Source organism: Cervus canadensis, chromosome 7 (assembly GCF_019320065.1).
Source record: "Cervus canadensis isolate Bull #8, Minnesota chromosome 7, ASM1932006v1, whole genome shotgun sequence".
Taxonomy (NCBI): domain Eukaryota; kingdom Metazoa; phylum Chordata; class Mammalia; order Artiodactyla; family Cervidae; genus Cervus; species Cervus canadensis.
The window spans coordinates 87598352-87740518 of NC_057392.1; the positions used below are offsets into that span (position 1 = coordinate 87598352).

The 142167-nt window shown below is 38.9% G+C and overlaps 1 protein-coding gene, 1 long non-coding RNA gene and 1 other non-coding gene across 3 annotated transcripts; 2 read left to right on the forward strand and 1 right to left on the reverse strand.

Moving 5' to 3' along the window:
• The first annotated feature begins 17483 nt into the window (after positions 1-17483).
• On the forward strand, positions 17484-39380 carry LOC122444779. Its single transcript, XM_043473397.1, has 4 exons — positions 17484-17632; positions 28749-29040; positions 38668-39072; positions 39145-39380. The coding sequence occupies exons 1-4, from the start codon at positions 17484-17486 to the stop codon at positions 39319-39321; spliced, it is 1023 nt and encodes a 340-aa protein (XP_043329332.1). The 3' UTR covers positions 39322-39380.
• Positions 39381-42747: 3367 nt separating this feature from the next.
• LOC122444811 lies at positions 42748-65306 on the forward strand. The gene is made up of 3 exons (XR_006270354.1): positions 42748-42766; positions 55244-55251; positions 65190-65306. It is a non-coding gene; the product is annotated as an uncharacterized LOC122444811 (long non-coding RNA).
• Positions 65307-65905: 599 nt separating this feature from the next.
• On the reverse strand, positions 65906-66010 carry LOC122445649. Its single transcript, XR_006270610.1, has one exon. It is a non-coding gene; the product is annotated as a U6 spliceosomal RNA (small nuclear RNA).
• Between the last annotated feature and the right edge of the window lie 76157 nt (positions 66011-142167).

Consider the following 142167-nt stretch of genomic DNA (forward strand, 5'->3'; position numbering starts at 1 on the left):
CCTATTAATTAGCAACTGACCTGCTCAGCTATGTTCAGAGATTACCAGCACCTAGCACATTAACTGAAAACAGGTTCTCAAAAATATTATAACATTAAAATTATAATTTAAAAAATTAGGGGGAGCCTTCTGTTAGATCTCTGTTCTCTAGATCTCTATAAATCTCTGTTTTATAGATTACATTCTTATTTTTTTTTTTTAAACTTCTGTCTTATTCTTGCTGTCTACTTGGGAAGAAAGAGAAGCATTTTGTTCTGAATGACACATAAAAAGTGTCCCCTGACCTAAAAATTTAAGAATAAGGTCAAAGAAATATAGGCTTTTATTACAGATTTTAGAGCCTATGAAAAGATGCATATTGATAAATTCTCTCTAGGGAAAAAAAAAACACAAACCCAAAACATTATCCAACCCTCTCCAGGCCAGAGGAGAACAGTTTAGTTTCTTCTTTAAAAATTTAAAATCCAATACAGGTACGGATTCTGATTAAATATACATTTCATAAAATAAACAGTGTTGTGCCTTGATGCTGTCTTTTGAATGGCAGTGGAATGGCTAAAAATATGGTCTCTGGAGCCAGGATACCAGAATTTGACTTCTGACTCTTCTATTTAATAGCTATATAATTTTAGGGAAGTTAAACAACCTCTTTATGCTTAAATTTCCTCATCTGTAAAGTGGAGATTATAATGGAAGGTTCTTTTTAGGTTGTAAAGAATTAATGATTGTATAGCAAAGGGAATTTTACCCAATATCTTATATTAACCTATATTGGGATATACCCTGAAAAAAAAAAAAAAGAATCACTGCTATATACTAACTAACACAATTTTGTAAATCAACTATACTTCATTAAAAAAAATAAAAAAGAACAACCAAGTCAATATATCTGAAGTCCTTGGAAAAGTATGTGACTTTTAGAGGGTACTCAAAAACATTCTCTGTTATTATCCATTCTAAAAAAGATGTCCAAAGTGATATTGTTAGTACAAAATCACTTACCATAACAAATATCAAGTTATCTCCATACAGAAACTTCAGACCAAGTGTACTTGGAAGATATACTTTTAACACACATTGCAGGTTCATAAGTTACAGCCCCATAGAACCAAGTTTCACAGACTTAAACCTGTTCATTCTTTCAGTCACTTAACTAATATTTATTGGAGGATAAACTACAGTATTTCCAGCTACTTTTAGATGCCAGGAAGAAGACTTAGAAAGATAATTTTAAAAGATGAAGAGCTTGAATACCAAACTGAGATTTGTTTAATCACCCTTTCTGGCTACTATCTTTTAAGAGAGATCTGAGCAAACAGGAAAGTTCTCATGCGTACCATCGAGGTTCCCTGTTGAGGTATCATACACCCTTCCAAGTGTGGAACCAGTAAATTTGGGTGTAATCTGCATATACTAATATGCAGATCCTGAATTTTTTCTTATTCATCAAATACTTACAAGTGGCTACTTAATGTGCTAGATTTAGTACTAGGCTCTAGTTCTAGAATTGGAAAAGAATAAAACAGACCCCAAACACCAAACTTAGAAACTGCTTACAATATAATCAGAGATGCGCTGTGGAGGGCTCCAGGTTCGGGAATTTTGATTTCAGAAGTGAGGAAGGGTAGGGTTAGCTTAGTAAGGAAACAAAAAGAGAAAACTGTGGTAAGCAGAAGGAAGAACATGTAGAAGACCTAGAGGGTGGGTCCTAGACTGGGATCAGTTCAGCCCTGACTCACCTGTATGACCAAATCTCCTTAGGAGGTGTTTTCCTCCTCTCCCCTTACCTTCTCTTTTTTAATGCTAGACTCTGCCCCTTCCTATAAGTCACTCCTTTTTGCCCTCAAGAGATTTTAAGGTAACTGGTCAAGGGTGGTACCCATGCATTGGTATTTTAAAAAGCATCTAGTGATGCTGAAAGTTAAAGCTGCTCAGTTGTGTTTGACTCTTTGTGGCCCTCTCCAGGCCAGAATACTGGAGTGGGTAGCCTTTCCTTTCTCCAGGGCATCTTCCCAACCCAGGGATCAAACCCAGGTCTCCAGCATTGCAGGCAGAGTCTTTACCAACTGAGCCATCAGGGAAACCCCAGCGATGCTGAAGGGCAAGGCAATGGAAACAACTGAAGATGGTACTTCACCCTTCACTAACAGCAGCCTGGAACCCGGGCGGCTGCGTGGTTTAGTCGCTCAGTCCTGTCCGACCCTTGAGACCCCATGGGCTGTAGCCCGCCAGGCTCCTCTGTCCATGGGACTCTCCAGGCAAGGATACTGGAGTGGGCTGCCGTTTCCTTCTCCAGGCGATCTTCCCAACCCAGGGATGGAACCTGGGTCTCCAGCCTTTCAGGCAGATACTTTACCCACTGAACTATGAGGGGAGATAACCTAGACCTAGCCCTCAAGCAAAATGATAATCTTGAAGTATTTTATGCATGAGCAGTTTATAGTCAGACTCACTTTGTAATTTTTCCTCTGGCGGACTAGTGGAGAATGGATTGAGGGGAGAAGACTGGAGACAGAGGGACCATGGAAGAGATTGTTGTAGAATCTGCATTATTGCCTCTGGCTTTCCTGTTTCTTAAACCTGATCTCTTAAATGTAGCAACTTTCAAGTTTCAGGCTATCTTCAAATGCTAAAACTTGAGGGGGCCTTACTGAACTATTAACACTCACAAACCCAAAGGGCACGCATTCAAACAGACTTCTTCTCCCCAGATGGGTGAAGATGGATTTCAGCAATCTATAGACACCCTAAAATTGTATGTAAATTTTTTAGCTTTCTAGAGATGTGTACATTTCTGCATTTTTCATCAGCTCAACAAAATGCTGTATGACCTCTAAAGGTCACTGGCCCATAAGACCTTGCCATGAATGAACTTTAGTGGTATATTTGGAAATTAAGTCATTTTTAATACAGCTCTAAAAAATATGAGGATATTTTTAAAAACTGTCTCATAACTCAAATTCTCCGGTGGCTTCTAAGCCTGACAAAGCATCGGAATGATCTAGGGAGACTGTGAGAAGTAGAGTTCCAGACCTCAACCTAAAACTGTTAAATCAGAATGTATAGGGGAGGATCAAACTGTAGTTGTCAGTAGGGCTTGGGGACCACGGAGAAACTTCCTTACTTGCAGTGAAAGCATTTACTTCTACTTTCCATCATCTTGCTTTTATGCGATCCCTGGATCAGGAAGATCCCCTGGAGAAGGAAATGGCAACCCACTCCAGTATTCTTGCCTGGAGAAGCCCTAGGATAGAGGAGCCTGGTGGGCTACAGTCCATGGAGTTGCTAAGAGTTGGACATGACTGAAGTTGCTTAGGGCACTCAGGTCGATGAGTTGTGCAGAAAAACCGAGGCAGGAACTTTCTCTTAAAATAACATGACATCACTAATGCTGTATCTTCCCAGCATATGTGGGAGCATATTCATAACTCGATTTATAATTCTGGAGAATTTTTTGAGTTAGAAGGGTTTTCTTTTTTTTGTCAGTACCTCTTTTTCTGTCTCTCCTTAACAAGAATTGTCATTCAGTCCTCTCCTAAGAGTGCTGTTTCTACTGAAGATTTTTGTGCCAAGGTGAAAATCACTCTAAATTGTCTTATCTTAGCATTTGAAATGAATGGATACACTGCCCCCCCCCGCCCCCTTTTTGACGAGGCTTGCCAGTGTGAGGAAATCATTTTTATTCTCGGATAAATCTGGCTTCCCGGTTACTTTCCCCTCCTTATGCTATCAGCTGCACATCTGGTACCTAGTACAAGGCAGAAACTGCATGTTATCAACCATGAGAAGAAAGAAACATAAGGCTCTTAGAAGTCTTGGGTCTCTCTTATTGTCCTATTGAAAGCACACTCTGGTATATCTGAAAAGGTTTAGATGATTAAAAATGAAATATAAGAATGTGTTGTCCTAGGCAGTTGTGAAGGCCGAAGGGAAGCCTTTTGTATTGCTAGGCTGCGGCTATCTCCAGGGACAGCTTGGAATAGCAGCAGAGCATGATATTCAGAAGGACCGATTATGCAGGATTGATACAGTATTTGGTATTATTTCTTGTTCTATCAGGGTTAATAATGTGAATTTGACAAAGTTAAGTATTCTAAACGACAGCAACACAATTGCTGTTTTAATGCAAGACTTTCTGAATGAGAAATATTTCACCTTCGTTCCCCCTGAAAGAATCCATGATGAGAAAATCTAATTTTTAAAAAAATATTTTCTTTAGGGCTGGGGCTAGAATTCTCTGGCAAGTTTTATTTTATACCTACTCCCTTTTCATTTTTCCTTTTTTCTCCTGCTTCCTCTCCTGTTTCCTTTTTTCTGTATTTCTACATCTCATTGTTATCCTTCTTCTCTTCTGTTGTCTAGCCCAGCTTGTGCCCTAGGGTTCCACATCCATGGCCCTGAGGAGCTTGGCAGAGGTTCTTAGGAGTGACACCACTGTGTGCTCCTTCTGTGAGGACCTCCAAGAAACAGGAAGGCCTGGGAATTTGATGGGACCCAGTATGCATGCGTATTCAGCCCCTTATTTTCCAAAGACTCTGGATAGTCATCCCCTTGCATTATAGAAGTTACTATCCCATTTATTAAATTTTCTTTTTTAATGTATAGTTTCTTATTGTTGTTATAGTAATAAGATATCAAACCCTTTTAGATTTGGTCTTTGCTCTCCATCTAGAATACCCATCAGGTAAAGAAATAGGGTCTGTTCTGTAGAAGTCTGACAGTTTTTTAACTTGCCTGAAAAGAAATACTCCACATCCCAAGTTAACATCACATCTTTCATCCAGTCTTTCCCCTCCCTGCATGGAGGACTGCGCTTGCAAGAGAATATGGTTTCAGGACCACCCAGCCCACAGAGGCCCCTGTCTGCAGAGGTGGTCCTCAGTGGGTTGACTTTGCACCCCTTCCCCAGGACATGTGACAGAATCTGGGGACGTTTTTAGCTTTTGAAACTGAGCGGGTGCTTCTGGCTTCTAATGGATAGAGGGATCATGCTAAACATCCCGCAGCACACCCCCGAGTCCCCCCATTTTGTCCTCTGCACTAGACAAAGATTATTCAGCCAAAATTGAGTGGTACTGAGGTTGTGAAACCAGCCCTGTCTGAGACATCAGACGTGGCTGTTATGTGAGTTGCTTGGTGAGCGCGCAGCAGCAGGGAGACGTATCCGTGAGACTCAGTGCTGACTCACAGAGGACAATTGTGCTACCCTTGTGAAAACTCACTATGCTTGTTAGACCTGATGGGTGTTTATGTGTCTGCCAGACACTTGGTTTGTAAGAGAAAGTGAGGTCTGCTAGGCAGGGGCCAGGGTGGAGAGCAGTCTATTTAAAGAGGACTAAAGCTCAACATTCAGAAAACTAAGATCATGTCAACTGGTCCCATCACTTCATGGGAAATAGATGGGGAAACCGTGGAAACAGTGTCAGACTTTATTTTTTTGGGCTCCAAAATCACTGCAGATGGTGACTGCAGCCATGAACTTAAAAGACGGTTACTCCTTGGAAGGAAAGTTATGATCAACCTAGATAGCATATTAAAAAGCAGAGACATTACTTTGCCAACAAAGGTCCATCTAGTCAAGGCTATGGTTTTTCCAGTGGTCATGTATGGATGTGAGAGTTGGACTGTGAAGAAAGCTGAGTGCCGAAGAATTGATGCTTTTGAGCTGTGGTGTTGGAGAAGACTCTTGAGAGTCCCTTAGACTCCAAGGAGATCCAACCAGTCCATCCTAGAGGAGATCAGTCCTGGATGTTCATAAGAAGGACTGATGTTGAAGCAGAAACTCCAGTACTTTGGCCACCTCATGCGAAGAACTGACTCATTGGAAAAGACCCTGATGCTGGGAGGGATTGAGGGCAGGAGGAGAAGGGGACGACAGGATGAGATGGCTGGATGGCATCACCGACTCGATGGACATGAGTTTGAGTAATCTCCGAGAGTTGGTGATGCACAGGGAGGCCTGGCGTGCTGCAGTTAATGGGGTCGCAAAGAGTCAGACACGACTGAGCGACTGAACTGAACTGAACCTGGGCATTGGCAACCCTGACTCTGCCCTCAGCTGACTGTGGGGCTTGGGCAAGTTCCCTCACCACTCTGGGCCTCCTTCTCTCCTCTATCAAATGAGAATTTGAATGAACTCATCCCTTCCTGTTCCAGAGTTGTGTAATGGATGAAAAAAGTTACCTCACTGTTAAGTGTAACTCTTTGACATAGGTTAAATGGGGCATCTTTTTCATCGGTAGGTCCCTAAGATTTTTCTCATCAAAAGCAAGAGCCATTTTAAACATCTGTATTTGAAGTGTATTGTCGTGAGGAAGCTTGAGATCCCAGGAAAACAGAGTATCCGTTGGTGTTACATGTTGCCCCTCCAGGATGTTCTTCTTAGAAAATTCCAGTTTGTCTTGCTACTTGTCTTACCACTTACCTTGAGGAGCTGTCAGTGATTTTCTCCCAGACATACATCAACCTGGCTGACCACTGATGCTCCCTAGGAAAGGCACTAGTGTAGGGTCAGGTCTAAGGAGAGCCACTGGGAATTTTGTGACCTTGGTAATGACTTCACTCCTGTTCCTACACCACCCCTTCTCTGAAAACATCCTTAATCAATGGAGTGTTCATTGGTCTGATACATCAGTTTCCAGAAGTCTGTGAGGAGAGAAGAAAAGCAAACAGGATTAAATAGTTAAATTAATAGTTCAAGAACTATGTAATGCTGATACTCAGCACATAACACATGCTTTACAGATGTTATCTGATTTAACCATCACAAATACCTGATGAGATGGGTAATACTAACATTGCTTTACTGATTAAAAAAAAAATACTGAGGCTCAGAAAAGTTATCTCCATTTCCATTATCTATGGAAAATGTGATGAAAAGAGATTTAAATAGTAAAATAAATTTAATGGGTCACACAACTGAGAAGTCTGGAAATAGATGTAGAAGTCAAGCTTGGTCTAAAACCTTAACACATAACATTTTCCCAATTTCTATTTCTTTGTTCTGTTTTGCTGCAGTGTTGGTTTTGGCTTTAGGCCACACTGTGCCTCCCAGAAACTCTTGGCTCTTCCTTAGGACCTCATCTCTCTTTGCTTTAGAGTAGTCTGTGTTCCCCACCCAAGCCATGGGATTCATTCTCTCACCAGCTCTTGTTGAGTCACATATTTTTCCCTGAACTGTCCATGTGTGATGATGGGGATGAGTTGGTGCTGGGAAGTGTTGATCAGTTGGCCCATTCCTGGTGCTGCTGGCTCAAAGGTAAAAGTCAGAAATTGGCTGAATTCCTGAAAGGAATATTTGGGTACTATTGGTGAGAAAATTTGAAGGACTAGATATTGAGATGGTAACTCAAAATTCACCAGTAGGTTAGGAAATGATCAAAGTGCCTGGAATTTCTACTACAAAAGTAATTTTAAAATAAATCTAAAACAAACTTTAAAGGGCAAAGAAACAAAAAAGATTAATGTCAGAGTCTGGGCTACTGATTCTTAATTCCCAAGCAAGTTCTAGAAATTGAGGAGATTTTATATGAGTAATTTAGAATTTATTATACAATGATATTTTGAAGCTGGTCAAGAACAGTCATGGAGATGAAACAGTCCCACTAACTATGTTGGTTTTCAATGCTCATATTACTGGACACATTATTCTCGCTGATCAGTTTGAATTCTCATGAAAAAGTAACCAGAAGAGATTGGTTCTCCGCATCCAACGCTTCTGATCATTTTGGAATAGGACCATTGGGAAGATCTCTGGATCCATACAAGTGTCTTTTTTTTTCCTTCAAATACCTCACCGATTTCTAAAGAAAGGCAGCATTTGTTTTCAGTTATGAAGTATTTCTTCATCGTTAATAATATGATAGTTTCTAGAAACTTGAGCCAACTTCAGATGATTTAAAAATAATGAAGCTAAAACTTTAAAAAGGAAGACTACATTATTATACCTATTAATGAGGCTTTTCTTTCCATGGAATTCTCCAGGCAAGAATACTGGAGTGGGTTGCTGTGCCCTCCTCCAGGGGATCTTCCTGACCCAGGGATTGAACCCTCATCTCTTCCTTCTACTTGCATTGTCAGGCAGGTTCTTTACCACTAGCGTCACCTGGGAAGCCCAATCTAAAACACAAACATCTTTAATGAAGTACATTTACACAGGTTGAGGGAAACTGGGCAGCAACCGCTTATCCCATAGAAACAAAGATCATGAAATGTGGACATTAAACTTATTTGTCCTCAAGAAATAAAGGAAACTTAATAATAATTTAACCTGAAATAGTAGTATTCATGTTTGGATATTGTATCATGTCTCTGTACTGGTGGATATCAGGTAAGATTGCAAACAGGTTTCTGACCCATCACCTAGTTACCGATATACCAAAGTAGCCTTTGATTAACAACATTCCATCTGGATGGAAAATGTATCCCCTCTTTAAAAAAAAATTACACATTTTTCTAGTTCGGAAACCTGGATTTGAACAAAATATTGCATGTGAAGAAATTAGCAGAAAAATTTCAAATATTAATTGTTTTCATCCACCTCAGGCTACCATGAAAGGGGCTTCCCTGATAGCTCAGTTGGTGAAAAATTCACCTGCAATGCAGGAGACCCTGGTTCAATTCCTGGGTTGGGAAGATCCCCTGGAAAAGGGATAGGCTACCCACTCCAGTATTCTTGGGCTTTTTTGTGGCTCAGCTGGTAAAGAATCCACCTACAATGCGGGAGACATGGGTTCGATCCCTGGGTTGGGAAGATGCCCTGGAGAAGGGAAAGGCTACCCACTCCAGTATTCTGGCCTGGAGAATGCATGGACTGTGTGGTCCATGAGGTTGCAGAGAGTCGGACACAACTGAGCGACTTTCACACTTCACAGGCTACCATGAAACCACAAAGGCAGAAATAACTGAAAAACAAACCAAAACCTCCTCTATACTGTTACCTTTTTTTTTTTTAATTTTTAAAAGATTTATCCTTTTTTTTTTGACTGTGCTGGGTGGTTCCTGCACAGGCTTTTCTCGAATCGCCCCGAGCAGGGGCCCCTCCCTAGCTGCAGCGCGTGGGCCTCACGTTTCTGTGGCTTCTCCTTGATGTGGCTTCTCTCGTTGGAGAGCACAGGCTCTCGGGGGTGTGGGCTTCGGCAGCTGTGGCACGTGGGCTCAGGAGATGCAGCTCCCGGACCCCAGATCACAGGCTCAGTAGTTGTACATGGGTTTAGCTCCTCCGCGGCGTGTGGACCCTTCCAGACCAGGATCGAACCGGTGTTCCTTGCATTGCAAGGTTGATTCTTAACCACTGGACCACCAGGGAAGTCCCTATAATGTTAGCTCTTAAAACAGAAGACAGACTACAACACTAAAATGACAGTCATCCGTGTGGACCTAATTAGAAGCTCTTATTACCTGTGGGTGGAAGTCAAAGAAGGCCTCCTGCTGTAGGATGTCCTCTCTCTCTCTCTCTCTGTCTTTTTTTTTTTTTTTTTTGTCTGTCTGTCTCTCTTTAATACAGTTCAGCACATCACACTTCGAGTAACCAAGATGTCAATGGTGTATTCAGAGAAGAGTGACGTTGTTGCTGAAAGGCCTCAAGATGAGATCATGTCCACTGTCTGAGGTCATGGCCACTCTCTGGGCTTGTTGAAGGAATTTGGATGTTTAACCTAGGAAATAGCAACTTCATTTCTTTTTCCAAATAACTCAAAAATTAACTTGACCTAGAAAATTAAATGTTTGATTTATTAGCATCTTGAGGAAAACCAAAGCCGTGAACAGAAGCTCAAGAAAGTGGTTAAGCACACAAATGATGCAGCTGGAAAGTCAGGGGTTCAAATACCTGTCCCAGCACATACTAATTGTCTAAGTTTGGCAACATATTTAACCACTCTGAGCCTCAATTTCCTTGTCTGATAAATAGGGGAAACTAACAACTAACTTGCAGAGTTATCATAATGATCAAATGAGTCAACAGTGTATTCAAAGTGTTACAGGTAGCAACTGGCATTAGTAAGGATTCAACAAATGGTCTTTCAACAGTTGCTTTATAAATCATCATCACACTTTACTATTATTTGTCAGAAGTATGCAGTGATAAAAATTCTTGCCTTTGTAAGTAGTCATTCCAGGCATTAGTTGAGGTGTTCAAGCAGCCTCTTAAGGTGTAAGGAATATGAGCTTGCAGTCATCAGGTCTGGATTTGAATTTCGGTTCTAACACTCACCAGCCCCGTTCAACTTGGACATGATATTTAGTTTGCATGAGTCTCAGTTTTCTTTTCTTAAATTAGGATAATATATTGTTCATGAGTTTGTTTTTTTTCTGAATAATAAATAATATAATGAGAACAAAGTTATCATTACAGATGTTCCTGAACTTATGATGTGATTAGGAGCCAAGAAACCCACCATAAATTGAAAATACCATTAAGTCAAAAATACATTTAATACATCTAACCTACTAAACAATCTAGCAGTCTAGACAGTTTAATACAGTCTAGCCTATTCTAAGTGTGTTCAGAACACTTATATCGGGCACATATAAGTGCCCATATATTGGGCACAAAGTCAGGCAACATCGTCTAACCCAAAATCTATACTATAATAAAGTGTTGAATGTCTTATGTAATTTATTGAATACTATACGGAAAGTGAAAAATGAAATGGCTGTATGAATGCAGAATGGTTGTAAGCGTTTCAATTATTTACCCTCCTGACTGTGTGGCTCACTGGGAGCTACAGCTCACTGCCACTGCCCAACATCGTGAGTATCTTACTGCATTATCACTAGCCTAGGAAAAGGCCAGAACTCAGAGAACAGCTTCTACTGAATGCATATCACTTTCACACTGTCTGAGTCAAAAAACTGCAAGCTGAACCATCTTTCAGTCAGGAACGGTCTGTATTCAGTGCCAGGGGCTATTCTAAATGCTTTCCGCCCATTGACTTACTCAATCCTTGCAACAAAGCTAGGAGGAGGTTATTACTGTTACCCCCGTTTTACAGATAATGAAACTGAGACAGACAAAAGGAAGTCCTTTGTCCAAGGTCTTGTAATTAATGAGGGACAGAAGAATTGTGAGTACAAGGTGTCTGGCTCCTGGGACCATGCTGAGCATTTCGAACACAGCGTTTCACATTGAACATTTTCTTATTCCTTCCTGCTCGTGCGAGGACCACTTAGCCACCACAGCCACACACTGATAGCAAAACCAAGATTCAGGCTTGCCAGAGGGAGTAATTCAGGAGTCCAGACTTAGCCTTCTTGAATGCCAATTCACAAACTAGGGTCGGTTTGTATGACTCCATGCATCTTCCAAGTAGGAGTTTCTACAGCCCTCCAAGTTTTCTGAGTAGAAACAAGCCTTTGATTGTTTGATCTTAAACTTTCCAGTTTGTAGTCAGGGGCATTTCTTCTAATTGATTATGGAAAAAGACATAAAGTCACAGAATTCATTGTATTCTCTCCAAAGAAAAGTTTCACACCTCTGTGTCTAAAGGGTGAGTCTTTTTCCGAGGGGAGAGGAGATTGGGAGGTTAGGACTGACATGTACAAGCTGCTCTATTTAAGACAAGGACCTGCTTACAGAACAGGGGATTTTGTTCAATACTCTGTAATAACCTAAGTGAGCAAGGGCGTGTCTTAATAACGCTGCAGTCACCTCCCTGGTCTCTTAATACCTTTTTCAATAAATGCAGATGAAGAAACCAAATGAACAAGTTCAAAACCTGAGTGCAAGCCAATCCCTCAGTATCCAGGAGATGTTATGGATGACGTCAATAAATAAAAAGCAAAACTGTAGGACACATAGACTTTGTAAAATAAATGGGTGCGGAAACCCTACCTTCACCTCAGGCATGCAAGGATGTGTAATTTGTAAGGAGCCAAAGGATCAACATCTGGGTTCAAGGAAGATTTTGTCTGTGAAAAACATCCTTAATTATGGTCCACATACAATGGGGAAAATGGTGAACTTTCAGTTGCAGGCATAATCCACAGGAAAGAAAAACAGACAGTTAGGAAAATAGATCCAAGATCCCAATTCAAGTCTGTAAAGTGAAGTCCCATGAAGAGCTCTGTTCCTGCAGTTGAGTGGCTGTGATACTGGGTGTGGAAGTGACAGAGAAAGATTTTATATTTGCGGGTGTGTGTGTGTGTGTGTAAATATACATGCATTCATACACACATAAATAAATGCACATATATTTCAAATTTTACCCACAAAAATAATTTCAATGAATCAGGCAGTTACTCCTTGACTAATTATTTGACAGCATAATTTCCCCAAGTTTTAGTACAGTGTACAGAGGAGGGAAAAAAGGTTTCATAATTCTTTAGTTGGAATTTGATCCACTGCCAAACTAATTTCTCTTTCCAGTGTGTGTGTATGTATGTTTTTTCCTTTCCTCGACAGGGCTTGGGAAATGATAATCTCTTTTTTATTAGAGCAAGCATACATATATGAGTTCCCTAGACTTTATCATGGTATAAACACCTAAGGAAGATATCAATGTTGTGAAAACTCCAAAATAACGGGAAGGTAGAAGATGTGCAGTGGGGGAATTTTCTAGGATACACTTTGAAGAAAGTTGTAGCAGAATATTAAGCAGTGAATGCAGGGATGATATTCGGTAACTCTAATTCTCGAGAGAATGACCCTAACTCTAATTCTCGAGAGAATAACCCAAGTGTTTCTAAAGAAGTGGAGCAGTGTATATATAAGAGTAAGAAAAGGGCAAAATAAATAATTGCTGTTTATAAAATAGAGGAATAGAAATGACTTACTGTCAAGTAAAGAGCTTTACGAAATTGTAGTGGACTTGAAAAGACTATTTTTAAAATTTACTGTGAGTGCCAAGTGATAATGAAAAACATCTGTGCATCTTTGGCGAAATAACAGATAAATAAAATAGAAACTGAAGCGACAGCAGAGACCTTGTCCCTTTTACTCTGTGAAGAGGTCCTCTTTGAGCTGTACTTTTTCTCCAGTCCATTGTAGGGAAATAGATTCTTTGGTTGCCATCTAGTGATGTAATGGAGAAAAGCATCTAAAAGGTGGTGCTAAGTAGCTCAGTCATGTCCCACTCTTTACGAGTCCATGGACTGTGGTCTGCCCGGCTCCTCTGTCCATGGAATTCTCCAGGCAAGATTACTGAAGTGGGTTGCCATTTCCTGCTCCAAAAGGGTTGATTTTTTTTTTTTTTTGTATTTCATACATGGGAAAAATTAGTATAATGAAATAGTTGAGTTTCAGGGATAAGGCATTAGTTTGAAACTTAATAGCCAAATCAATATTCATTGGTAAAAGCAAGAATTTAGAGGTGATTTGGAAAAAGCAAGGACCTTTACTTCTCAGGTTTTGCTCAACTCATCACAGAGTCGGACATTACGAGCACACGCCAGCATCTAGAATGGTATGTGGCATACTGTATAAACCTTATGTGAATGTGTTAGAAACAAATGAATAAATGGTGACAAAAATTATAGGGTTTCAGAGACTATACTTCTCTTGTTCTCCATATATATAATATTGCATCTACCTACATTTTTAGAACAGATTGTTCTACTTTTATAAGTGATTTTAAATAACAAAATTAGAATTCTCTAAAGCCTTGTTATTGCTGTAGATTCCTCAAAATCATGTTAGGGATTCTTTGCCGAGTTTGAAATGGAATACCAGAAAATCTAGGTTATTCAAAAAATTTTTAAATTTCTACTATTTAGCCTTAACTGTTCATTAATTTATTATTATTTTGCACATTTGCAGGGTAACAAGATTAACATATTTTGTATCTCTCTGATGAGTTAGGTGTTTTATTTCCATTTTAATTTATGTAATACAAAGAAAGCAATTGGATGAGTTGAAAAAAAAAAAAAACTGAAACTCAGAGATTTAGTTTATATGGTCACAAGCTCACCCGTTTTTTGGCTTTCAAGCTGATAATATGTTAGGCAGAAGTGGTTTTTATTTGTTTCTTTTTAGGGGCTTTTTGGTGGCTTTTCTCTAACCTGATGTTCTCTGTCACTCTTTCATAATTACCTAAGCTTGTAATTTTGATACCTTGCCTGGGACCAAGTAATTGGTTTAGGGTTGGATATGGTAACCCATTTATGGCCAATGAGACAGCGAAGTCTTCTAGAAAAGTTTCTCATTCTGGATAAAAAAAGAAACACAAGAGAGAAATGTTCCTTTTCTGGCTTTTGACTGTGGCTTCTGAAAATGTTATGCCTGGCCCTGTTGCAGTCATCTTGTGACCATGAGCGGAATGAGTTCACACCTCAAAACTGACAACGTGAACAAATGGGAGGACAGGCATTGAGGACACTTCGGAGTCACTAAGATAACCAACCAGGGGCTGCCTTGCCTTGGACTTTGTGTTACATGAATAATAAAGAGTTTCCTTTTGAAAGTGATGTAGAAACGAATTTTCTGTTACTTACAGTTGAAAACATCTTAATTAAAACATAAGTGAAATATAAGAAAGAAATAATCAGAAATAGTTTGTTTAAACCCTATTGAGAAAGAGAATTAATATGAAAATGAGTCTTATTTTAATAAAACAGAGAAGCGATTCTGCATTTAGAAAAATCAACAAATGGCATATTGAAAAAAAAACTGCTAACAAAATGTGTTGGTGAACTTAAATTGAGACAAGGAAGAGCTAAATTCCGTAAAATAAGTGATAAAAAAGACAAGAAAACTGGAAGTCTGCTTACCACTTTATGGGTGCCACAACTTAACTTTCTCAAATGCTCTAGCTTGCCAGTGGGAAACTAGGTAAACCAAACTTCAGAACACACAATCCATGTTGTATTGAGCTTTGCTGTCCTCTTAAAGTGGTACTCTCATACTTTTAATATGAGAGATAGCGTCTTAACTTTCTTGGAAGCCAAACCAAAAATAAGGAAAACATAAAACAACAGAAATAACAAAATGCCCCCAAACAAAGAACCCTTCAAATTGAAGTGGAAATTCAAAATGAAAGCAATGTATTTTAAAAAATTCAAACAAAAAGATGAAAATAGAAACATTTTCAAAGTTAATTGGGGAGTAGTGATTTTCATAAATATAAAATTATTTGTATTACATTTATATAGCAAGATGTAAAACTTAGCTATTTGCATTGCACTCTGTTTTGGCAACCATCCACACCCACACGGAGACACAAACAAAAACAAACAGACTGAAATGCCAGCTTGTTTAGAGTAAGATTCTGATCAGGATCATTTCCTTTGAAAGGTTTTTTGATAGAAGATTTACAAAGTCCACACTTCATTCTTTTTGCCTCTCTCTAGAAGTAGTCATTGGTGGCAGGAGGTGCCATCTTTTATAGCTTCCATTTGCTCCTGAGAGCCATCTTATTTCCCACCCGATCAACTTTCAGTAAAATCGGACTTCTCCTTACCACAGGTTTATGAAAGCACTCTTTGGAGAAATAGCTCTGTTCCTTACCTACATTTCAAAACGTAGTTATTTTGCCACTGTTCCACTGTGGATCAACAATGTAATAAATTTTAAGTCTGAAAGTATTTCTGTGTAAATTCATTGTCATATCACTTGAGACATTTTCAGAATATTTTCATTATATAGGTATTGTCAAACTTCCATAATAAAATAGGTGGTGTTCTCTATTAACTTTATGTATGCCTTTTTTTAAAAACAATTTTTTGCAGGTCTATGCCTTTTTTTTTTTTCTTTTTTTTTTGTTTTGCAGGCTTCTCTGGTAGTTCAGTGGTAAAGAATCTGCCTGCAAATACAGGAGACACAAGAGACACGGGTTCAATCCCTGGATCAGGAAGATCCCCTAGAGAAGGAAATGGCAACCTGCTCCAGTATCCTTGCCTGGAAAATTCCATGGACATAGGAATCTGGCGAGCTACAGTCTATAGGGTTGCAAAAGAGCCAAACAATGATTGAGCATGACCTCTTTACAATTATATCAATTATAAATAATAAATCAAACAATAATAATTATTGTTATACCTTCATAACATGCCTGTGTGATTGGTGTATTGTTATTCCCATTCTCCAGATGGAGAAACTGAGGCTGAGCAGAAGAATAACTTATCTGATCTCAAGCAGCAGGGCCAGGGTTTGAACGCAGGCCGACTGAGTGTAAAAACCCTGGCAACAGGAAACACTCAATTCCATTGCTCTGATGAGACAGTAGTTATTTTAATTAGCTTGTTAAAATTATGTCAGAAAGGATTATGGGTACCTTGCTGTCGGGAATGTAGAATGGCAAACACTCTTGCAAGTGTTTTGGCAATTACTTATAAAATTAAACATGCAATAACTATGTGGCCAGACTACCACAGTGTAGGACATTTAGCCCAGAGAAATGAAAACTTGGTGCTCTTGCAAAAAGCCTGTATATATCTGGAAACAACCCAGATGTCCTTCAGAAGGTAGATGGTGAAACAAACTGTGGTACATCCATACTGTGGAATACTATTCAGCAATAAAAAGGAATGAACTGTTCATACATGTAACAATTTGGATAGATCTCAAATGAATTATATTGAGTGGAGAAAAGGTTACCATTTCTCAAAGGTTAAGCACAGATTTTCATTACATAACATTTTTGAAACGGCAAAATTATGGAGAGCAGCTTGGTGTGTGTATTGAGCAATAGGACCACTGGGTGGGAAGGCAATAGAAGTGGTTATAAAAGGGCAGTGCCAGGGATCCTTGTGATGATAGGGTTGTTTTGTCTGGCTGCTGTGATGGCGGATACACTGTCTACACCTAGTAATGAAATTACATAGAGCCGAGTACATATCTGCACACACGTGTAAAACCAGGGAAACCTGAGCACGATCTGTGGGTTGCATCAGGGTCAGTGTCTGCTTGTGAAATGCTTTATATTTTTGCAAGATGTTATCACTAGAGGAAACAGTGATGGGTACATGGGATCACTATTATTTTTTACATCTATTGCCAATCTATTTAAAATTATTGTAGATAATCCTATTATCTTAGAGTTATTTTTCCACATGTCTAAAAAAAGTGAGCTAAATTTTTATACATATTTTTAGCCACAAAGTAGATATTAAAAAAATTCAGCGAATAAAGCACCTGCCCTCCATTGGTGCCCTGCTTTTATTGTTAGACTACACTAGCAAGTAATTCTGTGATACCTCATTTCTTTGCTATATAGACCTGCATTGTACGGTATTCTTTTTTTTTCTTTTTTGAAATGTGAAAAGAAATCCCATAACGACATATCTTTCCTCTTGCATTAATTCATTATCTGGGGCTGGGTATGTCTGTTTTCATTTTCTCTGTGTGGCTCTTGTCAAAGACATCAATTTTTAACATATATTTTTATTTGTCAACACCTGCTGATTTTAAAACATACACAGTTCAAGTCATTTATTTTTCTTTAACAAATGGCATAATAGTTTGTCTCACCTTTGATTTGAACAGGATGAGGGAAGGTGTTTTTGGAAACAATAGATTTTAAAGTCTGGTTTCTTCAAACGCAACGCTAATGAACCACGGCAGTTGGAAGTCACACAGCTTCCTGCTGGGCTATTGTTTCCTTCACTCACCTTCCTGCCGAATCCCCCAGCTTCTGCTCCCTGCCATTTTTGTTCGACCTGCTCCAGCTGTTACTGGTGTTGCTATCATACCCACAAGGCGAGATTTGCCTTTATGGTTGCCATGGAGATACTGCTTATTAAAGAGAAGTCTTTTCTGAAAGAGAGTACCTGTGATGTTATGTGTTCACCCAGGTCTAAGCCAGTTTTCTACATTCTGAAATTACCTAAGTAGCTCTGCATAATTAATCTCTGGCATTTACTGTTTACAAAAGTTACCTTGTACTGTTTCACAAAATATCCACTAATTTTCCCTAAGTTGTGACCATATCCTACCGGTCACATGGAGCTAAATGTAAGAAACAAAACAGGTTATAATTCTCCCCTTTCCTTTACTACGCCCCTTTCAATTTTAAAATCTGTGACAATTAGTTACATCTCTCACAGCCTTATCCTCCATTCAGACTTATGGTTGGATATACTTTGTAAATTTATCAAATACCATGACTTGTAGTTGGCACTGTCCAGTTGAGAAACATATACTGTCTTTTGAAATTAAAAAAAAAATAATTTCTTATACAATTTTAAAAAGTTACCATTAACAGTTATTACAAAATATGAGCTGTATTGTCCATGTTATACATCCTTGAGCCAAACTTACACCCAGAAGTTTGTGCTTCCCACTCCCACACCTGTATTGCCCCTCCCTCCCCTCACTGGCAACCACACGTTCATTCTATCTGTGAATCTGCTTCTTTTTGTTATATTCACTAGTTTGTTGTATTTTCTAGATTCCACATATAAGCGCTATCATACAGTATTTGTCTTTCTCTATCTGATTCATTTCTCTTAATGCCCTCCAAGTTCATCCATATTGCTGCAAATGGGAAAATTTTATTCTTTTTTACGGCTGAGTGGTGTTCCATTGTGAATATGCACCATGTCTCCTTTATCCATTCACGGGTTGATGGTCACTGAGGTTGCTTCCATATCTTGGCAATTATAATTAATGCTGCTATGAACACTGGGGTGTGTATACCCAGAAGTGAAATAGTTGGGTGGGTCATATGATAGCTCTACTTTTAGTTTTTTGAGAAACCTCCATACTATTGTCCACAGTGGCTGCACCAACTTACATTCCCACCAACAGTGTGTGGGAGTTCCCTTGTATACTGTCTTATACTGTGTCTTGTGTCATGTATATTCATCCTGACACTTCCACTAGACTGTCCTTTGCTAACCTGACATTCTTCTCTTCTTTCCCTCAGTAACTTAGGGATGGACAGCAAATCATTCCATTGACACATGTTCACTAAACTCTTAACTGTGTGCATAGTACATTCTAGGAGCTGGAGATACAGTAGTCAATAAGACAAGTCCCTGGATTTTAATTACACTTGGAGAAAAGTTGATCTACTTCAGGTATAAATAATCTTTTACTTTTGCCCTTTCTAATTAAACACCACAAAAACTCTGGTTGATACTGCTCATCATTGAGACCTTTTGTTCCTTATACACTGAATCATAAAAATGACAATGATAATAAAAAGAAAAGTTAAAAGATACAGCTCAGCAACAATATCAGTGAATTTGGTGGTAAGGTAGTGGGGTGGGAGTTGGCTCACTGATCTCTGGGAGTAAGCTGGAAAGATGACTATAATTTTAGCTCCTGCAGTCTAAACAGAGAACAGAGAACAGAACCTGGACCATTGCTTGAAATAAAGGGCAGGGATTGTGAGCTCCAACCTGTGAAACGAAGTTTAAAAAAAAAGTTTTTGACCAACAACTAGGGTTCTAGCTTATATAACATTGCTAAACAAGAATGTAGGGAGGGAATAAAAACTGCCTTGTATCCAGGACTTGTGCCAAAGTGCTCACTAGCACGGTGCCTGGATCTGCATTTGCCTCTGTTCACCCCCGAGTAAGCTCAGTCACCTATGCAAGACCTTGTTCTGGACTGTGGTCCCTAGTGGTCCAGCTGATGCATCTCTTGGAGAAATGATTATAAAGCAAGAGCATAAAAAACAAACAAACAATATGAGAGGATCCCTCCCCAATGCCGCCATCCCATAAAAATGAGCTTGAAAACCGGATTCCAAAGTACATCAGAATTATTATAATTGAAAAGATAACCAAGAAAATTTAAGATTGGTGTATGATCACTCTGGATGAAATGAAAATAAGAGCAGTCTGAAAAATTAAACAAGTATGTTTGAGATTCTTCAATAAGATGAAAGAATAACAATCTTGAGAATATAAAAAGTATGAAAAACCAAATCAGTAGCTTATGAAAAAATATTAAGTAAAAACCTTGGAAGCAAAAGGTACTAGTATAGAAAAAAGTAAACAGGATTAACTCAAGACTAATGCAGTTAAAGAGGAAATTTTAAAATAATAGGAAGAAGGTACTGAGAAATATACAAAGTCCTGGGAGGTAAAACATTGAAAAGTATCTATGAGATAGCAGTCAGACATGATGTGCTATAGAAAGACTCCAAAACTGTTTACTAGGAATTTTAGAAAAAGACAATGGAAGACATAGGTGAGAAGCAATGGTTAAAAATAGTGTAGTATTTTATAGAACTAAAAGAAATAAAATTTCTTATGGAAATAGCACACAGTATATAACAGAGTGTGTTTTATTTTAATTTTTTATGGAAATGTAGTCGATTTGTAATGTTGTATTAATTACTGCAGTTCAGCAGAGTTGGCTTTGTCCTCTTTTGTCTACTTTTCTGCTGTGGTTTATCAGGATATTGAATCCAGTTCCCTGTACAATGCAGCAGGATTTTGCTGTTTATCCATCCTGTATATACCAGTTTGCATCTGCTAATCCCAGTTAGTCCCTCCCCCACCCTCCTCCCCTGGCCACCAGCAGTCTATTATCTATATCCAACAGGATGTATTTTAAAATAGACTTGTTATTTACTCTAGTGAGAAGATTCCCTGGAATAAGTCTGTTGTCCTCTGGGAAAAGGTACATTGTAAAGGATGCTGATGAAAAAGTAACTTGTCTACTTACAGAATTAAATTTATTACTTTAGCCACACATACATTTAAATTACATTTTATCCAAATAGAGTAATTTAGAAATATTATTTTTCCCTTAGTTACACTTAAAAAATATCTAACCTCTTCAGATGCATCTTTGACATTAGTGTCTTTGTCATCACTAGAGTATTTTTAAATCATCATAGCGGCATCACTTATCAGTTCTTTTGAGATATAGCACAAAGTAATTGTGTGTGTGATGTGGACACTGAAGGTTCCCATTCACAAACATTAGGACAGTTTCATTTTCATTTTTATTCTTCCTCTAGGTTCATATTCCTAATCTTTGTAATGTAATGAATTTTACTGCTTCTTAAAGTTTAAAATATTGTTTATAATGGTCTCCAACCGTTGTAAACATAATGTTAAAATGCAGGAGTAAACACTGAAATTGTTAACGTTCTTTGCCTTCTTTTATACTAATTTCAACAGATGATCTTTATAAACATGAAAAATAGCACTAGTTTCAGAAAACAAATTGTTGGCTCATTTTTGTCTAATGTTTTAAGCAGTATTTTATGGCTTATGAAAGTGTCCATAACATAGTACACTGTATAAGGACTCATATACATATACATATTTATATATATATGTATGTATGTATATATAGTTATTTTCTATTCTAGAATTTTGGGGGGGGGGAAACTTAGCTTATATTTGGGTTATATAAAGCTTTTATTGACCTCTTACTCTGTATCAGATATTGGTGTTCTATATGTAGCAGTGAACAAGATAGATAATTGTTGTAATCTCCTGGATACACATTCCAGTTTGGTGATATAAACAAACAAGAAAATGTCAGGAGAAATGAATGATATATAGAATTTTTTTTTTTAAATGTCAAGAAATTGTTTGAAGTTTGTAAGGGTTTAGAAGGCTTCGAAGAATTCTGAATACCTGACTGAAGGGTCTTTGAGACCATGTAGACCTTAAAATTCAGTAGACCAACCCAGGTCTAGAATTCCTATATCCAGAGACTAAATCCACTAATTTACCTTTAGACCATTCATCTTTTTGTTTAAAAAATTCTGACCTCACATGAAAAAATATATAGGAAGCTGTTATAAAGCTAGAAAAAGTAAGAAAGAGAAGAAAATTGTAGAAAATCAAAAGTAAACAAAACAAAAAACCTCTGATTTACTGGTAGGCAGAAAGGCATGATTATCTGTATATGTATGAGTTTTGGTCTTGTTTAGAATTTTTGGCCACTAGAAACCTGCCCTGTAGGAGGATATGTATACTTTTGCTTGCCTACTTTCCTTCCTTCTTTTCTTTCTTCCTAAATTTCTGTATTTTCTAAAATGAGATGTATTGCTTATTTAATCTGGGGGAAAACATGCTTTAAGTTGGAACCATTAGCTTTCAACTTATTTTAGATATCTCTTTCTTTTTCATTTGAAGTGATTGAATTAAGATTTTTAAACCTTAAATCTAAGACTTCTATAAATACATTCTAATGGGTATATTGCTGTGTTGAGTTTATCTCAATTAGTATATAGTTGAGGGGCTTCTCTGGTAGCTCAGCTGGTAGAGAATCCGCCTGCAATGCAGGAGACCTAGGTTTGATTTCTAGGTCAGGAAGAATGCCTGGAAAAGGGATAGGCTACCCACTCCAGTATTCTTCGTCTTCCCTGGTGGCTCAGACAATAAAGAATCCACCTGCAATGCTGGAGACCTGGGTTTGATGCCTGGTTTGGGACGATCCCCTGGAGGAGGGCATGGCAACCCACTCCGGTATTCTTGCCTGGAGAATCTCCATGGACAGAGGAACCTGGTGGGCTACGGTCCATTGGGTCGCAAAGAGTTGGACGTGACTGAGTGACTAAGCACATATACTGAATATAACTCAGAACACTGATTTCACATGGCTTCTGAGAGACGAGTGTTTTGCCTATTTGCAAAAGTTTCCTAAGTAGGTAAAGTGTATTCTATTCATAATTTTCAATAGTTTCAACTGAGTGAAACCCAAGCCATTTAGCTTCCAGGTGGCTCAGTGGTAAAGAATGCACATACTAATGCAGGAGACTTAGGAAATGCAGGCTCAATCCCTGGGTCAGGAAGATTCCCTGGAGTAAGAAATGGCAAGCCACTCCAGTATTCTGGCCTGGACAGTCCCATGGACAGAGGAGCCTGGTGGGCTACAGTCCATGGGGTTGCAAAGAGTCAGACACAACTGAGTGAATGAACATGCAAGCCACTTACCCTGAGCTATTGCCTCATGGTATATTTTATATTATCAGGTTGATCATAGGATGTTGAATTACTAATGCTATGAGATAATATCTAGGTCTTGAAGAGACACTCACCCCTTCCTGAAACTCATTTAATGTAGAAAATATATATTACCCTTCTAACTTTATTGCTTTTGAGTACTTGAAAGAATCCTGTTGAAAATGCTACTAGGTAATAGATTCGTAATCATCCCAGATAAAAATCTTTGCTTTACTTCCCTGTGCTCACATTATCCTGTTTCAGATAATAGAGACACTCAGAGTAATTTTCATTCTTTATAAGGTCAAAGTGTCTTTTGCTTGTACAATTTTTCTGTTGTAACTGGTATTGACTCATTAATTTCTCAATATCTTCTGTACAATCAAATCACATTAGGTTTTAGGATTGTCATTTTTTTCAAACACTATCACCCTCAAAAGACACATATTATATCCCTAACTCTATATCCCTTAACTCTAATTTCATTTGTCTGGGTACATTGTAGACACCCATATATTTATGTTTAATTGAATTATTAAGAACATTTGAAAATTTCACATAATACTTCTATAAAAGAGTAAAATTTTATTCTGCAGTAGAACACACCTTTTTAAAGTATGTAACATTAAAGGTGAAAAGGAAGTTTGAAGTTTTCTTTTAACTCCAAAAGTATATAATTTAGTAAAATAATCTTTTTAGGTCTTAATTTTTTTTTTTTTCAAGAGTGGGATATCAGATTGCATCAGCGTCAAACAGCTGATAGACTTTTTAAATTGCTTTGAAAAGTATCTGTGTTACATCATCTAACTAGGATACGTTATAAAGAGATTTACAGAAAAATGTCTAAAGAACAGCTTAGGTCATGACACGTCTTGAAAGCATCTCTCTAATACACCACACACACACACACACACACACACACACACACACACACCTGTTGTGTGCTGCCTGGAGCAGGTCCAGGCAGCTGCTGGGGTGGGTGGAATTGAGACAGCTGACGTTGCCTGTCTGCCTCATAGAACAGCCGGTGGTAGAAGGAGACATGTTGGCAATGATGCAGGTAAAGAATCCAGTCCTTCCTGCCAGGCTTTCTCCTCAAAATAGTGGCAACATCTCCACATATGCCCCCCCTTTTTCATATGTATGAAAAAGATGAATATGAGGAGAGTAACTGAATGTTGAACTGGGGTGAAGGTGACACTGACAGGTACCGAGGATGCAAAAGTGAAGGTGGGCGATGACCCTGTATCTTACATTTCTCACCTTAAAAATTTGGTACCTTAACATTGGGAGAGTGAGTGTCACCTTAAGATTTGCGCCTGCTCTGTCTCACCCTCGTCTGCCAGCTTTGTTCCACAGTTAGTGTCTCCACGTTATAAGTCATCTATAACCAGGTACAAGTCAGGTGACAGGAAGAACCCAGAGCAGGTGTAGTTTCCTTCCATTGATGTAACTGGGAGATGTTTGATAAGGGACTTAAAATAAGAACCTAGTTGAGAGTTCTGAATGCCAGGGCTCTTTTAGGTTAATTAACTGAAGTGTGCTTTAAACATGTATTTTAACTACACACACACTCTCCCTTATGAACAGAAATGTCTAACTTTATCAACTATAAAGTCTACCCTCTTGTTTGTTCTTTGCTGTGGATTTATATCCTCAACTCATCCCCACTAGGCTGCTTTTTTATATCATTGACTTAATTACTAGTTATAGAGATTGCTCTCTCCGTCTGCAGTCACTCAGAGTGAGGCTGTAAGTAATTTCTGTCTGTGGTTACAACTACCTGTGCTCAGAATTATGCAAAGCTTAGTTCTTTCTCCCCGCAGCATTATTAATGAAACACTCGACCTAGCTACTTACTCTTCTGAATTGATGCTTCTGGGTTTGTGCAGTATTCCAGAACTTGGCTTGGCCCTCCGTTGAGAATGATCCACCCTGTTCTAGATTTCGGCTGAACAACTTCTGGATTTGCTGTGACTTGAGTAACTCCTCCACTGAAGAGACGATTGTCCTCCCTGGTGCTTCCTGGGTTGTAATACAGAGAAGCACATCGTTAGGGTCAAATATTTAACTATTTCATGTTCACTATCACACAGGCTTTCCATACTACATGTGCCCTTTTTCTATTCTAAGTTCTGTGAAAAATGAGTGAGGTTTGCATTTCCCTGATGATTAGCCATGCTGAGCATCTCTTCATGTGCCTATTGGGTGTCTGCGCTTCCTAGTTGGAAAAATGTCTATTTAGGTTTTCAGTCATTCTTTGCTTGATTTTTGATATTGAGTTGTATGAGTTGTTTATATATGTTGGATATTAATTCCTTCTTGGTCATATCATTTGCAACTATTTTCTTCTATGCAGTAGGTTTTTTCATTTGGTCAGTGGTTTCCTTCGCTGTGCAAAAGCTTTTAAGTTTAATTAGATCCCATTTGTTTATTTTCTATTTTATTTCCTTTGCTTTATGATATCATTTATATGTGGAATCTAAAAAATGCAACAAACTAGTGAATATAACAAAGAAAAAGTGAACTTACAGATGTAGAAAACGAACTAATGCCTACCAGTGGGGAGAAGGGAAAGGGAGGAACAGTATAGGGTTAGGAAATTAAGAGGTATAGACTATTAGGTATAAAATAAGCTACAAGGATATATTGTACAATACAGGGAATATAGCCAATAGTTTATAATAACATTATATTGGAGTATATTATAACAATATTATAATTGGAGTATAACCTTAAAAATGGTGAATCACTGTATTGTACACCTGTAACTTGCATAATACTGTAAAACAACTATACGTCAATCGAAAAAAATGAGTGAGTCATGGAAGTATACAGGAAGGAGAATCCTTTAGCTCATTTATGCTTCTGAACATGAGATTCTGAAGTCCTGTTTAATACTGTTACAGCCAAGTTAGCCCCCAATTTATAAATTAATTATCCAACTACAAGACGGCTTTCTTCCACCTCCCTCTGCCCCTAAATGTGTTTGTCTTTCCTGCCCTGATTCGGAACACTGAAGGCAGGGGTCACAAGCTCAAACCCGGTGAGTCCAGTTAGAGTGTGTGAATGAACAAAGCTGACCAGTAACAGAAGAGAAGGTAGGACTGTGGTAAACCGGTTTATGGGTTTTCCCCAGAGGTCCTGCATCAGTCCCGAGTTCAAATCCAGATGTAAATAAGATGATATATTCCATAGATATGAAGTACACTCTCCAAATACGTGGTGCTTACGCACGTGCATCTGAGTCTGTGCTATGTTCCAAAAGCTGTTAGTCGCTCAGTTGTGTCTGACGCTTTGCAACCCCATCCCATGGACTGTAGCCCGACAGGCTCCTTTCTCTATCGGATTCTCCAGGCAAGAATAATGGAGTGGATTGCCGCTCCCTTCGCTAGGGGATCTTCCCAACCCAGGGATCGAACCCAGGTCTCCTGCACTGTGGGCAGATTCTTTACCATCTTAGCCATCAGAGAAGCCCGACTTTCGAGAGTGGACCCTGCTGATGTAAAAAGCATTATATATTACAAAACTTGCACCTAAAACGTAGTCTCTTAAGAAATGAAAATCAGGGTCCTGAAAGGAACCTTTTAACCTTTTATCTAGAAGTCCATGCTGGAGGAAAGCTAAGGAAGTGTAAGCCAGCAGTTTTCCCAGGAAGAGAAAAACAGCACCACTCCCGATTTCGAGCAGAAACAAAATGCTAAAATTAAACTCCCAGCAGTCAGCTGGGAGAAAGATGTAACAACAGTGTCTGACTCTCTCTCACGCTTTCCAGGGAGATCAATGAGAAAGCAAGCATCTCATCTCACAATTAATAGTTTCAACATTTCAAACTGAAAAAGCTCCAGAGTAAACAAAGGCAGCACCAAGGCAGAACTAAGAGTGAATGCGTTAATGATTTGACTACACCTGTATCTTTCCACATTAATTCTTTTTTTTTGTTGTTAATAATTAGAGGAATATTTATTAAAAAAAAAAAAAAAGACCCTAAAAGTAGTCATCATGCGACATCCTGAAGCATCTTAGAGCTCCTTGCGTGCGTGCTCAGCCACTTCAGCTGTGTCTGACTCTGCCACCCCGTGGACTGTAGCCCATTAGGTTCCTCTGCCCATGGGATTCTCCAGGCAAAAATGCTGGAGTGGGTTGCCATTTCCTTCTCCTCCACATTAATTCTTAAATCAATTTGTTTGAAGCACTTGGAATCTTGAACTAAAGTGAATGCCACAAAAAACATCGTTAAAAGCCCCATAAATTTCATTTATTTTAAAAAGTTAAACTCAAAAGGTGAAGTGTCCCGAAATCAATCTTCTAAATAAAAAAAACCTGCAGGAAAAAAAAAGTCAGTTCTTTATTCTGATACTCCCTAATAACTAGATTTTTAGTATTATTTATAAAAATTCTCTAGTATGCAAACTTAAATGAACAAGAACAGAAATATAATTTCAGACAATAATAATAATATATAGAATGATACAAATGAGTGACTATCAACCATGATGAAATTATATGAATATATATTCTTATATGTTACATATATATTCCTCAATTAAAATTAGACCTAACTTTAACAAGGAAGACAAATAGAAAATGATGTTTGTTTTATATGCTCTATTTCTTTGTAAAACAAAAACACGGTTGTTTTCATGGTATTTCTTGAAAAACACCTTTCAGAAAGGAGATTTAATACTCGGTAAATAATAGAAATGGTCTGGAGCCATCTTGTGGCAGTCACCAGTAATTGGAAGTGGTTTTTAAAGTAATGGTTTATCTATGATCCACAATAAAGATGTTTTACAGCTGAAAAATCATCTGATTTCTTTTAAAACGCTAACCTGTAAAACATAAATAATGTAGTTATGTGGCAAAAGTGCCAGGTAAAATATATTTGTAACAGGAAGTAATAATGAGAATTACCATAACAATCATTTGTACAGAATTTCCTGTGTACATTTGTTCACTGTATGGGGGAGCCCCTGGGGGAAGCCAAGGTAGACTAAATCAGCTTGTTCCCCAAGGTTATACAGATTTAGTTATGGGGTGAATCTGGGATTTAAAAGTCACATTCTTATTATTAACTGTTACTCTTTTAAAAAAGCCTAGGCATCATACCAGGCATCATATTAGGTACTTTGTATTTGTCCTCTAACACGCACGTACGTTGCTTCAGTCCTGTCTGACTCTTTGCAACGCTATGGACTGTAGCCTCCCAGGCTCCTTTGTCCATGAAATTCTCCAGGCAAGAATACTGGAGTGGGTTGCCGTTTCCTCCTCCAGGGAGATCTTCCTGACCCAGGGATTGAACCTGTGTGTCTTATGTCTCCTGAATTGGCAGGCAGGTTCTTTACCACTAGCGCCACTTGGGAAGCTCATGGGTTATCTAGTTGTGATAATATTCTTATGAGATAAATACTACCATATCCATTATATAAACAAAGATATTCAGAAAGATAAATAGCCTGTCCTCAGTCACTTACCTGGAACTGACAAAGCTGGAATTTGAAACTAGGATTATTAAAGATCATGCTCTTCTGAAATACTATGCTTTTTCCTACTATATCAACTATATCATGATGTTCTAATTAATTATATAATGTATGTATCCATCATTCATTCATTCATGATAACACACATATATGAACACAGGGGTGGGAAGATGAGAAAGAGAGAGAGATTAAAGATATTATTGGATTTAAGGCTCAAGAGTCCATCTGACACGGTCTGGGAAGATCCGTTTTCTCCAAAACAGACAAATCTGTTGAATATGTCTTTAATCGTGAGGAGGAAAACTGAGGACAAAAGCCCAGGTAGAAACAGGCATCCGGTTATTATGGAGGATACCCTGACTATCTCTACCTCTCTCTCTCACACACAAATGCACCCTGGGCCTTGGGAGGTTTTTCCTTCAGCTGGCATACCCCCTCCTGCTCCCCTCGGGTGACTCACTCCTGTCACAGGTGTGCACGTAGGCCTCAGTTCCCTGAGAAGCTTCCTGGCCGCACGCCCTGTCTCAGCGCCCGGTGGCCCCACACAGCCCGCCCGCCTTTCAGAGCCCTTGGCTCACTCGCTTTTGATTGCGCTTCTCCGTACTCCATCAGACTCCAAGTTGCATGGTCCCCAGGCTGCCCCCTCCCTCAGCTGAACTCCAGAATTCAGTGCAAATGTGTTGGCAAACGGATTACGGTCCTGAAAGAAATCTCAGATCTAGTCACAGATCAGCCTAGATCACAGAAATCAGCGCCCCCATGGGTAAAGCACAGCTAGTGGGGAGCTACTATATAGCACAGGGACCTTGGCTCGGTGCTCTGAGATGGCCTGATGATATTTGAAATGTGGAGTGACAGATGGGAAGAGGAAATCATCATAAGGAATGAGATGTGGACCTCAAGTATTAATGTATGTGAAAAATAAACTGCATGCAGAATTTGTTAAAATACCATTTCCTCAGCCAAATACCAAGGCATTAGACTTCAGTAGAATCCTGGAGTCAAGGTTTCTAAAAAGGCCTTCAGTTGATTCTAGCCCTGATGGTCTTCTGACCTCATTTGGGGGAAATGGAAAAGCGTGGTGTGTTTGAGGCCAGGGCGAAAGTTTTCTGTGGGAAAAAAAAAAAAAAAAATTTCTGTGGCTAGAGATCTGTGATGCAGGGGAGCAACGTTGAAGGCCTCCCTTAATGGAGACTGGATTAGGGGGCACCTAGCAGTGAGTCACACCAAGGAATTTAAACTTTATTCTGTAGTAATTACGATGGAGTCACTGATGATTTATAAGGAGGGAAGTGGTTTGATCAGATATGATTTGACTTCACTGTAGGGTACGGAATTCGTGGGAGAGAGACAAAAGGCGGGCTGTCCACCAAATTTCTCCTCCATGCACTGCCTCCGTGAACCTGAGGAGTGTTTTTCAGACCCTTCCAAGTTCCCAGACATATTCTTGAGTTCCATAAATTTTTTTATGATGATCTCTTTAGTTTGCATTTTTCTAGCAATGACAGTTTTATGTTGATGTAATCTTTCCCTAAGTCATCTCATTGGTTGGTTTATAAGTAATACTACGACACACATCTACTGGCTATTTGTATTTGTGATTTCTCTGCATCATCCTGGTAGAGTAGCAAGGCAGTGTAGCGTAGTTCTAGCCTCTGTGGGTTTAAATTGTTTTTCACTAACTAGCTGCATGTCCTTGGGCAAGTCCTAAACTCCCCATGCCTCAGTTTCCTCATCTATAAAATGAGGGTGGTAGAAATGCCTACTATATAGGGGCATTGTGACGATTAAGCATATTAACACTGCACAACATAAGGACTATATGAGTTTTCATTGTTTTTTTTAAAAGTTATTGCTTTATGTTAGGTTTCTTGTATATGTTAGGCTTATGTTAACTTCTCTTTAGCTGTGGGGCTTTGTTTTACTGCTATAGTTTCAATGAATTCATGAGGTGCTTGACATGGCCACCTACCACTTTCAAAGCATGAGAAGTATTTCACAATGGCCTTCAGCCTTGGGCTTACTTGAATCTCCTTTACTGCTCACTGCTGGTGGAGAAGGACGCTCTCACAAGTTACACCAGATCTTCCAGCTCAGAGCTCTATGCAGAGGGCATATGTGTCTGTCTTGACCTCACTTGCATGTTTAACTTCCCAGGGTCACTTTGCCAGCTGGACATAGCAGGGAGCAGGCTTGGACATCAGTTTTTTTGGTCCTCTTTCCTGTATGTGAAGATACCAGCTGATTTCTATAAGTATCCCTCATGGCCTTTCCTCTTGTATCTGGGATGCTAGAAGTTTATAGGAAAAAGGCATTTGGAACACTGGGATTCTGTGTGGTTAGCATGTCAGAGTTTAAGAATTACAGACTTGAGAATCTCCTCCTAAAATCTCCCTTGCCCCTCACGCTCCCTCTGTTTAGCCAAGCACAGGCTCCAGGGCGGGGGCTTCAGTTGTCTTGCCGCATGGGCTTAGCTGTTCTTTGGCATGTGGGGTCTTCCTGGCCCACGGATTGAACCCATGCTGCCTATGTTAGCAGTTGGATTCTTATCCTCTGTGCCACCAGGGAAGTCCCAGATTCTGTTCCCTTATTACAAATCACTCCGTAGATTTCGCTGGCCTCTACAGTAGGTCCTTGTAGGTTACCTATTTTATGTATGTGTCACTGCTTTCTTTATTCTGTTCAATTTGTCCTGGGCTCAGGTGCCCGGTATTCTCTGCACATCTCTTATGGAGTGTTCTCCACCTTCAGGCCAGCAAGGAGCCTCCCTCCTGGACTCTCTCCCTCAAAACTTCTCTTTCTTTCTCCACTGTCCCCTTAGTTCTGTTAACCCCTTTCCCGTGTACCCAGAGCTGCAGCTCCTAATTCTGCCTGGGTTGGCGGAACTCCCCGGAGCCCTCCTTGAATAGCTGCTTGCTGTTCTTATCTCTGTGTCTTGGTGTCAGCATCTGGGGGTGGGGTGTACTGGCTTCACACAAGTAATGCTGACCTCAAGTCACTTCAGAACCCAATTCACTACCAATTCTGGGTCCTCCGTACAGGCCTCTCATGACTTTCTGTAACACCATTCTCCAGCGAGGCCTGATGACTGGTCCACAGATCCTGGTCCTACATACACAGTCTCTGTTTTTCTATCTCAAGGTATTACGGCAAAGTCATGCAGTAACCAGAAGGAAAACCCACTACTGAGTGGGTTTTTTTTTTTTTTCTTCTTCCAATTTAGTTTTACATGGAGGGAGGTGGCTATTTTTGCTCCCTTGTAACCAAAACAGAGAAAAGCGGCAGAGGCTCCCATCCGCATGCCAAAAGAGGGAGTGAGAGTAAGCTGTGATTGTAACGTCTGGAAATCTATCTATTCTCTTAGCTCCATTGTTTTCCAGTTCTGGGTTTGAAGTCCCTAGAAAGTTCTACTAAACCTCTTTGATAGGGAGTTCCCTCGGGAATAACAGGATCCTTTGTTCCCTAACTGAAACATACTTCAGAGAAAACAGGCAGGTCCCAAGATTCGGGAATGGGCTCAAGCTGGAAGCCCTGGGAATTCTGAAGGGAGCAGTCACCACAGACAGGTTGTTTAGATGGAGGCTTCTGGTTCTGTTCTGCTTCAGGATAGAATCTGATAAATTAGAATAGAGGCTTGCTGGCTTCTATCAACTTCTGCCAGGCCACCACTGCAGGCAAGTTTTGCCCCCAAGAACCCTCATCAGTGGGAGGTGATGTGGAAAGGGTGAGGGTGGGAGTTCTCACTCCTTAAATATGACCCTGCACCTGCTGGCTAAGTGAGGCATCCCGACTTCATGTTCCGTGTGTAACAGGGTATCCATCGTCTTCTTTTCTAGATCTCTACCAGCAGGACAAATTGTGCCCAATGCAAATATGTTGTCAGGGACAAAAATAAATGATTTATTGTGACCACTTGAATCAGCAAGTTCTCTTGAGAAAGCCATCCTTCTGGAGTGTTTCTGTAAAGGTCGCAGTTCTTGAACCCCACCCCTCACCACCGTTCAGTCCCATTCTATGCTGCTTTCTTCCGGCTGACCCTCCTCCTTGCTGATAACACTTGGTTTTATCTTTCCTCCTCCTCCATCTGATTGGCCAAGGTGAGTCAGTGACCACCTTGTCTTGCTTCCAGGTTCTCTCTGAGGGAGACCCCTCGCCATGGGAACTTTACGGGAGTTTGCTGTGGAGGATTTTAATGCTTAGAGGGAACTGAGGTAATACTGACTGATGAGGCCATTCCAGCTGGACATTTGGGGTTGAGCCGATTCTACAAACGGAGTCCATGACCTCTCTACCCACAGCCTCCTCCAGCCTTAACGCAGAACACTGTACCTGCTGGGCAGTCCCAGCACGAAAGATAAAGAGGCCCAAGCTCTTGGGCCTTGCAAGGGTGTATGGACAGTGTCTTTCATGGATTTGGAAAAAAGTGGCCTTCTGTCACGCCCGACATGGCTCTCCCTCTATCTGTACTCACATCTCTGCCTGTGGACTGGTGGCTTTGGAGGAAGTGGGCTGGCACTAATGAGTCACCATTCTCAAGGGAGAAGTCTGGAGAACTCATGCAGGCTGGAGCCCAATGATGCCCAAGCCTATGGCCCAGAGGACGTCCTTCTCTGGCATTTGACGTGCTATGTCCTATCAGAAGAATACTAATAACTAATACTTAGAGTTCTTACCTTGGGCTGGCTCTGTTCTAAATTTTTCATGTACATGAACTCAGTCCTTTTAACCCAACACCAGAGACAGACTGATGAAGGAGAGAAACTCCAACTCCATAATCGTACCCACACCCATCATTTGAAGAACAAGTCGACTTTTCTTTTTAATTAATTTATTATTATTTTTTTAGGCTATGATTTGCAGCACCTGGGATCTTAGTTCCTCCACCAGGGACTGAACCCACACCCCCTGCATTGGGAGCACAGAGTCATAACCAGTGGACTGCCAAGGATGTCCCAGAAAAGCAATTCAGCTTTTTTTTTTTTTTTAAACTCTTACATCAAAGTATATAGGCTAACATCTCTATTAGTTGTTTTCCTTGGCAGTCTCTTTAGGACAACTTGGGTCCAGACTGGTCCCACGATTAGCCTGGTCCTGGCTGCTGAATGTTGACTCAGCTGCAACCCTGGATGCCTCTGCCTCATTCTCCCAAGAGTGTCCAGTGCACCTTCCCCATCCACAGCTGTGTTTGATCATTACAGTAGAACATGTCTTACCTCTGATCTATGTGATGATGTAATTCAGATGGAGCAAGGCACTATGAGCATCAAAACAGTGATTTTTCAGTATGTAACTTCAGCATATTGCTCCTGTATGTCATTGCTTAGAAAATCAGTTTCCTCTCCTCTCCTTGACTGATATCACAAAACCCCTCTTCCAAGTCCTTTAGAACTCCTCCTGAAAGCCCTTCTTCATTCAGTCCAAATAGAGCCGTGACAGTGTGCACCATGAAGTCATCTGTCACATATAGCTGGCAGTCTGGATGTCATTTTAAGCTCAGCTCGGATTCTCCATCTACAGAAATAGTCAGCAATCGACTGAATGAAAATAGTGATGTGTTTCAGAAATGAATCCTCGTTTTCTTTCTCCGACTGGGCAGCCTATAGCTTAACTTATTTACAACAGAGCAGGTCCATTCAGCCCCGTCTTTGTCATTACCAGTGTGAGCTGCTTCTTCATGGATGCAATCCGGCATTTATGGATTTCTGCACACACAGATACATTTCCTCTTGGAGAACAATACCCTTTCTTTTGAAGAGGTAATACTAATCTATCATTGTATTAGTTAAGAGGCTTTGGGTGTCCACTAACAGGAAACCTAATTCAGACTTGGTTAAGAAATGAAAATGATTTACTGATTCATGTAAAATCAAATCAAGAATTAGTGTAAGCCTGAGATAAAGCTTGATCTAGCAGCTCAGCAAGGTAACTTGTGACTTGACTGCTTTGTTATCCTAAAGCATTACAGATGACTTTCAACTGCTTCTAGTGGCCATATACATACTGAGCAGTAAGGGAGAAATCCTCTATGGATTTCTGGTAAAAGCAGAAATAGTCTTTCCTCAAAGTTCCCAAGACACTTTTTCCTGTATCTCAGTGTCCAGCTGGGCCACACGTCCACCTGTAGGCATTCAGTTTTGACCAGTAGATGTTACATGCTGACTGGCTTAAACTAACCAGGGCTCCATGCCTAGAGGTGGGGGTGGGATTAGCTTTTGCCAAGTACAGGGGCCGTATTGAGGTAGATACTTTCCCCAGGAGGAGGTGGGGCTTGGATTCAGACACAGACCTATAAACACCACATTTCTATCACAAATATAATCCAAGTAATATTAAAGGAAACCCCTAAAATTTTACTTATCAATTTTGGTAGCTCCTGTTTCAGATGCACTTTGTGTATTTCCCATGCTCTGTGCTTGGCTGTACACAAATATCTGAGGCCATCAGCAGTCTTCCTGGGTCCTTTCTCAACTATTTTCTTGTGTGAATGACTGGATCCCGAGCCAAGCTCTCTCCATGTTTACATATTAGAATTTCACAGAAGTTCGGTGTAGCAGACACCATCAACTTCTTTTTGTGGGTGAGGAAACAAAGTGAACCAGTTTGCCCAGTGACTCACAATTGTAAATGATAGACTCAGGATTTAAATGGAGGCAGTCTATCTCTAAACCTAGGGCCTTATGTATTATGTCATGCCAGTTATAGTTTCCCTAATGAGCTCAGACTTAACAAGTGTCCTAGGACAGCAACATGCACTATTTTAGTTATAGTCAGGAAAATTAAGAGAATAAGGAAGTTATTATCTGTTTCCTGGCACTTTTCTCTACATCCTTGCTGACACTTGTTATTTCTTTTTTTTTTTTTTTTGATAATACCCATTTTAAGGGGCATGAGGTACTATCTCATTGTGATTTTGATTTGCATTTCTGTAATAATTAGTGATGAATATCTTTACATGTGCCTGTCAGCCATCTGTAGGTCTTCTTTGGAAAAATGTTTCTTAAAATGGTCTGCCCATTTTTTATCAGTTGGTTTGCTTTCTGTTGCTGCTGACCTGCATTATTTACAATACTTTACAGTTTTCAGTGCCCAGGTCTTTCACTCCCTTGGTTAAATTTACTCCTAGTTACTTTATCCCTTTTGTTGCAATTGCAAATGAGATTGTTTTCTTAATTTCACTTTCTGCTAGTTTGTTGTTTGTGTATAGAAATGCAACAGGTTTTTATATATTGATTTTGTACCCTGCAATTTTATGGGTTTTTAAAATTTTTTCTAGTAGTTTTTGGTGACGTCTTTAGGCTTTTCTATATAGGAAATCATGTCATCTGAAAATTATTATTATTTTCCTTCTTCCTTTTTGATCTGGATTACTTTTATTTTTTTTTTCTCTTGCCAATTTGCTCTTTCTAAGACTTCCAATACTTAAGTTGAATAAGAGTTGGTAAAAGTCTACATCCTTATATTATTCCTAATCTTAGAGGTATAGCTTTCAGTTTTTCACGCTTGACCATGACGTTATCTGTGGGTATGTCATATGTAACCATATTACGTTGGAGTACATTCCTTCTATATATATTTTATTATGAAGTAAAAGTCGCTCAGTCAGGTCTGACTCTTGTGACCCCGTGGACTATATAGTTCATGGAATTCTCCAGGCCAGAATCCTGGAGTGGGTAGCCTTTCCCTTCTCCAGGGCATCTTCCCAACTCAGGGATTGAACCTAGGTCTGCCACATTGCAGGCGGATTCTTTACCAGCTGAGCCACAAGTGAGGCCCAAGAATACTGGAGTGGGTAGTCTATCCCTTCTCCAGTGGATCTTCCCAAGCCAGGAATTGAACCAGGACACTTGTCAAGTCTGAGCTCATTAGGGAAACTATAACTGGCATGACATAATACATAAGGCCCTAGGTTTAAAGATAGACTGCCTCCATTTAAATCCTGAGTCTATCGTTTACAATTGTGAGTCACTGGGCAAACTGGTTCACTTTGTTTCCTCACCCACAAAAAGAAGTTGATGGTGTCTGCTACACTGAGCTTCTGTGAAATTCTAATATGTAAACATGGAGAGAGCTTGGCTCGGGATCCAGTCATTCACACAAGAAAATAGTTGAGAAAGGACCCAGGAAGACTGCTGATGGCCTCAGATATTTGTGTACAGCCAAGCACAGAGCATGGGAAATACACAAAGTGCATCTGAAACAGGAGCTCCTGCATTGCAGGCAGATTCTTTACCAACTGAGCTATCAGGGAAGCCCCATATATTTTATTATAATAAATTCTTATAAATGGGGATTGAATCTTGTCAAATGCTTTTTCTGCATGTAATGAGATGATCATACAATTTTTTATCCTTCATTTTGTTAATGTGTCTATGACATTGATTGCTTTGTGGGTATTGGACACCCTTGCATCCCTGGGATAAATCTCATTCGATTATAGTATATGATTCTTTTAATGTATTGCTGAATTTGGTTTGCTCCTCTTTTTATGAGGAATTTTGCATCTGTGTTCATTAGTGATAATAGCCCATATTTCTGTGTGTGTGTGTGTGTGTGTGTCTGTGTGTATATGTGTGTGTGTATGTATTGTCCTTGTCTGATTTGGTATTAGGGTCATGTTGGTCTCAAAAAAAAAAAAATGAGTTAGGAAGTATTCCTGCCTCTTTAGTTTTTTGGAAGGGTTTAGGAAGGATAGGTATTCAATCTTCTTTGAATGTTTGTGGAATTCATCTGTGAAGGCATCTGGTTCTAGACTTTTGCTTTTGGGGAGTGTTTTGATTACTGTTTAAATTTCCTTATTAGTCATCAGTCTATTAAGGCTTTCTTTCCCTTTATGATTCAATCTGGAAAGGTTGCATGAGTCTAAGAACTTACCCGTTTCTTTTAGGTTGTTTAATTTGTTGGCATGTAACTACTCATAGTATTCTCTTATAAGTCTTTGTAGTTTGGTGGTATCCATTGTAATCTCTCCTCTTTCATTTCTGATTTTATTTATCTGAGCCTTCCTTTTTTTCTTAGTGAGTCTAGTTTAAGGTTTGTCAGTTTTGTTTCTCATTTCAAAGAACTAGCACTTAGTTTCATTGATCTTTTCTGTTGCCTTTTAAGTCTCTGTTTGAATTTATTTCTGCTCTGATCTTTATTATTTCTTTTCTTCTACTTCCTCTGAGCTTTGTTTATTCTTCTTTCTCTAGTTTCTTTATGTGTAAGTTAGATTATTGCTTAAGGTTTTTCTTGTTTCTTGAGGTAAGCCTGTATTGCTATAAAATTCTCTCTTAGTAGTATTATTGCTGCATTCTGAATTTTGGTATGTTGCATCTTCATTTTCATTTGTCTTCATGTCTTTTAAATTTCTTCTTTGACACAATAGTTGTTCAGGAGCATGTTATTTGGTCACCACATATTTGTGATTTTTCCAGTTTTCTTCTTGTAGTTGATTTCTAGTTTGTACCATTGTAATCGGAAAAATGCTTGCTATGATTTCAATCTTCTTAAATTTGTTGAAACTTGTTTTGTGTCTCCACATATACTCCATCCTTGAGAATGTTCCATGTGCACTTGAGGAATGTGTATTTTGCATTTGGATGCAATACTCCGTACAAATCTAAGTTCATCTGGTATATGTTTCATTTAAGGCCACTGTTTCCTTGTTTACTTTCTGTCTGGATGATCTATCCACTGATGTAATTGAAGTATTAAAGTCCCCTACTATTACTCTGCTGCTTTCAATTTCTCACTTTAAATCTGTTAATAATTGTTTTATACATGTTAGTTCCTATGTTACATGCTCATATATTAATATGATAACCATGCCTTCTTGATGGATTGTCCCCTTTATCATGATATAAGTTCATCTTTGTCTCCTTACCTTTTTTGGCTTAAACTATGTTTTGTCTGATGTGGGTATGGCTGCACCCACTTTTTTTTTACTACCAATGCAGGGGATCTGGGTTTGATCCCTGGGTCAGGAAGATCCCCTGGAGAAGGAAATGGCAATCCACTCCAGGATTCTTGCCCCAATCCTATGGACAGAGGAGCCTGCAGGCTATAGTTCATGGGATCACAAAGAATTGGACAAAACTAAGTGACTAACACACAAACACAGCTATTAATTCTCTAAATAAACTCTCTGTTCCCATCTCCTGCTATTTTTCTCTGGAATACTCATTATACTTAAGTTGCCTTTCCTAATGAATTTTTGGTATAATTTCTTTATTTTTAAGCACCTTTCTTATTATGTAAAGATTTTTAAATTGTTTCTAACAATGTAGCTTGTTGATAACTAGAGGTATTCCTCCTGTTTTCCAGTAGGTGGTGCTATCGCACAAGTTTTGGGTTCTCTTACCTGCGCGGCCTCTGGCGGTATTTGAGAATCTGCAGTTCGCACCCTCCCCAGCTCTGCCCCTGGGGTGCGCGTCGCTGGCGCACTCACGGTAGCCGCACAGGCCTCTGGGTTGCTGGGGGCTTGTTGCGGCTGGTGTTGCCCCAGGGACACCGGGGTGGTGGGCGCCTCTGCGCCGAGGGGTTGTCGGGTTTGCGGGTTTGTTGCTGTGGGCGCAGGGGCCAGAGTCCAGGGTACTGCGATGGCCGGAGGGCCCCGAGTCACGGATTCCGCTGCGGCGGCCCAGGCCCTCGTGGCCACTGGAGCCGGGAGGCGGCGTTGTGTGCCACACTGTCTCCGCTGCAGCAGGCTCTCTGGAGCCGCAGGCCAAGCCACCAGGACCAGGGCCTCAGCTCAGGCGCTGCTTCCACCATCCCTACGTCCTCTCTCCGTTCCAGGTGCGCACCTTCAGCTGCAGAGGTGTGTGAATGTCTCTGGCATCTGGATGTGTTGGGCAGGGAAACCTTTGCTGAATTATGGATATTTTACTAGTTGCAGACTGAAGGGGAGAGACACAAAGACAGAATCTCAGGCTACCACAATGCCAATATCACCCACAGCCACGTCCTTCAGCCGAGACCGATGAAATGCCGGGCACCGAGAGGAGCAGTGACCGATCAGACTGCTGAAGCAATGGCAGTGAACCTTGACAATGAGAACTATTTCTGAAGCCTGGGGACTGGCAAATGGAGCTGGGGAAAAGTGCAGTTCCATAAATAAATAAATAAAATTTTACCCTGAAGTCTGAAGAGGCAACTTTTGATCGTGAGCAAGATCAAAAGTAGTTACCAAAAGCACAATTTATTAGCACTTAGAAATGGAACTAGGCCATCTAAATATAAATGGCAGACTGAAGGTAGATATTTATTTATTTCCATTTATTTCTTAAGACTCAAAAATCACAATAAAGAATTTTAAAATGCATAAATCTGTATGACAGTTGATGCAAGGGACCCACATTTTTTGAAGCTAAAAATGTAATACACACATAGTTACTGATCTAGAAGTCTACAGAAAGTGAAAGCTAAGTTTGTGATAGAATAAAGCAGAAAAGTCAAGGAGAAGTAAGCCTATTCACTATAAACCTGGAAAGGCTTAGAAAAGGGGGGCAGGGGTAAGGACAGGCAGAGTGCTTGAAAGGGAGAATAGTAAGTACAATTAATGAGGACTCCTTTCACCTCCCTGGATCATATAATTTGACATATGACAATATACCAACCTAAACTCTACTATACGTGAGACTGAAGTATTCCTACCTGGACAAAATTATGTATTCTTTAAAGAGAAGAACTTACTCATAGTGACAATTAGAGGTCTCAAAATAAGGCATATGGCTTGCTGGCCAATCACCTAGCAGAATAGCCTTCCAGCTAAGGTGCTTCATCTCCAATTCAAATAGACATTTCCCAAACAGCTTTTTCAGTCTGTCTCTTTTGCCAAACCAAGCTACCACATGCTGTCCTTTCTATAGTCACTTCCCCTACCTCCTTGTCTGTTTAATGGACCCATATTTATCCTTCAGGACTCAGCTCAAATGCCAGCTCTTTTGTGGTTCCTCAGAGGATGAGCACACCCTCCCCCTGTCTGTCATGCCACATTATGCATTAGGACACTTTATTGCCTTCAAAATTGGATCTAGGTATGTCTCCTCCTCATTTGGCTGTGGATCTTTCAAAGATAAGGCCTACATTCTTTTCAGGTCTGTCTTCTCAACCTCTATCCAGGCGCTTGAACAAAGAAGGATTGCATCTTAAACTATTTTTAATGTCAGTTAGATACAGTGAGAATTTATACTGGCTAACTTAAAAGAATTTCTTTGAAATCTGAGCTGCTATGACCATAAAACAAAAATTTAATTTCCTGAGAAGTTATCAAGACTGTATATAATGGAATATGACCATTATATAATTATATAATTGAAGAAGTAAGAATCCATTGGGAACAGAACTGGTATGTGCAATATAAAAAGTGTGTGTTAGCCGCTCAGTCATATCCGACTCTTTTGTGACCCCATGGACTATAGCTTGCCAGGCTCCTCTGTCCATGGAATTTTCCAGGCAAGAATACTGGAGTGGGTTGCCATTTCCTTCTCCAGGGCATCTTCCTGACACAGGGCTTGAACCCGGGTCTTCTGAATTGCTGGCTGATTTTTGACCGTCTGAGCCACCAGGCAAAGGTATAAGAAGTATTGAATAAAATTCAGTCATTTCCTGAGAATACTTATTTTTTATTCTCTGTTCATATATATTTTTTCACGAGTCCACATTTAGAGACCATGTAATTTTGTTCTGTATATATTATGAGCATTATATATATATATATATATATATATATATATGTATGTATGTATGTATGTATGTATGTATTTATATTATATATATACATAAAACTCTTGGTCTTCTATAACCAGGCAGTGACATGTATTCCCTGGCTAGCCATTTCTTGTTTTGGAGTTAGGACTTGGAAAATAGTCTTAGGAACCATTTTCTATTGGGAAACTTTTCTGATTAACTTTGGGGAACTCTTGGGATTTATTAGCTATGTTTCTAAAGCTTGATCTTTAACAGACAGAGGTTTCAAGGAATTATTGGAATGGAATTAATACTATTTTTTCTTATTATGATTGGTAAGGCTACACGACATCCCTTCCTAACTTACATAACCCCATTGATCTATCTCCATAATTATGCTTATTTGGGGAATAATTTAATTCCATAAAATTATACAGACATATTAGAAAAAAGTGAATATATATAAATATATAATACATATGAATGCACTTTATTTCATATAACTGAAAACTTCATGAGGCCAGGAATCATGAATGTTGTGTTACTCACTGTTTCTCTAACATTTAATATAATGCAGAGAAATACAGAATAGATGCTTAGTAAATATTTGCTAAATAAGTGAAACACAAAATCAGGTAAGCATTTCATTATCTCCTTAGAAATTTTATAATGCTCTTCTAAATTTTGAACCAGTTCAATAGTTTTGATTGTTGTATGAATTTAACACAACATTGTTAAGCAACTATATGCCAATTGAAAAATAAATAAAAAAATTTTAAAAAATTGCATAATCAGAACCATGTGGTATTGGTGAAAGAACAGACAAATCGATCAATGGAACATAAGAGAGAATCCAGAAATAGACTGACATATATAAAGTCAGCTGATCTCTGGCAAAGGAGCAAAGGCAGTAAATAAAAACAGTCTTTTCAACGAATGATGCTAGGACTGGACATGCACACACAAAAAAGAATCTGGACACAGACCTTATACCCTTCACAAAAATTAAACTCAAAATGGAGCACAGCCCTAAATGTAAAATGCGAAACTGTAAAACTTCTAGAACATAATCAGCCATGGGTGTACGTGTGTTCCCCATGCTGAACCCCCCTCCCACCTCCCTCCCCATCCCATCCCTCAGGGTCATCCCAGTGCACCAGCCCCAAGCATCCTGTATCATGCATCGAACCTGGACTGGCGATTCGTTTCACATATGATAACGTACATGTTTCAATGACATTCTCCCAAATCATCCCACCCTCACCCTCTCCCACAGAGTCCAAAAGACTGTTCTATACATCTGTGTCTCTCTTGCTGTCTCGCATACAGGGTTATCGTTACCATCTTAGGGTTATCAATACATACTGTATTGGTGTTTTTCTCTCTGGCTTACTTCACTCTGTATAATGTTAAAACATTCTTGCATTTCTGTGATAAGTTTCCTTTGAACATAATATTTATTGTTCTTGTTTTTTACTGAGCTGATAGATTCCAGTTTGTAAAATTTTATTTAGAATTTTTTTTGTTTTATTCATTAATGGACTGAATTTGTGATTCCATTCTTTTCTCCCTTTGTTCCTTTCTCTTCTCCTTCCTTCTTTCTTTTCTTTCCTTTTAAAATCTTTTCTAGTTTTGACTTCCACCTTGCTTTCTCAAAAATAATTGGGAATTTTTCCTCTTTTTCTATGCAACAGTGTGGATTTATCTGTTATTTGGAATTTTGGTGAAATTATTTGTGTCTTGTGTTTTTTCAGGGAGAGTCAGTTGTTTAACTTTATTTCTTTTATGGAAATTTTTTGGATTATATATGTGTGTGTGTGTGTGTCTATATATATGTATATATATATAAAATATGTATTCTGGAATCAGTTTTGGAATTTTTTTCTTAGCAAATTATCTATTTAACCCAAATTTGTGAACTTTATTTCCATGGATTGGACCAAATTTCTTTCTTATGGTTTTTAAATTTCCTCTGTTTAACTGGTTATTTACGGGCAGCATATTTTTTTTCTCATTTTTCCTATGTTAAGTTAGCTAATAACTTATAAGTCTTGTTATTTTTATCCTTTGTTCAGAGATACAATTTTGTGATTTATTAATTTTATAACTGTATTTATCTTTTGAAAAAATTGCTTCCTTTTATTTTATTCTTTTTTAAAATTCTTGAATTCCATGCTGTTTGTTTTATTCCTTTTTATTTATTGGGGTGTGTGTGTGTGTGTATGTACATGCACTCATATCTTTATACTAGTTTTTTATGTCAATGATATGCTTCTATAATTTTCTTCTCAACCCTGCTTCAGTATATCGTTAGTTTAGATATGCAGTGTTTTTTATTACAATTTCTTTTATTTAAAAAAATTTAATTAATTAAAAATTTTTTAAAAAATTTGAACCATTTTTAAAGTCTTTATTGAATTTGTTACAATATTGTTTCTGTTTTGTATTTCATTTTTTTTTTGCCATGAGGCATGTGTGGGATCTTAGCTCCCCAATCAGGGATCACACCTGCACTTCCTTCATTAGAAGGTGAATTATTAACCTTTGGACCACCAAGGAAGTTCCCTATAATTTATTTTAGATCATCTTTAGTTTTGTTTTTTAATTTCATTTTACCTAGAATTATTTTTAAAAGGCATTTTAATGTTACTATTTTAAAAAAATTTTTGTGTAGTGGGTTCAGAAAGTATTACCTGTATCCTGGATCATTTTTAATTTCTGAAATTTATAGATTTTTTTTGATGCAAGTTTGTAACCAGTGTCCCTGAAAGTTTCATGAGCACTTCAAAGGAAGATACATTTTCTATTTTTTGCAGAGTTCAAACATAATATTTATATCTGATTTATTGATTATGCTATTTAGATCATCTTGGTTTTGGTTGGCCTTGACCTGCAATGGCTTGAAGCTGGGCTTGGGATCGCAGTCAGAGGTTGGGCTGGGTCCTGGTGGTGAAAGCTCCAGGTCCTAGCCGTAAGACCAGTGGTCAGTGACTAGGCCCTGACCTTTGGCTTTACGGAAAAGACTTCCCACAAAGACGGAAAGTAGTGATGCAAGCTAAGTGTTTATTGGGAGGAAAAGGAGTACAGTGCGTGTGGATAGGTACACGGTCAGACTCAGGGTGAGGGTCCCTGAGTCTCACCCTTGTGGCAGTTTGAATTACTTTTATGGGATTTTTCTTCTGGGTTTCCGTTGGCCAATCATTTTGATTTGCCTGGCTCACAATCCGTATTTGATTTGTCTTAGAATCCTACCAGGTGTGTGCATGCATGTCTTAGACAAGATGGATTTTACTGAAAAGACGTATGGGTAGGACATACCTTAACAATCTGTGTACTAGTTTTTGTTTGTTCATTTGTTCTGTTCTGTTCTGAGTGAGTAAAACTGAATTCTCATAATAATATTTATTTCTGCTTCTCTTTGCATCCACTATTGTTTTTTCTATATATATTGATGCAATGTTATTTGGCTTATATTGATTTTTAACTATTTTAAAAATAACATATTTATAGGAAAGTGTTATTAATCACATGTGTATTGTTTGATGAATTATTTCAAAATAAACATTCTTGAGTCACTACCACCAAAATAAATATTTAGAATATTTCCAAACAAGATCATTTAGCCAATTTTTTAAAAAAGTTGAAGTTTAGTAACTTTACTGAGTAGGATGTGTTTCATTGGTGACCATGTAGGAGATCAGACTATGCCACCCCAAAAATATGACTCTAGGAAACCAGAATATGCCTCTTTGGCATAAGGATAATTTTGAGCTGATTATTTTGAAAAAGACCAGACACAAGAGAAGCTCTGAAAACATAGTAAGCTACCATTTTTGTAAAGGAAATTTACATTTATAAATTTATATTCCCCATTTGTAAGAGTGTCTTTCTCAGTACCAGGAAGAGAAGGATGACTTTAAATCACAAGAGATTCTTGTCAGTGGAGAAGGCAAGGACTTAAATCTGCATAGTAAACATTTTTCTTGTTTTCCATACTTTTCCTGGTCACCTTCCCTTAACTGGCCTCCCCCACACCCTTCTTTGTATGTGCTGAGATGGTATTTAAGCCCTCATTCTAAATTACATCTTTGAGTTACTCATTCTCTGGGTTTTCCTGTATGTATATAGATGCTAATACCCTTCTCTTTGATTTTTTCTTGTTAATTTGTCTTTTGTTACAGGGCCGGGCCTAGAACTTGGAAGGGTAGAGGAAAAAGGATTTCATCCTCCCCTTCAACCATTTTGGCTCAGCATTCTCTAGCATCTCACTCTTCCAATCTCACATTGGGAAACCTGGCCTAAAGTATATCTTTTAATTTGGCTCTGTTTTATTATTTTGCTCTTCTACTTTGAGAAATATGTTCACGTGAACATTGGATCTTTTGCTGTCTTCTATCTTCCATTATTTTCTTTCTAAGTCCTTTTAGTGCTCTATTTCCATTTTATTCTGGTCACTTTTTTCCATTTCTACCTTTTTATTCTTTGCTTTGTTTTCTGTATATTTTTCCATTTTTTGCTTTCCCTCTAATTTTGCCTTCATTTCAGTTAAAATTTTTTCTTCTGTTTCTTTTCTTAAATCTGTCAGATTATATTTATAATCTTCTTGTAGTTCTTTTATGTTTTTGCCTAAGGCTTTTTCCCATTAAGGAACTAATGTGTTAAGTCTCTAATACAATTATTGGTGAAATATATGATCATAATTTTCATCTGCTTTGTTGTTACTATTTTTGGTAAATGCTTTCTTTGTTACCAAATGTTGGTAACATTTCCATCCTCTCTGCCTTAGATTATTCTGTCAATTTTCGTCAATTTTTTGTTAGTTTCTTTTTAATTCACCCATCACTGCATTAATTGGGTTGTCTTGGTCTTTTCAGGCTGCTATAATGAAAATATGGCTTATAAACGAAAGATATTTATTTCTGGAGGCTGGCAAGGCTAAGATCAATGTGCTGGCAGATGAGATCTGGTGAAGACTGCTTCATAGACAGCTGTCTTTTTGCTATAACCTCCCATGGCAGGAAGTACGAGGGAGCGCTGTGGAGTTTCTTTCAAGTGAGGGTATTTGTTCCATTCATGAAGGCTCTGCTCTCGTGACCTAAGGTCCCAAAGGCTTCACCTCCTATTCCCGCCACTTTTGGGGGTAGGATTTCTACATATGTATTGTGGAGGTGAAACTGTGTGCCTCTGATTGAGACTTGAACCAACACAGACAAGGCTTGAACCCAGCCAAAACGGATTTTGGCGAGGCAGCAGTGAGTAGTGTCATGAAGCGAGACCTTAATTCCTTGCCCAGGAATTGAACCTGGGTAGTCTGGAAGAAAACCAAAAATCCTACCCACCAAACCAGCAAAGGCTAGAGGTTAGAAGCTGTTTTTCCCTGGATCTTTGCTCCCAGTGAAAAATACATTTATCCTGGAGGCAGAAATTGTAAATGCAGGTACAAAGTTTATTATTAGAGATAATAGCGCAACAACAAGACAGAGAGCACATAGAGAAATGGTTATTTTAAGGTCAGATGGAAGCAAGGCAGAGATGAATACCCAGAGAGGGGGTGTGGGCGTCCAGCCTAGCGAGGAGGAGCACAGTAAAAAGACTGTCACATCATTTATATGTCAGTTCTTCTGGGACTTTGTCTTCCTACAAGCCAATTATCTGGTTTCTTTCCCCACACCTGACCTTTCCTGGGAGCCTCCCCTGGGGTGCGCACACACCCCCTCACCCAAAATGGAACTTGGAAGCGAAGGCTTCTGGGAGGAGCAAAACTCATTATGGCCTGGCATTATCCCTTGACCCACAAAGAGCCTTTATGTGCATCTGTAGGGTCTCCCTTGTCCCAAAAGAGGGGGGAGCTGAGATCTCTTCATCCTTTACTCAAACAGGATTTTGCCCCTTTTTGTCCTTGCTGTGACTGTTACTTTAAGGTGTTTACAAGAGACGGGTACTGACTATTTACCCTGTTTCTGTTGTTACTTCCATTTCAGAGGGCAAACTGAAGGCTGATTGTAAATGCCTCAACAGGAGCCCACCTGTCTCTTGGCTCAGGAAATATAAACAGAAGGCTAGTTGTAAATGTCTAACGTGAAGCCCATCCATCTGCTGCAGTAAGACCCAGATTGGAACTTGTATTCATGGTCTTTTAAGCGAGATCACACACCTGGTTTCAGAACTTACTGAAGCTGAGGTTCTTAATGTCTTGTCATAGAAAGAATTCAGTGAGAGAAAAAGTGACAGGTAAGAAGTGGATTTATTTAGAGGAGAGAGACACTCCATAGATAGAGTGTGGGCCACCTCAGAAGGTCAGAGTGACCTTGAAGTATGGCGTGGTTAGTTTTTATTGACTGGGTAATTTCATAGGTTAATGATTAGAAAGATTATTCCAACTATTTTGGGGAAAGGGTAGGGATTTCCAGGATTTGGGCCATGGTCCATTTTTTGGCCTTTGATGGTTGGCCTCGGAACTGCCATGATGCTGGTGGGTGCATCATTTAGCTTGCTGATGCGTTACAATGAGCACATGCTGAGGCTCGGGGTCTAGTGGAAGTCGACTCATCTGCCATCTTGGACTTACTTGGTTCCAATCAGTTTCTGTCATGTCCTTTGGCTATGGAATTGTTCTAAAGTTTGTTCCCTGATTCCTTCCCTCCTGTTTCAAAGGGACACATTCAGTCAGTAGCTGGGGTTCTCCCTAGATCTGTTGAGTATAGTTTGGGGATGTAGAGAGGAGAATGCATAATGTTCCGTGTAAGGTGGTTATCAGAGCACAGAGGTTCTGTGATGCACTATTGCCATGATTTGTGTTAACAACTGAACTTCAGAACTCAGTGCTAGGGCAAGAAATTGTTACAGTTTGCTAAGGACAAAAATTTGAAAATTCATTTGTTAGTCCTTCCTCTGCTTTCTCAGTATGTCTTAAAGTGTGGAAAAACATGTTTGGTGTCTGTGTGATACACACAAAAATGTGTGTGGGTGTAAATGTGGGTATATTTGTATGTGTGTATGCACTCATGCATTTCAGCCTGTAGTAGCAGGACAATGCAAAGAACTGTGCCAATTTTGTTGATTAATCCTCTTTACCAATTAGAATGAAGCCAATAAATTACTGATTAGAATTGAAAGACCACAGATGCAAAGGCAATACCAGACAAACATTTATCCACCCTCATAGCCCATATGTCAGTGGTTGCAACACTTGAGATGGTCACACTGAGATTTGAAGTATTCAAATATAGAGTACTCACAAGACAATTATTACATGTGACTAGATGTGACTAAAGAGATATAGAGTAGATTTATTATTTCTGACCTAATCAGTGATGACTATATTATTTGATTTTAGGACTAGTTGTTCCAACTAAATTTTTTCTCATTAGAGAAACAAAACAAAGAAAATATTACTCAAAACAAAAGCTTTTAAAATATAATACAAATTTTTGACTAATGCATAACAGAGAATCCAATTTGAGTCAACTAATATTACTGAGATTATTTTAATTATAAAACATTGTATGGAGTGGCTTAGGATCACAAATATAAAAGTATAGTATCCTTTCTTATTGACCTCATAACTTGCTAAAACCCATGAAGCATAATCTACAAATTACTTGGATGAAAGGTGGATATGGGTGAAGGAGAAATTAATCCTGACAAGGGAATCAGAGAAGACTAGTGTTGTGAAATGTGGGAGGGGAAGGTGGGATTTGCAAAGTAGACTTTGAAAGATCTTAAGTGATCCTTGGTTTGGAGTCTGCTGGGGGTCCTGTGAGCACACAGTATGCTCAAAGAGCATGTCTTCAGATGATGACCTATAGTACAGGGTACACCTTGATAAGCAGACTAAGAATCTTTGAACTTTGAATGATCATAATGCTTATTAAGGTTATTTTGCAAATGAAGAAACTAAGGGCAAGAGAAATTAATGGATCCCCTTAATATCTCAGAATTATCAGAGACTGTGCTGGGATTGAAACCATAAACTTCTGTTCAGTGTTTTTCCCAAGACACACACACCCTCTAGTAGACAGTATCAAAATGAAGAAGTCTTTGAATGCTAGGGAAGGAATATGGAAAGGGTCTGGGATGATTAGATGTATAATTAGGATATATTGGACAGAAGAGGTGATAGATAAAGGAATCAGGTAAACTCTGAGTTATCATAAGGAAAGCATAACTCAATTCCATTTTCAGCTCTAACAATGCCCTGGGTAGATGGCACATTTGCTAGGATGCTTTCTATCCTGGTTTAAGAAACTGTATGGACATGCATGATCATAAAAGTAGTATGTCTGTATTTGCTGTGTGGGACATTGACATGAATAACAGAATCAAGACTGTCCATCTAATATGGTGATTCAGTTTTGCCCTCTTGAGTTACTCTGATCATGTCAAATAGATACAAGGGATTAGATCTGATAGAGTGACAAATAGATTCAAGGGATTAGATCTGATAGACAGAGTGCCTGAAGAACTATGGACAGAGGTTCATGACATTGAACAGGAGGCAGTGATCAAGACCATCCCCAAGAAAAACAAAGGCAAGAAGGCAAAATGGTTGTCTGAGAAGGCCTTACAAATAGCTGAGAAATGAAGAGAAGCTAAAGGCAAAGCAGAAAAGGAAAGATATACCCATCTGGATGCAGAGTTCCAAACAATAGCAAGGAGAGATAAGAAAGCCTTCCTCAGTGATCAATGCAAAGAAATAGAGGAAAATAATAGAATGGCAAAGACTAGAGATCTCTTCAAGAAAATTAGAGATACCAAGGGAACACTTCATGCAAAGATGGGCACAATAAAGGACAGAAATAGTATGGACCTAACAGAAGCAGAAGATGTTAAGAAGAGGTGGCAAGAATACACAGAAGAACTATACAAAAAGGATCTTCATGACCCAGATAACCATGATGGTATGATCACTCACCTAGAGCCAGAAATCCTGGAATGGGAAGTCAAGTGGGCCTTAGGAAGCATCACTATGAACAAAGCTAGTGGAGGTGATGGAATCCCAATTGAGCTATTTCAAATCCTAAAAGATATGAAAGTGCTGCACTCAATATGCCAGCAAAGTTGGAAAACTCAGCAGTGGCCACAGTACTGGACAAGGGCAGTTTTTATTCCAGTCCCAAAGAAAGTCAATTCCAAAAAATGTTCAAACTACTGCACAATTGCACTCAATCTCACACACTAGCAAAGCAATCCTCAAAATACCCCAAGCCAGGCTTCAACAGTACGTGAAATGTGAAATTCCAGATGTTCAAGGTGGATTTTGAAAAGGCAGAGGAACTAGAGATCAAAAGGCCAACATCCACTGGATCATAGAAAAAAGCAAGAGAGTCCAAAAAACCATCTATTTCTGTTTTATTGACTATGCCAAAGCCTTTGACTGTGTGGATCACAATAAACTGGAAAATTCATAAAGAGATAGGAATACCAGACCTCTTTACCTGCCTCCTGAGAAATCTGTATGCAGGTCAAGAAGCAACAATTAGAACCAGACATGAAACAAGAGACTGGGAATTTTCCCAATTTCCTTTTCAAATTGGGAAAGGAGTATGTCAAGGCTTCTTTAACTTCTATGCAGAGTACATCATGCAAAATGCCTGGCTGGATGAAGCACAAGCTGGAATCAAGATTGCCAGGAGAAATATGAGAAGCCTCAAATATGCAGATGACACCACCATTATGGCAGAAAGTGAAGAAGAACTAAAGAGCCTCTTGATCAAAGTGAAAGAGGAGAGTGAAAAAGTTGGCTTAAAAATCAAAATTCAGAAAACTAAAATCACGGCATCTGGTCCCATCACTTCATGGCAAATAGATGGGGAAACACTGGAAACAGTGGCTGACTTTATTTTTTGGGCTCCAGAATCACTGCAGATGGTGACTTCAGCCATGAAATTAAAAGACGCTTGCTCCTTGGAAGAAAAGCTGTGACCAACCTAGACAGCACATTAAAGAGCAGAGATATTACCTTGCCAACAGAGGTCCGTCTAGTCAAAGCTATGGTTTTTCCAGTAGTCATGTATGGATGTGAGAGTTGGACTATAAAGAAGCTGAGTGCTGAAGAATTAATGCTTTTGAACTGTGGTGTTGGAGAAGATTCTTAAGAGTCCCTTGGACTGCAAGGAGAGCCAACCAGTTCATCCTGAAGGAGATCAGTCCTGGGTGTTCATTGGAAGGACTGATGCTGAGACTGAAGCTTCAATACTTTCCGCCACCTGATGTGAAGAACTGACTCATTGGAGAAGCCCCTGATGCAGGGAAAGATTGAAGGCAGGAAGAGAAGGGGACGCCAGAGGATGAGATGGTTGCATGACATCACTGACTTGATGGACAAGAGTTTGAGTAAGCTCCAGGTGTTGGTGATGGACAGGGAAACCTGGTACGCCACAGTCCATGGGATCGCAGAGTCGGACATGACTATTCGACTGAACTGAACTGAACTGACCATGTCATATACATGGCTTCCTCTCTTAGGACATCTGTCCACAGGTCATTCCTTCCATGGCCAACCTTTTGAAAGGAAACAGCAATCTAAAACAAATGCATATTTTATGCAGGCATAAAATCAACACCTATAATTTAATAATCAAACTAAAACTCTTTGCTTTGAGTTTCATTCAGTAACAGCATGTAATGCAGTCTGCCATGTTTTTATCATTTTTTTTTCTCCCATCAACAGCTGAATATATTTCAAGTTCATCTTTTGTATAAGCAAACAATTCTCAGAAAAAGTAGCTGTCAAGCCTACAGCCTGAGGAAAATAAAAAGAGAATATCAATAAGCTTCCTGCTGTTTTGTCCTTTATAAATGGTCAGATTTATGCCTTTTCTCCCCCTACCTGTTTTCTGAAGCTAAGCAGTTGGCTTCCAGAGGTGGGGGAAAAAACCCATGAACAATTCACTTTAAATATCTTGGCATTTACCTCTGGGGACTAGTTAATTAGCTCTTCGGGTTGTCTCATTTGGCAAATTAGAATAAAGAGGAAAAAATACATTCAGTGGCCTTATGTTTATGATTTTATTATTGCTTTAGGCTTGCTTGGTGTGGTTGGCTTGAAGTCAAGCAGCCAGAAAGCAGAATGCACAGTTGAGATGATAGAGTGACCGTAAGAAATATAATTACTTCACAATTGGGTTTTTACATTTGCTACTAATTACTGGGCACCAGAATTGCTACAGTTCAAAAGTAACAAAAATAATGCCCATAGTAAGAAGGTTTTTGATGAAATGCATATGTAATTTTCTAATGGTGGGAGATCCGTGGTAATTCCAGCCACAGTGAATTTAGCGGTAATTACAATTACTTTGCATAACAATTGAACCATTACCTTTGAGAACTGATGAAAGCCCATAATCCATTTGATTTTTGTCACACTGGTGCTCTAAGTAAAAACTGTTCAAATGCTGCTAAGAAATATACTGGCACTGGAAGATCAAAATGTTGAGGCTTCAGAGAGTATATAGTTTAGACAACACCTAATCTGAAAGTAAGTGTAATATTTTTACAGTTTGATAAGCCTGAAAATGTGAACACCACTTAAGTTATTGATTTCTTAGTAAATTAAATAGAGGAAAACAGAAGGTACTGCCTGTATTATCTTCATCCAGACCGTTTAAGGCATTTGGTATGTAAATTAGATGGTTCCATAAAGCTGTTTGCTGTCCTGGATCCCTTATTGATAAGGATCTGGAGGGGCTTGCCTGGTAGTTCAGTGGTTAAGAATCTGCCTGCCAATGCAAGGGAAGTGGAAGATCCCACGTGGCATATCATGGGGCAACTAAGCCCGTTTGTCACTACTGAGCCTGTGCTCTAGGAGCCCGGGAACCACAGCTACTGAGCTTACACGGCCTAGAGCCCCGTGACCTGCAACAAGAGAAGCCCCTGCAAGGAGACGCCCACACACTGCATCTAGAGCGTGGCCTCTGCTCGCCACAACTAGAGAAAGCCCGTGCACAGCAGTGAACACCCAGTGAAGCCAAAAAGACAGGAATAACAAAATTCAAAAATAAAAATAAAGTACTGTATATATATATAAAAGAAAAGATATGGAAATATGGATAATCATACATCGAGAGAGTTAGTACCATCTTTAGCAAGTCAAGTACATCTTTCGCAAGCAATCATAATTACTAAGACAATCATATACTACTCTGAGGGGTTAAGTTCTGAGTAGGAAGAATAATGAAAGCCACATGATTCCCTTTAATTCTCTATTACATCCCCCATTTGTTGGAAGTCTCTCTCACCTTGATCGAGTAGTTTAATTTTCCAAGTCTTCATCTCTCTTCATGCAGAAAGAGCTGTGAAATAGTGGACAGCTCAGAGGACGGCTGTTGCAATTGCACTAGAACATGAGCTAAAGGTTCCAGTTTTGGAACCTGGAGGAAATGGCACCCCACTCCAGTATTCTTGCTGGGAGAATCTCATGACAGGGGAACCTGGTGGGCTACAGTCCATGGGGTCACAAAGGGTTGGGTATGACCAGAGTGACTTAGCACACAGCACAATGCAGAAGCAAGTGGCCTCTTGCCACTCTTGATTTCAATTTTATGGTTCATAATTGAGTTTTGCTATGGGTTAGGTGGAGAGTATTAGCTTTCTAATCAACCTTTTCACCAAAGCCAAGAAGTTTGATTTTTGCTGTTGTTTTGAGCATAGAAGTGGTTATTTCACTATGCAGGAATTGGCAAACTACACTTAAGGGGTCAGAGCTGGTCTAAATCTGTTTTACGTCTAAAGAATTGCAAACAAGCAAAGCAAACAAAGAATATGCCACCAAAACTGTATAGGCTTGCAAACCCTAAAATATTTACTATCTGACTCTTTACAGAGTTTGTTAGTCCTTGCTCTATGGGCTTACACAGCTTTACTAGAAAGCTTACACAGCTTTCTAGTATCCTTGAATAAGAAATACTGAATAAAGCACTTTTACTCTTTATTACTTCAAGTCTCTATTGTAAATTACTTTTATCTCCTCTAACTTTTCAATATTTGCAACCAGGCTTATAGCCACTCATGCCTCAAGAGTGCTATATTTGTTAAAGAATAAAGGCAGCTCATTGTAACATCAAATATTTTAAGACTTAAGACACTCATCATTGTGTCTCATAGTTTGGAGCCTGAGATTTGTATGTATATCTCTTCTTTAGATGCTCAAAATTAGAATCAGTCATTTACTGGAGCAGCAGTTTGACCAAGGATAAAAAAAAACTACATGGTGTTGGAGGGTCTGATTTGTACTCCAGTTTTCTGCTGATACGTGTCCCCTTGCCTAGTGTAGCTAAGTTCTCTCAGCTGTGATTTATACATTAGCCGTACAGTCGAATGGCCCCTTCCAGAGCTGTGTGACTTTTAAATAAGAAATCATAGTTAAAAGCATCTTGCTCAGTTTCTACTGAATAAACTCTCAGCAGTTGTCAGTGGATTCTGAATCTGAGGTCAGAACATTGAATAAACACATTCATAGATTTAAGTCCAAGTTGTACCATAAAATAATAATATAATAATAATAATATACTGTAATATACAGTAAGGAGTTGATTCTTTTTTTCCATTCAGGTTAATCTGTACCATTTTCCTTATGTCCTATTAGCTAATATTTTTAGACATGACAAATTTTATGACTTAGACTTGGTTGTCTGTATTCTGCACTAAGAGAATCTTTACCTCAAAATGTTGCTTACAATGTAAGTAAGCCCAGTTATCAGGCACACTAGTCTCAACTGAGAAACACCTTTATAAATATTTAAGGGAACATATCAATGAATGTTTGTGCAAATGTATTGGGTGATAAAGGGTTATTGAGTATCTCAGGACAATCTATTTCTTCATATACATATTTCTCCACACATATATTTATATATACATATCTCTCTCTCTCTGTGTATATATATATATATACATATTTATATATATATATTAACATGACTTTCTTGGGAAGCATGCCCCACAGTATGGTAGCTGTGATGGCTAGTGGCTTCCCAATATCTATTATCTCCCTTTCTCCTTAGTAACAGAATACTTACTTTTACCTTAGCACATTGGTACATGCTTCCCTTGCAGCTAGATATGACTATGGGACTAAGTTATTATCAGTGGTATGGTTGCAGAAAATTTGAGTGAGGATTTCCAGGTAATCTGTGAGGGAATGGCTATATCTTTCTTCTCTTTTTCCTCCATCTTGCTGCCTGGAATGATGATATATTGGCTGATATATAATGGTGATATAATGGCTGGGGCTCTAGCAGGCATATTGAAGCATGAGGATGAGGCTCATGCCAAAGAGAAGGAGTTCAGGGAATTATAAGGTGCTTGAGTTTCTGATGTTTTGAAAGTTTCCATAATAGCTATACTATCTCTTCTAGACTTATTTAATGTGAGATAGAAATATCTTGTTTTAGTTAGTATTTGTTTTATTTTCTGCCATGGAAAATAGAATACAATTGTATCTAATATAGATAGAAGCAGATTTCACTTGTTCATGATAATCGGGTGGAGAGGGAGGTGGGAGGGGGGATCAGGATGGGGAATACGTGTAAATCTATGGCTGATTCATATCAATGTATGACAAAACCCACTGAAAAAATAAATAAATTAAAAAAAAGAAGTAAAAAAAAAGAGAAATATCTGTTTATTAAAAAATGAATGAGCTTATTGATTCTATACTAAAGATCATGAAAATGTATATTTGCATCTTGAAATTGTCATAAAACACATCATCTGTGTGTGCATGCATGCATCAGTCACTCAGCTGTGTTTGACTCTGCAATCCCTGGGCTATAGCTTGCCAGGGTCCTGTGTCCATGGAGTTCTTCTGGCAAAAATACTGGAGTAGGTTGCCATTTCCCTCCTCCAGGGTATCTTCCTGACCCAGGAATTGAACCTGCATCTTCTGTGTCTCCTGCACTGCAGGTAATTCTTTATCTGCTGAGCCATCAGGAACGCCCTCAAACACATCATACCTACCACTAAATAAATTATTGTATTATGTGTGCAAATATATATATATACACACACACATATACTTCACACATATATGTATATAATGACAAGGCTATGTATATATATAAATATATAAATATAATTACACCATATGTGATTACTAGGATACAAAACCTTCTCTAGACTATTGTGACAAACAACTTGAAGTTCCAATATTGCATCTGGTCTTGGGCAGAACTCATTAGCCAGTCAGACCTTATGTCAATGAAGCAAAAATAAACATCCTCCAGGTACATTTCTTTAGCAGAAACACATTTATTATAGAAAGTAAGGGAACTCTGTTAAATATATGTGGCTTATAGTCTTTCAAAAGAAAAATTATGTTTCCTGTTTTATTTGTTTCTTGTTCATTTTTAGTAGCACTTGTCAGGTGGTACTAATTAGCATCTATCAAAGAATAAAATAGCTATTTAACCATCTCAGAGTATGTCTTCTATAAGTGATGTAATATGGTTGTGCCTCTGCAAGTAAAACACCTTCACTGACTGTATCATAATTTTAAATTTTTGTTAACTGTGAATATTCACAAATTGACTAGGTGGAAAGATGTTTAGACCCATTATGCAAAATATGAAAAAAAAACACACATGTAGAAAAATGCCCAGAAATTTTTCATAAGAAATAGTAAATTAAAATCAAAGTGCAAATTGTTTATAAACATATTAAAATAACTTACTGCCCTACAATTAATACAAAATATAAACATTCAGTTCAGTTCAGCCACTCAGTCGTGTCCGACTCTTTAGGACCCCGTGGGCTGCAGCACGCCAGGTTTCCCTGTCCATCACCAACTCACGGAGCTCACTCAAACTCATGTCCATTGAGGGAGTGATGCCATCCAACCATCTCATCCTCTGTCGTCCCCTTCTCTTCCCGCCTTCAATCTTTCCCAGGATCAGGGTCTTTTCAAACTAGTCAGTTCTTTGCATCAAGTAGCCAAAGTACTGGAGTGTCAGCTTCAGTATCAGTCCTTCCAATGAATATTCTGGACTGATTTCCATTAGGATGGACTGGTTGGATTTCCTTGCTGTCCAAGGACTCTCAAGAGACCTCTCCAACACCACAGTTTAAAAGCATCAATTCTTCGGTGCTCGGCTTTCTTCATAGTCCAACTCTCACATCCATACATGACTACTGGAAAAACCATAGCTTTGACTAGACAGACTTTTGTTGGCAAAGTAACGTCTCTGCTTTTATTAAAAAAAAAAAAAATGCTATCTAGGTTTGTCATAGCTTTTCTTCCAAGGAGCAAGCGTCTTTTAATTTCATGGCTGAAGTCACCATCTACAGTGATTTTGGAGTCCCCCAAAATAAAGTCTCTCACTGTTTCCATTGTTTCCCCATCTATTTGCCATGAAGTGATGGGACCGGATGCCATGATCTTAGTTTTCTGAATGTTGTTTTAAGCCACTTTTTCACTCTCCTTTTTCACTTTCATCAGGAGACTCTTTAGTTCTTCTTCACTTTCTGCTATAAGGGTGGTGTCATCTGCATATCTGAGGTTGTTGCTATTTCTCCCAGCAATCTTGATTCCACCCTGTGTTTCATCCCCCCCCCAGCATTTCTCATGATGTACTCTGCATATAAGTTAAATAAGCAGGGTGACAATATACAGCCTTGAGGTACTCCTTTCCCTATTTGAAAGCAGCCTATTGCTCCATGTCTGGTTGTAAATGTTGCTTCTTGACCTGCATACAGATTTCTCAGGAGGCAGATCAGGTGGTCTAGTATTCCCATCTCTTGAAGAATTTTCCACAGTTTGTTGTGATACACACAGTCAAAGGCTTTGGCATAGTCAATTATAAACATTAGTCTCATAAAATAGTAAACGACTCTTTTTTAAATATCAGGAAACTGAAGGATAGAAAACTTAAAATCACAGTTAGCCGATATTAGAAATAGAAGAGAATCCTTAATTCTCTATTTCCAAACTGGTGCTCCATTGAATATTTGTAAGACGTTTTTAAAAATAATGAATTATTGATGGTGTCACACTGTTGTTGACCCTTCTGAGTAAGAGATTTAAAATTCAATTCTAGCTCGTACAAAAGCTTTGGAATTGATTGTAAGCACCTGCCAGGTTCTTTGCTCTGTCCTTTAGCAGAAGAGATTTTCACTAAACCTCTGTCATTTGCATTGCTATCACATGCTTCCCCCGCATTGGCTTCCCCTGCTTCCTCTCAGAGCAGATATATTATCCTCCTATTGCCCAAAGGCAGAAAATGATATAGAATCAAATCGAACTCAGGGAAATAAGAAACCTGAAGTTTTAATAATATAACTGGTTTTGGTATTCCAGACTCTCTGGTTCATTTATGGAAAACCTTGCACTAACTGTTACTATGCTAAAACCTATAAATATTGGAAAAGAGCAAACACTTCTCTGAAATATCAACATTATCAACCAAATAAACTGTTTAAAATGTAACCAATGATATTAAACTACGGAAAATGGAAAGAGAGAGAAGTTGCTGAAAAAAAAAAAAGAAGTCACAGTGGAATTATTCTGGCCAAATGAGTTTGGCCCAAACTCAGAGAACATCACTAAGGAGGTATTTCTGTAAAGAGAAATGATGATCTGGATAACTGGTATTTATTTCTACCAGTAAAACCTTCTAAAATAAAGTCACATGATAGATGGCATCCAGTGGGAGACTGTATCTACAGAGGGGGAGGGACAGAAGCTGAGTTTTCATTCTCTCTTTGCATCATCCACCCATCTTCCTATACGATGTCATAATCACTTTCAGCCCTTTCTTGACTCTTTTTCATTGTCACTATTTCTGTTTCTAGGCTATCTATTTTCTTTTCTCAATGAGAAATAAAACTGTATTAGCTGCTTTGTTTTCAGATGGCCAGTGTTATCAACCATTTGTTTCTATATGCTGAATGCTTAGGGTGAAGAGGTTATTGATTCAGTCCAGTTCAATTCAGTCGCTCAGTCATGTCTGACTCTTTGTGACCCTATGAACCACAGCACACCATTAGTGAAAGATAAAATGAGTGAGTGGTATCTGGAAAATCTGCCAGGATCTGCCTCCATGGGTAGTGAAAAAAAGATAAAACCAAACAAAAGCAAAAGCTGGTTAGAGTTAACAAGTAAACCAAAGTCTGGGTGGAAAGAAAACTAAAAGGACTGATCCAAGAGGAAAAGTAATATTACTATTAAGTGTATATCACGCACAGATACTTAATACAGGAAAAACCGTACCGTAGGGCATCATACAATCCATGGTTATTAGAGTATCTGTTTGCATTCACATCAGGCTTAGGCAGAAATGATAAGCTGATCGTGAAAGAGGAATTTTGTGACAGAATTCCAGCGAAGGAATTTGTTAATGCTTTCTGGGAAGATATTGAGGGTTCAGAATGGAAAGTGTTTCTTACGGTAGAAAGGGGAGAACTTGGAAAGAAAAAGTTGAATGACAACTTAACCTTCCTGGTCTACAGAAATTACAATTGCTGGTCTCAGCGTACCAGAGGAAGGTAAATTCAGAGCCGAGAGGATCTAGTGTAAGGCCCTGAATGTTTGGGGAATTACTGACCAAAGACTTCGGAGAGCTGAGAGAATGAGGGTCACAGTACCGAGTGCAGGTCACGAAGGGCAGAGCCGTGGCCGCAGCAGCAAACATTGCAGAGCTGAAGGGAGTTTCTGGTTTTCTGTCTCTTTCACATAATTAACACTTGTTGCATTTTCAGTCTACCTTCTTCCAGTCATGTTCTAATGGGTAGAAGTGGCAACTATCCATTTTAGCACCTCTTTGGAGATTGCTTGGGATCTTCAAATTCAGTGAAGCACTGGACTTTCCATCACATAACTCAAACTCTTGAGAAATATCAACGCATGGTTACTGTCATCAAGTATGAGCATGTTTTACTTTACAGTCTCAGGAGTATAATAAATATAATATTCTTTCTTTTCTAAAGCTCCACTTAATTTTATTTCATTTATCTCTTTTGTCTGACTGGCAAGGGGAGAAAGGAATAAAACTCAGGCTATAATCTTAATCTTGCAAGGTGTCCTTCACTCTCATTTACCCACAAATCTGTGATATATGCAATGCCTAGGTGGATGAGATCCAACAAGTCCATTCGGCCATTGGTTATCCATGTCCTTGGTTTCTCTGCCCCAGTCGACTTGTGACTCATCCCATCCTTGGTTACCTTGCTTCATCACTGGTTTATTCGCTCACAGAGACCTTCACATCCTCATTCCCCTGCCATTTCTGTGCCATTCCCGGGGGCACAGGCATCTTTGCCGTGGCTGCTTATGGTCCTACCTGCCTTGGCCATGCTCAACCACTTCTCTTTCAAGTCAGGTTATTTTCTGTTGGCATGGCACCAAAGGGCACCAGATATGTTTGGCCTGAAGAGCAATCAAACTCATATCTCACCCCTCCTTTTTCCCACCTCAACTCTGCCATATTTTTTTCGGATAACTGTGAATCTTCTTAATAGTTGTTCTAGAGTAGTAAACAGCATAATTCCCTGAATGGGTTTTGGCTGTGCTCCAGATGCGAAGAAGACATATGATGGCAAACTGCTTGAAATGAGAGGGAGGAGAGGGGAACATAGGAAGAAAAACAATAAATTAACATCATGAAATATTACTTAAGTTCATATTTTTTTTTTGTATATCAGACAGTCCAATAAGAGGCATGATTTGTGTTTGCCTAAATCATCATCATTACTCAAGCATCACTGGGCTGAAAAACCAATGACTTACTTCCATTTTAAAATGCCAACATTAAAGGTACTTAAGTAGGTGGTTGTTACTGATTGCTATAAACATTGCTTTAAAACTGCTTTAGACTGAAACATGTCATGAGATGCAAAAAAGAAAGAAGAAACTTGCTATAGGATTCCTCCAGGATTTATTGTTTCATGCCATGTGGAGCTCTCTGGTAATGACGAATATAAACCATTGATCCACATTACATATTTTAAAATAATCTGCAGCTCCTAAAGAAAGTAGATTTGAAGAGAGGGGAAAACAGATAATAACTAGTATATATCATATACAAATATATATATTTAATAAAAATAAATAATAATATATTTAAAATAAACATGTTTATATTATGCATTTATTATTTATTATCTGTCTCTCCCTGCCAGAATATAAGTTCCAAGAGGCAGTTTCATTGTTTTATTCACTGATGTATCTTAAGCATCTACAAGAGTGCCAGATATCTATATGTAATCAATAAATAATTTTTAAATGAATGGTATGTCACTAATCAAGGATCATGATTAATATACATCTTGAAACCTGAGATATAAGAAGAAAAGATGGTTAGCTTTGGGTAAATCAGGGTACCGGAGTACCCTGTGACATCAGAAAATAGTCATTTTTATAATTATGGGGAAAATGTTTTTGGTTGAATCAATTAGTTTCCATATTTTCTAGTCAGATACAGTATAAGTAGAGTTAACAAATTAGCTTAGGATTTGAGATGAATAAATCTGTACCTCCGTCTCACAACTACAGACATGTGAGGAGATGAGTGTCCTGCATATCTAGATCTTGTCTTCAGCCGACAACTCTATGTAAAGAACAGTCATTGGAGAAAGTGCCTGCCAATGATTCCAGCAATTACCGTGACTAAATCCAAAAGATCTTGTCTTCTCTGAAAGGATAACACTGCAGGAAAATACTTCACAACAGTTCTCCATATCCTGAGGTCAGCTAACAATATCCTATCAGTTCACCGGCCACCTCTCATTTCTCTTCCTTTTTGCAGCTAGTCAACATTCATCTCTAGTAATCTTCCAAGTTCTGAGGAAATAAAGACCACCAAGAATTAGTTTAGAGGATGTGTGTGCATGTGTGCTCAGTTATGTCTGACTCTTTGTGACCTTGTGGACTGTAGCTGACCAGGCTCCTCTGTCCATGGGATTTCCCAGGCAAGAATACTGAAATGGGTTGCCGTTTCCTCCTCCAGGGGATCTTCGCAACCCAGAGATCAAACCCACGTTTCCTATGTCCCCTGCATGAAAGATGTCTCTAACATCAATTCCCATCCCAAGGGTGGATGATGTCCAAACCCCTTATAATATGAGTTTAGTGGTTACTATTCTAAACTCTCAGATACCATGAAAATCAGATTATGCTGCTTGAAGCATGGCTTCACTTAATAATTAATATTACAGTGAAATATTTTGCTTAACTCCTTAATAAACTGAACTGCATGAGACCTTAATGGCTTCCCTGGTGACTCGGAAGGTAAAGAGTCTGCCTACATTTCAGGAGATCCGGGTTTGATCCCTGGATCGGGAAGATCCCTTGGTGAAGGGAATGGCTACCCATTCCAATATTCTTGCCTGGAGAATTCCATGGACAGTGGAGATTGGTGGGCTACAGTACATGGGGTTGCAAAGAGTTGGACACAACTGAGATTAACACTTTCACTTTCATGAGGCCTTAATGAAGTGAAATGTGTCCGGTGACTTCCAACTCTGGTCTTTAGAGCTTTTAAGTACTAAAATAATTTGCATATTGACTTATCAGCCCATGAAAGTGAAAGTCACTCAGTCATGTCCAACTCTTTGTGACCATATGGACTATACAGTCCATGGAATTCTCCAGGCCAGAATACAGGAGTGGGTAGCCTTTCCCTTCTCCATGGGATCTTCCCAACCCAGGGATCAAACCCAGGTCTCCCACATTGCAGGTGGATTCTTTACCAGCTGAGCCACAAGTGAGACCCAAGAGTAGCCTATGCCTTCTCTAGCAGGTTTTCCCGACCCAGGAATTGAACTGGGGTCTCCTGCATTGCAGGCGGATTCTTTACCTACTGAGCTATCAGGGAAGCTCTCATCAGCCCATATCTGGACAATTTATTGAGTAGCAGGATATAATTTTAGATTACTCTGGAAAGTTGTCACCTTAATCCTTGAGGAAATGGCAGTGGGGTTGCTATCTGTGGCGGTGATCTCCCACTGGGAGGTGTGGACGGTGTCTCTCTCTTTGGTCACGTGCTCTGTGACTGTTTGATTAATAGAAAACAGCTAAAGTGACACTGTGCCAGCTTCTCACTCCAAAGACTCAGGAAGCTGGTAGCTTCTGTCACCTGTCTTTTGGGCTAGGAGTGACTCTTCATGCCCAGCCGCCATCCTCTGAGGAAGCCTGCAAGTCCCAGGGGAGAGGCCAGGTGCACATGTTCTAGTTTACAATCCCAGATGAGGTCCCGGCCAACAGCCAGCATCAACCCCAGACTTATGAGTGAAAGAGACTTCAGATGATTCCAGCCCCTAACCACTGAGTCACTCTAACCTTTCAGCCACCGAGCTGGCAGTGCGTGAGCTCTGTCCAAACTGCAGATTCATGAGCAACATGAATAATTGTTGTTTTTGTCCAGTGACTTTGGGGTAGTTTGTTCCACAGCAATAGATAATCAGAGCACTACTCCAGATTCTTGATGGCTACAAAAATCTCTCTCGGCATAGCTCCCGTTTGAGGATATTGGAATTTTGAGTGAGAAAAATTTTGCTCTATGTCTTTCAGGATACAGACTGAAAGAGGCTGTAAATTTCTTTTTAGATTAACAAATTTCAGGTTTGGTTAATTGAAGCCTTTTGTGAATTAACATATTTAAGATGGGCTTCCCAGATGGTGCTAATGGTAAAGAATCTGCCTGCCAATGCAGGAGACTCAAGAGATGAGGGCTTGATCCCTGGGTCATGAAGATCCCCTGGAGGAGAATGTGACTACCCACTCCAGTATTCTCGCCAGGAAACTTCCATGGACAGAGAAGCCTGGGAGGCTACAGTCCAAGGGGTTGCAAAGAGTCAGACATCACTGAGTGACTGAACACACACATACACACTTAAGGTAAATTGAGTGCGAAAATATCTAAAATGCTTTTCTTGTCCATTGAGCTAACCTGAAGAGAATCTAAGGATTTTTAAGAATACAGATTTCCAGCCATCCTATATAACCATCTTTCTCCTCCTTTCCCAGAGAGAAACCCTTCATTCACTCATCAGCTCCCTGCATACCCACCTTGGCCTTAGTGCTGATACTGTTTTAGACAGGCTGCCGCTCTGCCAACCTCCTGGTTTTCTTCAGATTCCATCACCGTTATTTCCTATCTTCCTTCACATCCCACCTCTAAAAAGTATGCTTGTCCTGCACGCACATAGCTCTGTCTGCTTTGCTAGTTCCTAGTCAGTACTCGTTTCTGGCTCAATGCCAAAGTTGATTAGGTGAAATCATTTAATTTAGCAAAGATTGTTAATTATTAGGAAGACAAAGGTTTTACTAGAATCGACATTAGAATATCAAATATTTATCCTGTTTAATTATCTGCTATCCACCTTTTCTGTGTTTACTTTTTTCTGTTTGTAGTTTTCTTGGACTTACTGAAATCAAAAATATTAAATCAGGGCCTAATTAATGAAAGCAGATCAAACCATCAAGGTATATTTGTTATGACAAGTTCTAACCTCCTTTGTACATAACATTCTAAAAAAGTGAAAGGAAACCAGTAAACATTTCAGTTTTCAGCTAACTACTTATTGTCCTTGGAAGAAAAAATTGAACATGTGAGCCTATATTGAATTATTTTCATTCTTGACATTTATCTTTTTAACTTTAATTTTATTTAAAATTTATTTTATTGATTTACAATGCTGTTAGCTTCCACTATACAGCAAAATGATTCAGTTATTCATATATATGTATTCTTTTTCATATGATTTTCAGTTATGGTTTATTACACAATACTGAATATAGATCCATGTGCTATACAGTAGAACCTTATTGTTTATCCATTCTGTGTATAATAGTTTGCATCTGCTGATCCCAAACTCCCAGTTCATCTCTCTCCCACCCTCTAATCCCCTTGGCAACCACAGATCTGCTTCCTATATCAGTGAATCTGTTTCTGTTTCATAGATAAGTTCATTTGTGTCATATTTTAGATTCCACATATAAGTGATATCACAATGGTATTTGCCTTTCTATGACTTATGTCACTTAGTATCATAATCTCTAGATTCATCCATGTTGCTGCAAATGTTGCTGTTTCATTCTTTTTTATATCTGAGTAGTATTCCTCTGTGTATGTGTGTGTTACAATATATTAACTTTTATATATCTATCTATATATACATACACACACACACACACACACACACACACCCCACATCTTTATCCATTTATCTATTGATGGACATTTAGAGTGTTTCCATGTCTTGGCTATTGTGAATAGTGCTACTATGAACACAGGTGTGCATATATCATTTCAGATTATAGTTTTGTCCAGATCTATGCCCAGGAGTGGAATTGCAGAATCATATAGTAACTCTACTTTTAGGTTTTTGAGGAACATCCCTGCTATTTTCCATAGTGGCTGTGCCAATTTACATTCCTACTAACAGTGTGGGAGGGTTCCAACATTTGTTATTTGTAGACTAATTAATGATGGTCATTCTGAAATAATAACTCACTGTAGTTTTTGTGTTTCTCCAGTAATTAGTGATGATGAATATCTTTCACCTATCGGCCATCTGTATGTGTTCTTTGGAGAAATGTCTATTTAGGTCTTCTGCCCAGTTTTTGATTGGGGTGTTTTGTTGTTGTTGTTGTTATTGAGTTATATGAATTGTTTGTATATTTTGGAAATTAAGCCCCTGTCAGTCACATCATTTGCAAATATTTTCTCCCAGTCTGTAGGTTCTCTTTTCATTTTAATTATGTTTTTCTTTGCTGTGCAAAAGGTTATGTTTAATTAGGTCCCATTTTCTTATTTTGCTTTTATTTCTGTTACCTTGGGAGACTGACCTAAGAAAACATTGGTACGATTTATGTCCAAAAATGTTTTGCCTATGTTCTCCTCTAAAAATTTTATGGTGTCATATCTTATATTTAAGTTTTTAAGCCATTTCTGAGTTTGTTTTTGTCCATGGTGTGAGGCCCTGCTCTAACTACATTGATTTACATGTGTCCAGCTTTCCCAACCCCGAAAAACATGGAGCGCTTCACAAGTTTACATGTCATCCTTGTGCAGGAGCCTGTCTTCTCGGTGTAGTTCTGGTTTTAGTGCAAGTGCCACTGAAGTGAGCGTGGCATTTATTATTTTTAGATGTGTGTAACATTACTTAATTTAAAAGCATCAATTTGTGTCAATTATATAAATAATTTACATGCTATCTTCTTTTCTAAAATTTTGTTTTCTCTTTTTAAAGAACTCCAAAAACATATTTTAGAAAATTCAAACAATAGAAAAGCATGATTTTAACAGAGAAAAGTCTTCTAATCCACTAACTCCCACCTCCCGCATCAAATATTTTCCAATTTGTTATTTTTATTCCTACCTCGTACCCAGGAAGACACCTGCCAAATTTGTTGTTCACTGTGGGAAAATTCGTGAATCATTTTTTGCATCACCCCTTTAATATTCACCAGTAAAACAGACATTACAGATAGTTAGAATAAATCTGAAAATGTTTATTTCAGAATTACATACTTTATAATCCATAAGATTAAGTGTCATCTCTGAAGGTGGAATTGAACCTTATCTCTTTTCTAATGTACAAGTCAACAGAATGATTTTTTTCAGATTTGTTTTGCAGTAAGCTTGAGAATGTTTTAAAATATAAATTATGTCTTCATATTCATCTTAAATTGTCTAAAGAATTTATTTCAAAGAAATGAGCACAGTCATTTTACATGATAAAATATGGCCTCAAAAATTTAAGCAAATCTTCACAATATGTAAATAAAAAGAAATGGCAAGAACCCAAGCTTCATTACTCTCCCAAGACTGCATTGCTGAGCTGACAGCAATTAAGTAAAAGTTATCATTGGAGAACTCAGGTAACTGCAGTGTAAATAACATTGCCCCCATTCTGTCTGTCGTAATTAAGTGCTGCTTGCTATTCACAGGGTAAAACCTGCGCCCTATTGAACTGTTTTCCCAAAGAGATAAGAGGATCACCCAAATTCATGTTTTGTCACAAATGACTTCTGTTGTAACTTAACTCATAAACTTATACTTCAGGGTTTCCTATAGGTAATATAAAAAATTAAATACTAGAATGGCATTTTTATCACAACTAAAACTTGATGTGATTACTATAATCTTATCAGCTCTTAGGGCATCTCTTAAAGGAACAGAGGCCTTATTCTTAGTTAAGAGTGTGTGCTGTCTTGCAGGGGAACACATGGACCATGGTGTATTGTACTTGTTCGGTTAGGTAACTTTTATCAAGTACCTGTTATATGAAAGGCCCTGTTACAGGCCCTGAGGATACAGCATGGGGCTAACTGGATCTAGCCTCAGCTCTCATGGAGCTTATATCCCAATGAAGGGAAGAGAGTGGACACCCAAATCAACAAACATGATAAGCATAGATAGTGTGGTAATTGTGGGGCTTCCCTGGTGCCTCAGATGCTAAAGTGTCTGCCTATAATGAGGGAGACATGGGTTCAATCCCTGGGTCGGGAAGATCTCCTGGAAAAGGAAATGGCAACCCACTCCAGTATTCTTGCCTGGAAAATCCCATGGATGGAGGAGCCTGGTAGACTGCAGTCCATGGGGTCACAAAGAGTCGGTTATGGATATGAATAAATATGGATAGTCAGAAAATAGGGCAATGACAAAGGGAGGGGAGGACTTGGATGTGGGTAGATTGGGGAAGACCTCTCTGAAAGAACAATGTTCTAAAGGAGAGTGAACCCCAGCCCCAAAAGAGGAGCGGGGTACATGCAGGCAGAGATAATCCAGAACTTATATTGGACACACAAATGTTCCATCATCACCACAGAGTCCACATCTTTACATTTGAATGCATTGTTTTCTCTCTGTTTTCCAGAAGCTAATTTTCTTTGCCAACTACCTCATTTTCTGTCAGCAAACTTTTAATTCACTTGTAGAAGAACAGAAAGCATTGGTCGACATACTAATGGCAGCCAAGCTGCCCTGGTTTGCTGGTTATCTCAGGGTAAATCTGGCTACTGACAATTAATTTTCCCTGGTAAAAAAGCATAAAGGAACTACAGAGAAAATTGTTGACAGGATACACTTTCTGGCTACTGTTATAGAAGGAACTGATCAGATTGGGACTCAAGGGAAAGATAATCTAAATCAGAGACAGAATTAGGATACCAAAGAAGATTAACTGTATTATTAACAAATAAGGCATGTTGGGATAATCTTAGACCCATATGTATTGGATCTAAGTTTTCATATGTATTTCTAATTATATTTACATGTATTATGTGAAATTCAGTTCATTTCAATTCGGTTGAACAGTCGTGTGTGACTCCTTGCGACGCCATGGACTGCAGCACACCAGGCTTCCCTGTTCATCACCAACTCCTGGAGCTTGCTCCATCTCACATCCATCGAGTCAGTGATGCCATCTAACCATCTCATCCTCTGTCATCCCCTTCTCCTCCAGCCTTCAAACTTTCCCAGCATCAGGGGCTTTTCCAATGAGTCAGTTCTTCGTATCAGGTGACAAAAGTATTGGAGCTTCAGGTTCAGTATCAGTCCTTCCAATGAATATTCAGGACTGATTTCCATTAGGATGGACTGGTTGGATCTCCTTGCAGTCCAAGGGACTCTCAAGAGTCTTCTCCAACACCACAGTTCAAAAGCATCAATTCTTCAGTGCTCAGCTTTCTTCACAGTCCAACTCTCACAACCATACGTGACCACTGGAAAAACCATAGCTTTGACTAGACAGACTTTTGTTGGCAAAGTAACGTCTCTGCTTTTTAATGCCATCTGGGTTTGTCATAGCTTTACTTCCAAGGAGCAAGTGTCTTTAATTTCATGGCTGAAGTCACCATCTGCAGTGATTTTGAAGCCCCCCAAAATAAAGTCTCTCACTGTTTCCATTGTTTCCCCATCAATTTGCCATGAAGTGATGTGACCAGATGCCATGATCTTAGTTTTCTGAGTGTTGACTTTTAAGCCAGCTTTTTCCTTCTCCTCTTTCACTTTCGGAAAGAGACTCTTCAGTTCTTCACTTTCTGACATAAGGGTTGTGTTATCTGCATATCTGAAGTTATTGATATTTTTCCCAGCAATCTTGGTTCCAGCTTATGGTTCACCCAGCCTGGCATTTTGCCTGATGTATTCTTCATAGAAGTTAAATAAACAGGGTGACAATATACAGCCTTGACATACTCCTTTCCCACATTGAAACCAGTCTGTTGTTCCATGTCCAGTCCTAACTGGTGTTTCTTGACCTGCATGTGGATTTTCCAAGAGGCAGGTAAGATGGTCTGGTAATCCCATCTCTTGAAGAATTTTCCACAGTTTGTTGGATCCACACAGTCAAAAGCTTTGGTGTAGTCAGTAATGCAGAAGTAGACAATTTTCTGGAAATCTCTTGCTTTTTTGATGACCCAATGGATGCTTGCAATTTGATCTCTGGTTCTTCTGCCTTTTCTAAATCCAGCTTTAACATCTGGAATTTCTCAGTTCATGTACTGCTGAAGCCTGGCTTAGAGAATTTTGAGCATTACTTTGCTAGTGAGTGAGATGAGTGCAATTGTGTGGTAGTTTGAACATTCTTTGGCATTGCCTTTCTTTGGGATCAGAATGAAAACTGACCTTTTCTGGTCCTGTGACCACTGTTGAGTTTTCCAAATTTGCTGGCGTACTGAGTGCAGCACTTTCACAGCATCATCTTTTAGGACTTGAAATAGCTCAACAGAATTCCATCACCTCCACTAGCTTTGCTTGTAGTGATGCTTCCTAAGACCCACTTGACTTCGCATTCCAGGATGTGTGGCTCTAGGTGAGTGATCACACCATCGTGGTTATCTGGGTCATGAAGATCTTTTTTGTACAGTTCTTCTGTGTATTCTCGCCACCTCTTCTTAATAACTTTTGCTTCTGTTAGGTCCCTTTTTTGTGCCCGTTTTTGCATGAAATGTTCCCTTGGTATCTCTAATTTTCTTGAAGAGATCTTTAGTCTTTCTCATTCTATTGTTTTCCTCTATTTCTTTGTATCAATCCCTGAGGAAGGATTTCTTTTCTCTTCTTGCTATTCTTTGGAAGTCTGTATTCAAATGGGTATATCTTTCGTTTTCTCCTTTGCCTCTGGTTTCTCTTATTTTCTCAGCTCTTTCTAAGGCCTCCTCAGACAACCATTTTGTCTTCTTTCATTTGCTTTTCTTAGGAATGATCTTGATCACCACCTCCTGTGCAATGTCATGAACCTCCATCCATCATTCTTCAGGCACTCTGTCTATCATATCTAATCCCTTGAATATGCTTGTTACTTCCACTGTATAATTGTAAGGGATTTGATTTAGGTCATACCTGAATGGTCTAGTGGTTTTCCCTACTTTCTTCAATTTAAGTCTGAATTTGGCAATAAGGATTTCATGATCTGAGCCACAGTTAGCTCCCGGTCTTGTTTTGCTGACTGTGTAGAGCTTCTCCATCTTTGGCTGCAAAGAATGTTATCAATCTGATTTCAGTGTTGACCCTCTGGTGATGTCCATGTGTAGAGTCTTCTCTTGTGTTGTTGGAAGAGGGTATTTGCTATTACCAGTGTGTTCTCTTGTGCAAAACTCTGTTAGCCTTTGACCTGCTTTGTTTTATACTCCAAGGCCAAATTTGCCTGTTACTCTAGGTAGCTCTTGACTTCCTACCTTTGCATTCCAGTCCCCTATAATGATGAGGACATCTCTTTGGGGTGTTAGTTCTAGGAGATCATGTAGGTCTTATAGAACCATTCAAGTTCAGCTTCTTCAGCATTACTGGTTGGGGCATAGATTTGGATTACTGTGATATTGAATGGTTTGCCTTGGAAATGAACAGAGACCATTCTGTCATTTTTGAGATTGCACCCAAGTATGGCATTTTGGACTCTTTTGTTGACTGTGATGGCTACTCCACTTCTTCTAAGGTCTTGTCCAAGTAGTAGATATAATGGTCATCTGAGTTAAATCCACCCATTGCAGTGTATTTTAGCTCACTGATTCCTAAAATGTCAATGTTCACTCTTGCCATGTCATGCCTGACCACTTCCAATTAATTTGATTCATGGACCTGACATTCCAGGTTCCTATGCAATATTGTTCTTTACAGCATCGGACTTTACTTCCATCACCAGCCACATCCACAGCTGGGTGTTGTCTTTGCTTTAGCTGCATCTCTTCATTCCTTCTGGAGTTTTTTCTCCACTGATCTCCAGTAGCATATTGGGCACCTACCAACCTAGGGAGTTCATCTTTCAGTTTCTTATTTTTTGCCTTTTCATACTGTTCATGGTATTCTCAAGGCAAGAATACTGATGTGGTTTGCCATGCCCTTCTTCAATAGACCACGTTTTGTCAGAAGAACTCTCCACCATGGCCTGTCCGTCTTGGTTGGCCTTACACGACATAGCTCATAGTTTCATTGAATTAGATGAGGCTATGGTCCATGTGATCAGTTTTATTATTTTTCTGTGATTTGGTTTTCATTCTGTCTGCCTTCTGATGGATAAGGATAAGGGGGTTATGGAAGTTCCCTGATGGGAGAAATTAGTAATTGTTAAATTAATATACAAAAGAAATTGTCCATTAAGGAATCTGTGTGCAATTTACAACAAACTGGAAAATTCTTAAAGAGATGGGAATTCCAGACCACCTTACCTGCCTCCTGAGAAATCTGTATGCAGGTCAAGAAGCAACAGTTAAAACTGTACATGGAACAATAGACTGGTTCCAAGGCAGGAAAGGAGTACGTCAAGGCTGTGTATTATCACCCTGCTTATTTCACTTATATGCAGAATACATCAAGTGAAATGCTGGACTGGATGAAGCACCAGCTGGAATCAAAATTTCTGGGAGAAATATCAATAACCTCATATACACAGATGACACCACCCTTACGGCAGATAGCAAAGAAGAACTAAAGAGCCTCTTGTTGAAAGTGAAAGAGGAGAGGGAAGAAACTGGCTTAAAACTCAACATTCAGAAAAGTAAGATCACGGCATCCAGTCCCATCACTTCATGGCAAATAGATGGGGAAACAATGGAAGCAGTGAGAGATTTTATTTTGGGGGGGCTTCACAATCACTGCAGATGGTGACTTCAGCCATGAAATTAAAAGACGCTTGCTCCTTGGAAGAAAAGCTATGACAAACCCAGACAGCATTAAAAAGCAGAGACATTACTTTGCCAACAAAAGTCTAGTTAAAGCTATGTTTTTTCCAGTGGTCATGTATGGATGTGAGAATTGGACCGTAAAGAAAGCGGAGCACCGAAGAATTGATGCTTTTGAACTGTGGTGTTGGAGAAGACTCTTGAGAGTCCCTTGGACTGCAAGGAGATCCAATCAGTCCATCCTAAAGGAGTTCAGTCCTGGGTGTCCATTGGAGGGACTGATGCTGAAGCTGAAACTCCAATACTTTTGTCACCTGATACGAAGAACTGACTCATTGGAAAAGCCCCTGATGCTGGGAAAGTTTGAAGGTGGGAGGAGAATGGGATGACAGAGGATGAGTTGGTTGGATGGCATCACCGACTCGATGGACATGAGATTGGGCAAGCTCCAGGAGTAGGTGATGAACAAGGAACCCTGGTGTGCTGCAGTCCATGGCGTTGCAAAGAGTCGGAGATGACTGACTGAACTGAACTGAACTGATGCAGTTCATACGTGGTCTTAATTTAGGATTTTTTTTTTTTGCCTTTTAAAAAAATTGTTCCTTTATTTCATATAAAGTGTAAGTCATATCTTAAAGCTTGATGATAAAATATTTAATTTAAAAAATTTCAGATGGACTTGGTACTATTTTGAGTCCAGCATTCCATAGATCCCAACATCTGTGTTGTTAAATTTGCCTAAGTTGTGAAATTCTGAAGTAATCTGTGTGATTTCTAAGGAATATAAAAAACTCATTCTTCATAAATCATACACCTAATGATTTTAATACCTCTTGTTAATTCTTGCCTGACCAGGATTTTCATGTTTGTTAAGATGTTGTTTTTAACAAATTATGCCTTCTACATATATTGTTTGCCCTTCTTTTCTTCTTCTTTTTTTACAAATAATATTTTTCATCACCTCTCCCTACAATTACAAAACAGGATCATTTCTTCTAGGAAACCTTCCTGGACCATGCTGCTGCTGCTGCTGCTAAGTCGCTTCAGTCGTTTCTGACTCTGTGCGACCCCATAGACGGCAGCCCGCCAGGCTCCCCCGTCCCTGGGATTCTCCAGGCAAGAACACTGGAGTGGGTTGCCATTTCCTTCTCCAATGCATGAGGTTGGGCTAAGTGTCTCATATCTGAGTTCTCTCAGCCCTTTGCACAAAGCCCTTTCCTAATCCCTTATCAGAACATATCAAGATAAGGTTGTAAGCAGTTCAAAGACACGGCCAGAGTATTATCATCCTGATGCCTGGGAGGAGCCTTGTGCATGATAACTTGAAACAAACTACTTTCAGTCAGCTAGCAATGCAATGTCTATTTTTATGTCTGAAGAGAATGTGTGTTCACTCAGACTTCCTAGTGAGAAACAGGAGAATTCTTCTAAAACCAATGAGTAGAGAAGGCTGATCTTAAGTATGGCTCAAATTTCAGAAGCCAGGAAGAAAAGATGAGTTTTACATTATACTACACACACACACACACACACACACTAATTTTTACATTACAATAGAACATCATAAGCAAAAGGAAAAGAAATGTTAAGACCCCGGGGAAAATATTTGCATCTCACACTCCAGACAAAAAATGAATTCGTCTAGTTTATGAAAGTCTTAGAAATTGAAAAGAGGAAGGTCAATGAATACAATAGAGAATAGGCAAAAGGCATGCACAGTTCACAGAACATAAAATTCTAATGGCCCCCAATCTTATGAAAAGATCTTCAAAAAAGAGCACTTACCAATAAAATAACAAATATGAAATTCACACTGCAGTGTCATTTCTTACCTATCAGATTGGCAAAAACCCAGAAATCTGAGCACATACGCTGTTGTCAAGTTGCTAGAGAAAGCTGCTTTCTTATGTATTTCCTGGTAGATATGAAAAATGGTACATGGTCTATAGCAGGAAAAGTGGCTATATTTACTAGATCTGAAGATGTATCTACCTTTGGCCCAATCATCTCACTTCTGGGAGTTTATTCAATAAATATACCTATACACGTGTGGAACCAGTTACATAAATTACAGCACATCCACCCAGTGGCCTATTATGTAGCCACAAGAAAGAATGATGAAGACCCCTAGTGACTGATACAGGATGATCTTCAGGATAAACTGCTAATGAAAGAGTACGGTATGAGTGTAAAGAGAATAAGAGGAAGGAAATGACTATATATTTTCATATTTTCTTGTGTTAAAGAATAGTGGAAGAACAAATAAGAAGCTAGCAGAATCATTACTTAGAATGAGTAGAAGAAAGAATGAGAAAAAAAGGCAGGGATGGAGGCAAACTTCTCTTTTTGTACTTTATTGTTTTGATTTATGAATTATTCATGTAAATACAACTATTAAAATTGTTTGTTAAAAAAACTCTTTTTTCAAAAAGAACAAGGCTGTAAATATTAGCTTTGTGTATGCACCTTATATTTATTTTTATTCAGATAAGATTACAGTTATATATGCAGAAATAAATGTCACAATATATGAGTGTGTAAAGAAGAGAGTTTGCTATAGTGGATAAAACATAATTTTAGAACCAGAGAGATCAAGATTTTCAGATTATAGCTCTATTATATAACTAGGGATTTGATCTTGGTTTCTTTCATTCTTTATTTTCTTCTTTAAAATGAGGCTAATAATTTCAGCCTTCTAGAGCTCTGGTAAGGGTCAATTGGAAGAAGGGATATAAAAGTTTTAGTACTTCATGGAGCTCACCAGACACACAGCTAACAATGCAAAGTCTGGAATGTGTCCAAGCTGTCTGCTTTCTAGAAGCTCTCTTTCTTGCATACACTCACATAGTGTGGCAATTCTAAATCAAGAATAATTCTCTTCTGGTTATCCTGACCACCCTTTGGAAATTTGGCTGAGATCTTACTTCCTCCATGAAGATTTCTTTTCTAGAGAGTCTGTTATAGTTATACTTAGTACTACAAACTTTATGTTTCATGTTTTAGATATTCATTTTTTGTCTCATAAGAATCCTAGATTTTTAAAATTCTTTCCTGAATTTTAAAACAATGCTTCCCTGGTGGCTCAGATGATTCACAATCTGCTTGCAATGCAGACCTGGGTGTGATCCCTGGATTGGGAAGATCCCCTGAATTAGGAAATGTTAACCCACTCCAATATTTTTTCCTGGAAAATTCCATAGACAAAGGAACCTGCCAGACTACAGTCTATGGGGTTGCAAGGAGTCCGACACGACTGACTGACTAACACACATAGCACATAATAAATGCTCAATACAATTTTTTGGATCTGTTTTTGTTTCTATTTGTGACAGAAAGCCTGGATATTAAGTAGCAAAGCCTAACCTGAGTCTTGAGTACCAGTTGTTTTAGTTTTTGATTTGTACAACCTTTAATTGGCTTCCTAGGTAACTCAGTGGTAAAGAATCCACCTGCCAAGCAGCAGATCCGGGAGACACAGGTTCAATCCTTGTGTCAGGAAGATCTCCTGGAGGAGGAAATGGCAACCCACTCCAGTATTCTTGCTCGGAAAAATTCCATGGACAGAGGAACCTGGCAGGCTACAGTCCACGTGGTCGCAAAGAGTCAAACTCAACTGAGTGCCCGAGCATGCACAACCTTTAATTAATGCCCTTTTGCAATCCGCTATATGTATTTCTCTATAAATCTAATATTTGCAGCCATTAAGATTATTTTTAATGAAAAAGTAGTGTGCTCAGGAATAAAACAAGATAATAATAATAAAATAATAGCAATAATAAGAATAAGAAATGCATATGTTTAGGGGATTCCCTGACAGTTCAGGGGTTAGAACTCTGTGCCCTCACCATGCAGGTAGCAGGTTTAATTCCAGGTTGGGTAACTAAGATTCTGCAAGACACATGGTATGGCCAAAAGTTTTAAGAAAAAGGAAATGAAAATGCTTATATTTGGAGCACAATATTATTTAAATATTTTCCATTCTGGTGTTTTATAATATTATTATGTCAGGTTATATCACTGTCAAAATTGGCATTTAGTTATAAATACGGCGACCCACTCCAATGTTCTTTCCCAGAGAATCCCAAGGACAGAAGGAGACTGGCAGGCTATAGTCAATAGGGTCACAAAGAGTAGGACATGACTGAAGAAGCCACAGTGCACGCGCGCGCGCGCACACACACACACACACACACACACACACACACAGCCACCTTTCATAATTTTTCACTTGGCCACTCTTTCTTAAGAAATTATTTTTGCTTGTATTATTTTTCAATAGACTATTTTTTACAGTAGTTTTAGGTTCACAGGAAAAATGGAGTGGATAAACAGACTTCCCACATACCCCCTACCCCAGCGCAATGTACGTAGACTTCCCTATTCAAACACCCGCCCAGTCCCCTCAGAATTGGTTCATTTGTTACAATTGATGGGCCTACATCAGCATGTTGTAGGCATCCAAAGACTACAGTTCACATTAGGATTCACTCTTGGTTTTGTACATTTTGTGAATTTGGACAAATCTATAATGATATGTATCTATCTTTATAGTACAATATAGATTATTTTTACTGACTTAAAATTCTCTGTGCTCCTGTTATCCATTCTTCTCTCTGTCCTAATCCCTAAAAATCTCTGATCTTCTTATTGTCTCCATGGTTTTGCCTTTTGTAGAATGTCATACGGTTGGAATCACATGCTGTGTAGACTTTTAAGGTTGACTTCTTCCCCTTAGTAATGTGCATTTAAGCCATTCATGTCTTTTCATGGCTTGATAGCTCATTTCTTCTTAGCACTGAATAATATTTCATTGTCCGAGTGGATCATAGTTTATTTACCCATTCAGTTTCTGAATAACATTTTGGTTGCTTCCAAGCTTTGGCGATTATGGATAAAACTGCTGTAGATATCTGCATGCAGGTTTTTGCATGGACATTTGGGTTGTATCAAGTTATTAAGAGTGTGTTTAATTTGTAAGAAACCACCAAACTGCCTTCAGAGTAGCTTTATCATCTTGCATTTTGTTGTTTTTTCATTCTCTTAACACTTTCTTTCATAGAGCAGAAATGTTTAATTTTAATGAAGTCCACCTTCTTTTTTTCATGGATTGTGCTTTTGGTGTTCTATCAAAAAAGTCATTGCCAAATGCAATATCATCTAGATTTTCTCCTAATTTTATAGTTTTGCATTTCCCTGGTGGCTCAGTGGTTAGGAATCCATCTGCCAATGCAGGAGATGCAGGAGATGTGGGTTTGATCCCTGGGTCGGGAAGATTCCTGGAGAAGGATGGCAACCAGCTTCAGTTCTTGCCTAGAAAATACCATGGACAGAGGAGCCTGGCAGACTACAGTCCATGGGGTCACAAAAGAGTTGGACATGACTTAGTGACTAAGCAACAACATTTTACATTAAATTCGTGATCTACTTTGAGTACATTTTGTGACGGGTGTTATGCCTGTGTGTAGATTCTCTTTTCTTTTTTTCTTTTCCTACATGCAGATATTTAGCGATTCCAGCATTATTTGTTGAAAACCCTGTCTTTGCTTCATTGCCTTGCCTTTGCTTCTTTGTCAAAGATCAGTTGAGTAGGGGTCTATTTCTAGACTATCTGTTTTGTTCCATTGCTTGATTTGTCTATTCACATTGATTTGCCAGTACCACACTCTCCTGATAGCTGCATTTGATTACCTTTTAGCATGCCTTTATTATGTTTTAGCATTTGTCATTCTAATTTATATGAAGAAATATTAATACTTAGCCATCCTGATAAAAATAGCGTATTACCAAGACTAAGTCAGAGGGGTGACTACTTCTATGTAGTTTTCAGTCTCATTGTTCCATATTTCCTGATTGATATTTCAATACTATTATAACATTTTTCATCTCTACTTGGTAATGTTGAGGTTTTGTTATTATTTCCTTTTTGAAAAAAATCTTTATTTATTTGATTTACTTGACTGCTAAACTATGTCTTAGTTGCAGCATGTGGAGTCTCTATTCTGTCATGGGGAGCCTTTCACTGAGGCACGCACACTCTAGCTGTGGTGCGTAGGCTCACCAGTTGTAGCACACGGGCTTACTTGCTCCATGGCAGGTGGGATCTTAGTTCCTTGACCAAGGATTAAACCTGCGCCCCGGTGCTGCAAAGCAGATTCTTAACCACTGGACCACCAGGAAATCCCATTTTGGTTGTTTCTGATAGCGTAAAATTATAGTTTAATTGAAAAAAACACCTACAAAACAATTTAAAATATAAAATTAATACCAGCTAGTATAAAACTATTTATTTTTCTTTGATTGATGGAACCCAATTAATTTCATTTCAGGGTGAAGATTGACAAAGGACCATGGGCTTAAAGTCACACCTCAAAACTCCTTTATTTTTTCTTTTTAATAACATACTTTCATACTGCAGATGTCCAAATATCTTGTTTTTCAACAAGGAGAACTGACAATATCTAGTTTGTCTTTTATATTCGAAGCTAGTTTTTTTTTTTTTAATGAAATAACTTCCAGATAATTTAGTCTGTTAATAAACATATTTAGTAAGTATTTACCATATTCAGGATTCTGTGCTAAACTTTGCCCTAAATAATTTTGATTATATTTCATAGCAACATAATACCTAATGAGATAGGTGCTATTATTATCTCCATTTTAGAGATGAGGCATTTAATGTGCAGAGAGGTTAGAAAGCTTGTTAGGAAAAGGTTAGAAAGACTTCTTACATTTATACATTGGTGGTGCAGTGATGAGCATAGCTGCCTTCCAAGCTCTCTTCCATTTATCAACTGATGGAGCAGGCCTAGTCAGACTGGCTCTGGGACCTGTAATCCACTCACCTAACAACCCTGACTATGAGGAAGTTGCACATATTTTGCCTCCATTAGACACTATGGTATCTTTAGCTTATGAACTTTCTTATTTCTGAATTTGGTACTTTACAGTGTTCATTTTTCTGTGAGCCAAAGTAGAAAGTATAGTCAATTCAAAGTAAAATCACTGGGACCAGTTAGGTAACTGCAGATATAGTATTTTGGGCCTCTCCAATGGCTCAGGAGTGGAGAATCTACCTACAATATAGGAGATACTGGAGACGCGAGTTCTGTCACTGGGTCAGGAAGATCCCTCGGAGGAGGAAATGATTACCTAGTCCAGTAGTCTTTCCTGGACAATCCAATGGACAGAGGAGCCTAGTGGGCTACAGTCCAGGAGGTGGCAGAGTCAGACATAACTAAGCAGGCATGCATGCACATACAGTATTTTGATTAAAATTATTTTTTGCACATGGTATAGTTACTGTAATAACAGTGAAACAATTATATTTCACTTAAATTATTAAATTATTCCCTATTGAATGAATTAGTATTCCTTCCACTTATGAAATTACTGTTTTCTTTTTTTCAAACAGATTTTATGCAAAGAATTGATAAAAGTAAAATGGGCAAGATTTCTACATAGAATTTGAATATAAACTTTGGCATGAACTGATTTTACTGAAGTAAAATGGAATCTGTCCCTTTCCTTTCCCCCATGTCAAATAAGATTTCTAGGAGCAATTTGAATATAAATATTGTTTAATGTGTACATATTGTGAAATTTTCAGGAATTTGGAGCTAAAAATTCTAAGTTTAATTGTTCTATTAACACATTCTAAAAAAGAAGTTTGGGTAGAGAATAAAACAAATAAGCAATCATGACCTTTGTTGATAGTTAATAATCTTCCAGAAATAATTCTTATATTAAAAAATTAATGAATTGCAAGTTATGCTAGACTTTATATACATTATATCTGCTCTACTCTAGACATATTTCAGTGCAGGAGATATTATGGTTTTCAAGACAGGTAATGTCTCTGCTTTCATGGAACTTATTTTCTGTTTGAAGTATGGGTATGGGAGTATCTGGTATTTATTAATAGACAAGTATATAAATGTTATGGACTGAATTGTGTTCCTCTAAAATTCATATGTTAAAGTCTTAACTCCCAGTAACTCAGCATGTGACTTTATTTGGAAATAGAGTTTTTAAGGGTATGATTAAGTTAAAGTGAAGTCACAAGTTTCGGCCCTAACCCAATCTGACTGATATCCTTACAAGAAGGAAAGAGTGGGACACAGGTGGATACAGAAGGAAAAACATGTGAGAATGTAGCCATATACAAACCACGGGGAGAGGCCTCAGAAGAAACTAATCCTACTGATACCTTCGCCTCCGACTTCTGGCCAGCGAAGGTGTGAGGAGACAACTTATTGTTTAAACTGTTCAGTCTGTGGTACTTTGTTAAGGCAGCCCTAGCAATCTAACATGCTACGCAAGGACTGTAGGATCAAATGGAATCTGATAGGCTAGAGAGTGATGGAGGCATTATCTTAGGTTGGATACCCAGAGACTGTTTCTCTAAGGAGGAGATATTTAAACCAAGATCCCAGTAATAGGAAGGAGTCAGTCATATGGTGCTCAGAGAGGAGAGCATCCAGCAAAGGGGATAAACAGAGCAAAGTTCCTATGGGTCAAAGAACCATAAGAAAGCAGACATGGATTAGATCTAATAGAAAATGATAAAAATGAGGTTGGATTCAGAAGCCAACCTCAGATGATGTAAGACTTAGATAGCAGGAAGAGGACTTTGGTTTGATTTTAAGTGCTATGGACGGTCATGGGAGAGTGTGACTCATAGAAGTGATATGATTGGATACTCATTTTAAAAAGACAATGCTGGTTGCGGGACTTTGCTGGTGGCCTAGTATTAATAATTATGACTCTGTTGCTTCTGTGCTCCCAATGCAGGGGATTATAATCCCTGATCAAGGAACTGGATCCCTCATGCCGCAGCGAATATCCCTGGTGCCTTAACTAAGATCCAGTGCTGCCAAATAAATAAATAAATGTTAAATAAAAGATAACATTGGTTGCTAGGTGAAGGATGGATTTAGGGGTCAAGAGCAAATGAAAGGAAGCCAGTTAGATGGCTCTCCTGGTTGTCTAGGCAAGAGATTGGGTAGTTTGTGCTGGTTGGTTGGTGGTTGTACAGATGGACAGGACTAGTTAGGTCTGCTGTGTGTTTCTAGTCAGAGGCCACAGTTCTTACTGCCAGCCTGTAATTGTGAGTGGAAGAGAAGGATCAATAAGTTTTGGGTTAAGTAACTTGGTGGTGAGCCTGGGAAGGATCAAGACAGAGTAAATTTGGAGGGAAAATCAAGAATTCTACTTTGGCTGTGTTATTTTTTGGAGATCTCAATTTGGCACCTGGAAATATGGGTCTGAACTTCCTGAGTGTGTCAGGGTTGGTCATACAAAGTTGGAAGTCACTGGTATAGATATGGTCTTTATAACCCAGAGACTGAAAGCGCTCACCCAGAAAGAGTGCACAGTAGAGAAGAAAAAAATGCCATTTCTCAGCAAGAGGTAGTCATCTAGAATGGTCTCTGTGGACAGAACTCAGGGTAGGCTGTAATATATTTTTCAAAATAGATGGTACATTTAGGGCTTCTGTGCACAACACGTCTGACCTAGGTAGAAGGACAACATCTTCTTCTTCAGAATCTACTCCCAGATCCTCGCTGAGATGTAGCAAAACACCCATTTAAAACATCAACTTAGGGTACTTATTTCTTCATATATATTTTTATTCCAAATTGTCTCAGTACACTCAGAACTCTCTTCTTAATGCTTTCCTGCTGCCTGTTGTGTCCATCCCTCACATGAAATTTCAAGAGATCTTTAAAGAAAATGGAAGTCAGACCCAGTAAGTTAAAGTGCATCCTGCCTCATTTTAATATCATCCATCCCAGTCCTGTTTCCTCCATTTTGGAGGAGAATAAACAGGGGCTGAAACAAAACTGAGAGTTAGTTATAATCACCCATTGAATTGATGACAGAAAATAATGGTCTATGACTCACATTAGCCCTCTGAAGTTGTCAGAAAATCAAATGAAATTCCAAATACAGTTTTGACACTAGAAGTGACTTAAGCAAAAGGTATTCTTATGACTCCAAATTCAACAACTTCATTTGTTCACTTATTCATTCACTCATTCGACATTTATTAAGAACCAGATATGTTTTAGATACACTTGTGCCACCCAAGGTGATATGGGAACATGAGAAAGCCTCAGTCAGTCACATGCTTCTGTCTGAAGCAAATGAAGCTGGTGGCTTCCTGTTGAGATGGCTGCTGCAAAAAGTTATTTTGCTTGTTCTTTATAATTCTCTGTTAGTATCCTAACTTTTATTCAGTTCCCAAATCTTTGTCTCCAACTTACCATTGACTGCATGAACTTTTGCTAAACTTCTTATAAAAATATTTTCTGCTTAAGAGACCAAACAAGTGTTCTGGTTGCTATAGGTTTCATAACTGGAAAACTTCAAAGGATTATATCAGACACTCAAAGACTAAATCTATATGTATTTCAAATGGTTACCATCTACCTCTCACATGCATTGTAGAATGGATAGTTTTCTGCATGAAACCCTTTAGTGACTCAAGAATAGGGGGAAGACAAGCTCTGCTTAATGTCCAATTATTTCTTGAAAGTGAAAGTTGCTCAGTCATATCTGACTCTCTGCGACCCTGTGAACATAGTTCATGGAATTCTCCAGGCCAGTCTACTGGAGTGGGTAGCCTTTCCCTTCTCCAGGGGATCTTCCCAACCCAAGGGTTGAACCTAGGTCTCCTGCATTACAGGGAAATTCTTTACCAGCTGAGCCACAAGGGAAGCCCTTGTGGAAGGGAATTATTTCTTAGGGTAGCTCTATTTTACTGTATCTTAAAACAGCAAGCGATTTCTTGCTATCCATTTTGCCGAAGTTGAAGAATGGAAATTTGGGCTGAGGGATGGGGATAAGTAGAACTAATTTCTAGATGAAGCAAAATAAATTAGATGCAGCGTCTAGGCACTATTTTAGAAACTCTCCCCGGAACCTTGGGGTTACAGAGCTAAGTGCCAAAGAGAATAAAACATCGAATTGGTCCAATCATTTCCAATTTGATGACCAAGAAATGAAAACACTTGGGGGAGTCTACTCACAAGCTTAGGATATTTCTAGTTCTCTTTCTCTGTCAGATCTTCAGGGTAGACTTTGGGCTTTAAAAGCCAGAAGTGATAGCAAGTCATCTAAAGTGTGCAGAAATGGAAGCATGACGAAGCGTGAGCACCCGGTTTTCTTGTTAGCCTTCTGGGTGGAAAAGATAAAGAAAACCAGTAAAAAGATGACAGTATCTTTTTTCCGGCAGCCCTGGGCACCTTAGTTCTTTACTCTTAAGAGAAATGCTACCAGAAGGCATTTATTTAAGAGGGGGAAGAAATGTTCTTTGTAACTTTCACTGGAAGTTACAAATAAACTTGACCTGCATGTTAGAAATGTCTCACAATTGTACACATTTAAACCCATAAAAGCCATATATTTATGTACCATTTCTTATATCTACAGTCAAATCTAAAATATAAGGCAACTTTCCAAGGCTTCAGTAAAGTGAATATTATCACCATAGGTAGACATTTATAGAAAGCGGGACTTCTCTGGTGACCCAGTGGTTAAGCCTCTGCACTTCCAATGCAGGGGTCTGTGGGTTTGATCTCTGGTTGGTGAGTTAAGACTCCACATGCCTTGTGGCCAATAAAATAAAATAAAAGGAATTCATGAGCATACATTAAAAAAGGGAAAATTATAGACAGAATGATTTGGTAAAATTATATAGTATCCTTACTGGACTGCCACTATTTGTCTGTTACTAATAAAAATAAATGGAAAAAAAAAATAAAAAAAAAAAAACCAAAAAAAAGTATTAAACAAAAAAAATTAAATTGTTTTTTTAGGGAGAAATGATTTAAAAAATTATTAACTGAAATTTTAAAATGGATTTGTATATTATTGTATTGAATTATGTATATATCAATTAAATAATCAATGTACTCTAAGTACTTCACAGTGTGATAATTCTGGATTTACCAAGAGAAGGATATATGGAGTGCTGAATTTTAAAGAAAGCTTAGAGAAGAAATGCTACCAAATTTTGGAATAATAGTAAATAATATCAGCTAGTTTTTTATTGAATATTTAATATTAATTAGTTGGGAAGATCCCCTGGAGGAAGGCATGGCGACCCACTCCTGTATTCTTGCCTGGTGAATTCCATGGACAGAGGAGCCTGGTGGGCTACAGTCCATGGGGTCGCAAAGAGTAGGACACCCTTGAGCCACAAACATATTTAATCCCTAAAACAATGTAGGAGACTGGGACTATGGTTCCCATTAGGTAGTCGAGATAACCAAATTCCAGAAAAACTCGTAAATTGTCTGAATTTTCCAAAGTTAGGCAGCTTGTATGTAGATGAGTGGAGCATAGGAACCTGAGTGGCTTAACTCCTTCACCTCTCCTCTTGGTCATTATCGCCTTTACCAGATAAAGCATATCAATAAAGGCGCATTCTATTTACTAGGCAAAAGGGGTGGATTTTAATGAACCATTTTGTATTTAAGACAATATAGCCTGAAAAGTTTATAAATAGTTTGTGCACCTCCATGTCCTACTGTAGTGAAAGCAATCTCATGTTCTTGCCTCAGAAGGCTTAGATTTCATTCTTCATCTTGCCACTTGACGTGGGTAGCTGAGGGCAAGTAAGACTGATTCACCAGCTGCTGGTGTATAAAACAGATGTAGTTCATCATCTGTGTTTCCTATAACATATGAAAAAATATTTTTAAAGTGTAAAATACTAGATTATGATTTTAAAATTAATATTTAATTTTTATGAAGAAACACAGGCCCCAAGAAAGATGATGTGAAAGAGAATATGACTGAATAAAGAAACATATTCTTAAAACTATTTGTTTTCAAAGATTGCAACTTTCCTTTTGCACTGTCAGTAAGATTTACAAGCGTTATTTACAGTAGAAATGACATTCATTGTCATTTTCTCACTGTCAGTAAGATTTACAAGCGTTATTTACAGTAGAAATGACATTCATTGAACCATCTGTTATCTGTGCCCGGAAGCCAGCCAAAAAAAGACAGCCCGGGAGAGTACCGGTGCTTACAGTCTGGTCAGTGATACCTTTTGAGAATGGTTGCTGAGTTACATTGTTCAGGTTACCCCTGTGTCACGAGAATGAACTGCCAGTTTCATTTTAACTTTAGGTATTTGACAAAGGGATGGGGGTATTGGAGGTAAAGACAGAAGAAAAGATAAGAAAGATGAGAATTGATTTTATAGAAATCAGGAGTAGAGAGCCTAGGAAAAAGATTGATGAACCAGATTGAAAAAAGCTCCATGTTGCTCAGAAATAGAGAAAGGGGCAGATCAGGATGACACGTAGACAAACAGGGTAAGGTGAAGCTAACATATAAATTTGAAAACTGAAATTGAAATTGCATGATTAGCAAAGAGCCTGGAAGTATTGTTACATCATAAATAATATGAATGATGATTCATCCTCAGAGCCTTCCCATAAAACCTAGTAGTTATGGTATGCACAGGAAGTGTCAGCTTTAAGGTTTGAGAGATTTGAGGGGATGAAATATTATGACTCAATAACTTGTTGGCATTATAAATCCCTTAAGATACATTTTCTGCATGAGAAGAACTGACATCCTATTTCTCTCTTCCACTTTATCCTAAAATACACTTTATCTCAGCTTCAAAAAGTGTATGAGACATATATACACATATATATACACACATACATACATGCATATACACACATATTCATCTAAGATTTCAGAGTTCACTGAGGTTATGTACTTATCTGGGATTATATTTTTTTTAATAATGGAGAATGCAAGTTCTGTGGTATAGAAACAGATTGCCTTGTTCACTGATATATGCCCAATGCCAGGCAAATAATCTTGTAAATAAAAATGCCCTATAGATATTGGCTGAATGAGTGAATGCCATTCATCCTTGGTTTCATAGCAAATCCTCTAATTTTCTAAGATGATCATCAAAATTCCAATTTCATCATGGAAGGCCGAACTTTGAACTTCTCTGGGAATAATGAAAAATAAACATTTACTATATTAAGAGGAAAATATTAATAATACTCTTTACTCATGTAAGTAGGGTATAGTTTTATTATAATCTATTTGACAGAATGTCAGAGCATTCCACTATTGAGAAAATGTTTATATCTATTCAGAATATATAGGGGTTGTTGTGTTCACTTTCAAACAAATTCTCTGTGAACAAAAAGATTACTGAAAACCACTGCCTTTTACAAACTGACAGTATGGAAATCTTAGTTAAATAAAGATTTAAAAGAAAACCAACTTTTAGAAACTAATATTAAAATGTCATTGATGTCAGTTTAACACTGGCAGAAGATATTAAAAGCTTCTCAAAACTGACATTTTTAATCAAAGTAATATTTTTAATAATAGTTCCTCTGTGATCATGGTGATCACTTGTGTTATTAAAAATCTATTTTTTTAATACCCATACAATGGTACAGCTCTAAATGTGGGTGGCGTAGGCAGCACACAGACGGTGTGAACTGAAGGTCACCTAAAGGGCTGTGTCCGCAAAATCCATCCATACTGTCAGTAACATGATGTCAAGTTTGTAGAGAATTCATTAATATTATTTGAATATATTATTGTTAGTCTTATCTCCATCACATCAAATAGGTTAAGTATATAGCAACAGATGCTTGAACAATTTAAGTAACTTGCTTAAGTTGTTCAATCGCTTGTCTGACTCTTTGCAGACAAGCTTCAAGCTTCAAAGTCTTGTCCGACTCTTTGCGACCCCTGGACTGCAGCATGCTAGACCCCCCCGTCCTTCCGTATCTCTCAGTTTGCTCAAATTTATGTCCATTGACTCGGTGATGCCATCCAACTATCTCATCCTCTGCCGCTCCCTTCTCCTCCTGCCCTCAATCTTTCCCAGCATCAGGTCTTTTCCAATGAGTTGGCTCTTCAAATCAGGTGGCCAAATTATTAGAGCTTCAGCATCAGTCCTTCCAATGAATATTCACAGTTGACTTGCTCAAGGTCATATAGCGAATACATAATGGCCCTGGGGCCCGAGCCTAAGCCTTCTTACTCATAATCTAATATTCCTTTCCCCGTGACATGGTCACTCTTGGCACCTAAACATTCTGTATTAGGGACACAGCAGTGTTTCAAGAAGATCGATCCTTGTTAAAGTTTAAGCTTACTTGAGAGATGTGTAATGAAATAAACCAAAAGAGAAGCATTAACCATTAGAAAGAAAAATCTTAAGGCTAATTGGATAAGATGCAAAATAGGTCAATTTTGAAAAAGTAGGGGTTTTTTTGTTTTTTGTTTCTTTTCAAATTGGAAAGTTTACAAATAGAGCACTGCTGTGGTTGGAGAAATCCAGACCAGCCAGCTAACACTGCCACATATTTTAGGCCTAGAAAGCAGAAAACCACTGGCGACTGTCACTGGGAGCTGAAAGAACTGGAGTAGGAATAAGATTTGAGGAAGGATTGGGTCTGGCTGGGGCTGGAGAGAAACGAAATACATACTTGCTTTTGTTTTTTTTAACTTTTTATTTTGTATGGGATTATACATCCAGGCAGCCACATAATGTTGAGCAGAGTTACCTATGCTATACAGTAGGACCTTGTTGGTTATCCAATTTAAATATAGCGATGTGTACATGACCATCCCAAACTCCCTAACTATCCTCTACCCACAACCTTCCCCCCTGGTAAACACAGTTTGTTCTCTAAGTCAACACATGCTTGTTTTTGATAAAAAATAAACTCACATGTATTTTTATCAAGACAAGTGATTGGCTTTGAAAGAGATACCTTCTCTATAGGCAGTAAAAAAAGTTTTCTAAAGTTCTAATTTTCAGGTGTCGTACATTTTTTAAACTTATGTTATTATTATTTGCTAGATAGTTGGACACTTCCACCAAAATCATGCATTAAGGATTGAAAAGGAAAGAGCACCATACCTCCATGCCCTCTGTTCTTCAGGACACACACAGGTCTGGACATGAACGGTGTATTTACACCTCAGGAAAAACCCACACCTGCACTCCTTTCATGCCTGAGGTCTTCAAATGCCCACTGAGGGCTCCATAGTGGAGCCTTATATTCATGGATCTGGACATAGTAGAAAGTGTTGTAGTCCACGCCCAGGAGTGCCTGAAAAAGGGATTTGAGACTCAAAGTTGACACAGGAAGCCTTCAGACCCACTCACCTCAAGCAACCAAGTACTTGTTCAGAAAAGTCAAATAAAGAACTAAAATTCAGTGCTTTCTACATAATCATTTTACCTTCATTTTATGGCTTGATATCAAAACCTTTTTCCATTAAGAAGCTAGCAGTTGATAAAAAGCCCAGATTAGGTTTTGTCGAAAGAAAATCTAAGGTAATGTCAAGCTTTCTTGGTTTTCTTGTGTTCTTTTCAGGAAACTCTCTTGAGACAGAAAGTATAAGGCAGTGAATAAACTACTTAGTGAGGGGAGGCTAAAGTTGTTAAATGAAATGGCTTTTATATATGGAAAGTGTTTTGAAGGCTTGCCTGATTAAAAAAAAAAAAAAGACAGTGTTTGTGTCTTAATTTTAGCTGTGGATTTTTATTTCTCTTTAAAATCAATTTTCAGTTTTGCTCACCAAATTTCCAGCAGTAACTTGGCATTATCTAAGATACTAAGACTAATTTATTTGAAGACAGAGACTTTATTTGATTTTTTCAAAGTTTGAACCTTTTTTTCCCCACATATTTTCTGGAGCAACAGCTGCTGCTGCTGCTAAGTCGCTTCAGTCGTGTCCGACTCTGTGGGACCCCATAGACGGCAGCCCACCAGGCTCCCCCATCCCTGGGATTCTCCAGACAAGAACACCGGAGTGGGTTGCCATTTCCTTCTCCAATGCATGAAAGTGAAAAGTGAAAGAGAAGTCGCTCAATCGTGTCTGACTCTTAGCGACCCCATGGACTGCAGCCTACCAGGCTCCTCCATCCATGGGATTTTCCAGGCAAGAGTACTGGAGTGGGGTGCCATTGCCTTCTCCTCTAGAGCAACTAATAGAAGGTAAATGTAGTTAATGAGGAAGCGTATAGGATGGGGAACTGTCTGGAACCTGAAATTAATATTCATTTAACAAATATTTATTGAGCACCTGCAGTATTTCAGACTGTTCTAAGAGGTAAGGATACATTAGTGGAAAAAAAAAAAAAATCAAAGCAGAAATCTCCACCCTTGTGGGTCTTGCTTTCTTGCTGAGGGAGAGACAGAGAGTCAAGGAATGAATAAGTAAATTACACGGAATGCTAAAAGGTAGTAAATGCTATGGCGAAAAATAAAACTTGAAAGGAAGTAGGGAGTGTAAAGGTATGGTTAGGTTGCAGTTATGACCAGGACTGTCAGGGAAAACCACACTGAGAAAAGGCATATTTGAGCAAAGACTTAAAAGAGATTTCCTAGGTGGCTCAGTGGTTAAGACTCTGTTTTCCAATGCAGGAGACACAGGAGACGCAGGTTCAATCCCTGGGTCGGGAAGATCCCCTGGAGGAGGAAATGGCAACCCACTCCAGTATTCTTGCCTGGAGAATCCCATGGACAGAGGAGGCTGGCGGGCTACGGTCCATGGGGTCGCAAAGAGTCGGACACGACTGAGCGGCCGAGCACACTTAAAAGAGACAAGGGAACAATTATGTGGGAATCTAGGGGAGAAGGTCTCCAAAGAAACGGAACGGCTGGTGCAAAGAATGAGGCAAGAGAATGCCTGGCGACTTCCAGGAACAGCAAGGCAACCTGTGTAGCTGAAGTGGCATGATCCAGGGAATGGGGTAGAAGATAATCTCAAAGAAGTGATGGATGGCTCAGACGACACAGGGCCCTCAATGCCATTGCAAAGTTTTTCTACTGAGTGAAAGGGTGAAGCATGAAGCATTTTGAAGAGATACCTGACGACGCCTTTGCTTAAGGTTTAACCACTCCACGCTGGGGGCTGTGTTGAGAACAGACTGTAGGGGAGCAGGGAGACCGAATTCAGAAGTCATCGCCAGAATCCAGGGAGCCAGTGATCCTGGTCTGAAAATAGGTGGTCGGATTCTGGATACATTCTGAGGAGAGAAGCAACAAAATTTGCTCAGGAAGTAAATAGTATTGTATGGAGTAAGGAGAACAATCCGGGATGACTCTGAGGTTCTGGTCTGAGCAGCTAGAAGGGGATGGTGTCCATACACCAACATGGGAAGGACTGTATCATGGTGGGATCAAGTGTGCAGCTTGGACCCCTCAGATTGAGATGCCTGTTAGATATCCTAGTGTTGACCTCCAGGAGGTGGGAATTGGACGTCTGGGAAGATGTCTATCCTGGGGAGTTGGGGCATATTTGGGGATCGCCCGCCTATCAGAAAGTATTTAAAACAACACAAGTGGATGAGGGCACAGAGGTTGACAGAAAAGTTGTTCAGCCACTAAGTCATGTCTGGTTCTTTGTGACCCTGTGGACTGCCTTCCCTGTCCTTCACCATCTCCTGAAGTTTGCTCAAACTCGTGTCCGTTGAGTCAGGGATGTCATCCAACCATCTCAGCCTCCATCATTCCCTTCTCCTCCTGCCTTCAGTCTTTCCCAGCATCAGGGTCTTTTCCAGTGAGTAGGCTCTTCGCATCAGGGGCCAAAGTACTGGAGCTTCAGCTTCACCATCAGCCCTTCCAATGAACATTCAGGATCGCACTGGGGTGAGGGAGACAGAAGACCCAGGGCCAAGTCCTGGGCCCTGAGACACTCTGATATTAAGACGCCGGACATAAGAACAGAAACCAGGACTTCACCCTGAGCTAGAACAACCAAACCACAGTGAGGGAGGGAGGAGACACGAGGCTGGTGTCCTAGAGGCCAAATGGAGAAAGTGCTTAGGGGCAGAAGAGGGTGCGCTTTGGAAATGCTGCTGATAGGTTAAGTAAAATAGCCTCTGAGCACTGGATTCTGCATTGTGAGTTTACTTTTGGGGTTAGAGCCAACGTTTCTTTTTCTTTGGCTTTGGCTCAGTGAGTTTTTCAGTGGGGTGTCTTGCTTTCTGAAGCCAGGTCTGACTCACCCTGGAAATAGAGCTTGCAAAATCTGGCCTGAGGCCAGGTCATGTGCCTTTTCCCCTGCCTCTTCAACTTTTAAAGCAGCCGATCTGTCTGACAGCGCTCAGCCAAACCTCATCTGTCTGGTGGGTGGTAGCAGAGAAGAGGCCCAGAAGAATTGAATCCCATTCTCCCAGAGCATTTTCATTGTGGTTTACTTAGTATGCAGACTCCCAGAGAATATACAGGACCTGAGTCATTACTCTTCAAGAGCAACAGAGTAGGTGGCCCACGGGTTATTTACTCAAGAAATAGGAAAAACTGGAAAAGATGAATAAAATGTGTCATAGACTTGGAATTTAAATCATAATTTTGCACATCATTTATTATGATATAGGTATCTCAACACTCAGTCTCATCTCCTAGCTGATAAATCAGGGACTGGAACACCTCTCCTTTCTCAGAATGATAAAAACATGTAAACTGGTTAAAATGCACTTTAAAGATATGAAGCAATTTAATACTTTAACAATAAAATTCCCTCAGGAAAATAAAATGCTCTTTTCCTCACAGTACAAAACATCAGATAATCGAAATGCAATAAACAGCTTGTAGACTGATTTAGAGAAGACTTTTATATATTTTGGCCAAAGATCAAGTTTGGGAGATGCAGGTCACAAATTATTCTATTATATTCTTCTTTTTGTAGAAATATTTTCTAATTCAGGGTTTACTTTGTGTGGGATTTTCATAAGGGAAAAGGAATAAAATAAATTTCAATAAGCATGTTTGAATTTCACAAATATACTATATACTGAAGATCTAATAATCAGAATACAAACTTGTTTCTTTTCATTTATCTATTGCTATATAGTAAATTACCCCCAACTTTAAAGGCCTATAGCTATAATTTTTCTTTTTAATTTTTACAAATCTGTTGGTTAACTAGGTGAAACTGGGTGGTCAACTGCATTCAGCTGATTGGTTCTTCTGCTCCATGTGATGTCCACTAGGGCCACAGTCCTCAGGACTCTTGGCTGGGCTGGAGTACCAGTTGGCTTACTCACTTGGCTGGCAATGCTACTGACTTTTGCTGGGAGCTCAGCTGAGGCTGTAGAGTGCCTTGGTTCCTCTCCAAGTGCTTTGGGATTCCAAGAGAAAGAAAGCAAAAACTCAGCGCCATTAAGACTTAGGTTTGGAAATGTAAGAATGGCATTTCCACTGCATTCCATTGGTCAGAACTAGGTACAAGGTTAGCTCAGATTCAAGGGGATAGGGCTTCCCTGGTGTCTCAGATGGTAAAGAATCTGCCTACAATGCAGGAGACCCAGGTTTGATCCCTGGGTTGGGAAGATCCCCTGGAGAAGGGAATGGCTACTATTGCAGTATTCTTGCCTGGAGAATTCCATGGACAGGGGAGCCTGGAGGGTTACAGTCCATGGGGTTGCAGAGTCAGACACAACTGGAGAATTCACTTTCACTTTCAAGGAGACAGGAAATTAGCTCCATCTCTTGATATAAAGAGTGGTATGTACATCCGAGAAGGGAAGTCATGGTAGAGGACCATCTTTGGAGATTAGCTACATATTTTGTCCTCTGACCCCAACTGTTCATGACCCTACCATGTGCAGAATATCTTCACTTTTCCCTAAAACCCCCAAAGCCTCAGCTCAAAGTCCAGGGTGATTTAGTCCTGTTGTCTAAATCAGGTCCAGGCATGGATGGGGCTCCTCGGGTGCAGATTCTCAGGTACAGAGACCTTTGAAAGACAAAGTATCTATCACCCAAATTCCTAACGTACAATGATGATATTGGATAGCATAATTGCAACAGACACCCCTGTTCAAAAAGGGAGCGAGAAGCTGAGCCCTAGAAGTCATCAGTCCATGGCCCTGCACATGTTGCCATTTCCCTGACACCAGGGTGTTCTGTGCTCTGGGTGTGAATTTTTTAGTTCTGTGGTTCTCAGATCTTCCCCCGCCCCACCGCTTCCCATGCAGGGTCATGGACTCTTCACTCCACCCTCTGAATCATCCTTCCTTTTCTGTAAGAAATTGCCCACATTTAGGATTGAATAGCTTTCTCAGCCTGCTTCCTACCCATAGGAGCTTGGGGGTCCAGAAACCTCTTCTAATTTTAAACTGCCTCTATAGTACTCCAGGGCTTCCCTGATAACTTAGCTGGTAAAGAATCTGCCTGCAATGCAGGAGATCCTGGTTGGATTCCTGGGTGGGGAAGATCTCCTGGAGAAGGGATAAGCTATCCACTCCAGTATTCTTGGCCTTCCCTGGTGGCTAAGCTGGTAAAGAATCCACCTGCATGCAGGAGACCTATGTTCGATCCCTGGGTTGGGAAGATCCCCTGGAGAAGGGAATAGCTACCCACTCCAGTATTTTGGCCTAGAGAATTCCATGGACAATACAAAGAATCTGACACAACTGAGCGACTTTCACTTTCACTGTAGTATTTGGTCCAAGCCTGTATAATTCTTTTTCAAATTATGTGGGTTTCCATGCATCAAATTATAATCTACTCCGTTAGACAAAAGTAACACCTATACATTTCTTTCAGAGAGGCTCCTCCCTATCTTGGTCTAAGGGAAAGCACATTAAATATTCTTAAAATCCCTTGTAGTGTAGTGTAAAGGGTATAAGAATCATGTATTTATGATCCCTGCAGTCCCAGTTTTTAAATTGAGAGGGTCTATAACAGCAGTCCCCAACGTTTTTGGCACCAGAAAGCGGTTTTGTAGAAGACAGTTTTTTCATGGGCCTGATGGGAGTGGAGGATGGTTTCAGGATGATTAAGGTGCTTTACATTTGTTATGCACTTTATTTCTATTATTATTGCATTGTGACATGTCATGAAATAATTAAACAGCTCACCATAATGCAGAATCAGTGGGAGCCCTGAGCTTGTTTTCTGCAACTAGACAGTCCCGTCTGGGGATGATAGGAGAGCGATGGGGAGCAGCTGTAGACACAGATGAAGCTTCACTCACTCGCGAGCCCACTGCTCACTTCCAGCTGTGTGGCCTAGTTCCTAACCAATCCGTAGCCCAGAGGTTGGGGCCCCCTGGTCTATAAGACATGTTTTTAAGCTTCTTAGATGTTCTATAGTCTAGCTCAGAGGGTATAGAAAGTGCTGTACCACGCTTTTCTGAGGTTCCAACATGTGAGAACAACCATACCTCTGAACTGATTTTGACCCTCAGGCTATGTTTTACTGCCAGGGCCCTGGCATTGCCTCCAGGTTTTAATTTATTTTGAATATATTTTATTTTGTGAACTGGGATTTTAGGATTGACAAAGAGTTTTATTATCCAAACCAGTAATTCTGGGTTTGGAAATGTTTCATCTATTTTTATCTTGCCATACACAGTTAAACCTCTAGAGAAGGAAATGGCAACCCACTCCAGTGTTCTTGCCTGGAAAATCCCATGGACAGAGGAGCCTGGCGGGCTACAGTCCATGGGGTCACAAAGAGCTGGACAGGACTTAGCGACTGAGCACGCAGTTAAAACATTTGTCATTTTCAAAATACTGCCTGGAAATGTTCTTAGCCATATTTACAGTTTTATTAAGAATGTTGTCAAACATTCTGTCACTACATAACTTTCTGTGAATCTGTGATCTTTTTTTTTTTCTCAGTCTTTAATAATGTCCTCAATGTCCAGCCACTATTTATAATCTCTTGGAGCCTGTTCTGGCTTCTGCTGGCTACTAGCCCTAAAGTCAGTGTTTTAGGATTTTGCTATGGCAATACGAGGTATCAATTATTTTATTTATTGTTTATTTATTTTTCACTGTGGTTGGTCTTTGTCACTGTGTGGGCTTCATCTAGTTGTGAAGAGTGGGGGCTAGTCTCTGGTTGCAGTACACGGGGTTCTCATTGCAATAGCTTCTCTTGTTGCAGAGCACAGACTCTAGGCACATGGGCTTCCGTAGTTGTGGCAAGCTGGTTTAGTTGCTCCTTGGCATGTAGGATCTTAGTTCCCTGACCAAGGATCAAACCTGATTCCTCTGCATGGACAGGCAGATTCTTAACCAGTGGACCACCAAGGAAGTCCCCAGATACCAATTTTAATTTCAGTTATAATGGTACCCCTAATGAAAATGCAGAGCAATTTAGAAAAATAAAACACTTCTCTTAAGAATAGTAGTGCCAAGAGAACCAAAATTCACTAAGTAGCTAATGCTTCTCCATACCGATCTATTTCAGAGTTATTCTTTTAGCAGCAACATACACGAGTTACAGAGCCAGCTGTGAATTTTTATCCATTGTGTACTGGCCTATAAAGTCAGTAAGTCAGTGAAGGTGAAAGTCGCTCGGTCGTGTCTGACTTTTTGTGACCCCATGGAATTCTCCAGGCCAGAATACTGGAGTGGGTAGCCATTCCCTTCTCTAGGGGATCTTCCTGACCCACGGAGAAGGGAAAGGCTACCTGGTGCATTGGGACAACCCAGAGGGTTGGGACAGGGATGGAGGGGCAGGGGGTTCAGGATGGGGGACACGTGCACCAGTGGCTGACTCATGTCAATGTATGGCAAAAGTCACCACAATACTGTAAAGTAATTAGCCGCCAATTAAAATAAATAAGTACATTTTAAAAATTGACTTTAGAGGCTTTTATTTATTCAAATATATATTAATGTAAACATATTCAACTCTGAATAATTCATTGGAAGGACTGATGTTGAAGCTGAAGCTCCAGTACTTTGACCACCTGATGCGAAGAGCTGACTCACTGGAAAAGACCCTGATGCTGGGAAAGATTGAAGGCAAAAGGACAAGAGGCTTACAGAGGATGAAATGGTTGGATGGTATCACCGATTCAATGAACATGAGTTTGAGCAAACTCTACGACATAGTGAAGGACAGGCAAGCTGGCGTGCTGGAGTCAGTGGGGTCACAGGGAGTCAGACACGACTTAACAACCGAACATCAGCAAGCATGGACTTACGGATATTTATTTTATGAATGACAATCCAATACTATAATTATTTTGGTGCTCAAATTTCAAAGTCACCCTTTTAAAGGAAGCTTTCTTCTTGAATTAGTCTAGCAGGATATATCGGTCTCCTCTGAACCTGTAGATCTTACTATTTGCAGCACTTTTACATTGCTCTCCACTTTTTGCCTTATATTGCAGTTACTTGTGAATACGCTCATTCTCGTAACCCCCATCTCCATTTCAAGTACTGAATTATTGAGGATAGAGATGATGTATTACTACCCTCTATTTCTTCTACAGTCAATGCACATGATAATAAATAAATAAATATGTGTTGTGTGCATGCGAAGTTGCTTTAGTCGTGTCTGACTCTCTGCAACCCTGTGAATTGTAGCCCGCCAGGCTCCTCTGTCCCTGGGATTCTCCAGGCAAGAATACTGGAGTGGGTTGCCATGCCCTCCTCCAGAGGATCTTCCTGATCCAGGGATCAAACCTGCATCTCTGTCTCCTGCATCAGCAGGCAGATTCTTTACCACTGTGCTACTCCAATAAAAATTAATTTAAAAAATGCTTACTGACAGATCTGGGCTATGAACTGAGGAAGGCTGACCCCAGAGCCAAACCACTGATTATAAACTGCCTATTGGTATGTATGAAAATTATGTGTTTCTTAAGAATCATAGTAATAGTTTTGTGTAACACTAGTGGGCACATTTATATTTTGTGCTTCCCTGGAAGTTGGATGAAGTGTGTGAGTGACTATAGTATAGTACGAAGTGTTACATATTATGAGAACAGGTGATCCAATGAACCGCTGTAGGAGACAAGAGAAGAAAAAGTGTATATCCAGCTGGGCAAAGTGAAAAAATTTATTGGAGGAGGTGTCAGTAGCATACTTGATGTATGTGTAGAGATGGGCATGAGTGAGGGCATCCTAGCTTTGGGGAGAATCACAGACTATGCATAAAATGCAGCAAGTAGATAATTTTGTTGGAGTGTACGTTGTGTGAATGAAAGCAATGAGAAGTAAAGCTGGAATAATACTAGATGAAAGCATTAAAGGATCTTCCTTTTGAAAATGATTTACTGTGTGAAGAAAAGTAAATGAAGCATCTGGACGGATGCCCCCAAACCTAGAAATGTACTCGTCTAAGTGTTTTGAGTTGGCACCATGCTTTAGATTTATAGATTGAGAGTTGTATTGATCAAGGTATTTATTCAAAGACAAGAAAAGTAAAGTCAGAATTTGGATAAACTACCACCAGATGGTAGCAGATAGGCTGATTTCTTAGTCCAGATGACTTGATATAAGCCAGAAAAATATGTGTATGAGAGCCAGTTCAGAACTCTTGGTTATGCAAGGATCTCATGTGTGTATAGGTTTGTCTGTATAGTGATAATTGCATCTTTAATTACCATATTTATGTAAAATAATTTATTTCTAACAGTACAGCTGCATTCCCATTTTCAGAAACAAAACAGCTTGTTTCTTGGTGGGACATTTTATTCTTAGAAGGAGAATGTATACTTGTGGTTCCGTCACTGATTTGTGTTTGACTCTTTGTGATCCCATGGGCCGCAGCACACCAGGCTGCCTTGTCCTTCACTATCTCCCAGAGTCTGCTCAAACTCATGTCCACTGAGTCAGTGATGCCATCCAACCAAGTCTTTCTTTGTTGCCTCCTTCTCGTTCTGCCCTCAATCTTTCCAGCATCAGGGTCTTTTCCAGTGAGTCAACTCTTCACATCAGGTGGCCAGAGCACTGAAGCTCAGCTTCCGCATCAGTCCTTCCAGTGAATATTCAGGACTGACTTCCCTTAGGATGGACTGGTACAGGGATATAGGCTAATTCAATGGGATGGCTGAAAATTGCTATTCAAATATTATTTCAAACAAATTAGAAAATACATGTTTATCTGAAAGCCTTGTAGTTGAAAGAGTGAGCCTAGAAAAATGGGTTAATTAAGATTGAGAGAGACTACAGAGGAGGCCCAAATTTGAATTTTTCATGGATAGTGAGCAGAATCTGAGGGGCTTCAGATCATAGGCAAATCTGACTCCAAGACACAGCTAATGTCTTCTCCTTTTATCATCTAATTTAATCCTCTCAACGGCCTTATGAAATAGAAAGTACTATCTCCATTTAAATATAATAAGACTGTGGCTCAGAAAGCTAAGGAATTAGTTAATTCATCAGCACAAGTAACAGACCTGGAATTTGAACGTTCATCTGGTTTCACTTTCAGTGGCTTTTCTCCTCAGCATTCAAAAGAACATGATCTGCCTACTTCAGAAACCTGCTGGCCTTTGCCCTCACCAAAGCAGGAAAGGAGGAGATAACAATTTTAAAATACTGGTTAATTAACCATTGCACTTCCCCAACACTTTATTACGAAAAAATTCACACATACAAAAGCCAAAAGGATTTCACAAGATGCCCTTCATATAGCTACAAGTTAGAGTCTACAATTTACATTTTACCCTGCTTGCTTTGGGCTTCCCAGGTGGTGCTAGTGATAAAGAACCCGCCTGCCAATGCTAGAGACATAAGAGATGTGGGTTCGATTCCAGCATTGGGAAGGTCCCCTGGAGGAGAACATGGCAACCCACCCCAGGATTCTTGTCTGGAGAATCCCACGGACAGAGGAGCTTGGTGGGCTACAGTTTATAGGGTTGCAAAGAGTCAGACACAACTGAGCAACTTAGCACACAGTACTTGCTTTATCATATACCTGTCTGTCTACTCATCCCATTTTTTAATCATTATCTAAATTTTAACTGCATTTCCCAGTAGATTGAAGACATCAGTATGTCTTTAATTCATTACTTCAGCATGCGTATTATTAACTGAAGTTCAGTACTGGTTTATAGATTTATTAAAAATTTGAAATATGGCAGTTCTATTTCCAGTTTTTTAAGAAATCTCCACACTGTTCTCCATAGTGGGAGAAGATGAGGGTGGGATGTTGCGAAAGAACAGCATGTATATTATCTATGGTGAAACAGATCACCAGCCCAGGTGGGATGCATGAGACAAGTGCTCGAGCCTGGTGCACTGGGAAGACCCAGAGGAATCGGGTGGAGAGGGAGGGGGGAGGGGGGATCGGGATGGGGAATACGTGTAAATCTATTGCTGGTTCGTGTCAATGTATGACAAAACCCCCTGAAAAAATAAATAAATAAATAAATTTAAAAAAAATTTGAAATAAAAATACAGTGAAGCACACCGATCTAAAGTGTGTTACTCAATAATTTTAGACAAGTGCATACAGTTGTGCAGCCTGAATTTCCCTCCAGATACACAGCATCACTCTCAGACCAGAAAGTTCTCAAATGTCGTTTTCCGGTCAAGTTCCACCCCTTCCACCCACTTCAGGACACCATCGTTCTGTTTTCTGGTTCGTTGTTAGTTTGTTTAACCATAGATTAGTGTGGCCTGTTTAGAATTTCATATAGATGGAAGGAAACAGTAGGTACTTTTTTGTATAAGAGTTCTGTCACAGCAGCATAAGATATTTTGAGAATAATTCATTTTATTCTATGTGTCAGTAGTTTATGCCTTATTTCTGCTGATGGACAGCTGGACTGTTTTGGTTTTTAATCTGTTATGGAATAAAACAGCTCTGAATATTATTAGAGCAATTTTTCATTTCTTTTGGTGCACCTACTAGTCACAGGGTCAGTATATGCTGTGCTTAGCTGCTCAGTCATGTCCGACTCTTTGCGACCTCATGGACTGTAGCTTACCAGGCTCTTCTGTCTATGGGGATTCTCTTGGCAAGAATACTGGAGTGGGTTTCCATGCCCTCCTCCAGGAGGTTTAATTTTATAAGAAACTGCCAAAACGTTTTGCAAAAAACTTGTACCATTTTACACTCCCAGTAACACTCTCTGAGAGTTCTGTTGCTCCACATTGCTACCAATCTTCTAAATTTTATTCTTCTGGAGAGTTGGCATTGTTTTCTCATCGGGGAAGAGAGCCCTGCCAGCCAGCTTTGGTTGGATTCTCTGTTCCTTCTGAGTCAACTTCCATTTAAGCTTTCCCCACAACGATTTGTCACAGTTGGTAAATATTCCCCAATTTTCTCATTCATATTTTTTGCTTCTTATTCATAACATTTTGCTGAATTTTTTCCCTGAATTCATTTTCCTGAATTCTCTGATTTTAACATTTTATTTCTATTAACTGGCTGTAATAATGCTTCCTCTTTCATTGCAATGAAATGTTAGTCACTCAATCATGTCCAACTCTTTGAGACCCTATGGACTGTAGTCTGCCAGGCTCCTCTGTCCATGGAATTTGGCAGGCAAGAATACTGCAGTGGGTAGCCATTCTCTTCTCCAGGGGATCTTCCTGACCCAGCAATTGAACCCAGGTTTTCTGCATTGTAGACGGATTCTTTACCCTCTGAGCCACCAGGGAAGCCACCACTTAGATTTTTCCTTTTGACTAATATGATTCAGTTGTAATTGTTGAGTTTTTTATTAGTAGTAGTCAAATGAGAGGATTCATTTATGCATGCTTTTTGTAGCCCAAATGGGGCAGTTAAATTTAAGTAAGGAATTCTGTCAGACATTTCAGAATTTCAGACTCAAAGTTTTAGTCGGCAAGAATTGCTTTTATTTACAATAGACTTCTTGGGCCTGTGTAGAAGTAGGATAGTGTTATGATGATGTTATTGATTGGCAGTTGCTTGATTAGAGGACTTTGGTAATACGTGGAAAACTGATAAATCAAAGGGCAAAAGGCAATGAGCAGTAGGTTTTGTTTGTTTAAATTTGAAAAGACTTAAATGGATAGAAGAGCTAAACCTAGGGATTGCCCATATTAAGCTTCGTGTTTGTTAATCCCATTGTATTTGTAATTCACTGTGAGTGACAGAGGTTCCTTGTGTTTTACCTGCTTGATACCTAGAGGAGGGAAAACCTGCTAGAAGTCTTCTTGGAGGGCATTATTGAAGTTTAAATATCATTTTAAAAAAGGCACCCCTGATAATTTGCAATATGTTATGCTCTGCCAGTGATTAAAATAGTTTAACTGATTCCAAAAAGGCAGGTACCCCTGTTAGAATAAGAATTTTTAAAATAGCATTTAAAGGCAATTTCTTGATATGGACTTCAAATTTAGGAATTATCAAAGAAGGCAGTAGCATAAATTCATTTCTATTTTCATTAGGTAGACATATCTCAACAATTTATACTTGTGTCCACATTCATTAAGAAAAGAAAAAAGAAGAAATATGAAAACTGCTTATTCCAAAATTCTAGCCTCAGGTCAAGAGAAAAGAGCCAAGGAAAAACAAAATTGGAATTGAATGGCATGGGTGTTACAAGTATAAAGAAGGGCATGTACATGCTCAGTCCTGTCTGTTCTTTGTGACCCTCCAGGTCTGCAGCCCTCCAGGCTTCTCTGTCCCTGGGATTTTCCAGGCAAGAATACTGGAGTCGGTTGCCATTTTCCACTCCAGGGGATTTTCCCAGCCATGGATCCAATTCATATCTCTGGTGTCTCCTGCATTGGCAGATGGATTCTTTACCACTGAGCCACCTGGGTAAATGGAGCCACAAAACAGTTCTTTGAATATCAGAGCAATATTTCCCCCTTTTGAGCTGTGTGATCTTGGGGGCAAGATGTTTAAATTCTCTAAGTTTCATAAGGTAATCTTAAAACATTAATAAGATGTAAAGCAACTCAGTTCAGTTCAGTCGCTGACTCATGTCCATCAAGTCGGTGATGCCATCCAACCATCTTATCCTCTGTCCTCTCGCCCTCAATCTTTCCCAGCATCAGGGGCTTTTCCAATGAGTCAGTTCTTCACATCAGGTGGCCAAAGTATTGGAGTTTCAACTTTAGCATCGGTCCTTCGAATGAACACCCAGGACTGATCTCCTTAAGGGTGGACTGGTTGGATCTCCTTGCAGTCCAAGGGACTCTCAAGAGTCTTCTCCAACACCATAGTTCAAAAGCATAGCATCAAAACAGGTATATTATCAAGGGTGAAACAGATCACCAGCCCAGGTTGGATGCATGAGACAAGTGCTCGGGGCTGGTGCACTGAAAAGACCCAGAGGGATGGGGAGGGAGGTGGGAGGGGGGATTGGGATGGGGAACACATGTAAATCCATGGCTAATTCATGTCAATGTATGGCAAAAACCACTACAATATTGTAAAGTAATTAGCCTCCAACTAATAAATGGGAAAAAATAAGAAAAACAAACAAACAAAAAAACACAAAAGCATCAATTCTTCAGCTCTCAGCTTTCTTAATGGTCCAACTCTCACATCCATACATGACCACTGGAAAAACCATAGCTTTGACTGGATGGACATTTGTTGACAAAGTAATGTCTCTGCTTTTTAATATGCTGTCTAGGTTTGTCACAGTTTTTCTTCCAAGGAGCAATCATCTTTTAATTTCATGGCTGCAGTCACCATTTGCAGTGATTTTGGATGCCAAGAAAATAAAGTCTGTCTCTGTTTCCATTGTTTCCCCATCTATTTGCCATGAAGTGATGGGACTGGATGCCATGATTTTAGTTTTTTGAATGTTGAGTTTTAAGCCAGCTTTTACACTCCCCTCTTTCACTTTCATCAAAAGACTCTTCAGTTCCTCTTCACTTGCTGCCATAAGGGTTCTGTCATCTGAATATCTGAAGTTATTGATATTTATCCCAGCAATCTTGATTCCAGCTTATTCTTCATCTAGTCCAGCATTTCTCATTATGCACTCTGCATATAAGTTAAATAAGCAGAGGACAATATAAAGCCTTCACATACTCTTTTCCCAATTTAGAACCAGTTTGTTGTTCCATTTCTGGTTCTGTTTCTTTTTGACCTGCATATAGATTTCTCAGGAGGCAGGTCAGGTGGTCTGGTATTCCCATCTCTTGAATAATTTTCCACAGTTTGTTGTGATTCACACAATCAAAGGCTTTCGTGTAGTCGATAAAGTAGAAGTAGATGTTTTTCTGGAACTCTCTTGCTTTTTTGATGATCCTGTGGATATTGGCAACTTGATCTCTGGTTCCTCTGCCTTTTCTAAATCCAGCTTGAACATCTGGAAGTTCACAGTTCACATACTGTTAAGCCTCACTTGGAGAATTTTGAGCATTACTTTGCTAGCGTGTGAGATGAGTGCAATTGTGTGGTAGTTTGAACATTCTTTGGCATTGCCTTTCTTTGGGAATAGAATGAAAACTGACCTTTTCCAATCCTGTGGCCACTGCTGAGTTTTCCAAATGAGTTCAGCACTTTCACAGCATCATCTTTTAGGATTTGAAATAGCTCGACTGGAATTCCATCACCTCTACTAGCTTTTTTCATAGTGATCTAAGGCCCACTTGGCCTCACATCCCAGGATGTCTGGCTCTAGGTGAATGATCACAATATTGTGTTTATCTGGGTCAATAAGACCTTTTTTGTATAGTTTCTATGTATTCTTGCCACCTCTTCTTAATATCTTCTGCTTCTGTTAGGTCCATACCATTTCTGTCCTTTATCATGCCCATCTTTGCATGAAATGTTCCCTTGGTAGCCCTAATTTTTTTGAAGAAATCTCTAGTCTTTCCCATTCTATTATTTTCCTCCATTTCTTCACATTGATCAGTGAGGAAGTCTTTCTTATCTCTCCTTGCTATTCTTTGGAACTCTGCATTCAAATGGGTATATCTTTCCTTTTCTCCTTTCCCTTTAGCTTTTCTTCTTTACTCAGCTATTTGTAAGGCCTCCTCAGACAACCATTTTGCCTTTTTGCATTTCTTTTTGTTGGGAATGGTCTTGATCACCATCTCCTGTACAATGTCATGAACCTCTGTCCATATTTCTTCAGATACTCTATCAGTCCTAATCCCTTGAATCTGTTTGTCATTTCTACTATATAATCATATGGGATTTGATTTAGGTCATATCTGAATGTTCTAATGTTTTCGCCTACTTTCTTCAATTTAAGTCTGAATTTTGCTAGAAGGAGTTCATAATCTGAGCCACAGTCAACTCCCAGTCTTGTTTTTGTTGACTGTATAGAGCTTAAAAAATGCAAGAAAAAGAACCCCCAAATAAGATAACTGTCCACAAAATTTTTAAAATTCTCTTAGCAGTCTCACAGAATAACATTACCCTCCCCCACCCCAACTTTTAGATGAGAAAATTGATATCTTTACTTATTCAAGAATGCACAGCTAAGTTATCGGTGAAGTTGAAGCTATTGGAGATGCTGTTTCAAAACAGATATAAACAAATTCCCAAAGCCAGTATCTTTTCCATATAAAGTACCTACCAGCTTGTTGGAAGTTAGTAAGTGCTTAGCAATTATGAGTCTCCCTAGCAGGAGAGAGAGAGAGAGAGAGAGGGACAGAGAGACAAAGGGGAGAAATATGTAAGCTGGAAATATCTAAAAATGGTATTACTGTATTCTACATTGAGATACTTGAAATGCTCTCTTTGAAGTTCTCTTTTATAAAATTACTATAGACCAAGGATTCTATATGTAGAGCCTAGTAAAGGTACGGGGACTGTGGATAGAATTTGTGAGGGGTAATCTGTGAACTTGAGAGGAAAATAATTGTGTCTGTTTTAACTTAGTCCTCCTGGAAATATAGCACTTCCTTCAGTTATTCATGTAGGTAATAAACCATTAATGGAACTCACAGATATTTTTGTATCAAATTATAGTTGTTGTGCATATACTGAAGTCACGTATATGCCCATGACTAATTCCAAATAATTGTAGTTCTTAGAACCATCACTTGATCTTATTATTTGATGCACCAAGAAGAAATACATATATTACTACATGGCACATTTAAAATACTTTGATGATCTATTTAAATATAAATACAAATGGTTTTCTTTGTATTTTATTTTATGCATTATATATATATGCACATGTATATCCAGTTGAGTATATATTCAACTATGACAAAGATGAAAATATAGATTATTACCACACAAGAAGGCCGTCTCCTGTCACCTCTCAGTCAATAGCTATTCAAAGATAATCATTGTTCTGATTTCTACCGTCCTGGTTTGGTTTCATTTTAAAAATGAAATTTCTCTCAGCACATAATATATACCTTTTAGTGCCTAGCTTCTTCTGTGCAAACCTAATAAATGAGTGATTCCTTCACTATTCATTCATTAGAGGTTGTGTTCTCCAAAGACAGGTGCTGAGAAGGAGTTTGGATTGCGAGATGCAGGTGAGTGCTCTACACCTGTGAAAGGAAGGAAGCGGGCAGAAACAGGAATGGGCAGAGAAAGAAGTTGAACTGTGATGTCGACCTGACAACGCCTCAAGTCGATATTGCCGTCAGGGTGTCCTGAGCTAAAATGGCTCAGTATTTACATCTCTCTCTTGTTCGGTCCTGAGGTGTGGGCTGCCCTGGGAAGAGCCAGCCAGAGGCAAAGCACTCCTTGCAATTGAGGCAGATTCTGAAAGAGGTAGACTGGTGGAAGCTCTTGACTGCATTGCTCGTGACTGGTCAGTAAATCCTATGGCAGGATTTTTTTTAAAAAGGGCTGAAAATAAATTATCTACAAGTAGGATTAATATCTCATTACACTGAGATGAGAGAAAGTTTCTCTTCCAAGTTCTTCTGCATATAAAAAATATGTTTTGGAAGCTGGATCTTGGTGTTACATCTCAGAGACACATTACCAAAGTTATGCTGTGTAATATACAATGTGTGAATATAGCTTGACAATAAGTCTTGGATTCTGATAAAGTCTGCAGTTTTATACTTCTTCAATATTGCCTTGGCTATTTTTAATTTTGTGCATTAGTAGTACTGGTTGCCAGGAGCTAGTGCCTAGAAAGGCAGTCCATCATGAAGGATGCGAAGCTGATGAACGTAATGAGCTGGATTGCATCAGGCAAAGAGCTGAGATACTGTGCACCCTAACCTCTATCACAAACTTAAATTTTCTCATTGGCTTGCATTAGCAGATTCATTACAGCCGGATTTGGCTTGCATGGTGAATATTTTAAAAACTTTCATAGTATTGTTATAATGTACAGAAATATTCAGAGAATGAGTTTTCATACTAAAGGAAATATGTATTCCATGTGATTAATATACACACACATATGCTCTATCTCCGAATTTTTATATTGTGAGCTACTTACTGTATTGGAAATGTAATAAGGTGGTGTTTAGTAATACATTTTATATTAATTCTGGTAATGTAGCTGTGGTGGAAACTGTGAACAGAAGCCTGTGGAACCCAAAACAATAGGGAATATAGTTAGCCATTTCATGCCCCAGTACCTCCAGCTAAACATGTACTAAGGGAAGTAGATGGTAGCCCAGACTTCCTTTCTGCCATGTCATTTTCAGTTGGGGAATGAATGTAATTATGTTTAATTGAGTTGAGGCACATTATTACACTGAGGCATGCCTCTCTTGACTGTAAATAAGAAATCTGTGGTATTTTATAACAGTGGAAAAATGCTTTCAATCTGCATGGAATAAAAATTAGTAATGGCAGCCAATGTATGTCTCTTCCCAATTATAGACAATTAGGAAGGCTCTTTGGTATTATTAGAAGGCACTTCTGACATTTGATTAAAGCAGAGGTCAAGTGAATACAAATGCATGTAATATTCACAGGAATCTGTGTAGACAAATGGGAAATGTGGCATAGTAAAAGAAAAGTAGTTAGAGATACTGAAGGTCTGAATCGCAGGAATCTTAGCTCCAAAGTCACGACCCACTAGTTATAGCTGGAGAAGGTGATTCATTCCTTTATCAATGAAATGAAGCTGGTAAAAGTGCATCTTAAAGATCTCCTCCCACAGAGCTCTGGCTATCCATGCAATTCATACTGTAAGGAGAATATGACCTGAGCAATATATTAATGTTATCGCCAATCACTTAAATTACTCAAGAATACATTATTTGAGGGAAAATGTAGATGTCATATGGTAATTGTTATTTTGCTACTGTGATGCCCAACTTCTCCATTTCTTGACGTTGTTTTTCACATTCATGATTACATCAGTCGCATTTTCACTTTAAATACACATTGATATACAGAGTTTTCTACATAGACTCGGCAATTGTGATTTTTTCCTTTTCATGTGAAGGATGGGATATAAATTACTGGTGTTTCAGATTGCCAGCATCTGAACCTGATTCAGGTTCCAGGTGGGCTCAATATAATTTATCAAATTTGTTAATCACAGAACAGAAGGACAGGTATTAGTGGATTAATCTGATTGCTTCGTTTTGCTCAGGGCTGTGACATGCACATGTTTGACAATGTTCCTTCCACCTCCTGTTTGCAGTTAATGATTCTATAGCTCTGTGTTGACCTTTGCTTCCAATTCTAATTTTGGAAGTGACTGGCCTTAAAGTCATGCTGAAAAGAATTCTGAGGCATCCTCTGGGCTTGGTAGGAAAGTGCAGGGTAATCAATAAATGATAACTGCTTTAGGCATGGAAGCGGCCATGGCCACACATATGCCACAAACTGGGCATCTCTGCTGCCTTCACTGCTTCATGAATCACAGTGAACATAAGGATTTTGATGGAAAATCTAGTTGCATAAACCCTTGGGAAAGAAATTATTATCATTTGCTTGCTATTTTACACACCGTTTAAATTCTATTAACAATCTTTGGTCCCTCTTCTTGTTCTGCCATCAGACCGGAGTAGATAAGAATTTATAATGATGGTACCACTCTCTCATTGAGGAGAGCCCTCCATGACTTAATTTACTTCTGGGATTTTGTCGTAAAGAATCTTAGCCTGATGTAATTCACATACCATTTTCTTCTCAACAGGGCTAATGTCCCCCAAACCTCATTCTTTTCTATTTGTATATATTTAAAAAACCACAAAACTTTAAATAGTATTTAGTATTTCTTTAATGTCTTTAAGCACCAAATGCTGAGTGTATTAAACGGTGATTCAGAAGCAAAGTTGTTGCAACATACAAGTGTCAAAGAGTTAGGATTCTCTCTGATAAAATAAAGGAATTTGTATGTGGCTCAGTTGGCAAAGAATCTTCCTTAAATGCAAGGGACTGCCTGCAATGCAGGAGACCCAGGTTTGGTCCCTGGGTCAGGAAGATCCTCTGGAGAAGGAAATGGCAACCCACTCCAGTATTTTTGCCTGGAGAATCCCAATGGACAGAGGAGCCTGGTGGGCTACAGTCCATGGGGTCGCAAGAGTTGAACACAGCTTAGCAATTAAACTGCCATCACCTGAAAAATAAAAATTCATTTTTATTTCAATAGAAATTCATTTCAATTTCATTGAGTAAATACACATATGTTCAAACAACCTGATCCCTAGTTCAAAGATTGTCTTTGTTTTCCAACAGCTAAAGTAGAACGTATCAAGAGGCTACTTTTCTTCAAGAATGAGAAAGTTTGGGAAGAAGTACTCAGGAAGCACACCAATATGCAAGCCAATCACAGTGATAATAAAAAGCAAAATATAAGGAGATGCAACAACATGTTTTACCTAATGGCTTACTCGGAACCTCAGGTGGGTTTTACAAAAGATCATCATATCCTCAAGGTGTTTATGGTATTATTGAATATATAAAATGTATGCCTTGAATTATGGAAATATAATTAAAGACATAATTACCAGCAAGTAAATGAGGAAGAGAAGAAACGATATAACTGGTGTTTTACATAGAAATCGAAGTTTCTATGAAGACTTGCAAATAACTTGTAAATAACAATGTGTTTAAAATCTCATGAAGTTTTCAGGAATGTACTAATGGAGATCTTTCCACATGTGTGGTACATGCTTTGAAAATAAAACCTGTATTGAATGAAGTAAGCCAGAAAGATAAAGACCAATATAGTATATTAACGCATATATATGGAATTTAGAAAGATGGTAACGATAACCCTATATGCAAAACAGAAAAAGAGACACAGATGTACAGAACAGAATTTTGGACTCTGTGGGAGAAGGCGAGGGTGGGATGTTTCGAGAGAACAGCATCGAAACATGCATATTATCTAGGGTGAAACAGATCACCAGCCCAGCTGGATGCATGAGACAAGTGCTCGGGCCTGGTGCACTGGGAAGACCCAGAGGAATCGGGTGGAGAGGGAGGTGGGAGGGGGGATCGGGATGGGGAATACATGTAAATCCATGGCTGATTCATGTCAATGTTTGACAAAAACCACTACAATATTGTAAAGTAATTAGCCTCCAACTAATAAAAATAAGTGGAAAAAAATAAAAAATAAAACCTGTATTTAAAGTATGGCTCAACCAACAAGGTTCTTTGACCTTGATTAAATTGTTTGTTTCTAAGCCTATTACTTCATTTATAAAACAGACATATACTCAAAATCCTACAGTTTATGTATACTAAAATAGATATTTAATACAATGAACAGTTATTGAATATCTGCTATATGCAAGATACTCTTTTGAGAGCTATGTAAAACACCAACACCAATAAGGTAAAATCTTGCCCTCGTGGAGAGCAGATTTCAGTGGGAATTTCATCAAGTAGTCTATTCACTTGGCAAGCATTCATTAAATGTATATTATGGTTCAAGAAATCTGCCCCTGCTTTTGTGGTGGTTTCTTGCTTATGGAATAGTGCGAAGAAAGAAAAACACAGGATCTCTGGGAGAAAAATGAGAAAACAAGGGGAGAGCTAATTTCATTTGAGTGGTAAGGAATGACTTTTCTAAGGCAACATTTAGACTAATTCATTAAAATATCAGATTAAGGCTTGAAAAAGGGGAAGGAAATGATTTGTAGCAGAAGAAAGAACATGTTTAAAGGCTGCTAAATTAAGAACAAACTTGGTGCATTTCAGGACCTGACAGATGGCCAGCATGTCTGAGTGAGTGAGTGACTGAGTGAGTGAGTGAGTGAATGGAAAATGAGCTCAGCAGAGGCCAGTCTTGTGTATCATTTCCACGCCATGTTTAGAGTTTGGCTTTTATTCTAAGTACCATTGAAGCTACTTAAGGATTTCAAGCAGGGGGGTGATGTGATCCAATTTACCTCTTAAAATCTCCATCCTGACTGCTGTATGGAAAATCGATTGAGGGATATCATATTTGGTACCAAAGAGAATAAGTCTATTGCAGAAATTCAGGTGAAGAGTCACGATTTATATTTGGGTGGTGGTGGTAGATTCTAAAAGAAAAGAACGGGTTTGAAATATGTTTTGGAAGTGGAATTAAGTCGTGGATAGTATGTGAGAATTTGATAGATAACTCAGAGTTTGGTCTAAAGAGTGGTAGCTTGGTTTCCGACTGGAACAGCAGGGTGAATCATTCCACCTGAAGGTGTGTAGTTATGACAGAGGCTCTATGGCCTGCAAAAACTACAATATTATTTATTTGGTCTTTTATAGAAAAAGTTTGCCAACCCTGGTCTAGTGCATAGATTCCAATGCACTGTGGATTGAATACTAGCTCTTGCATTTACTAGATGTTTATCAGTCAACAATTATGTAACTAATCTGTGCCTTAGTTTCATTTCTAAAATGAAGGCAGTGTCAGTACTTACCTTGTAAGATGGCTCTTATAAAAGAAATAATATAACTCTAGTAAATTGTCTGGCCTATGTAAAACATTTAATAAACATTTAATAAATATTAGCTGTTGCTATTTTTCACTTGATATACAATTTAGTTCCTACCACCTGGAGGCCTCCATCAGTCTTCTTGAGTATCCTTATGACTTGGCAACCTGCTTGCATGGAGCAGTGATTGGAGAGCTTGCCAAGATGTCTTTTGAGCTTCCCGGGTGGTATAGTGGTAAAGAAGCCACCCACCAACGCAGAAGACCCAAGAGACACAGGTTCGATTCCTGGGTCAGGAAGACCCCCTGGAGTAGAAAATGGCAACCCATTCCAGTATGCTTGCCTGGAAAATTCCACGGACAGAGGAGCCTGGCAGTCCATGGGGTTGCAATGAGTCGGACACGACTGTGCACACGCACACACACATAAGAATGTGTAATATTTAATAGTGAAAGAGGCCTTAATGAAACATTCATTTAAAAAGTCAACTGGTCTACAGACAATGCTTTTTAGAAATTTGTCATGATTTTCAGTGTAGCTGTTGGGTGGGACAGATGTTGCTGTTTAGCTGCTAAGTCACATCCAATTGTTTGCGGCCCCAAGGACTATAACCTGCCAGGCTCCTCTGTCCATGGAATTTTCCAAGCAAGAATGCTGGAGTGGGTTTCCATTTCCTTCACCAGGGATCTTCCCGAGCCAGGGTTCAAACACACATCTCCAGCTTGGCAGGTGGATTCTTTACCACTGAGCCACCTGGGAAGCCTGGGTGGGGGCAAGGTATGGAGCAATTAATGAAGCTCCAGGTTTTCACGTCCTATCGATATCTGGACAAGATCGTTTTCTAGGTCGGGTGTCTGCAAACTAGGGCCTGTGAGCAGATGCAGCTCCTTGCCTGTTTTTATGTGGTTCTTAAGCTTAAAATGATTTGTACATTTGTAAAAGGTTGTAAAACAAACAAAATAGCAAAGACTAGATGGTAGAGATGAGTGGGGGCCCACATGGTCTAAAATATTTGCTATCTGGCCCTTTATAGAGAAAGGTTACCCACTCCTGTCCTATACAGAAGAAAGTACTTTAAGTTTATCTTTTGTATTTTAAACTTACTGGATTAAAGAATTAAGCACAGAGTCAAAAACCCAAGTTTGTTCTGTGAGCTCACCTTCTTTTTGGAGTTAGTCCATTTATGAAATTTATTTTTGCCTTCTTCATGGTAGCATGTTGCTTGTCAAATACATGTATCTCTGTTTCAAACTGTACCATTTCTTTTAATCCTTACTGTAGAGAGCAAATCCAGAGCTGGTAAGTCATTTATCTCTTATGCAAACTGTCTGCATGGAGGGAGGCTAGTGGCTTTTTAAATGACACTTTTGTTAGTTTTCATTATCTGGTTGGTCCCAACTTGGGATTTATCGAACCTAGAAAGAATTCCTAAAACAACTTTTCAGTTGACTCAAGAAAAAGAAGGCAGGCAGGCAGGAAAGATTGAAGGAAGGAAGGAGAAAGCGGTGGTCACTTAAAGGCCACTTATTGCTTCAGCCACGTCTCCCCAAACCCGCCTACTTTCACACTGAACTCTTTTTCAGCCTCTCAGAGTTTCCTCTTCAATTCAGGTCAGGCTCACCCAAGGACAGTTTGCTTTAGTCTCAGAGGACTAGCGAAAAGCTGTTGTGATAATAAATGAATCCACAGTCTTTTCCAAGATAGCCACAGACATTTCAGCTATAGGTCTGCAGGGGCTGACTTGCACACCAGGCATTGTCTTTTTCTTTATAGCATGTGGTTTATAGCTTATGTGAGGCCACTCTATCAGTAAAGCTATGCATGGTTAATTTCCTAAATTAGTTATCTTTAACAAGTATATGCAAATTTGGAGACAGTGACTTGTAGAACTTATATTTTCTAAGACTAACTTTTGATACCATGTAAACTATCTGGAGTTCTTGAACAGTATTCCAAATATCTCAATAATTGAAGTGAAAAAGTGAAAGTGTTTGTCGCTCAGTTGTGTGGGACTCTTTGCAACTCCATGGACTGTAGCCCCTAGGATCCTCTGTACGTGAAATTCTCCAGGCAAGAATGAAAAAAAAAAAAAAAGAACACTGGACTGGGTTACCATTTCTTCCTCCAGGGAATCTTCCCAACTCAGGGATCGAACCCGGGTCTCCTGCATTGCAGGCAGATTCTTTACTGTCTGAGCCACCAGCAAATGTCTAAGCTTTCCAAATGATATTCTCATCAAATATATTTGATAAGCATATTTAGAAAATTTCTCCTCAGTTCTTTACAAATTTCCTGATAATACGATTAATGTACATGCCATTTTGTCCCAGAGTATAATAGTAGAAATAATGAGTAAAATAGAAAAGGAGGGGTATTTTGGCTTATTGCATTATCTAACATTATCTAACATGATAGCCACCAGTCAGATGTGTTTATGAGACATTTGAATGTAGCTAGTTAAACTAAGGAACTAATTTATTAAAAAGATTTTATTTTAGATTGGAGTATAGTTGATTTATAATGTTGTGTTAGCTTTCAGGTACAGCAAAGTGATTCAGTTATACATGTACTTATATCTATTCTTTTTCAGATTATTTTCCCACATAGATTATTATAGAATATGAGTAGAGCTCCCTGTACTATACAGTAGATCCTTGTTGATTATCTGTTTTATATATAGTAATGTATATCTGTTAATCCCAACTTCTAATTTATCCTTTCCCCCAGTGTTTCCCTTTTGGTAACCATACGTTTGTTTTCTAGGTCTGTGAGTCTATTTCTGTTTTGTAAATAAGTGCATCCATATCATATTTATTAGATTCCACGTATCAAAGTCAAAGTGTTAGTCACTCAGTCGTGTCCAACTCTTTGCGCCCCACAGACTGTAGCCTTCCAGGCTCCTCTAGCCACAGAATTCTCCAGGCAAGAATACTGGAGTAGGTTGCCATTGCCTTCTCCAAGGGATCTTCTCCAGATAACTGCCTCGGTGTGGGATTACAGGATCATATGGTAGCTCTATTTTTAGTTATTTAAGGAACCTCCATGCTGTTCTCCATAGTGGCTATACCAATTTACATTCCCACCAACAGCGTAGGAGGGTTCCCTTTTCTCCACATCCACTCCAGCATTTACTGTTGGTAGATTTTTTGATGATAGCCATTCTGACCAGTGTGAGGTGATATCTCATTGTAGTTTTGATTTGCCTTTCTCTAATAATTAGTGATGTTGAGCATCTTTTCATGTGCTTTTTTGGCCATCCATATTTCTTCTTTGGAGAACTGTGTATTTTGGTCTTCTGTCCATTTGATTGGGTTTTTTGTTTTTTTGTTTTTTGATACTGAGCTGAATTAGCTGTTTGCATAGTTTGGGGATTAATGCCTGTTGGTTGCTTTGTTTGCAAAGATTTTTCTCTCCTTCCTAGGGTTCTCTTTCTGGTGTTTTTTTTTTTTTTATGGTTTCTTTTGTTGTGCAAAAGCTTTAAGTTTAATTAGGTACCATTTGTTTATTTTTGTTTTTATTTCCATTACTCTTAAGTGATGGATTGAAAAAGATCTTGCTGCAATTATGTCAAAGACTGTTCTACCTGTGTTTTCCTCTCGAGTTTTATAGTATCAGGCCTTCTTTTAGGTCTTTAATCCATTTTGAGTTAATTTTTGTGTATAGTGTTAGGGAGTATTCTAATTTCATCTGTTAACATGTAGCTGTCCTGTTTTCCCTGTACCACTTATTGAGCAGACTGTCTTTTCTCCATTGTATATTCTTGTCACCTCTGCTATAGATTAGGTGACCATAGGTGCATGGGTTTATCTCTGGACTTTGTATTCTTTTCCATTGATCTATATTTCTCATTTTTCAGACATAATGCTATTGCAGTCTTAATAGACTTCAGTCTAGTATAAACATAACTTTTAAATACCTCGGGCAACAAAGCAGTTTATATGACTGGCTTTACTGTAGTATTAAAATACCATAGACAAAGAGGCCTGGCATGCTGCAGTCCATGGGGACTGATACACAGCCAAGTGATTCAGTTATACATCTACATAGACATTCTTTTTCATTATGTTTTATCACAAGATATTGAATATAGTTCCCTGTGCTATTCAGTAGGACCTTATTGTTTATCCACTATATGTATGACAGCTAAAGAAGATTTTATAAATTTGATTATAAAAATTGTGTTACAGAAAGATCATTTTGTTGCTTCTGAGCAGAATGAGTAAGAAGTGCTTTTACCAGCAAGGACCTACTGTATAGCGCATAGAACTTTGCTCAATGATATGTGCTGTCCGGGTGGGAAGGGAGTTTGGGAGAGAATGGATACGTGTATATGTATCATTGAGTCCCTTCACTGTTCTCCTGAAATGACCACAACATTGTTAATTGGCTATACCCCAATACAAAATAAAAAGTTTAAAGTTTAAAAACAGAAGTGCTTTCGACTGGAGGTAGAGAGTTTGGGGAGCTATTGCAGTGGTTCTGGCAAGAAATGAGAAGAGCCTAAGCAAGAGCAGAGAACTGCTAAGGGCTCAAGGGAATGCTGGGTAAGTCCAGGCTTCCAGTTTTGGGGGGTACCTCCAGGTAGGAGTAAATGTTTCCGGGATAACATGTATGAATGAATTAAATCACACAGTGGCATGCATAGGAGGTTATTTTTGACGATAATTTTCTCACTCACTAGATTATAAAATTTAGGTTTGAAAGTAAATCATTCATCTCTGATGGGCTGATACAATGGAAGGAGAAAGTAAAAGGGTAAAGATCCATCTGTTTAAAAAAGGACTTATGTAAATCAACTATAATTCAGTAAAAAGATATTAACGCAATAAAAATTGATTTGTACCATGTAGGCTTTTCTGAAAACGTTTCTAAACTTCTATTTGAGACTGAAAGGCAGTGTATAGCGCATCATACTCTGAACTTTAGCACATTTTATCTTCTAGTCGATCTCCTAAACACTAAGGTAGAAAAATGTTTATGAAAATCATTCACAAATGTTAACATCTGATGCCCTTGGTTGCTGTATTACAAATGACATTAAGTTTCACAAGAATTGATGTGACTAAGTAGAAATTCATAAAGTCATTTAAATAGTTGAGATTTGTATCAACTTCTGTCATTACTGAAACAATATCTGGATGGGGAAAGCACTGTCATAAACAGATAAGGATAGTAAATGCTGGGGCTTCCCAGCTGGCCCAGTGGTAAAGAATCTCCTGCCGAGCAGGAGATGTGGTTTTGATCCCCGGGTTGGGAAGATCCCCTGGAGAAGAAAATGGCAACCCACTCCAGCAGTATTCTTGCCTGGAAAATCCCACTGACAGACAAGCCTGGTGAGCTGTAGTCCATGGGGTTGCCGAAAGAGTCAGACCCGACTTAACAACTAAACAACAGTAGTAAATACTAGAGAATTCATAGAAAAAGATCGTGTCTCCTCTGTTTAATTTCTTTTTATTTGCATATTTATTTTTGGTTGAGTCGGGTCTTCATTGCTGTCCACTGGCTTTCTCTAGCTTCGGGAATGGTGGCTGCTCTCTAGTTGCAGCACATGGGCTTCTCATTGCAGCGGCTTCTCTTCTTGTGGAGCTAGGGTGCACGTACGTCAGTAGTTGCAGCTCTTGGGCTCCAGAGTGTGGGCTCAGTAATTGTGATGGACAAGCTTAGTTGCTCCGAGGCATGTGGAATCTTCCCAGACCAAGGATCAAACCTTTGTCCCCTGGCAGGAGGATTCTTATACCCTGTCACACCAGGGAAGTCCTCCTCTTTGTTAATTAACACTATTATAAAGAGATGACAGAGGAAAGGGAAACCCAAAAGTCCATAAAATCATACACTTAAATTTTATGCACAGTACTTTGGATGCTTGGATAGAACCAAGATCCTAAGCTTCTTAGCAGCTTTCATACTTACATGCAGCTGATAATATATTAAGTGCATTTTATGATTTTCTTTTACCAAAGTATCTTGAAAATTATGACAAGCTAATTAAATATCACTAAGATCTTGCATAGTGCCTGGCATGGCCAAAAAAATAAAATGAAATTTACATGGAAACATGAAAAAGCTTGAATAGTCAAAGCAAGCTTGAGGGAGAAGAGCAAAGCTGGAGGTATCAAACTAACTGATTCCAGGATATACAACAAAGCTACAATAATCAAAACAATATGGTACTGGCACAAAGTAGACACACAGATCAATGGAACAGAATGAGTGAACTCAGAAGTGAACCCAGACTTGTATGGGCAATTAATCTAGGACAAAGGAAGCAAGGATAAACAATGGGGAAAAAGACAAACTGTACAATAAACGCTATTGGGAAAACTGGACAACTACATGCAAAAGAATTAAACTGGACTACTCTGTTATACCATGCACAAAAATCAGTTCAAAATGTATTAAAGACTTAAATGTAAGAAGAGTCTTAGAAGAAAACCTGGTCTTAGAAGAAAATATTTTCTGACATTGGTCTTAGCAATATATGTTTTATATATCTCTTCAGGCAAGGGAAACAAAAGCAAAAATAAACAAGTGAGGTTAAATCAAATTAAAAACTTCAAGGTGAAGGAAACCATTAACAAAATGAAACACAGCCTATTGAATGGGAGAAGGTATTTGCAAATGACCTATCTGATAAGGGATTAATAGCCAAAGTATGCAAAAAACTCATGTAATTCAACATAAAAAAAAACAAGCAATCCATTTAAAAAATGAGCAGAAGACCTGAATAAACATTTTTTCTGAATAAGACATACAGATCAACAGGCACATGAAAAGATGCTCAACATCAATAATCATTAGGGAAATGCAAATTAAAACCACAATGAGACACTGTTTCATTCCTGTCAGAATGCCAATCATCAAAATGATCAAATAGCAAATACTGGCAAGGATATGGAGAAAAGGGAACCCTTGTGCAGTGTTGCTGGGAATGTAAATCAGTACATACTTCTGAGGAAAAAAGTATGGTGGTTTTTCAAAAAAATAGAAATAGTGTATGATCCAGAATTTCATTTTAGGGTGTTTACCCAAAGAAAACAAAAACACTAATACAAAAAGATATATATGCTCCAAAGTTCATAGCAGAATTATTTATAATAGCCAAGCTATGGAAGTAACGTTCAGTTCAGTTCAGTCACTCAGTCGTGTCCGACTCTTTGCGACCCCATGAACTGCAGCACGCCAGGCCTCCCTGTCCATCACCAACTCCCGGAGTTTACCCAAACTCATGTCCATTGAGTCGGTGATGCCATCCAACCAGCTCATCCTCTGTCATCCCCTTTTCCTCCTGCCCCGAATCCCTCCCAGCATCAGGGTCTTTTCAAATGAGTCAGCTCTTCGCATTAGGTGACCAAAGTACTGGAGTTTCAGCTTCAATAATATGAATAATATTTTTGCAATAATATGGATGGATCTAGAAGGTATGTTATCATGCTAAGTGGAATAAGTTAGACAGAGAAAGACGAATACCCTATGATATCACTTATATATGATATCTAGAACACAAACCAAACAAAACCGACTCATAGGTACAGAGAAAGAAACAGGTGGCTGCCAGAGGGGAGGGTCGTGGATGGTTGGGGATAATAGGTACAAGGGGTTAAGAGGTACAAAGTTCCAGATATAAAATATAGATGCCACAGTGGTTTTATGTTACGAGGTCAATAGCAGTATAATAGCTGTGTATGGGGACAGATCACTAGACTTGCCATGACGATCATCTTGTAGTGTGCATAAAGGTCAAGTCACTTTGTTGTTCAACTGACAAAAACGTAATATTATACATCAACCATATTTGAATAAAAGCACATTGAATTGTCAGTTAAAGTATGCATAAGTGAATGTGGAAGATAAACATAACTCACCTTTAAATATCTTAATATCTTATGGGTCCATATATCCCTAAACTTTATAAAGGTCTCTATGCAGTTAAAAGTTTAAAATAAGGTTGTTATTTTAACAATATAAATAAGTTTATGGTAGCTTTGGGAAAAACATTTATTCTATCTATTTTGATAATGATGTTCCTAACTGAATATCCATTCAAAAGCCCCTATGAATAATTAAATAGATTTAAACACCATATGAATACATGAAAGCCAGTTTTGTATTATTTTTATAATTTGTAAAGAGTTTAGTTTTTAAAGATGCACTGGGATGAAAGCAGAGAAATGGTTTGTGTTGCAGGAACATCATGACGTAACTGGAAAGAGGAGAGGCTTGGTGGAGGGCAGAGAGCCGTGAGAGAGGATACGTGGATTTGAATCCACATTTTGCTATAACCTGTTTTCCTACATCAGATGGGTCCTTGGTGGCTTTGTTTATTTCTGTAGATGGTTTCTAACTTCCCACCCCCGTAACGTCTAAACTTCAAGGGAAGGAATTCACAAGTTAAAAAGATAGCCAAGTACATTGGAAAGTCCCTGAAGGCAATCATGACGGTAGTGATGATGTTCTAATGCTCTCTAAGGCTCACCCAAGCTTCGGAAGTCTGATATTCTGTGGTTTGTTCCCGGATTTGCTATGAGATGTAACTAGTACTTAGTGAGCTGGCCTGTGATTCCATCCACTAGAGGACAGTAGTAAATGTGCACAAACATCTTCAAAAGAGTGACTCACTGAGATAAAGCCTGTCCTGCAGAAAGATGCTATGCAGAGGAGCACATGAATAAAATACATTTAGGGTCAGTAATCTGAATAAAGCCACATGCATTAGAGGGCTGTAGAAATTCCTTATCTACTAAATATTTAAGTACTCTAGCTCATAAATGGGCAATTGCTCCAGGACCAGCTCCTCTGTAAGAAGTCAGCCGTGTTGAGAGTGAAAGGCCCCTGCAAATCAGACAAGCAGCTGTGCCTATAGAGGCAGTGAGGGGAGCTGCCGGCCGTCCAGGGCCGCTCCCAGCCCGCGGCAGGCTCTAACGTCCTGGGGTGTGCCACATGGTTTATTTTTTTTATCTCTACAGCCCAGCCCAGCCCAGCCCCTTGTGTTCGATAAGTGCCTGATCAAATCTTACTCTCCAGCCCTAGTCATCTCTGGACTTGGTTCCCTGTTTCGCTACTTCTCAGCTTTTTGATTTTTGGCAAATCACTTGACTTCCCCAACTCAATTGCTTTTGGTTTTATGGATTCAAAAGTTTCTGAGGATCCGTTAACATCCTCAGTTACGTATACAGCAGTCTCACCTTTTGAGACATTTTCTGTATTTCCTTACTGCCCTCCCCGGCCTGAGAACAAGTGAGGCCTTTAATTGTGCTTCTTAACACAGTTTCATGCTATATTACTTCTTTTCCTGATATAAAGCTTCTGATTAGGTTAAGTAAGTTCAGAGGCAGGGGGACTGCCTAAATGCGTGCCTACATGTGCGCTCAGCTGCTTCAGTCACCTTCGACTCTGAGACCCTGTGGACTGCAGCCCGCCAAGCTCTGTCCATAGGAGTCTCCAGGCAGGAATACTGGAGTGGGTTGCCATGCCCCCCGCCAGGGGATCTTCCTGACCTAGGAGTTGAACTTGCATCTCCTGCATTGCAGGCGAATTCTTTACCTACTGAACCACCTGGGAAACCAGCCTAAATGGATACCTATAAGTGAAAATCTTAATCTTTCTGAAACTCACATACTTTTTTGGTTTGGTAAATCTCTCTTCTTTCAGCTTTTTATTTATTTATTTTTTTTTTGGAGTACAGTCAGTTAACATGTTGTGACAGCTTCAGGTGGACAGGGAAGGGACTCAGCCATCCATTCAGATGGATCCCTTCTCCCACAAGCTCCTCTCCTATCCAGACTGCCATCTACATGGTGGATCATATGGTGTCTTCTATAAATCTAATTGGGCTTCCCAGGGGGCTCAGTGGTAAAGAATCTGCCTGCCAGTGCAGGTGACAAGGGTTCAATCCCTGAGTGGGGAAGATCCCCTGGAGAAGGAAATGACAACCCACTCCAGTATTCTTGCCTGGGATATTCCATGGACAGAGGAGCCTGGTGGGCTACAGTCCACTGGGTTGCAAAAGAGTCAGACACAACTTAGCGACTAAACAACAGCAACAAACGTAATTACTAAATGCAGAAATGGCTTAATACCATCAGCCCAGAGGAAACTCCCAGGTGGCTCAGATGGTAAAGAATCACCTACAGTGCAGGAGATCTGGGTTCAGTCCCTGGGTCACGAAGATCCCCTGGAGAAGGGAATGGCAATCCACTCCAGTATTCTTGCCTGGGAAATCCCATGGACAGAGGACCCTAATGGGCCCCGTCCATGGAATCGCAAAGAGTCAGACATCACCGAGCAACTAACACTTTCTCACAAGCAATAGCATCCCGTCTTAAAAAAATCATTACAGTAGAATTCTAAATTTTCTAAAATAATTGTAGTAAATCAACATGTGCCCTGTGTATTGACCAAATTTGATAACAGTATTTGTATTGATGAATCTGTAATTAAAGATAAATGTTTTGAGTATTTATAGGTGATTGAAACAAACTCCTCTGTTTATAACATTCTTAGTCACTCTATAATTTCCCCCACATTTAAGTGTTAATTTTGTTAGAATTAGCATGTACCGTCATCCTTACTCCCAATGCAATAAGATGAAAACAACTTCAGGGTCTGAACCATTTATCTGTCAGTGACGGTGAAATAAACCCATAGCTGAAATAGAATTAAAAAATTAAGTGTTTTAATTTCAACAAAGGCAAAATGACAGATTGGTTTTGGAATAGCTGTTGACAAGGCATAGACATAATGCCTGTGACCAGTATAGACATGACATTTTATTTTCTGATTTCATAAGTAAGTGGGATGTGTCAAAATTCCAGTTCTTCTTGCTCCATCATGAGAAATGCAGAGATGATTGGACAACCGGGGCTTCTTCTTCCGTCTTAGAGCCTACCTTCTGTAAGAATCAAACAGCATCAATAGGGCTGGAAAGGCCCATGAAAGAAGACACTCAAAGTACAGAAACAGATTTTTTTTTCTTTCCTCCAAAGTTGCTCTGTGTTTCTAGGCTCTCTCTATCTCTGTCAATTTTACTCAAGGTTTGTTTTTTTTTCCCCCCGAGGAATGGTTTCTTCTTGAACATAAATGACTATAAAACATTTTTCAAGGGGATGTCTTTTTGGGTTAATGCAGTCTCATCACAATAGGGGACCCCGACTGTGTTTGACTTGAGCCAAAGAAAAGAAATTCCCTGGATACTTTTATGTAAACCAGGTGGATAAATACACAGAGAATACTACACCAAATCTACAGATGTTTGAAGGTCTCAGAATACAAGCTAGATGCTGAAAAACCGGGATGTGAATGTTGAAGTGAAGAACAAAATCTTACCCGATAAGGGAGGTCTATTTGTAAGAATCTCTAAAACAGAAGACATAACTTCTCCCTTGACGATTCCATAATACTTTCAGAGCCAGATTCTTTGTAGCGTGGTCTACAGGTGCTTCACAATTCTGCCCTACCCAAGTGCCACAACTTTGCCCTTGTTGCTCCTAATGCCCTCCATGCCCACATCCCATCCCCACCCACAGTCACCATTTCCAGTACTTCCTTCCCCGAGTCTTTGTGTGGCTGCGTCCTCTGCCAGAAATATCTTTCCTCCACTTCAGGTGAACTGTGACTCAACCCTCAACAATAACTTGAATGTCAATTCTGAAATTAATAGCTTTCTGGGAATCTCTTCTCCCTAACCCAGAGCAGAATTAAGTTCTTCCCTTCTCTGTACCCCTGCAGCCCTGGCGTTTGCCTGCACATGGCACTTGACACGCTGCATGATGACAAAAATTATGAGGTATCATCAGTGCCATTTGCTTTATACCATCTTGCATGTGTTCATCTCCTCTACTAGCAACTGAGCTAAACTCACATTGCAGGGCCTGGAACACAGTATACTTAAATTGAATATTCTCAACCTAATTATTAAAATCCATACCATTCATGTTCACAAATGTCTTCAGACTGCCAGTCTGTTGTCTTAAAAAAAAAGAGGGAAGACTGTATCACCTTGCATATATTTGTTCTTTGAGTACTTGTTTATTTACTGATGAATCATCAGGGTACTTTTAACATATCAAAATTTTTATTGAACTTGGCAAAATGATAAGTTCATTCATTTCCTTCTATTTCCCAAGCTAATGACTGTATTTGTTTTATTTTAAACACCCTTTTAAAGGAGTTTTAAACTCTGTTTTAAACTCCTATTTATACACACGGACAGTTTTTTAGATTTAGGGTCAAGACACCCAGCATGTGAGAAATGGAGAAGCACAAGGGGCCAATGGAAACATGTAAGTTAAATTTAAATTGGCTTGAAAGTCTGCCTTTTGTTGGTAGATCATTAATTCATATGAGTTGTGAAGTGATATAATTTAATGTTAGAAAATACCAGTCTTTTTCCATAATTAGAATGACTTGGAAGTGGAGTGATTTGGGGAATATTTAGAAGAGAAAAGATAATACAGATAAGATTGTTGAAAGTCAGTTTGGCCAGATGGTTAGATGTGGGAGTTAGAATCAAAAAGAGGAAAATCCCATCCAACAAATATGTATAGACTTTGGCAACCGGGTCCTAGAGACAAGTAACCATGTTAATCATTAACTAACATATTAAATTAACATTAAAAAGCCTGAACAGTGGCTGAGATTTTGACACCCATCTCAGGGAAGATTCTTTGTTCTTACAAAAGAGAAGTGCAAATCTTTTTGTAGACCTAGCTCATTTCTTAGGTTGGATGGGAGTGCCTGCCCTGACTAGAAAGGGCCTCTTCAGTCATATCTTATTTCAGGAACAGGAGTTACCATCTGAAAGGCTGAGATGGAGCTGTGGAGGGTGGGCATTTCAGCCAGAAGGGACAGTCAAAGCAAAGTCTCATTGTGATCATCAGTACGAGGTTCGGAGTGTGGAGGGTAGTGCTCGAAGGAGGGATTCGTTGAGATGAAGACGGCAAGGCAGCAGGGATCAGGCCCCGGAGACTTGACTTGCTACATTAAGAATCAGATTTGGGGAAAACACCTGCAGTGATTTTTCTTCCTGACACGGTCCACTGTGCAGAGAGATGGGATGGTTGGGGACATGAGCTTTGTTTTCCCCAAAATGTTATTTTCTGGATTTCTCTAGTCGAATTTTGACAGAAGTAATCTTCTGAAGGCATTTTATCTGTTCTCATAAGATGTTTGTAGATGCATATAGCAGTGTTTCAGGCCTCCCCATGAGGGAACACCATGAGGAGGAGCTTTCTGGCAGTTGTAAGGAGCTATGTCACATGTGCGGTAAAGAGGATGTAGTTTGTAAGGCAGGCAGAGCTATTTCCAAGAAATCAGATTCCACCCAAAAGCTTTAGACACAAGTGTTAACTGCAGAAATGGCTGAATGCCCTTGGTTATGGCAGGTACAAAGAGTCATTCTGAACCAATGAGGTCACCAACTTCAGTGCAAAAAGGCTGAGTCATTGGCAGTTACGTTTATGAAATACCTCCCAGACTAGGTAGGATGCTAGCTTTCCCTTGCCTTGGTGTGATTTAAACAACACAAGAGAATGTGAGGTACCACTCCTTCCTGTAGCTGCCCATAAGACTTTCTGTAGTGATGGGTTTCTACTGAAAAAATGAGCTTAACCACATTTGCTCACCAAAGTCCCCTTCTTTGAGGGTCAAAACTATAAATAGCCCTACAGTGAAAACAATATCCTGTTAATTCATAAATCTGTTATCTGGGTGTAATTTCTACCGTCTTTTGTTCAGTTCTTAAAATAGTAAAATCATAAATATGAATCCTCAGTTTCTTTCCTTCCTTCCTTTTTCCTGCCTTACACACACACACACACAAAGCTAGGCAAATACACATACACAAAAATGGGGGATATATTCCTCTCAGAAGTATTTCTGACAGCACATTTAAAAAGGAGTGCCTTTGGCTTTTAGACAAACATACCTTTTCCGGATAATAGATTCTATCCAGACAGGTTTAGACACAAAACCTCAGCCACCGACTGATTGCAATAGGTAAAATTAGGTCTCTGAATGTATTATCTTGGTGTTTTAGAATTCTTAACTGAGATGTACTTTCAAGTATGTATATATAATTTATTTGGTGTGATGGCAATTTAGATACCAATAAGAACTTTAAAAGGGAACATGGGGAGATGGCTCAAGTAACCATAAAGAACTTAGTATTTGTATTTAAACTTCAACTCTTTCTGAATCATTATTCCTTGATTCACTTGTGACAACAACCAGTGTTGCTGGTCAGCAACCAAATCCAGGTTTTTCTGCTCACTTTATGGCTTCACCCTTCCTTGTAATAAATGATGTGTCAGATTGGCCACTGGGCAAGTGGTCCATTGCCATCCTGGGGGAGAACTTGCTAACTGAAACAAGAAGAGAAACTGTAGTGGTTACCAGGTCCCAGGCCCTAGTACAGTACTTATTCATCTCCCCCTACCTGTTTGGGGAACCATCTTATCTTACATTTCAAGCCCTATGGTTTGGTTGAGGTTTTCCTTACCCTTAGCTTCATTGATTAGTTTGGGGTTGGTTTAAGTCAATCAGCATTTCACACCCCTTTGACTAGAGCAATTGATGGGGGAGAGGGCAGTGAGCAGGCCCCAAACACTTGTTTATCTGTTAGCAGAGAAAAGTTCCATTTTGTGGACTTGCAGGTGAAAAAGTATGAATCCTGCGGCAATAATAGTTATCTAGAAACCAAGGACACCTTACTTCAGAATGAAGATGAAGAGCCAAGTTCAGAGATGTAGAAAATCAGGCCTCAGTTAATTCACTGAAGCCCTTGAATTAAGGCTCATCTAGTCCTTATTCTTGGACTTCTCATTACAGCCCTCAATGGCTTCCCTATATGTTTAGGCCAGTTTTGTTGGGTTTTAAATGGCTTGCTATGGAAAGAATCCTGTCTAATGCTTCATGTTGTATTGCTCAGTCATGTCCAACTCTTTGTGACCCCATGGACTGTAGCTCGCCAGGCTCCTTCTGTCCATGGGGATTCTCCAGGCAAGAATACTGGAGTGGGTTGCCATTTCTTTCTCACTAATGCTGCATATCACTTTATTATTGAAGCACCAGCTTAGACTTTTACCTTCTTAGTTGTGACTCCATTAGAAGGATAATGACAAGTAAAATCATGACCCACAGCTGTCAATGACATCAAAGACTAGTATCTCATCTTTATTGATATTTACGATTATATATGTATGTAATCATGTGTATGTCTGACTCTTTGTGACCCCACAGACTGTAGCCCACTAGACTTCTCTGTCCATGGGGATTCTCCAGGCAAGAGTACTGGAGTGGGTTGCCATGCCCTCCTCCAGGGGATCTTCCCAACCCAGATCTCCTGCACTATAGGCAAATTCTTTACCATCTGAGCCATCAGGGAAGCCCAAGAATTCTGGAGTGGGTAGCATATTCCTTCTCTAGGGGATCTTCCTGACCCAGGAATTGAACTGTGGTCTCCTGGATTACAGCCAGATTCTTTACCAGCTGAGCTACCAGGTGAATATGTATATGTGTGCATATATATTAAATATGTATGTGTGTATGTATAATTGTATATCAAAACAAAGCTGTTTTTGGTGAATTAATGTCTTTTTGATTAAGCGACAGGAGATTGGGTTTGCTGATTCTGCGTCCGGTAATCCATAAAGCATGCAAGTACAATCATGTAACTTGAATGAGGAAAATAAGCCTCAGGAAGATCTAGATCTAATATTTTAAGGATTAAGCAGTGTTGGGAGAGAAAGGCATGCTGATTAATAAGGACCCCTCTAGTGGCCATAAACAGGTAAACAGAGGGAATCATAATCGTATTTTCTCATCTGTCCTGCTCAAACACTTTGCTTCCTCTCATACCCTGCAGCTGAAGTTGTCTCATTGTGTCCAAGTGAGCTCAAATAAAGTTGGATGATGAAGAATTGCAGCCCAGAGGCAAGCAGCAGTCATGTGCATTGAATTGTAGCTTGAAAACTGACAGGCTTAAAATGGCTCCTAATATGCGAGAAAAGGGATGGGGTCAGCTGTTTACTGTGTAATGTTCAATGGCCCCATGAAGAATCTACTAGAGGAAATGTGACGCCTTGTTAAGAACCAGTAGCAGAGGCTAGGAGAAACAGTGTCTGTTATGCCATGTTTTACTGCATGAACATGAAGTTTATTTCAAAGAACCCTCACAATACTGTTAACTAGTATTGAGAGTGTAGCTGTAATATAAGCTGTTCAAAGTATTCTACATTTTGTATTTACACAAGTGAAAGTGTTAGTCGCTCAGTCATGTCCAACTCTCTGCAACCCTGGACTGCAGGCTGCCAGGCTCCTCTGTCCATGGAATTATCCAGGGGAGGATACTGCAGTGAGGTGCCATTTCCTTCAACAGGGGATATTTCTGACCCATCATACCTAGTTCTCCTGAAATACAGGCTGATTCTTTAGTGTCTGAGCCACTAGGGAAACCCCTTGTACAGAAGAAGGCTTCTAATATATCTGCTTAAAAATGTAGCAGTTAAACCTAGGCAATTAAATTAAAAAGTAATAATAAAGATAATATGGAAAATTAGGGAGTTCCCTGGTGGTCCAGTGGTTAAGAGGGGCTTCCCAGGTGGTCAGTGGTAGAGATTTGCCTGCCAATGCAGGAAATGCAAGAGATGCAGGTTTGATCCCTGAGTCTGGAAGATCCCCTGGAGAAGGAAATGGCACCTTGCCCCAGTATTCTTGCCTGGGAAATCCCATGGACAGAAGAGCCTGGTGGGTTACAGTCCACAGGGTCACAGTCCATGGAAACTGGGATGGAATGAAAGAAAATAAAGAGCAGATAATAATAAATATTTCTTCAGATTCATGTTAAAATCATCTTGAGTTTCTGAAAGGAGAATAAATATTAATTGATAAGAAGTAAATTTAAGGTTTACTCAAAACAATATAAATGTAATAATAATTTGAAATGTTTTGTTTGATGGGAAACTTTCAAGATGAATTTGACTATATAGTGTGGTTCTGATAACAGGTGGGCAGACATGGCCCTTTGAATTCAATGTGGCCAAGCACTCTTCTAGCTATTATGGACACATTAGAGAATAAAGGAATAAGGACACTCTCCCTGACCTCATGAAGTTTACATTCTCTGGTACAGGGAAACAGGAAATGAACCTGAGAAATAACTATATTATATATATAGCACTTCCCAGGTGGCGCTAGTGGTAAAGAACCTGCCTGCCAATGTAGGAGACATAAGAGATGTGGGGTCTGTCCTTGGGTCGGGAAGATCCCCTGGAGGAGGAAATGGCAACCCACTCCAGTATTCTTGGCCTGAAGAATCCCATGGACGGAGAAGTCAGTTCATAAGGTGGCGAAGAGTTGGACATGACCGAAGTGACTTGGCAAGAATATAGTATGTAGTATTGACAGAAGATGTTAAGTGCTATAAAAGACACAAGAAGTAGAACTGAGCTGCTGCGGTAGGGGGTTTATTTAAATAGGGTAGACAGTGATGCTTCAGCAAGTATTTGAAAAAAGTAACGAAAGGAACCTCATGGATATCTGATGGAAGACTATTACAGACAGGAAACAGCAGCGCAAAGATTTTGAAGAAGAAATGTACCCAGTGTGTTTGAAGAATAGGAAGGAAGTCTAAGTGTCTGGTGCAGAGTAAAAGGGATACATTAACAGATGATGAGATCAGACAGGTGTGAGATGGAGTCTTGTAAGGATTTAGATATTTTTAATTGAAGTATAATTGACATATAATATTATATTAGTTTCTTCAATATCTTGTAATAACTTATAATGGAAAAGAATCCGAAAAGCAAAATATATATGTGTGTGTGTGTACTCACACACACACATATATATATGTAAAACTGAATCACTTTGCAGTATACCTGAAACATTGTAAATCAACTGCACGTTAGTTAAGAAATTAAAAAATTAAAAATAGCATTAGTTTCAAGTGTATAATGTAAAGACTCCATATTTCTGTATAATAAGAAATGATCAGCATAGTATATCTAGTTAACACCCATCACCATACATAGTTACAGAATTTTTTTCCTTGTGATGAAAATTTTTAAGATCTACTGTCTTAGAAACTTTCAAATAATGCAATTCAGTATTATTAACTATGGTCAACATGCTCTACATTAGTCCCCATGACTTATTTTATAGCTGAAAATGTGTCCCCTTTGACACCCTTCACCCTCCATGCCCCTTCTCTGCCTCTGGTTACCACCCAGAGGTGGTTCTCTGTATTTTTGAGTTTGGATTTGTTTGTTTTGTTATGTTTTCAATTTTTCCACATAAATGGCATCATGTGGTATTTGTCTTTGTCTGACTTATTTCACCTAGCATAATGCCCTCTAGATTCATCCATGCTGTTGCAAACATTAAGATTTCGTTCTTTTTTAGGACTGAATAATATTCCATTGTGTGTATGCATAAATATATATGCATACAGTCACATATTCTTTATCCACTCATCAATAGATATTTAGGCTGCTTTCATATCTTGGCTGTTTTAAATAGTGCTACAATGAACATGGCGGTTCATATATCATTTCAAATTAGTGTTTTTCATTTTCTTCAGTGAGATACCCAGAAGTGGAATTGCTGGATCATCTGATAGTCCTATCTTTAATTTTTTTGAGGAACCTCCACACTGTTTTTCATAGTGGTTGCACCAAGGATTTAGATTTTTAATGTGCATGAAATAAGTCCTAAGAGCGTTTTGAGCAGAAGAGTGGCATGACCTAATTCAGTGTTTTAACAGTGTCACCCTGGCTCCGTTGAGAAGAGACTGTAAGAAGGAAAAGGTTCAGGAGTATCAATTATTGCAATAATCCATGTGACGGTTGATGCTGATTTGGATCATGGTATTAACAGTGGAGGTGGTAAAAGTAATGCTAGATATGCTTGGAAGGTAGAACCAGTAGGGATTTGGATATGTGACAATGAAGGATGGAAGACGAAGAGACAATAATTATTACAAGATATTTGAACTAAGTAATGCAAATTTGCAGAGATCATTTCCTGAGATATTAAGACTGTATGTGGAGTAAGTTTGGGAGGAGTTAGATGAATCTGGAGTTCAGAGAAATTCTGACCGAGAGGTCCATTTTTGGGGGGGCACCTGTGTGAAGTCATGAGACTGAATGTATAATGGCAAATAGATAAGTGAAGTTTCTATTTTAAGCAATTTGCAAGACTAAATATCTATAAAAATTCCTTCTGGTATAGAACACTTAAAATGCAAAACATCTAGATAAAACATAATAAATTTTAAATAAATACATCTGAGCTCTAGTAATGAAAGCAATCAGAAGCCAGATAAAGAATAAAGAATGATTGCACAGTGGTAAGCTAAATCTAGAGTTTCTTTTGATCTGAGGGCATCTCTCAGTTCCTGAGGGCTCAGAGCCTGGCTTTTAACTGGGCCCACATATTTAGGACTAGAAACCAAGCTGCAAGGTCCTAGAATATGGTGGACAGATGACACATTTTAGTAAAACAACTTGAAATTACTCTCTTAGAAAGTGCATTTGTTGTTGTTTAGTCACTAAGTCATGTCTGATTCTTTTGTGACCCTATGGACTGTAGCCCACCAGGCTCCTCCATCCATGGGATTTCCCAAGTAAGAATACTGGAGAGGGTTGCCATTTCCTCCACCAGGGGATCTTCCCAATCCAAGGATTGAACCCATGTGTCCTGAATGACAGGCAGATTCTTTACCACTAAGCCACAGCTCATTAGGATAAATCAACCCACCACTGGAAAGGAAATATCCCCTCTGGGGGATAGGCTGGGTGGTGGGAGTGAGGAGATATAGTAGGAGTTTGGGATTAATGGATACACACTACTATACATAAAATAGATAACAAGGACTACTGTAGACCTATAGTCAGTAGGAATTATACTCAGTTGCTTTAATGATCTCTACTGCGGCAGTCCCCAACCTGTTTGGTACCAGGCATCAGTTTTGTGGAAAACAATTTTTCGATGGACTGAGGTTGGGGATGTGATTTTGGAATGATTCAGTCACATTACATTTATTGTGCACTTTGTTATTATTACATCATCTCCACCTCAGATCATCAGGCATTAGATCCTGGAAGATGGGGACCCCTGCTATAATGGTAAAGAATTTGAAAAATATATATGTATAAAACTGACTCACTACTAAACACTTGAAACTGACACAACACTGTTAATTAACTACACTTCAAAAATACTTAAAACCTACAGAAACCATGTTACAATAAAACCAAAAAAAGAGAAAGGAAATAGTAATAGACTTAGCACTGGGCAGAGGCATGGCCTTATGATTAGGGGGCAGAATTGAAACCACTTACATGGTCCACAAACCCGTCAGTCTGAAAGTTAAGTTTCTAACGTTGTCCTGGGTTGTTGGTGATATCAGCAGTAAAGCAAATGCAACACAGTTCCTCTCTGAAGGAGTTGATTTCATTACTTACCCGTGTAAGATATTTCTTCTCTCTGACTCTTTCCCCCTCCCACTTTTATCACGACATTCTTCCCATTGCCTCTCTTGTCCTTTATCCCATTTCATTTTGATTGTGTGCTCGGCAGTTTTACTCAGTGTAGAGATTCACTTTGGAAAGAGAGCCTATCAGGCCAGGCTTCAGAGGTCACAGAAACGAGACTGCGCACATCCCTTGTAGTCCCGGGACAAGCCCTTTCATCCACCTGCCCAGAGTAGACAGGACCCACTGAGGTTTCAGCCGTGGCTCCTGACCTGATCGACTGCGCTTTGTGCACATGTTAGCTCTCAGAGTTCCTGTGTTCTTAGACACTGACTTCTTTGACATTGCTTCCTCCTGCATAATATGGGTCTTAGGGATGCTGGAGGATTGTCTTCACTCACTTGCATTTTTGACCTTATGAGGATAACTTGTCTCCTAGTTATTCTAAATATTGTCTTTCAGTCTTTGGTTTTGCTATCAATTTTCTCTGTTTTTATATGGGGATTTGGGATGTGTCAGAGACAATGCTCACCATTGTTACTATCTTCTAGAATCCCCATTTAAATCTTTTGAAAAAAGGAAATAGATGAGGGAGAATGAATATGTATATATATATATATATATATATATATGGCTGAGTCCCTTTGCCTTTCACCTGAAACTATCACAACATTGTTTGTTAATTGGCTATATATCCTAATACAAAATAAAAAGTTTTTTAAAAAGGAAATAGAATGACTTAGTTTTTATAAACATAAACTAATATATATTCACATATATGTAAATATATATGTTTTCATAAACAAAAATCAAGACAGTTCTTAGGAAATGGTATATGAAGAAAGAGCAAGCAGAGATGGCTAAAGAGTAAAATGCATTACTGGAAATAATTATAACGTGCAGCAATAAGACCAATCTCAGGAAAAATGGCCAATAGTAACAGATTTTCTTTGTTGCTCAGCATCTCCTGGTTCTGTGGTCAATGCCCTCTTCTAGCTTGCCACACCTAGTGTCCCAGAAACCTGTATTTTGTTCCATGTAGGGCCTACCGATAACTACTTTTTGATCCTTATTTCCCATTCAACCATAATTCAGTATTAAGAATGTTAACTAGTGTTTTTGGAATGAACGCTAGACTAAGTGGAGATCTCAGTTTAGCCATTAACTGACTGGATCAGCTCTGATAAATCAGTCTCTCTCTGTTCTGTAGATGCATGTATATAATTATGGATGTGCTTTCTTGTGCTCCGGTGCTCAGCTATATCCGACTCTGCGACCCCATGCACTATAGCCTTCCAGGGTCCTCTGTCTGTGGGATTTTCCTGGCAGGAATACTGGACTGGGTTGCCATTCCCTCCTCCAGGGTGTGTTCCCCACCCAGGAATTGAACTCACATCTCTTACACCTCCTGCATTGGCAGGCAGATTCTTTACCACTAGTGCCATCTGGGAAGCCCATAAATTATAGATAAATTTTAATAAAAATGAAGAAAAAATAAAATCCAGACTATGTAATTCTTAATCAACATATAAGCATGAAACACATACATATGGAAAAGAAGCTTGAGAGACATGGGACCCATTCATCCCATATCCTTTTTTATCTGATTACAAAACTCAGCTCTGAACTCTTAGAAATCAGCGTGGAAAAAGTACATTCATGGCTCTATGTGCTTTGCTCACCCATGATGCTCTTACACAGCACGACTTTTCTCTCCATGAGACACAAGGCTCTGGCCACCCTGTCAAAAATATAGTTCCTGACTCCACCCTACTATATGTTTCCTAGCTGGTAATATTCATTTCCCTTATAGAATTTATCACCTCTCCAGTTATTTTATATGTCTGTGTATTTGTTTTTGACCTGTCCTCTTCATGACCCAGATAATCATGATGGTGTGATCACTCACCTAGAGTCAGACATCCTGGAATGCAAAGTCAAGTGGGCCTTAGGAAGCATCACTATGAACAAAGCTAGTGGAGGTGATGGAATTCCAGTTGAGCTATTTCAAATCCGAAAAGATGATGCTGTGAAAGTGCTGCACTCAATATGCCAGCAAATTTGGAAAACTCAGCAGCGGCCACAGGACTTGAAAAGGTCAATTTTCACTCCAATCCCAAAGAAAGGCAATGCCAAAGAATGCTCAAACTGCCACACAATTGCACTCATCTCACACTCTAGCAAAGTAATGCTCAAAATTCTCCAAGCCAGGCTTCAGCAGTATGTGAACTGTGAACTTCAGATGTTCAAGCTGGATTTAGAAAAGGCAGAGGAACCAGAGATCAAATTGCCAACATCTGCTGGATCATTGAAAAAGCAAGAGAGTCCCAGAAAAACATCTATTTCTGCTTTATTGACTATACCAAAACCTTTGACTCTGTGGATCACAGTTAACTGTGGAAAATTCTGAAAGAGATGGGAATACCAGACCACCTTACCTACCACCTGAGAAATCTGTATGCAGGTCAAGAAGAAACAGTTAGAACTGGACATGGAACAACGGACTTGTGCCAAATCAGGAAAGGGATATATCAAGGCTGTATATTGTTACCGTGTTTATTTAACTTATATGCAGAATACATCATGTGAAATGTTGGGCTGACTGAAGCGCAAGCTGGAATCAAGCACAAGCTGGAATCAATGCCAGGAGAAATATCAATAACCTTAGATATGCAGATGGCACCACCCTTATTGCAGAAAGTGAAGAAGAACTAAAGAGCCTCTTGATGAAAATGAAAGAAGAGAGTGAAAAAATTGGCTTAAAACTCAACGTTCAGAAAACTGAGATCATGGCATCTGGTCCCATCACTTCATGGCAAATAGATGGGGAAACAATGGAAACACACTTTATTTTTTGGGGCCCCAAAATCACTGCAGATGATGACTGTAGCCCTGAAATTAAAAGACGCTTGCTCCTTGGAAGAAAAGTTATGACCAACCTAGATAGCATATTAAAAAGCAGAGACATTACTTTGCCAACAAATGTCCGTATAGTCAAAGTTTTGGGTTTTCCAGTAGTCATGTATGGATGTGAAAATTAGACCATAAAGAAAGCTGAGCACCGAAGAATTGATGCTTCAGAACTGTGGTGTTGGAGAAGACTCTTGAGAGTCCCTTGGACAGCAAGGAAATCCAATCAGTTCATCCTAAAGGAAATCATTCCTGAATATTCATTGGAAGGACTGATGCTGAAGCTGAAACTCCAATACTTTGGCCACCTTATGCGAAGAACTGACTCATTGGAAAAGACCCTGATGCTGCGAAAGATTGAAGGCGGGAGGAGAAGGGGACAACAGAGGATGAGATGGTTGGATGGCATCACCAACTCAATGGACATGAGTTTGAGCAAGCTCCGGGAGTTGGTGATGGACAGGGAGGCCTGGCGTGCTGCCGTCCATGGGGTCACAAAGAACCAGACACGACTGAGCGACTGAACTGAACTGTCCTTTTAGTGGGCTGTGAGCTGTAAGGTCTCTGCCTGTTTTCAATAATCTGTGCCCAGTGCCCAAGCATAGTAGGCTCCCAGATATTGGATAAATCTCAGTGCAAATGAAAAAAGTGAATGAATGGAACACATGGGGAACATTTTGCATGGGACTAGTCTGTGATGTTTGAAAGTGGGCACTGGAACCAGAAAATAAGTTGTTCAACAAGAATAATGTCTCTAAACTTAAAGTGAAAGAACAGAAAGTATAAAGAAAACATAAAGGTTCCTAGAAAAGCACACTGCATGGTTAGACAGAACCTGGGAACGGTTGCTAAGCAGGAAAACAAAACCTTCAGATAAGTGAATCAAGGTATTGGTTAAGTAAAAAATAATTTGATAAAATATGATGTTATTTGAAGCAAATTTTATTATTTAAACAATTTATGGCAATGTGAAAAAAGCTAAAACTGGAAAAAAGTAAGTTAGAGTTAAAATTTCCTGGGATGTGTAGCAGTAAAAGAGACACTGAAGGAAGGGCATAAAAATTCATTTCTAGTGAAGAATATGAAAGGTGCTGTGTAAAATGAGAGTAAAGAAGTCATGGCCAGGCACTTCCCTTGTGGCCCAGTGGTTAAAACTTCACCTTCCAATGCAGGGGCTGCAAGTTCGATCCCTGGTTGGGATACTAAGATCCCACATGCCTCACAGCCAAAACACTAAACCATAAAACAGAAGCTATATTGTAACAAATTCAATAAGGACTTTAAAAATGGTGCATATAAGAAAATCTTTTTAAAAATTGAAAGAATCATGGCTACAAACACTGAAAACATGATTATCATGAGTAATGGAAATGTCACCTGAAACAATAGAAGATGTAACTCAAGTCATGAGTCTGAGTAGAAATTGTAAGCTAATGACGTCTTGTGTAATTCTCTAGTTCAAGCATCAGCAAAACTATTGAAAAGTATTCCATGACCATAGCGCATATGTCAGACCACATACCCAATAGTGTATGTTTGATTAAAATATTAGAAACAATTGTTTAAGTTCAGGAAAAATGGATTAGCCGTGTGGTTGGTGCAATTTCAAGACCGGAAGCCTTAGAGGAGGACAGGGGTGAGAGAGGGGATGTCCCACGTTGGCTCTAGGAATGGCCACATTGGTTAATACTTCCTCACAGGGGCAGATGATCCTCTGGAAACAGACAGACAGTAGGAACATGTAGCCAAACCGCACAACAATTAAAATTCTTAGTATGAGGAGTCTAATCCAGCTCCTGCTTGATTCATCACTTCCCTTACTCTCATTTTCCTGTGTCAGGAAGACGGGACACAAAATGCATGTTTCCCTAATCTCTGTGAGTCAATGTCTTGATCAAAGTGTAATCAAGCTGTGTACAAGTTATACTAACAAATTGAAAAGACACATGACTCCAGTCTATCTTCTCTGAATTGGAGGAGATTCTTAATATTTACCAGGTAAGACTTTCTGAAAGTCAGGTTACTGCTGCAGCTGATGAGAAAGTGCCTACTTTGGCACATCTTCCAGCTCTAGGCAAAGTCAGTCTCAAGGGCTATTCTTTAAGCCTGAAAAATGTTTTGAGGGTGATCCTATGAGGGTTTTATTTAAGAATGGAATCTTCTAAGCCTAAAATTAAAACTGTAGCAATGATAAAACTAAGAGAAGAGAGGAAGTGAGTTAGCTACCTGCTTATGAGCCATTTATTCTAAATGGATAACTTGAAGGGTTTTGTCAAATCCATAGCTCTTCAGCAAATCTATATCCTATGATGCTCCACTTATCCAGCACCACCAGGAAAAACTGGTTCGCATAGATCAAATTTCCAGATAACAGAAGCAGCAGAACTACTATTTGAAATACATGACCTAACACACTGATTTGCCAATGGAGGATTCTGAATTTAATAATCATTCCTTCTTTCCCTGAGAGGCTGATTCAAAACCGTCATAATGCATTGTCTTTAGTAATAACCTGGGGCTCCACCAGAATGTGAAGGACTAAAAGATTTTCTTCAGATCAAATGGGCCCTACATATTCTACTTCTGTAGTTTAATCAGATTTTAGAAAAATTTTTTGTCTTATTCTTTGGGCATTTTTTCTCTTCTCCTGTTTCCTTGTTTTTAACTTCTTGGCTTCTTACAACTGTAATTTCCCAGTTTAAAAGCTTTTTCTCTTAGAGTGAATTACTCTGGCTTTATTATAACTGTTTTGCCATAGCATTCATCACTCAAAAGTACTTTTTGTTTAAATCCAAGTTTGCTGATGGGTTCTAAATGGTTGTGGATTTCTGAAATCTCACATCTAAAAAATACATTTTTCTTTTTTAGTGAATAATTTGAAAAATAAGATAAACCAGTATTGTTTGATGCTCAACATGTAGAAATTCCAGTTCAAGGATAAAAGCATGGCTATTTATGAGAAGAGAGTAAATGACAATTTTCTGCTTTAGTTCTCACCTGCCTATTATTCAATCCACAGAACTTTGAGGAAGTTTAGAGTATTCCTACTGGATTAGAATATTCCACAAACAAACAAATATAATTTCATATTCCAAGTTACTGGGCACCGTGTAGAACCACAGCGGATATGTTCTTTACATCCTTTCCCATATAGATTTTTTTTGGTGAAACTTTGCCTGCCCTGCTGAAGCCAGTATTGTATGCATCACATTGTAATGAGGAGAGGAGGGCTTACTATTTACAGTGAGTTAGACATGATACACTTGATTGAATTCTAAAATATTCAAAAGGATTCAAAAAGATTAATCTGAACAATACATTTCTTTGAAAAATCCACAACCTAAGCTTTATAATTTATTTTAGATAGTTTTGGGTTCTTGTTCCTCCCTCACTTGCGTAATCCTAGCCTGGAATCTATGCTTTCAAAGACCACATAGAGAAAAGCAACAGTCATACCCAAGCGCAATGACCCTTGAGGCTCCAAACTGTCTCTATAGATTAAAACTTCTGCTAGGAGAAATGCAGACTGTGAGGAGAAAAACAAATTTTATCCAAACCCTGAGCTAAGAGCAATGCTCTGAAGTTAGCCTGAAGAATTGTACAACAGGAGATCTAGCTCCTCTGAATTTCTACTTGGTTGTCTCAGGATTCCATCCTTCTCCTATAATATCTGCTTACTACCCTGTTTATTCATTTCACTCTTATTCTTTTAAACTTTATTGTATAATTAACTGTTCTAAATATATACTTCTCCCTTATATGCAGTCCTTTCTGCAAAGAGATCAGAGGCTCTGAAAAGGTTTCTTTGGGAGTAAGCATGTTCAGAAAATTTCTTTTAACTGTATCATTAATCCTCCCCAAATTTCTGTGGATTGAATAATAGACATATGAGAACAAAGCAGAAAACTGTTTTTTATTCTCTTCTCATCTTCCTTTAGTAGTGTACACAGTATCCAGAGCAGGAAATGATTACACATCTTGAATTTTGCGAACTTTCCAAAAGGTATGCAATAGTCACTTTGCCTTCAATAAAACTGCTTAAAACATAGAAATAAAGCCAAAAGCAAAGATATAGCCATACCTAAATTCTTTAACTATCCATGAAATCAGATATCAGGCAAACACTAGTTAAGAAGATAGTAGAGAAACATGTAGTACATAAAAAATATTTCTCAGGAGTCTTTAAGTAAGTTAATGCATTTTAATTAAGTTTTAATTTTTTTCTGTTTATTGACTGCTTCATATATGAAATAAGGATATAAAATATAAATAAAACCTTTTCTTATCACATAGATTTCAAGAATTTTCTGTCTGTTATTTAATTTGTTTGGAAGTTTCTTTATAGTCATGGAAGTTTTATATATACATTGTCTAAACTATCTGTTTTCTTCACTTTGTCTTTTTTGCTTTGGGTATAATGCTTTGAATAGCTATTCCCTCACCAATAATGCACAATCACTCTTCTAAATATACTCTTCTCTTTTCTTTATGGGTTTATTTAGCTTTTACGTTTATTTGAAATTTATTTTAGTGCATAGCATGATATAAGGATCCCCCATTTCTCATATGTTAGGAACACACACTCCCAACAAACACAAACCAATAATTTTAGAACATGTCACATTCTCTGAATTGGAGTCTGGGATTAATTCTTATAGAGTGAATCTGAAGTTTAAAATGTTTGCAATAGATCAATAATCTTTCTTTTAAAATTAAGATAGCTTTCTTGAATACAATGTCACTGTATTTCTGAATTTAGAGATATATTTATTAAAGTTCTTATTGAGTGCCGATTATTACCAGGAACTAGGAACTGTGGATAACTGAACTATATAGATCTATAGTCTCTATCCTCAAGCTCATGACCTAGCTGGGATGGGGCTGGGGAGAGGATTGTGAATACAAGCAGACACCTCCAGAACACTGTGGTAAAGCCTATGCCATTAAGCTCTGCCAAAGTTACCTTTGTGGCAGTGAGGGCTCCCAGAGGAGGAGATATTTGAGCTGTGTCTTGGAGGATAAATGGGGATTCACCCAGAAGACAGAGGGAGGAGGCATTCCAGGTCAATAGAGCAGCAGTTGGCAAGATGCACTTGTGAAGTATGCCAGCAGGTTGGAAAATTATGAGAAATTTGCTATAATTCAAATAAATGTGCCTGCAAATATGCCATGCTTGGAAGGGTCATTGTTGTGGCTGTTCAGAGGAAGTATTAGAAGAGAGGAGAAAGTGAAGGTCATTGATGGAGAGTTATTTTTTAAGCCCTGGTGAAATATGATGAGTGTCTGAACTGAAGTCATTACAATAGGGACAAAGAAGGGAAGAGAATAGGAAAGAGGGAGTACTCCGAAAGCAGACTCCTAGATTTTGTTTGCTAAACAGAGTAGATGGTGGTACTAAAGTCAGGATGTAAGTGATAGGAGGCACAGCAAGTTTAGACATTATTTACCTCTGTATACCTGAGTTTCAGTCACCCAAAGACCACCCAATTGGTTATTGATATCTGGAATATAGCAGAGATACCTGAGCTAAATCTTTGGGCATAAAGGATGTGAATCAAAAAATCAAATGTCTACAGGTTATAGTTACTAAGTAGACAAAGTAAATGAGTAAAGTGGATAATAAGGGGTCGTGGGGACTGTCATGAGCTGGAGAGAGCGTGCCCTGTCTATGGGGGATAGCTGCTACTCAGGTATAATAGGTTATTGATGTGAGACTCTGGGGGGGGCCAGAGCTGGCAACTTTTTAAAAAAGGGAAACCAGAAACCTGTATTTTATTATAGGCTTTCCCAGTCTTGAGTTAGTGTAAGATTAAAAACTTGTGAGCCAAGCAAATTAGTTGCCTGGCCTCATTAAATCAATGGATACCTCTATTTTAGATGGTAGTGTCAAATGTAAATATGAATGAAATTCCTAAGAAGAAGGTAGTCTATAGTGAGGAAAGGAGAACCTCAGAGTGAAACTCATAAAAGCTTGAGGTTGAAGAGAGAGCCTTGAGCCAGATACTGCACAATATAATTCATATTTTTAGTGGAGAAAGAGTAAAACTAACATTCCACAACATAAAGATGTGTCTCATTAGAAATCCAAGAGTACCAACTTCAAATAAGCCCTCAATGGTGGGCAATCCTACATTTCTTTCATCAACTCACCCTCATCCATCTTAGACATCATTTCAAATCTTCTCCACAATCTTTAAATCTCTGACCCTCTCGATTAATTCCAACTATACCCTCTCTTAGCTGGTGACCCCATCTAATAGTTTATACAGAAAATAGAAACTATGAGATAGGCTCCTGTATTTAGTTTCAGGGATATGAGAAATTCCTATGCTCTCCTGTTCTATCCTGTTCTCCTCCCTCCAGTCTCTCCTAAATCTTACACTCTCAGTACTTTCTATGATATATTCAGATACCCATCTTAATCTTTCCCTAGGTTTTAAAACACATCCAGGCTTCTCCCATTAACAAGAATGAAAAACAAAACAATCACTTGAGTTCCAGCTCACTCTAGCTTTCTTCCCTTTTATAGTTAAGCTTCATGAAATAATTCATGAAACACATAAAACACACCCTGTCTCCAGTTCCTTTTCTACACTCATTCCTTAGACTATCTGATCTAGCTTCTGTTTCAAAACCCTACCAGACTGTGTCTTGTTAAGGTCACCATGGTACTAAATCTATTGAAAGTTTTCAGTCCTCACTTTTCTTGTCCTCTTAACATCATTTGACCTTCTTGGCCAGCCTATGGTTTCCCTGGCTTCTGTGATACTTGGCTTCCCTGGGCTTCCCTCCTACTCCTTCTTCAGATCCCATATTATTCTTCATTTCCCCAGGGAATCTTGCCTTGACTGGCTCAGGTCTCACTATTATATGCTCTCTGAGGACAGTAAAACTCTCCTTTGTAACATTTTTCACTGTGAAATTTTATATTTGTCTGTGTGCTCTCCCCACTTATAAGCTGAAGATAGGTAGGAAATATGCTGTTTTCTCATCATCATGTGCACTCTGGCTGGTCAAAGTCCTGACAGGTTACTATCTATCTATCTAAAGAATGAATGACTAAATAACTGAAAATGAGTGAATTTAAAGCCTGAAACTACAGACAATAGAGGCTGCCTCACTTGTCTAGCATCTTATTTCACATTTGGATCATTTTCATTTTTATTAATGAAACATGCAAAATATATTTCAGAAGTTTAAAAGGGGTTATTTCAGTTTATTTAATTTTGAATTATTTTTATTTTTACTTTTTATTCTTCAACTCACACTTAGTATATGATATGACCTCTAAGTAGAGTGACACAAAAATGAACAAGAGTTTGTCTCTACTCTGAAAGGCATATTTTTTTCCTTTTTATGTATTAACATTGAAATCAGAAATAAAATTTAAATTATCTATTAATTCAAACAGTTGCAAATGCAAAGAGAATAACAATAAGAATGATGAAGAACAAGAGGACAAAAGGGTTAGAAGTCTTAAAAATCTCATTGAAATTATATAAAAAGTCTTTGTTACACCTAAGATATTTTTACATTGTTAAATACGTTCTTGTGAAGGATCTATATCTAGAGAGATGTATAAAGGATCTATATTTAGAAACTAGTATGAATGAACACTTTCAGTATGAGAAATGAACCAAATGTTATTACTTATGATCATCAGCTATATTCATTCAACAAGCATTTTTGGAGCTCCTGCCTTTTGCTAAGGTAAGCTAGGTCACATCTGCAAGACCAGCTGAATGTGAGATTGAACACAGCGGGGAGAAAAAGATCAAAGGGCAGAGAGATTTCTAGATGTGTTGACTGCATGGGGAGGGATGAACAGGAATTACTTTTTTGGAAGTTTTCAATTTAGGCTGTTGATGTGTAACTAAATCAGAGCATTTGACAGTGTGCCTACAGTGAAAACTAGAGTTCTTGCTTATAAATATCATCCTGGTGATGACTGACACGTCACTAATGGAAGGGCAGGGAGGAGTCAACAGTGTTGGAGGGTCATGGAGAGATCAAGCCATATAACCAATGAAAAGGCTTTGAGATTTTCTAATTCAATATATATGAGCATCTAGGAAGTAGATTCAGAAATTAGAAAACAGAATTTTCTGAAAACGGAATGTGTCAACTCAATTCAACCCATGTCAGACAGCCCTGTGTTCAAATCCAGTGTTTTCACCTTCAATATATGACATTGGTCAAATTTACTGAACCTCTGAAAGCCTCAGAGGCTTCTCATCTGTGAGGTGGAGATAACAATACCTGCCCCCACAATGTTTAGTGAAAGTGAAGTTGCTTAGTCGTGTCCGACTCTTTGTGACCCCATGG

What these genes read in the sequence shown, in the direction of transcription:
- LOC122444779 (XM_043473397.1), top strand. Translation starts at nt 17,484, where the DNA reads ATGAACCACGGCAGTTGGAAGTCACACAGCTTCCTGCTGGGCTATTGT. An exon ending in GTTGCTATCATACCCACAAG is followed by an intron (nt 17,633 to 28,748) that starts GCGAGATTTGCC and finishes CTCCTGTCACAG; the next exon opens with GTGTGCACGTAGGCCTCAGT. An exon ending in GCGCACCTTCAGCTGCAGAG is followed by an intron (nt 39,073 to 39,144) that starts GTGTGTGAATGT and finishes ATATTTTACTAG; the next exon opens with TTGCAGACTGAAGGGGAGAG.